This window comes from Camelina sativa, chromosome 8 (assembly GCF_030686135.1).
Source record: "Camelina sativa cultivar CO46 ecotype springtype chromosome 8, ASM3068613v1".
Lineage (NCBI taxonomy): Eukaryota > Viridiplantae > Streptophyta > Magnoliopsida > Brassicales > Brassicaceae > Camelina > Camelina sativa.
This window is the reverse complement of record NC_141887.1, coordinates 7,270,528-7,376,982: the sequence shown is the minus strand read 5'-3', so window position 1 is coordinate 7,376,982 and position 106,455 is coordinate 7,270,528. Positions and strand designations below refer to the sequence as shown.

The 106,455-nt window shown below is 34.2% G+C and overlaps 14 protein-coding genes, 2 long non-coding RNA genes, 1 other non-coding gene and 3 pseudogenes across 25 annotated transcripts; 9 read left to right on the top strand and 11 right to left on the bottom strand.

Annotated features, from left to right (window-relative positions):
- Positions 1-21,263: 21,263 nt before the first annotated feature.
- Positions 21,264-24,690, bottom strand: LOC104706677 (putative amino acid permease 7). 4 transcript variants are annotated; one of them, XR_015564155.1, is made up of 7 exons: positions 24,419-24,601; positions 23,444-23,680; positions 23,103-23,196; positions 22,789-23,009; positions 22,504-22,637; positions 22,095-22,327; positions 21,264-21,816 (listed from the first exon to the last, which is right to left on the bottom strand). XR_015564155.1 is itself a non-coding variant. In XM_087462429.1 (7 exons), exons 1-7 carry the CDS (start codon positions 24,474-24,476, stop codon positions 21,767-21,769), a joined length of 1,014 nt encoding a protein of 337 aa, XP_087318555.1. In that variant the 5' UTR covers positions 24,477-24,690; the 3' UTR covers positions 21,264-21,766. The 4 variants fall into 4 exon arrangements, 2 of the variants coding, with proteins under 2 accessions (XP_087318555.1, XP_010421187.1); XR_015564156.1 differs by having other exon boundaries at positions 21,264-21,808; XM_087462429.1 differs by having other exon boundaries at positions 21,264-21,808; positions 22,095-22,322; positions 24,419-24,690.
- Positions 24,691-25,012: 322 nt separating this feature from the next.
- LOC104706676 (putative amino acid permease 7) lies at positions 25,013-27,534 on the bottom strand (annotated as a pseudogene). The gene is made up of 7 exons (XR_015564154.1): positions 27,335-27,534; positions 26,990-27,226; positions 26,676-26,769; positions 26,330-26,552; positions 26,024-26,157; positions 25,664-25,891; positions 25,013-25,443 (listed from the first exon to the last, which is right to left on the bottom strand). The product of XR_015564154.1 is annotated as a putative amino acid permease 7 (transcript).
- A 1,442-nt stretch (positions 27,535-28,976) lies between these two features.
- LOC104706675 (DUF724 domain-containing protein 10-like) lies at positions 28,977-31,461 on the top strand. The gene is made up of 5 exons (XM_010422884.3): positions 28,977-29,527; positions 29,671-30,120; positions 30,342-30,402; positions 30,504-30,598; positions 30,702-31,461. The coding sequence occupies exons 1-5, from the start codon at positions 29,078-29,080 to the stop codon at positions 31,302-31,304; spliced, it is 1,659 nt and encodes a 552-aa protein (XP_010421186.2). The 5' UTR covers positions 28,977-29,077; the 3' UTR covers positions 31,305-31,461.
- Positions 31,462-32,610: 1,149 nt separating this feature from the next.
- LOC104706674 (DUF724 domain-containing protein 8-like) lies at positions 32,611-35,074 on the top strand (annotated as a pseudogene). Its single transcript, XR_015563738.1, has 4 exons — positions 32,611-33,518; positions 33,736-33,802; positions 33,897-34,048; positions 34,193-35,074. The product of XR_015563738.1 is annotated as a DUF724 domain-containing protein 8-like (transcript).
- An 875-nt stretch (positions 35,075-35,949) lies between these two features.
- On the top strand, positions 35,950-37,211 carry LOC104706673 (heavy metal-associated isoprenylated plant protein 39). Its single transcript, XM_010422883.3, has 3 exons — positions 35,950-36,134; positions 36,230-36,308; positions 36,829-37,211. Exons 1-3 carry the CDS (start codon positions 36,126-36,128, stop codon positions 37,050-37,052), a joined length of 312 nt encoding a protein of 103 aa, XP_010421185.1. The 5' UTR covers positions 35,950-36,125; the 3' UTR covers positions 37,053-37,211.
- A 6,741-nt stretch (positions 37,212-43,952) lies between these two features.
- Positions 43,953-45,880, top strand: LOC104706672 (remorin 1.4). Its single transcript, XM_087462428.1, has 5 exons — positions 43,953-44,419; positions 44,769-44,810; positions 45,100-45,187; positions 45,331-45,412; positions 45,535-45,880. The coding sequence occupies exons 1-5, from the start codon at positions 44,182-44,184 to the stop codon at positions 45,727-45,729; spliced, it is 645 nt and encodes a 214-aa protein (XP_087318554.1). The 5' UTR covers positions 43,953-44,181; the 3' UTR covers positions 45,730-45,880.
- Positions 45,881-46,640: 760 nt separating this feature from the next.
- On the top strand, positions 46,641-48,027 carry LOC104706671 (small ribosomal subunit protein uS17x). The gene is made up of 6 exons (XM_010422881.3): positions 46,641-46,788; positions 46,879-46,919; positions 47,007-47,107; positions 47,391-47,535; positions 47,632-47,721; positions 47,805-48,027. The coding sequence occupies exons 1-6, from the start codon at positions 46,777-46,779 to the stop codon at positions 47,893-47,895; spliced, it is 480 nt and encodes a 159-aa protein (XP_010421183.1). The 5' UTR covers positions 46,641-46,776; the 3' UTR covers positions 47,896-48,027.
- Positions 48,028-50,085: 2,058 nt separating this feature from the next.
- Positions 50,086-51,660, bottom strand: LOC104706670 (WD repeat-containing protein RUP2). The gene has a single exon (XM_010422880.3). It carries the CDS (start codon positions 51,483-51,485, stop codon positions 50,385-50,387), a length of 1,101 nt encoding a protein of 366 aa, XP_010421182.1. The 5' UTR covers positions 51,486-51,660; the 3' UTR covers positions 50,086-50,384.
- A 2,734-nt stretch (positions 51,661-54,394) lies between these two features.
- LOC104709316 (F-box/LRR-repeat protein At3g48880-like) lies at positions 54,395-55,639 on the bottom strand (annotated as a pseudogene). The gene is made up of 2 exons (XR_015564636.1): positions 55,168-55,639; positions 54,395-55,096 (listed from the first exon to the last, which is right to left on the bottom strand). The product of XR_015564636.1 is annotated as an F-box/LRR-repeat protein At3g48880-like (transcript).
- Positions 55,640-57,219: 1,580 nt separating this feature from the next.
- Positions 57,220-62,517, bottom strand: LOC104706669 (dual specificity protein phosphatase PHS1). Of its 2 annotated transcripts, none has more exons than XM_010422878.3 (11): positions 62,366-62,517; positions 62,069-62,146; positions 61,808-61,950; positions 61,466-61,667; positions 61,193-61,369; positions 60,371-60,531; positions 58,762-59,851; positions 58,498-58,644; positions 58,149-58,376; positions 57,861-58,018; positions 57,220-57,746 (listed from the first exon to the last, which is right to left on the bottom strand). In XM_010422878.3, exons 1-11 carry the CDS (start codon positions 62,411-62,413, stop codon positions 57,389-57,391), a joined length of 2,790 nt encoding a protein of 929 aa, XP_010421180.2. In that variant the 5' UTR covers positions 62,414-62,517; the 3' UTR covers positions 57,220-57,388. The 2 variants fall into 2 exon arrangements, with proteins under 2 accessions (XP_010421180.2, XP_010421181.2); XM_010422879.3 differs by having other exon boundaries at positions 61,466-61,662; positions 62,366-62,500.
- Positions 62,518-62,694: 177 nt separating this feature from the next.
- On the top strand, positions 62,695-63,848 carry LOC104706667 (uncharacterized). Its single transcript, XM_010422876.3, has 2 exons — positions 62,695-62,889; positions 63,028-63,848. Exon 2 carries the CDS (start codon positions 63,051-63,053, stop codon positions 63,741-63,743), a length of 693 nt encoding a protein of 230 aa, XP_010421178.1. The 5' UTR covers positions 62,695-62,889; positions 63,028-63,050; the 3' UTR covers positions 63,744-63,848.
- On the bottom strand, positions 63,753-67,498 carry LOC104706668 (coiled-coil domain-containing protein SCD2-like). Its single transcript, XM_010422877.3, has 17 exons — positions 67,144-67,498; positions 66,864-67,048; positions 66,674-66,752; positions 66,523-66,564; positions 66,357-66,419; positions 65,954-66,003; positions 65,821-65,848; positions 65,625-65,699; positions 65,434-65,544; positions 65,295-65,355; positions 65,012-65,128; positions 64,800-64,912; positions 64,613-64,673; positions 64,483-64,524; positions 64,337-64,377; positions 64,093-64,222; positions 63,753-63,995 (listed from the first exon to the last, which is right to left on the bottom strand). The coding sequence occupies exons 1-17, from the start codon at positions 67,453-67,455 to the stop codon at positions 63,859-63,861; spliced, it is 1,647 nt and encodes a 548-aa protein (XP_010421179.1). The 5' UTR covers positions 67,456-67,498; the 3' UTR covers positions 63,753-63,858.
- Positions 67,499-67,796: 298 nt separating this feature from the next.
- LOC104706666 (uncharacterized) lies at positions 67,797-70,904 on the bottom strand. 2 transcript variants are annotated; one of them, XM_010422875.2, is made up of 14 exons: positions 70,653-70,904; positions 70,454-70,556; positions 70,207-70,308; positions 70,008-70,105; positions 69,840-69,923; positions 69,586-69,722; positions 69,380-69,452; positions 69,234-69,279; positions 69,025-69,134; positions 68,823-68,930; positions 68,683-68,742; positions 68,530-68,591; positions 68,141-68,456; positions 67,797-68,048 (listed from the first exon to the last, which is right to left on the bottom strand). In XM_010422875.2, exons 1-14 carry the CDS (start codon positions 70,731-70,733, stop codon positions 67,836-67,838), a joined length of 1,593 nt encoding a protein of 530 aa, XP_010421177.2. In that variant the 5' UTR covers positions 70,734-70,904; the 3' UTR covers positions 67,797-67,835. The 2 variants fall into 2 exon arrangements, with proteins under 2 accessions (XP_010421177.2, XP_087318552.1); XM_087462426.1 differs by lacking the exons at positions 69,586-69,722; positions 69,840-69,923; positions 70,008-70,105; ... (1 more) ...; positions 70,454-70,556; positions 70,653-70,904 and having other exon boundaries at positions 69,234-69,298.
- A 2,491-nt stretch (positions 70,905-73,395) lies between these two features.
- Positions 73,396-75,024, top strand: LOC104706664 (uncharacterized). The gene has a single exon (XM_010422873.3). It carries the CDS (start codon positions 73,746-73,748, stop codon positions 74,649-74,651), a length of 906 nt encoding a protein of 301 aa, XP_010421175.1. The 5' UTR covers positions 73,396-73,745; the 3' UTR covers positions 74,652-75,024.
- On the bottom strand, positions 74,881-78,917 carry LOC104706665 (long chain base biosynthesis protein 2a). The gene is made up of 13 exons (XM_087462425.1): positions 78,371-78,917; positions 78,204-78,285; positions 78,043-78,108; positions 77,823-77,911; positions 77,517-77,662; positions 77,309-77,433; positions 77,105-77,198; positions 76,856-77,019; positions 76,500-76,661; positions 76,068-76,194; positions 75,776-75,942; positions 75,551-75,658; positions 74,881-75,328 (listed from the first exon to the last, which is right to left on the bottom strand). The coding sequence occupies exons 1-13, from the start codon at positions 78,517-78,519 to the stop codon at positions 75,233-75,235; spliced, it is 1,575 nt and encodes a 524-aa protein (XP_087318551.1). The 5' UTR covers positions 78,520-78,917; the 3' UTR covers positions 74,881-75,232.
- A 211-nt stretch (positions 78,918-79,128) lies between these two features.
- Positions 79,129-79,200, bottom strand: TRNAQ-UUG (transfer RNA glutamine (anticodon UUG)). Its single transcript has one exon. It is a non-coding gene; the product is annotated as a tRNA-Gln (tRNA).
- Positions 79,201-83,178: 3,978 nt separating this feature from the next.
- On the bottom strand, positions 83,179-84,133 carry LOC104775239 (uncharacterized). The gene is made up of 5 exons (XR_015563150.1): positions 83,992-84,133; positions 83,854-83,900; positions 83,647-83,703; positions 83,437-83,561; positions 83,179-83,348 (listed from the first exon to the last, which is right to left on the bottom strand). It is a non-coding gene; the product is annotated as an uncharacterized LOC104775239 (long non-coding RNA).
- A 9,725-nt stretch (positions 84,134-93,858) lies between these two features.
- On the top strand, positions 93,859-94,508 carry LOC147939776 (uncharacterized). Its single transcript, XR_015564153.1, has 2 exons — positions 93,859-93,987; positions 94,102-94,508. It is a non-coding gene; the product is annotated as an uncharacterized LOC147939776 (long non-coding RNA).
- A 669-nt stretch (positions 94,509-95,177) lies between these two features.
- Positions 95,178-97,669, top strand: LOC104706662 (bidirectional sugar transporter SWEET12-like). The gene is made up of 6 exons (XM_010422871.3): positions 95,178-95,494; positions 95,653-95,689; positions 95,871-96,081; positions 96,171-96,332; positions 96,436-96,555; positions 97,112-97,669. Exons 1-6 carry the CDS (start codon positions 95,443-95,445, stop codon positions 97,397-97,399), a joined length of 870 nt encoding a protein of 289 aa, XP_010421173.1. The 5' UTR covers positions 95,178-95,442; the 3' UTR covers positions 97,400-97,669.
- A 5,397-nt stretch (positions 97,670-103,066) lies between these two features.
- On the bottom strand, positions 103,067-106,089 carry LOC104709315 (transcription factor SRM1-like). The gene is made up of 2 exons (XM_010425951.3): positions 105,593-106,089; positions 103,067-103,961 (listed from the first exon to the last, which is right to left on the bottom strand). The coding sequence occupies exons 1-2, from the start codon at positions 105,958-105,960 to the stop codon at positions 103,256-103,258; spliced, it is 1,074 nt and encodes a 357-aa protein (XP_010424253.1). The 5' UTR covers positions 105,961-106,089; the 3' UTR covers positions 103,067-103,255.
- Between the last annotated feature and the right edge of the window lie 366 nt (positions 106,090-106,455).

Genomic DNA, 106,455 nt, shown 5'->3' with positions numbered 1-106,455 from the left:
TTCCCATGGATGCTTGTCATCTTTTGTTGGGTCATCCATGGCAGTATGATCGACGCACAATACACGATGGCTTTGCCAACACCTACAGCTTCACATTTGAAGGAAAACGCATCACCTTATTGCCTTCCCAAGAGACTACCAAAACCGGTTCATATGACAAAGTTGCAGACCAAACTACAAGAAAAGTGGGGGAACACAAACATGCTCTGTTTTATACTCATTCACAATGTTCTGCTGCTACTCAAGAGACAGATACGGTGTGCGCTTTGTCGGCGGATTCCTCATCTTCTTTAACTATTGCTCCCTCTTATGCAGACCTTCTCACCGATGGTGTTGTGTTTCATGAAGTGCTTACCGATAGGTTATCTCCTCATTTCCATTCAGCAGATATCTTCAATGTTCAGCATCTCACACCTTATCTTGCTAAGGATGACAATGCCAATTCGAGGTCGAATTTTTTCGCACCCCATGAGACTTGATGCAGCACATCTTCTCATATCAAACACGTAAAGCTCAAAGTGTTTGATATCAACCTATCTCTATTATTTTCGTTTGGGCTTTTTACTTGGGCTTTGGTGCTACTTCTTAATCACGTTTCTTTCTTTACACGTTGTTGCTTCTAAGGGTTTTCAACTCTTATTTAAGGCTAAGTCTATTGCAAGTTGAACGCAACTTTTGATATTATTAATAAAGAAAACAGAGAAATTCTTCTCTTCTTTTTAAGTATTTGATTTCTCTCTTCTTTTGATCCATTGATCCATAAGAACGAGAACTCTCAGCTACGAACTTGCTCTTCAAGAATCCATAGATATCTTAAGACCTTTTCGTATTTATCTCCCTACATTACTTCTTGACATTGAGCAAAGAGTTTTGCTTTTCGGCCACATGGAAATGTAATTGGTTGGATAAAAGTTGCCCATTTGGGATAGATACCGTCAGTGAGGTAGTAAGTCATATTGTATTGCCGTCCATTGACAATGTATGTAACTCTTGGAGCTCGGCCCTCTAGGATATCATCAAAGACCAGTGAACGGTCCAAAACATTGATTTCATTTAACGTACCTGGTGGTCCGAAAAATGCGTGCCAAATCCATAAATCTTGCGATGCCACAGCCTCTAGTACGATTGTCGGTTTTCCAGATCCGCGTGAATATTGTCTTTTCCATGCCGTGGGACAATTCTTCCACCCCCAATGCATACAATCTATGCATCCGACCATTCCAGGGAAACCGCGATGTTCGCCAATATTCAGTAATCGTTAGAGGTCTTCCGTTGTAGGTCTTCTGAGATACTTGTCTCCAAAAAGATTTACAACTCCGTCTACAAATTTTTCAAGGAATTTGTGTGCAGTTGTTTCAGCTAGTCGTAAGTATTCATCCACCGCATCTGCCGAACATATGTATGCCATCATACGAATAGCTGCAGTACATTTTTGAAGTGCAGAATGACCGAGCCTTCCAGTAGCATCTCGTCTTTGTCTGAAGTATGGGACTCCATTCTCAATAGTACTGACAATGCGTTCGAACAATGGTTTGTTCATTCTAAAGCGACGGCGGAACATAACGGGAGTGTAAGTTAGATTTTCACCAAAATAATCATTCCATAGCCGAGTGTGGCCTTCTTCGCGGTCTCTATTAATGTGCACTCTTCAGAATATTGGAGCTGGTGGTTCTTCCTCTTGAGTGTAGTTGTATTGATTCTCCTCTACTATACTATCAACTTTCTCCTCTACCATTTGATCAACTTCTTGATCAGAACTCCAATTAGACATTATTAGTCAAATTGGTTTAGTTGTGAGGCTTATTGGAAGTTGGGTTTTTTTTTTGCAAGGTATATGGAAACCTGTTAGTTTGGTAATGGAAATTTGGTTTGTCTTAATTGAAATGGTTTTGAATATTTAACTAGAAGAAATGAGAAGAAGAAACGATAAGATAAATGATCAGAAGCGGATGATAAGATAAATGTTAGTTTTGTTTTAAGGATGAAGAAATGAAAAGAAGAAATGATCAGAAGCAGATGAAGTCGCAAATGAAATTGAACATGAACCTTCAATATATAGACCTTACAAACACAATCAATACCCATTCACGGGTTACAAACATAAATACAACAACCCAAAACACATTCACGGGTTGCAAACAGTCCTTACAACAAACTCCAGCCGACCACACTTAAACAAGATACAAAACAAAAGAGACACCCGTGAATGGCACTAAAAAACAACACCCATGCACGGGTTACAAACAGAACATATCAATACAAAAAAAGACAGCTTCCATTCGCTTGACTACCAACATGTTTCACTTTAGATGGCAACGAGACAGCTTCATATGTCATCCCAAAACCTGAAACAAAAGAAGAACACAAGTTAAACAATAGTTAAACAAGAGTTAAACACAAAACCTGACAACCAAGAGATAGAATATTGAGAACATGGCAAAGACACACAAGACTTAAACCTATATGTTTGTCAACATTTGATCAACAAGTTTGTCTCTAAGTAGTTCTTCAGCGGGTGTTAGTTCACTCTTGTTAAGCAGGCTGTCTAGCAATCTCATTTTGTCGTGCCTCTCTTTAGCCGCCTATTCTTGATACTTCATTGCTATTATCCAATCCAACTTACACACAGAACCATCCTCCACATCAATACTAATTGCCGGTTTCTTTCCTTTTTTCTTGGCAGCTTTAACCCCGGGAGGCCTCATCTCTCCTCCATTGCTCGAATGAGCTGAGAAATCTCCTTTAGAAGCAAGCTTAGTCCGCTTATTGCTACATTCTTCATGGCGTTCTGTGATCCATTTCTGGTCATTCTTCAGTTCGCTCCAGCAATGTCCTAGCATAAACGGCTTGTTCATGTCATTCTTGTAAAACTCATACGCCATGCTCACAACATCATCTTCTGATTCTCCACTCTTCCTTCTTGTACTCGCTTGTGCGTAACACCCAACAAAATTGTTGACTTGGTGGTTTATCTTATTCCACCTTGCCTTACATTGTGAAGGCCCTCTTGCGTTTGAACCGGTTCCTCCATCGTGAGCTTTGTAATAGTCTGCAACCTTCTTCCAGAAACTATCTATCCGCTGCTCGTTGCTCACCACTGGATCTTTGCTTGTGTTTAACCAAGCGCTTATGAGATGAACATCCTCCTCTGCACTCCACCGCTTCCTACTTCCTCTGCCTCTGTCTTCATCAATCTTATCTGCCGTAACCTGGATACAGTCTTCAGATTCAGATGTTGGGGTTATGTTAAGAGGCTGAGAAGAGAATCCAGGGCTAAAGTTTAAAGGCTGAGAAGAGAATGGATTACTAAACTGAATAGGCTGAGAGGATTGGGTGGAAATAGGAGGAATAGGATTATCAGAACAGTTGGAGTCTTTTTGAGAATTCAAAAGATCAACAAAATTTTGATCCCAAAAACGATAAGGGTTTCTAGGATCCATTGCTTGTGTTAGTGAAAGCTGAGAGTTTAGGTTTGTGAAACCGAAAGGGTTTGGAGAGAAAAACTTTAAGAGTTTAGGTTAGTGTTTAACAATGATCATTTATATTGACCTCCAGGTTTATGTGAGCTTTAATACTAAAGGTTAGACAAAGAGAATAAATGTTTATTGAGCTAAATACTAATGAGTGTTTTAGTACAAAAGAGATTTACTTTTCATTATATCTCTATGAATAGCTCGATTGAAACACTTTTCGGTAAATCTCTATGGGTAAAAGTTTATAAAAAGCTGATCTTTAAAGTCAATACTAAATTCAAATACAATCATATAGGTTTTGAAAAATTTTACACACAAACTCAAACTCAAACAATTGATCAAATAAGACAACAACACATGGGGTAAATTTAAAACCGAAAATCAAACTCAACCACTTGATCAAACAAGACAACAACACTTGAGTAAATTTAAGACACACACGGTTTTTTAAAAAATTTAAACCCTTGGGCAAATTTTTAAACACACACGGTTCATCACTTATCAAATACAACAACACACGGTTTGATGTTCAATTATTTTTACAGAACATCAAACATTCTCATCATCAAATACAAACATAACACTTCAAGACAAAGACAAACATAACACTTCAATCATTCTCACAATCTATAACACATAGACAAACATAACACTTGAAGAATATAAAAAAGCTACACATTCATCACAAACACAAACTCAAACAAAACCAAACTCAAACAAAACCAAACAACAACAAAATGAAAGCTAGAATAGCATACCTTTACAAGTAAGAGAATCCAACCGTGTGTCCACTTCACCTTAACCCCTCTTCACCATTTAACAGCTACATACAGTTGATGAAGCACCTTGCACAAAACATGACAACCGGATCAATATTGATCACACAATTACTTATCCAAGACATAAAACTAAAACATTCTACTCCTAATATTGAGAACAACACACAGATTCACTCAACAATCTATAACAGAACAGACAAACATAAGATACCAAGAACATAAAATATACTAATTCTTGAAAAAACTATCAGACAATAACTCGATTAAAACATAAACCCTATCACCCTCCAAAAAAATCCTCAAAATCAATTGAACATCAAACTAATCTCATAATCTACGCCTAATAAGTCAAATCGACAGAAAACATTAACCAATCTAACAATCATTCGAATAAATCTGAAACCCTAACTATTATACACCACCCGAGATGAATTATAAATACATGCAATAACTGGGAAATGATAAGACGAACCTTCTAACTGCGTCGTTAGCCAGTAGACCTCGCCGTTCGAGGTAGGCCACCAGAAGAAACCTCTGCCGTCGTTGTCCCACCAAAAGGAACCTCCACCGTCTTTTGTCGTGAGAACCGAACCTTCAACTCTTACCGTTGAGCCAATTGGGAAGCCATCGCCTCAGGGTGACCAACAATCCTCCAGTTTAAGCCGGTAAATTCAATGTATTCGACGTGAATCCATTCATTTTTCCGATTTCAGCTGAATCGCATCAACATCGCTTTTTGCATACGAGAGAGAAGAAGAGAGACACTCGGGAAGAAAGAGAGAAGAAAGAGAGAAGAATGGAAAAAAAAAAACCTTTTTATTTTCTATCCCACGTACAAGGAAGCTCCACATATCGTTCTTAAGGCGTTCCCACAGCAACGCTTCTCACCTTCTTGGACCCATAATTGAGTTTATTATTATTGTTTTGGGGCCCAATATAAAGAGTACCCATGAGAGCATCTCCCAGTGGAGATGTTCTGGTGCAGGGTCAGAATCCAAGGGATTATGAGTGAGAAACCAATATCCTGATTTAACAGTATATTCTCCTGAAGGTGTGTAGTGCCATATTAACCTATCTGCTGCTTCAACTTGCGAGATATACAAGTTTTTGATAGCTTTACTATCTTCTGCAGAGATGATAGTCTCGAGTTTTTTTATGTCCTAAGTACGATAGCTTCCAATCTTCTTTATCAGAATATCCATAGTCATATTACCATTTGGATCAGTTGGTGTTATCGATCGAGGCAGGTGTCCCGGTAACACATTATCCTGTCCCAGACGAATACTCTTGCCATCTCCAACTAAATAGCGTGAACCTTTTTTGATCAGATCAATTCCATATAACAAAGAAGACCATCCATAAAATGGTTTTTATGTTCCTTTGCATCTAATAGATTATCATCTCGGTAATAGCGGGCTTTCATGACTTTTGCGAACATAGAGTTTGGATATTTAAGTAACCTCCATGCTTGTTTGGCAAGCAAAGCATCATTGAACTTTTCTAAATCCCTGAATCCTAGACCACTCTCCTTTTTTGAATGTTTAAGTCTGTTCCATGAGATCCACGATATACCACGCTGGTTTGAATTCCAACCCCACCATAAATTCATTAATAATGTCTTGATGTCTGATGTAACGCCCTCTGGCAACTTAAAACACGACATAGCGTAGACAGGCATCGAAACTGCAACTGATTTAAGCATTATTTCCTTCCTGGCTGGTGATAGAGTCCTTGAACTCCAATGATAAGTTCGTTTTTTAACTCGGTCAATAATATATGTGAACATTTTTTAGCATGAAAAGTGTTAAGCAAATTCTTTTATTTTATTTTTAAAAACTCCAAAATATAAAATTTTAAAAGATTTAGTTCTTTTTGTTTTTCAAAAATAAGACTTGTAGTTCAAAAACTTAAAACAAAGAAAAAATAAAAAATAATTAAGTTATATTCTTTAATGGATTAAAACTTAAAATCCACACTGACAAAAAAAAAAAAAAAAATCCAAACAGCTTGTATCCCACATGGACGGGGGCAAAACAAAGTTCTCCTAATTGTTGATCCATCTTTTGTGGGGATAACAACAACCTGTGGGTTCCATCATAAATATAGTATACATAATTTTATCAGATGATTTTTTTTTTAAAAATGATTGAAAGAGATAAATAATTAAATATTATATTTACAGAAAAATATTTTTATATTATTTATTATAATATTAGTTTTAACAACAGTTTTCTAAAATGATATAAATATTTTATATTAGTTTTGATAACTGATACAAATATTTTATATCAATTTAATAAAATAATGTAAGACTTGTAACATTTTTTGTAAGTAATGTAAATGAATATCAATTTCAGTAATTGAAACAAATATATATTTCAAAACAAGTTCAGATTGTTCACAAAATTACTAAATCAAATCTCTTTGCAATAAGTAATTTTGCTCATCAAAGGTTTTATCAGGAAAATCAATTATATTCTCATATCAATCAATAATCTTAAGATCTAAATCGAGATGACTAATCAAAGATCTAGCATTCAGAACAACCAAAGATAAAGATCACAGAAGATAATGAATCATAAATAATAAGAGATCAAATAAATCATAAAAACCCTATGAAAACACTGAACCTAACAAGAGATCTACTCAGACATGATCAATGAAACAAAAACCATGAATAAAATAGATATCATTAAGAAATTAGAAGAAGAAGTAAAGAAGTTCTGAATCTTCTCTGAAGGAGTCTTGATTCTTCACTCCAAAAACTCTCTCAAAATCTCTCAGGGTTCTCTCTCAAAAATTGCAGGGAAAAATATAGTTTAGGACTAAACAATGACCTAGAAAACCTATTTATATTGATAAAACACGTTCAAGGATTAATGATGCAAATATGGAAAACTTTGGGGCGGTTTTGTAAATCTTCAAAACTTGTGGAAAAACTTCTAATTCGTCTTGTGGACATTGCATCGATCGAAATTATCATCTGCATCGACCGATGCATAGCTCTGAACTCGTCTCCCAACTTCACAACTCAGCCTCAATGCTTAAATGTGTCCCAAATCCTCCTATTTAGCTCTATTATACTCATATCCATGCTAAATCCTATAAAACCTGTAAAGACTCTCAAAGACTCTATAGATAAGAATTATATCAAGGCTAAAAACACCTCAAAACCATGATATTCAATTCCCCCAGACTTAGCTTTTGCTTGCCCTCAAACAAATCAAGAACTTAATCTGTGGAAAAAGTTTGAAAACACGGAAACTCCTTTTCTTTTTAAAGTATTGCCATGATCATCCAAACCATAATCCATATGCTTAACAGATAAATCCAAATCGAACCACCATGTACTTCTCCGTTGGCATTTGTATCATCCCAAATTCCACAACATCCTCCATTAAGCCTTCATCGATGGGAATCATCAATTTGATCAATGTCAAGAACCTTCTAGACTCATTCCCGTATAATACCATAACAAGCAAAACAATATATTTAACACATGTGGTACTCTTTCTCTCCTCGAGACTTATTTTATTTTATCTTCCTTTGAGTTTTGCTTTTTTTTTCTTTTTCTGAATATTATTTTTTTTCTCTTTTTATCAAAGGTGTAGACGAATAATGAGGTCATCGGTATTTTACCTACCCCTTGCTTCCAAGTTTTGTGTGATCATTTGACTCAAGAGTAGAATAATGGGGTCACACGTACTTTACCTATCCCTCTAAACTGATCAAAATCATCTCATCTTTTATTCTATTTTTAAAAAAAACAAAGCTCTCATGAATAATCTTTTTAAACTTGAATAAGGGAGAGAAATTCCAATTTTTTTTCTTTTTCGTAATCTAAACTTGTCAGGTATGAACGAGGAGTCAAGCCCTATGAACATCAATCTCTTTGATGAGGTAAAAAGATAAGCGCAGAAATTACCTCATGCTTTTTGGATTCTGTTGGAAATTTGGATGTCTCTGGTTCACTGGTCAGCCTTTGGATTTTTCATTAGTCGGATTTTGGACTAAATCTGCAGCATTAATCAACCAAGACAGTACACTGAAAAGAAAAATCATAGTTCCCAACAAAAGTTTTGACTCAATAAAACAATTTTTTTTTTTGGACTGACGCTCAAAATCAAAAACGTAATTAGTAATTGCCTCCTCCAGACTTAAACAACACTGTCCCCAGTGTTATCAAGCAAGAGACTGACAAATAAAATAAAAATAAAAATAAAAATAAATCAAAAAAAGAAGGAAAAAGAAAAACCTACCAGTGGGTTGCCTCCCACTAAGCGCTTGTTTTTAGTCATTAGCTTGACTGTGTCGGATCTCAGGCATCCGGTGGATCGGAACATGGCAATGAATGCTTCTGAGAAAATGTCCTCTTCATCCAAGGGGGTGTGTAGACAGTAGGTATATGAGATCTGCCAAGGATGTGAGGATAATGACCAGGACAGGACTTAGGGACGGGTTTGCTTCTCTTATGTCCTGCAAAATTATCAACAGAAGAAACAAGCGCTCTACGATAATCTCATGGCTTAGTTAACTGCAAAACAGCTTTTATACCTCTGAAAGTCTTATGGATGATAGGAAGAGGTTTAAGAGAAGGAAATGCGTATCTTTGCTTTACCTGTGGATTCTGGACTGTGGAATGGTGAGGTTTCAGCTTTACAACTGGTTTAGGACTTGCAGCTAAAGAATCAACTCGAGAATCTTCGGTTCTGGAAAAGTCTGGATGTTCTCGTGGAAGTGTGTTGAGCGATGCAACAGCTGCATCGATTGATGTTGAGCCTGCAACTCGTGTTTCTTCAACGATTCTGCAACTAACCTCAGCAAACCGTGTTTCCAATACAAAAACGTTATCTACCAGCGACTTGTCATGGATCAGAACCTCATCATGGTCTCTAGTACTGATTAGAAGTTTTCCACTCCAATCTTCAAGCTTAACAGCTTGCTTACTCACTTCCTCAACAGTCTCCATCTCTTTGACATACCTAGCAGTAATGTCTCCATGAAGCTCTATGATCGGATCGTCATCGGAAGCAATCTCCACAAAAAATGTCTGACCATCAATAGTGGGAGCCCTTCTCAGCTTGTCCATCTCAAAGTTGATAACCAAATCATCTATATTCAGAGCTATGTGTCCCTTCTTAACATCAATGATGGCACCGACTATAGCCAAGAATGAGCTTCCTAAGATAAGAGGATCACTAGGCTCTTTGTCATATTCCAGCACCACAAAGTCAATGAGAATCATGCAACCTCCAATCTTGATTGGAATATCTTCTAAGACACCTTCAGGAATCCTTCTGGATCGATCAGCTAAGATAAGAGATATTTTAATCGGCTTCAAATCTGTCATCCCAAGTCTCACAACAACAGAATGTGGCATTAAATTGATACTAGAACCGAGATCACAAAGTGAGTGAGCAAACCGTTCTGTAGAGATAGAGCAATCAAGAACAAAGCTTCCAGGATCTGATAACTTCTCTGCAATCCTACTCTGAATCACTGCACTTACTTCCTTAGAGACAACCACCTCCTGCTTCTTTTCCTTCTTCCTTTGTGGAGGCTGCTTCAACAAAATTGCACTGACATCCTTTGTAAGCAGTGCTCCTTCCTCAGGACTCAAACCATTGGTGACCATCCTCCTCACATACCGCTTAATCCCAGGAGAAAACTTCACTGCATCAATCAAAGGCATCTCTATAATCACCATGTCCATCATAGCCTTGCATCTAGCTTCCTCAAGCTCCTGTTTGAATCTCCTAGGCTTAGGAAAAGCGAACAACCATAAGTCAAGGACTCCCGTGCAACCGTCTCCACGGCCCGCACTACCTCCGACCGATCTACGAAAGGTCACCTTTAGGCGATAGACTCACGTTTCAAACATTATTTTCTCTCGACTTTTGGACTTTCCTTTACTCATAGGCCTTAACGTTGAGTTTTTATTGGCTCCTCATCAGGCCTAAGTCTGCATGCCATAATGCTGGTTCCTCATCGGGCCTAAGCCCGCATGCCATAATATATAAGGAAGTCCAATATTCGTTTCTCAGGTTGCCACCCTACAGCGCGCCCCCGGATCGTCATCCGAAGTCGATATACCAACCATACTCTCAAGCCACAAAGTCTCAGAATCTGGCAGTACTAGGAGAAATAAAGTCCCCCAAGAGTCGCGAGCAAACAATTCTGAACACGTCTGAGCCCTAGTCCTAACCAGGTTTCCTTCCCGTGGCTCGAGTAAAACATCACAATGTCCTACCAGCGACATATCCTCTCACTCGAATAACTCATGATCACACAAGGATCATATACATGCCACAAGGGCCGCCACAAAGGCCCAACCATATTTCCTAAACAGGACCGCCATCAAGGCGAAAGAAATGTCCTAAATAGGACCGCCACCAAGGCCAAACAAATGTCCTAAACAGGACCGTCACAAAGACCACTTGTCCCGAAGGACCGTCATGAAGACCATATATCCCGAAGGACCGTCACAAAGACCACTCATCCCGAAGGATCGCCTCAACAGGGCACACGTCCCGAAGGACCGTCACGAAGACCACACATCCCGAAGGATCACCTAAACAGGCACATTGGCTAAACAGCCCGCCACAAAGGCCACACAATTGGCTAAACAGTCCGCCACAAAGGCCACACAATGGGTAAACAGCCCGCCATAAATGTTACACAATGGCTAAACAGCCCACCACAAAGGCCACACAATGTCTCAAAACACTGCCACACACGGGCACAATGACTCAAGAGTCCGCCACGAAGGCCACATAAGCCTCTCCAAGGCTAACAACCACTAAAAATGGACAAATTCTAGCTCACATAAAACTTTCCATTTTTAGAACTTTCCACTTTTGAAACTTTCCTCTTTTAAAAACTTCTATTCCAGGAAACTTTCCTTCAAACCACCGCCTCATGGAAATTTTGTACTCCAAGCACCACCTCATCTTGTTACTTAGTCGCACAACCAACCACCCCTAAGAAACCAAGTAAACAAGAGAGATGGGCTTGAATACTGCATTCCCTCTCCAGCCACGGACTACAACTGGGACCAGACTAGACAAGTTCAAGTTGAGACCTGCGTCTCGAACCACTTCTTGAACCTTGCCTTCATCCTCGCCTCTGGCTCCCAAGTCTGCTCCTCAACGCCATCACAGTCCCAATAGACTCTCATCAAAGGAACCTTCTTCCTCCAAAGCTCCATGATCCTCCTCTCGAGAACCCTCACTGGTCTCGCCTCCAAAGTCATGTTAAGCTGAAGATCCTGAAGAATCTAAGCCAACAACTAATCATCCTCATGGAGACACTTCCACAACATAGACACATGGAAAACCTTGTGTAACGCACGCATAACCTCAAGCAACACCAGCCTATATGCTACCGGTCCCACCCGCTCAATTACTCTGAACGTACCCATATACATCGGACTCAACTTAGTCTCAGTCAATGACCTGTTCGAACCTTGCAACATGGCCATCTTGAGGTAAACTCTGTCTCCTACCTGAAACTCAAGATCTCTCCTCCTCCTATCGGCATAACTCCTCTGCCGATCCTTAGCTTCCTTCATGTTCAGCTTGAGAACCCGAATCTTCTCTGAGGTCTCCTGAACAAAACTAGCACCATACATGCTCCTCTCCCCCACCTAAATCCAGCATAACGGTGTACGACAAGGTCTCCCATACAAAGCCTCATAAGGAGTGATCCCAATACTCGCCTGATAATTGTTGTTGTAAGCTAACTCTACCAGGTTTAGGTGATCTGCCCAATGGCCACCCCAATCCAACACACACATCCTCAACAAATTCTTTAACGTCTAGATTGTCCTCTCTGACTGTCCATCTGTTTGGAATGATAAGCTGTACTCATATGCACCTTAGTGCCTATCTCTGCCTGAAATGCCCTCCAGAACACCGAAGTGAACTTAGAATCCCTATCAGACACAATACTCGTTGGCACCCCATGCAACCTGACTCTCTCCCTCACATATTTCTTAGCCAAGACCGCTGCTCCATCTGTCTTCTTAATGGCCAGAAAATGTGCAGACATAGTCAACCGGTCCACAATGACGCAAATAGCATCAAAGGTCCAAGACACTGGCAATCCTACCACAAAATCCATAGTAATCATATCCCACTTCTACTCGGGAATGGTAGACTCTTCAGTAACCCGCCTGGAACCTGATGCTCAACCTTCACTAGCTGGCAAACATCGCAACTCGCGACTCACCTAGCTACATCCTTCTTCATCCCGAGCCAGTGATTGTACCTCTTGAGATCACGGTACATCTTAGTCGCTCCTGGATGAATAGAGAACTTGCTCGCATGAGCCTCCCTCAAGATCTCCTGTCTTAGCTCCTCATCCTTGGGCACATGAATCCGCATATGCACCAAAATAGTACCATTAGCCGAAACCTGATACTCATAATCAACATCCTTTGAGGCATTCACCAGCCCCAAATCCTTCTCCTGTGCCAACCGTACTCTACTCAGAAGATCTGCTCTTTCAGCCGCCTCCAAACCCAATGGTTCCTGCAAAACCGCACACAAACTTAACGCACTGATCTCTCCTATCATAGACTCCATAACCTGCTCCTGATCCGAAGATGGCCTCTTCCAACTCAGAGCACCTGCAACCAAGTTAGCCTTACCAGGGTGATAGGCTATCTCCAAATTATAATCCGCCACAAGCTCCATCCACCGCCTCTGCCTCAACTTCAGCTCGGGCTGAGTGAATATGTACTTCAGACTCTTATGATTTGCAAACACCTGTACCTTTACATTGTAAAGATAAGATCTCCAAATCTTCAGGACAAAAACTATAGCAGCCATCTCCAAATCATGAGTAGGATAGTTGTCCTCCTGCTTCCGCAACTGCCGCGAAGCATAGGCAATCACCTTCCCATTCTGCATCAACACACACCCCAAACCAACTCTGGATGCATCTGTATAAACCACATAGGGTTCTCCCTGCTCAGGCAAAGCCAATACTGGCGTAGTCGTCAACATCTCCTTCAGGCTTGCAAAGCCCTCATCACACTTTTGTGACCAAACAAAAGAAACATCCTTCCCCGTCAACTTAGTCATAGGACGTGCCTTGCTTGCAAATCCCTGCACAAAGCTCATGTAGTAACCTGCCAACCCAAGAAAACTCCTGATCTCAGTGGCATTCTGCGGTCTAGGCCAATCCCTGATAGCCTGAATCTTCTCTGGATCTACAGAAACCCCCTCTGCAGAAACAATATGACCCAAAAATCCCATCTCACGCTGCCAACTACTGCACTTGCTCAACTTAGCAAACAACTTCTGCTCCCGCAACTTCTCCAGAACTGCCCTCAAATGCACTGCATGCTCCTCAAGACTCTTAGAATATACCAGGATATCGTTGATGAAAATGATGACAGACACGTCCAGAAACTCCTGAAACACGCTGTTCATCAATCTCATAAATGCTGCTGGCGCGTTAGTCAAACCAAACGACATCACCACAAACTCATAATGCCCGTACCTCGTCCTAAAAGCAGTCTTCCTCACATCTGCCTCATCTATAGGAATCTGATGATAACCCGACGCCAAATCTATCTTGGAGAACCAAGTAGCACCTCTCAACAGATCCAACAACTCATCTATCCTGGGAAAAGGGTACTTGTTCTTCACAGTGACCCGGTTCAAACCTCTGTAGTCAATGAACAAACGAAAACTCTCATCCTTCTTCTTAACGAATAACACCGGCACTCCCCACGGTGAAACACTATGATGGATAAATTTCTTGCTCAACAGATCCTCCAACTGCTTCTTCAGCTCTGCCATCTTTGCTAGACAATCCTATAAGGAGCCTTGGATAACTGCGTCGTCCCCAATCATACTGAGATGGTGGTAATCCCTGCAATGATCTGCAATGACTGAAACACATCCTCAAACTCCTCAACGACCAGAATACCGCTGATCGTAGACTGCCCTACTGACTTTAGCATCGATATAGTAACCAAATAAGCCTCACGACCCTTCTTGATCATCTTCCCAGCCTGCATGGACGAGATCACGAGACTCCCTGAAGTCGGTTTAATCCCCTGAAAAGCCAACTTCCCTCCTGGATGCTCAAACTCCACTCTACCCCGATGGCAATCTAGATGAACCATATGCCGATGCAACCAATCCATCCCGAGAATAACATCATACAACTCTACTGGACTGATAAGCAAATCCGCTGGCCACAACTCCCCTAGCTTGTCCAATGACCCTCAGAAACTTGCCTCCCGCGACTCTGACAACTTCTATATGCTCCCCGGAATCTCCTCTGATATTTGCTGTCTCTGCACACTATGGAGTAATGAAGCTATGAGTAGCTCCAGAATCAAACATAACATTGGACTTAAACCCGTCCACCAACAAGGTCCCTACACAAACCTCATGTGTTGAGACCCTAACACTTTATCATAGGCAAACATAAAATCTGAACCTACTAAAATTCACAAAGTTTAAGTACCAGAAATTATACATGTGATCGTCCCGGCACTGGTTCCACCAGTCTCGACAGTCGTGTAAACCCGTGGCGCCTGCTCAATCCGTGCTACCTGCTGCACTCCAGGCTGCACTCCAGGCTGCACCATATGCTGCACTGCTCCCACTGCCATCTGTTGTAACTTAGGACACTTCGGCTTGATGTGCCCAGGCTCCCTACAATGATAGCAAACACGAACCGCTGCCATCGGACCACTCCTCTTGGGACAACTAGCTACCTTGTGATCCATGCCCCCAAAACCAAAGCATCCTGCACCACTCGGTCTCTGCGTAGCCTCCCACTTCCTCTTGGTTCCCTGTGCAGGCTTGCCACCCTTGCTAGAATCTCCCTGATGATGAGCCTTCCTAGGCTGCACCGCTGGACTACCCGTCACTGCCTGTGCCCGGATATCCTCCTCAATCTCTGCTGCAGTCTCAACCAACTCTGCACACGTAGTATAACTCCGTCCTCTATAATGGACCCTCAAGTCATCACGAAGAGCCCTCATAAACCTCCTAATCTGGGCCCCCTCAGACTCCAAAGCCCGACCCCCATAAGATAGAAGTCGAGTGAACTCCAAGTCCAGTTCCAGCACTGACCGCGTCCCCTGAGATAACTGAAGGAACTGCACCTCCAACCGGTCCAAATCCTCTCTCGGAAAGTACTTGCGGTTGAACCCCTCCACGAAGTCAGCCCAAGTCATTTCCCTCTGCACTCTCCTCGCAACCACTGATCTCCACCACACCTGAGCATCACCAATCAAATTGTGGATCCTTATGTCCACCCAAAACTCCTCCAGACATCTCAGAGTCTGGAAGTTACGTTCCACACTCATCCTCCACGCATCTGCCGTAGTAGGATCTGTATCACCCAAAAACCGCGCAGTATCAATGCCACGCATCTCCCTCAGCATGGACAAATAACGACCATGCGCTCCCGCATCCGCAGCCACTGGCTACCGCTCCTCCGCCTCCACTGGTGGCACTACCTGAGCCTGAGCCGGTACCACTCTTGGCAACCGCTCCAAAACCTATGCTAACAAGCCTGCAAGATCAACTCCAGGAACTCCTCCTGCTGGGACTCCCACACCCGGAACCCTAGCATCACCCGCCACTCGAGCACCAACACCGCTCCCTCCGGCCATACTCATAGAATCCTCCTGGAAACCCTACGACTCGCCAACACCCTCAGCTGTCATACTCTGGTCCACAATATCACTAACTGTTGGGACTCTGCCCCTACCACGACCACGACCGCATCCACGACCACGACCGCTTCCTCGACCATGACCAGCAACAACATACTCTCTAACCATCTGCATTACCATGAACAGAAGGCTAAGCAAGCAATTAATATAGAACACAGAAACATAAACTCACCATGGAATCACACAGTAGGCTCGAAGAGGATGTTCTAGGACTCCATGCCACACACAATTGTTTAACTCACATAATCAATCAAAGTATGCCATTCCCAAACATCTACAACACAAAGCCTATTGAACCCAAACCTAGAATCATAAGGGCTCTGATACCAAACTGAAACGACCCGACCCATTTTTTTTAATAATATAATAATAATAATAATAATAATAATAATAATAATAATAATAATAATAATAATAATAATAATAATAATAATAATAATAATAATAATAATAATAATAATAATAATAATAATAATAATAAATACTCTACAACTAGTGGTCCTATATCCACTAGCCACCTAACCACAATCACACCAAACAGTGGAAATACGATACCAATAAATAACCAGTATTAATCCCAATCAACACAAACCAGAGAACCAGCAATCCTAAACAACATTCTAGGACTCAACTCTAGAAACCTAACAGAAACCAGACAACCAAGCGAGTCACTAGAACATTCTCCTCTTCATTGCCTTGATTCCACGATCACACTTAGCCGTTACTTGTACCACAAACACAAATTGCAATGCATGAGTATTTTATAAACACTCAGTAAGGCAAGTCTCCCATCTATTGGGCTATACACACAAGCAATAGAGACATCCATAACCATCAACCAACAATCAACAAATATCAATAACAAACCACCAAACATGCATCGACCGACACCAGAAGGGGTTGCATCGACCGACACAAGCTTGCATCGACCGACACGAACACTGCATCGACCGACGCATGCTCGACGTAGCACGAAAACCCTAGGGTTAACGCACCGTCCTCGCATCTGCATCGACCGACACACATAGTGCATCGACCGACACACATAGTGCATCGACCGATGCACATGTCGAGCATCGCTTTACCCCGAAACTTCTCACCGGATCTTCGTTCCTACAACCACAAAACTCGATCCTAAGCCACAAGAAAGCTTCCTAACGTCCCAAATAACATTCTAACAAGCCAAACAACACATAAACAAGCAGATCAGATAAATCTCCAGCTTACATTAGCCATGGTCATGCACTTACCTTTGCCAAGACGATTCTGAACCTCAAACAAGCAAGAAAACACTTCCAGGAAGCTCCTACAACGATCTCAGCTACAGATCTCTACAGGAACAGCTTCCAATCTCCCAAAATCCTCAAGAACACTCAAAAACACTTTTTCTCTCTTTTCTTTTTCTCCAAAGCGGCTAAACACGATTAATGAGACAGAAACTCGAGTTAAGGTTTTTCTTTCACCCAAAACGCAGCGTTTAACTTAAACTCGTCCGCACAAACTGACCTTGCATCGATCGATGCACCCCTTAAACCGGGATTCCGGTTCGCGGATGTTACACTTCTTTCCCATAAGAAGATTATGCATTGTATCCAACTTAGCATTCACAGTAGCAAAGTGATTTGAATTATGGCCTTCAGTGTTCTTTTACGCTCTAGGTCCGTATTCTTAGTGTTGTTGCTTGATGCTAGCCTTTCAATCAACTGTTCAACTTCATCTGGGTACCTTGTCTTGAAGTTCCCATTACTAGCAGCATCCAAAGCCACATAAACACCTAAATACCCATGAGTTCTCGGTATCTTCGACGACAAGCATCTCTTATATGTCTTCCCTTGAGCATACTGCTTACCATTTCCATACAACATGGAAACGCCCAACTGCCTTGCGAAAGCAGGAATGCTTCATCTTCCGGACTCTAGTTTATCCTAATCGGCTAGAAAAAACTCAAGAGATTCGAGAGACAGTTCAGATCGCGAGAGAGAGAGTAATGCATGAATTTAGGATTTTGATTTGAGAATTTTTTTTTAACAATAAGAGAGAAAAGAACGTTAAAAAAATATGTTGTTTCAATTTAAAGGAAAACAACTTGAAATTAGCCGTTTTGCCAAAACATGCAAAAATAATGCTAATTTTATTTTTTAAATTATTTGTTAATTATTTTTTAGCTGTTGACGAATAAGATTGTCTAATATTATTTTTCCATCTATTTCTTCATGTATAAAAAACAGTTTTTCAGTTATCAAACAATATTTTGAAATGTAACTATTTTTTTTTCTTATATTTTTAGTAACTTCAATATATATAGAGTAAAACCTTTAAAAAATTAATAATCATGGGACTACAAAATTTTATTAATTTATTAATTGATTAATTAATAGAGATGTTGATCCATCCTAAAATATCAGTTCGAGACTGAAAAAATATATTAACACACCTATTAACATCGGTTATTAATAAGTGATGTAAATAATTGAAATTAGTTTTTTTAATCGACACTAATACTAATATCACTTAAATAAACTGATGTAAAAATTAACATCATTTTTGCAGTTGACATACTTTCGTATCATTTATTATAATTGATGTAAATATTTTGTATATTAGCATCGGTTATTAATTAACTGATGTAAATGATTTGCATCATCAGATTATCAATCATTTATTTAAATGATACAAAAGTTTTTTACATCATTTATAACTAATACCAATATTAAAAATAAATGATGTAAACTAATCTTTTTTTGTAGTGCATGTTGTATCACTACCGTTGAAACTGGATTATCTCTTGATTTGTTCATATCCATGTGTTATCTTCTGCTGGGCTCTGTGATTAAAAAATTGAGACTGATGGGCATTTCTTGTGTTTGCTGATGCTTTCGAATGGTTTCCGCTACGCAAAATCCTTTTGCATGCAGCTATGTCGTTGTTCACGTCACCTCTAAGGTAAAAACTCCACATTTGTTCCAATACTTTTTTCATTTTGACAGCTTCTTTATTGCACAACATTTATCTTAATGTCACCTGATACCATCAACCACTGATCCACACAGTTTCCACTAGCTATGGACATCCTTCTTGTTGAGTTCCAAAAATGCTAGGTACATTTACACTGTACCAAAACACTCGGAGGTATGCTATTTCTTTTAGAACATGCAATAGAAATAGTAAGGTGAACCAACTATTTCTAGACTTCTATTGTGCAATAGAAACACTCGGAGGTATGCTATTTCTTTTAGAATTATGGTGACATCTACGTATACCTTTGATTGGAATGGTGGCCCATTTTTCTTGGCTTCGAATGCAAAAAAAATGTGTTTATTATCTCTGAAAAATCGGAAATTTCGTACCCTACATATCTAAAATTACTATGTTAAATTCATACCTGAACAAATCCATACATTAACTAACCAGTGAACTTGTGCAAATATATGGCTAAGCCGGTGTTAATAACCGGTCACTTACATGGATGCCACGTGTCAAACGACGTCGTTGGTTAATTAGTCATCAGAATTTTGCTCCGACAAGTCCATGGATAGATCTGAAGATGTATTGGTTTGTCTGAAGTAGTGACTGTGTGATACAAGAAGTGATACAAGATTGCTGTTGTTTTATGTGTCTGAGAGGTTTCTAGAAGGTTTGAGAAGGTAATATTGAAGGACGGTTTGAGGATGAATTGAAAAAAAAAACTATTATTTCTTTGGTTAATTAAATTGAAAGTTTACAAGGAAAAGGAAAATAATAAAAAGGAAAAAATCATTTTCTTATGAAATTTGGAAATCTTCTCCTATGGTGATTAGGAAGTCTTGATGGGTATATAAGTAGGTGTTGGGCACCTCATAGAGAGGCAATAGAGCTGAGGCATAAAGGTTAGAACCCTAGAGAGCTTTCTATTTGTGTGCGGCTTAGTTTCGCAGTTTGGTGCTTGTGTTGTTCAAGCTTTTTTGTTTGTCGGTGTGGCTTGTGTGTGAAGGTTGCTACAGAGAGTTGTTCTTTGTTCGTCGGTGTGGCGTGTGTGTGAAGGTTGCTCCAGAAAGTTGGAGATCTGAAGTCTAGGCTCAGGAGGAGTTTAGCCCAAGGTTAGGTTATCTTGGTTTGAATCTAGGCTCGGTGTGAGTTTAGTTAAGGGTAGAGATTTATCCTTAAGATTTCATGTTATAGAACGGAGCTGTGAATTAAGAGGGTTGTGGTTGATTTACGCTTTTGCGAATAGGTTGTATTTGCTTTCTTATTCTAATGGAATCGAAATCTGGACGTGGTCCCGGGGAGTAGGAAAAATCGAACCTCGTTAACAAAGCTCTTATGGTATTTACTTTCTGCACTTTATTATTTGCACCTCATCCGCAATTACAAGATCCAATAAGAAACAAGAGAGAGACGAGCAAGCAAACAAAGCTGAAAACTCAAAGAAGAAGCCATGGTCGCATCCAGCCAAAGGCCAAACCCAAGTGCCCCCAAGCCCCAACTCTAGAGGGATGAGTTTCAAAAAGTCATACAAAAGACATATATTTTAGATATATAATCTAACAGTATTTTCATTAGGTTTTGAGATATTCTAAGATTTTCAGATAATTTTATAAACAAAAATATAAAATATGTAAGTTTAAGATTTTATTCAATTTGAATATTTCAGATTGAATACTAAAAGCTGCGAGTTCTTTTCTTTTTTATCCATTGTCTTTGACATTCATTTGAAGAATAAAAAATTATAGGACGATAAGTGAATTCGAGTGATTCTTGGATGAATTCTTAAAGCCTTGAGAAAAAAATGTTGATTGAAAATCTTTTGGTCGAAGAGTTTTTGTTACAATGGAAATATTATATTCTCAAGATGTACCACCATCCACGAGTCCATGACTTTCGTAAATGTCACCTTAAACAGTTTTGGTATTCAGAAGAATCAAAGTTTGTCACTTTTTTGTTTGTTCTATTATTATTTACCTCTCTTCCTACTTTTAACAAAAAAAAAAAAAAAAAAAGAATCAAAGTGTGTTCCTGCGCTTAATGTGAAATATTTTTTTGATCAACCTTAGTGTTTTTTTCTATTTTCAATAGAGTCTTTCCTAGATTAAGCGAGAGATTTTTGTATCGTAAAACAGATGTCCATTTCACGACATCATATTGTCATTTGAACTCATTGATCTCTTGTGCCGTTTACTTCGAGCCACTTGCTCTGTTTTGTTTTTTTTTTTTTGTTCTTTTTTCTTACGAGTTAAGCCACTTGCTCCGTTTCTTTGCACGACATCATTTTTTTTCTTCATTCTTAGTCAAACAAGAGCAAAATCAGAGAGTTCTTTAGAGTTGGTGTATTAAAAATTCAACTTTGTATATTAAATGCTAATTAGTTACATGAAGAGTTTGTTTCTTCAGTTATAACAGTTCACATTTATTTACCAATTAGAGAGTAGGAAGATCTCTCATCCCTATATCACAAAGGCAACTTATTGGCTAATCATCCAAATTTTGCTCCCACAAGTCCATAAATGGATCCAACAAGACACAAGAGACAGACAAGCAAGCAAACAAAGCTAACACCTCTAAGAAGAAGCCATGGCCGTGTCCAACTTTGTATCTTCTTCTGCATTATACACATCTCCACAGGAAAATAAACTGCCAAAGGCCAAAATCCAATTGCCCCCAACACTCCTAATACTTCATTGAAGTAGGGAAACATCACTGCCACTCCCGTTGTGATCACCACATACATCGTTCTCAGACATATCCTCATTGGATTCAGTCTCGCTGTTCCTCCTCGTAATATTGGAAGTTTGAAGTCGTAGAAATTGGCGATGAACTTGTTTTGTGGGTATTTATCGGTTAGGCATCTCTCCATCGCCGCGAAAATCGGTTGACTGTAGACCTAAACATGGCATTCTATATGTTATAAACTTGAAAATGATTTGATTCTCGTAACCTCGTTATTGTTTATTTACATTTCATAATGTTTATTTACATTTCATATCAAAACAAATCTAATGTTTTGGTATTTAAACATTTTTGTTTTGTTAACTGTAAACTCAAAATGTCAAAACATATATGTATACATCTCCACATTCTGAAACGTGGTTTTGTACACATGTAAAGCAAAACATGCATGGAGGTTTTTGTTAGATGGGCACAAGGGTTCTTGTACGATACCTGGTATCCACCAACTAAATGAAGAACAATGCAAGCGTTGGCAAAATCGACGAGCCAGAATGGCTCATAGAATCCGAAACCGGTCAAGAGATTTCCCGGGGTGGAATCTCCAAAGGCCGCATAGCCAAAACATCCGCAACAGAAGAAGAAGAATGTTTGGATAAATACCGCAACCGCCGAGGCTTTCTTCATCGTATGCTTCTCTGCCGGTGGTGATCTCAATGTGTCCTGTCCTTAATTTTCATTCAACCCACATAAAAAAAGAAGGTTATTTGATCAGCAAACTATATCAACTTTTGCTCTTTTGATTTAACGTACAATTTTTAGAATCTCTTTTGGAGTTAAATTTTTATTTGTCTGTCGTATCATAATGGTAATATCATTATGTGTATAATGGTAAATTATTTACCTGAATCTCAAGAAGTATGATTGAGAAAGGATATGAAAAGGCAATGTTCCCAAGAGCTTGGAACACTAACCATACTTTTGCACCTCTGTTTTCTGCTGGACTTCCCCTTACACTTCCCTCAATTTTTCGTTTTTCTCCATTTGAATGAAAAATTAAAATATTCAATTGTCTTACACCTCAAAATCTATAATCTATTGATAATAAGTGAAGTGGACTGAGTATCAAAAGCAACAAAGACAAAATTAATATACATATATATATCAGAGATGAATATATTGTCTATACCTATGATTTTGCCAAGGGCAAGGCAGATGCCAATCAAGGAGTAAGCAAAAGACATAATCGCAGCGACAATAGAGAGCCATAGCATGTCGTGGAAATTAGGGATTTGTGACATAAGGATCTGAACGAAACCAAACAACAGCATAAAGTAGTCGTTGTTGTCTCCATATGAACATGTTGCATTGTGTCCTTCTCTATGATAACAATTCGATTTCATAATTGCTCTGTGAAGAAATAAAAGAAACTCTACATATCAATTAAAAATTCCAAAGAACAAAAGAAACAACAGTTCAAATATGTTTACATGTATTATTTACCTAATGGATGTAGCTGTAACAATGGTATACGCAATGCAAAATCCCATAAGGTTAATGTATACAACAGCCCCACATACTATCTCATTCTTCTTCCCTGCAATTAAACTAACCATTAACAAATTAAATTATTACTTATAATATTTTATTAAATCCATACAATCTCCTTGGGTGGGGGGGGGGGGGGGGGGGGGGCGGGGTTAAAGAGCACAGTACTTAGTCTTTTCCCATTGCATGTATTCAAATTATTGATTTCCAAAACTTTTTTTATTTCATTAGATGGACAGCTAGTACGCTAGTTGAACATATCAGAATGAAATCAGATTATGAGTTTTGAAGTTAACCTAAATAAACCTTAACGGCTTGAGCGTAAGAATTAAGTCGGGGGAGGCCGTTGTCAGGATCGGGGTAACGGTAGCAATCGGAAAGAAGAAAAGCAGAGAGAAGTGTGACTCCCGCGAACGCTATAAGCGCGGCCGGACCAGCGATCCAGCCAAGCTCTGCCGTTGCCCAAGCCAGCGACAACACTCCTGCTCCTATCACTCCTGTTATTATATGTGTCACAGCCGTCCATAACGTTCCTATTTTTTTTTTTATTCAAGAAAACACAACGTGACTATTATCAATTAGCAACTAAATATATATAATATACTGTTTAATTAAATGATCCCTTACATAATAAAATGGAAGTACACGACCCTTTTTGTAGACTATATAATTTTTATTAGTTGGTTACAAAATATGTTATATATTAAATATAGGTTGGTTAAAAAAAACATTATAGATTAAAGTCAATATGTAAGCTATCTGAATACACTTAAGAATATCCCAAAGAATATTTTTAAAGAGAATATTCCAATGATTTATACAATTTTCATGTATTGTTACAAAATATATACTGTTAGGCATAAAAATATATTTTTAGGCGTAGAAAGGAATAAAATCTTGGAAACTTATCACACTTAAGCGTGATTTCCGAGATCTTATTGTGCAACTGAAAATAAAATCTTACCTAAGCACGGGTCATATTAAAAAACTTTCACCAAACATGTTCAAAAATTAAAATAAAAACAAACAACAAACATAACCATTTCTCATACATAAAATTACAAAATTAACAATATAATACTTAGAGAATAAGTATTTTTTTCAAGTCATCATATTTAGCATATTGTTTTTATTGCATAATGTTTTATCCAAAACAACGTTTAAAAATAATCATATAAATTATATTTTATTATAAAATTATAATACAAATAAAAAAAATTCAATCCGTGCTCTGGTCCTAATCTAATCTAGTTAATTACTAAAGGGTTTACCTGTTCTTGTAGAAACTGAATCACGAAGTTGAGACTTGGCATCTTCTTTGATGTCCATTATTATTTTGGATGACGAAGATGAAGATGTTTAGTAGGTTTATGTATATATATTTATGGGGAAGACGAAATGAATACGTTTAATCTTCTTGGGGAAAGAAACTTTGCTTGAATGAGTTGAAAGACAGATGGTTGTAATTTACGTGTACTTATTTATAGTACTCGTGTTTCATGCGAATAACATAAGATATTTTTTTCGATGGTCGCATCTACCCATTAGTCATTGATTGGAATGGATGAAACTAATTTAACAGTTGAGTGGTCTATTTCTTTTTTTTTTTGCTTAGAATGCAAAAAGGAATATGTGTTTGCCATACTACTTTAAATTCTGTTCATCCACAATAACTTTATTATCAACTTTTTTATTTCAAGGATGGATTTCTCTAATATTCTGTTTGTTTGGTATATTATTCTATCGGTCTGTTCGTAATTGGCATTCTCATCTCAGCATATGTTATTATTACGTCAACCAGAGAAATAATACAAATACGTTAACCATCACTTATTTTTTGAATAGGTTATTATTTCTTTATGATGAGTATATCAAAATAAGTTGGTTAGTCATCTAGATTTCGCTCCGACAAGTCCATGGATCGATCCAACAAGAGACAAGAAAGAGACGAGCAAGCAAACGAAGCTGAAAAGTCGAAGAACAAGCCAAGGTCGCGTCCAAACACGGATCTTCCTCTGCAGTATACACATCTCCACAGGGAAATATACAGCCAAAGGCCAAAAGCCAAGTGCCCCCAACACTCCAAGTACTTCATTGAAGTATGGAAACAACATCGCTATCCCCGGTAGATCACCACATACGTCGTTCTCAGACACATCCTCATTGGATTCACTCTCACCATTCCTCCTCGTAACATTGGCCATTTTAAGCCGTAGAATCTGGCGACGAACTTGTTTTGTGGGTATTTTTCGGTTAGCCATCTCTCCATAGCCGCGTAAATTGGTTGACTGTACACCTACAATGATATTTTTTATATGTTAAAAATATCAAAATGTTTTTTTTAAAAAAATTAAAAAAATTGGTTGACAATTATCTTCTTTTTTCTTTCTAGTATATTAAAAATTGTGCATGGTTTGCTTTCTAAGCTGTGATTACGCATGTAAACAAAAAAATAGAAATTGACGTTTGAAACACTAGATGTGTTGGTTAGATTGGACCAGGGGTTTGTACGATACCTGATATCCACCTACTAAATGAAGAACAATGCAAGCGTTGGCGAAATCAACAAGCCAGAATGGCTCATAGAAGCCCAAACCGGTCAAGAGATTTCCCGGGGTGGAATCTCCAAAGGCCGCGTACCCAAAACATCCACAACAAAGGTAGAAGAATGTTGTGATGATTACCGCAGCCATAGAGGCTTTCTTCATCGTTTGCTTCTCCGCCGGTGGGGATTTCAATGTGTCCTGTCCTTGATTAGCAATTTAGCAGACTATTATGCTCTTGTGATTTAACGTACAATTTTTAGAATCTCTTGGAGTAGTTAATGTTTTTATTGTCTTACTTAGCATCAGTTTGTATGAAGGTAAATCATTTACCTGAATCTCAAGAAGTACTGTTGAGAAAGGATATGAAAAGGCAATGTTCCCAAGAGCTTGGAACACTAACCATACTTTTGCACCTCTGTTTTCTGCTGGACTTCCCTTTATGCTTCCCTCAATTTGTCGTTTTTCTTCATTTTAGAACAAAACAAAATATTCAATCATTTTCTATCTAAAAATCAATTAATGACAATAAAAGGAGTTAATTACCTCATCAACACTTAAAACTCTTATTAATTGGTTAGTGTCACAAGTAACAAAGCAATATTAATCTATATACAAGATCATCTGGCTTATCTTTACCTATGATTTTGTCAAAGGCGAGGCCGAGGCCAATGGAGGAGTAAGCAAAAGACATAATCGCAGCGACAATAGAGAGCCACAACATGTTGTGGAAATTAGGTATTTGTGACATAAAGATCTGCAGTAAATCAAACAAAAGCATGAAGTAGTTGTTGTTGTCTCCATATGAAGATGTTGCACTGTGTGTCCTTCTCTATGATAACAATTTGATCTCATAATCGCTCTGTAACGAAATGGAAGACCCTCAACATATCAATATTATTTCACCCAAAAGAAAAAGATAAATATTGTAAATCACAACATTTCTAAGAGACTAAAAAAAGGTGTAGGTTTAACATTATGTTACCTAACGCAAGTAGCTGTCACAATGGTATAAGCAATGCCACAACCAAACAGGGTAATGTATACAAAGAACCCACATACCATCTGATTCTTCTTTCCTGCAAATCAAATTTACTAACTGAATAAAATAAATCAATTTTAAATATATATATATATTTGTAGTAACCAAAATTGTAATCATAAATGGTCAGTGCTCATTCTAGACTACTACTATACCACTCGACCAACACCATCAGACCAATCAAACAATCTATATATGTTTAAAACTAGTTTACTTTGTGTGTGACTGTGAATGATAGCAGAATATGAGATCTGAACCTAAATACAAATTAACGGCTTGAGAGTAAGAGTTTAGCCGGAGGGGACCGGTTTCAGGATCGGGGTAAGTGTAGCAATTGGAAAGAAGAACAGCAGAGAGAAGTGTGACTCCGGCGAAAGCTATAAGCGCGGCCGGACCAGCGATCCAGCCGAGCTCCGACATGGCCCAAGCCAACGACAACACTCCTGCTCCTATCACTCCTGTTATTATATGTGCCACCGCCGTCCATAACGTTCCTTTTAAAAAAAATAAAAATAATAAACACAAGGTAACTATTAGCGACTAAATACACATTTAATTGCTCTAATTAATGCTCATGATTATGATGCTTTACGGATATCTACCTGTTCTTGTAGAAACTGAATCATGAAGTTGAAGTTCGGTTCGTCTCATAACTCGAGACTCGTCAACTTCTTTAGTGTCCATATTTTTTCTCAGACTTTTGTTTGTTATGGAAGATGAAGATGAAGATAAGTATAGTACTTATGTAGTTATGTTATGTGTGAAGATACATAGTACTTTATGTTATGTGCAGCTGGTTATGTGTGTATCTATGCGAGAAAAGGACATGGAAATATGTTATCTTCTCGAGAGTAGAATTATTGTGAACAAGACGACATATATGATTTGTCATTTACCATTATTATTGGTTAATAAAATGGATGGTCACGAGTCATTATTGATTGGAATGGTTTGACTTTTTCTTTCGTCAATCAACATCCCAACTTTTCATTAACCAAATAACAATTACACATTGTCTATATTCGGTAGGTTTAATCTCTAATTTTGTATTATATAATACCAAACTTAATGTGTGAAAGATCAAACATAACTCTTTGGTAGTCTATTGGTCACACCATTACTTTCTCGATTTTGATGTGTGAACAACAATTTAGCTTCGCTTTATATTTCTCTTTGAAACAGTAACTAGTAATTTAAAATGACATCTTTTTTAGAAAAGAGATAATGTGCACTACTGTCCTGTTTGTATAACAATTGCGGATGAATAATTTATTTGATGATACGTATAAACTTATTGCGCAAAAGAGTGAGTTTTTATCAGGAGAAATTGTCTTTTAGAAAAAAAATGATTGATTCAGTAAACTATATATCTCATGCAAAATTTAGAGGTTACGGGTTCAAGTATGGAACTACATAGTTATCCATGCTGTACAGTACAAAAAAATATTTGCATAAATTTTACTGTTATTTGTTAGTTATAAAATAATAATAAAAATTTTATTTTATTTATTCTATACATTTTATAATCTTTTACATTCTATACATTTATTCTATAAATTAAGTTTATAATATGCCTCCTTAAAAAAAAATACATCCCGAGGTAAAAAAAAATAAACTAAAAAATAATAATATACATATCAAGATGAGGAATCGAAATTGTATACAGTTGACAAAGATGATTTGAAATCGTTTTGTGTGAGGGAGAGAAACTGAATAGTTATTCTTTTATAGTTGTAAGTTGAGATTTTTGCTACATCAAAGAATTTTGTTCTTCTAAAATTTTAATTTTGTAGATTTTGACAATCACTTAGCGGTGCAACTGACGTAGATTGTTTCATCCTAATTTTGCGTTGTCAACATAAAGTTCAATGTATTTTTAATTCTTTAAAGTTCTATATTTTATCTTGGTCAGTTTATTTATAGTTAGGATTATTATTTGCAAAATATGAAAAGTTCTACCTTTTGTTTTTTTTCTGTGTGGTCATTATCTTGATTCTTTACATACTTTTTACCAATATCAAATTCTAAATGCATCAATTGTTTAATCTACATTTAAAAAGTGCAGTTTAAAGAATATACTAACATATATTCTTTCAATTTTCAGCAAAAAATGGTTTGTCATAAATATTTTTAAATTTTTTTTGATATTTATTTTTTATTTTTTTTAAAACAATCTTTGGTTATTTTTCGAAAACCCACAAAACTATATTTAAAAAAAATATATTAAAAAATACATTTTTCCTTGCAGTTAACGCACGACTGCACGAGTGCCATCTTCTTCAGTTTTAAGGGTTTCTGTCTAACAAAGGTTCGATTTTTTCCTTTTTACAGTGAGTAAATCAATCATGGAGAAACAGTTTCTGAGTGAAAGGCTATCACTGAGAGACGGTTGTGAAGTCGAAATCTCTTACAAAAACAATGGCACTGAAGGCGTTTGGTACAAAGCCATTATCGAAGCAAAACCGCTCAGAGAACTCTGTGTTCGGTTCCTGAAGGAAGACTTCTCCACTCCTCTTAACGAACTCAGAGACAAAGTCTTGATTCGACCCATCCCGCCAAAAAATGTGCAAGCTTGCATCGATATCGAGATAGGCACCATCGTCGACGCTGATTACAAAGATGCGTGGTGGACTGGTTTTGTAGTCAAAGAGATTGGTGATGACCAGTGTTTGGTGTTCTTTGATTCGCTATCTGAGATCATTCAGTTTGGTAAAAAGCATTTGAGGCCTCATCTTGAGTGGGTCGATGAGAAGATATACTCATGGTGGATCATTAGATCAACACAAAATTCAGAGGTAATTGTGTTTTTTGAGGGTTGCTTGCTTCTCAAGTTTAAATCTTTCTTGCTATTGTTATCGAAAGTTTTGTTTTTCACTAATGTTTTGGGTAACTCTGATTGTGAAATCTTAATGAAAGACTTTAACTTTACTGTTAGTAGTTCTTGATGCGGTTAGCTGAGGAGCCTATGTTTAGTCCTGGAACAATGGTGGAACTAAGGTCTAAGATAAATGAAACTGATGAGTTCGTATGGGTACCTGCAATGGTTATTAAAGAGTTTAAAGAGGGTGATGATGGTGAGTTTAGGTATATTGTCAAGGATATGCCTTTGATCCGCAAGAGTTATGAGGGAAGACCAAACAAAACGGTCGATTTGCCTAGTCTTAGGCCTATACCACCTTTTTTTCGGGTTGAAGAGTATCAAGTGGATGAATTCATAGAGGTGTATCATGATGGTTATGGATGGCGTCAAGGACGGGTTACGGAAAGTCAAATACCAATGATGGGAAGGCTCTGGTGTGGATTGCTTATGGAGGCTACAAAGAAGAAAGTGTTGTTCAAAAAATCGGATCTTAGGCCTTTGAAGGTGTGGGAAGATGGTGTTTGGAAGGTATTTAACGTTTTTGATTCACTGGTTTTAGTCAACAACACTAGATTATTGTCAATAGTGACTAATTCGTGTGGATAATGGAAATAAGAAAACTGTCATTGTAGCTTTAGAACTTCAGCTCCTTTGACAACATTTCTTAGATGTGTAACAATGGTTTGCATTGGAAGTATTTGTTTTGTTATCTTCTTGTTGTGGTTTATGATATGTGTTATATGTTGCAGACAAGGGAATTGTCTTTAACTCAGGGATCAGGAGATAAGATGGGTGATTCTGTGATGAATGGTAAGTTGGTAACACTCTCCAAAATCAAAGCGAATTCTACAAACACATTTTCAGTTTCTATATCATGAAAAATTGATCTTATAATTTCCACTGTTTTCCAGCAAATGAATCTGATCCACATGTAACTCCACCTCCAGGCATGACCATAACACCGTTGAAACAAGTAAAGGCTGAAAACGATTCAACACGAGAGAATGTAAAGTGGAACTTTTCGCTTTTACATTATCATTTCTCAATTTCTCGCTAGTTTGTTAGCTGGTGGCTTTATCATCTTAATCTTCTTGACAACTTCCGTGCAGGGAAATAACGAAGATATTAATCGAAAGAGGAAAAGAGAAGATAACCTTTGTTCTGTAGCAAAGGATACAACAATGGTTTTGCCCTTTGAGAAGAAGTCACCATTTTGGAAGATACTTGAATCAATGGAGGTGTTTAAAACAGTCCCACAAAGTCCTCATTTCAACCCATTGGTAGAGACTAGAGAAGAATCCCGAGAAATGTTAGCGGTTGGTATGATGTTTACCTTTTCTGGTTTACTTGATGAAGTCAAACTTCTGCCACACAAGGAGACCATAAGCTCATTCATAAGGATCAGTATTTCCTTGGACGAGTTAGAGAAACACGGGTTCAATGTAAAAGGAGCTAAGTCGAGAATCTGTAAGTTGTTGACACTTAGAGGTATGCAATCAAAGAAAGAGGATGAACTCAAAGGTGCCAAGAAAGTGACTGGAGATAAAGAGAGTGCAAAGGTTGAGAACAAGCGCAAGATTCTCGAGCTGCAAAGGCTGAATGAGGAGATGGACAAAGAGATAGCTGAGAGTATGTCATGTGAAGCAAAGATTGTCCAAGAGCTTGATGATGTGAAGCTTGAGTTTCAAGCAACTGCATCTGCTCCGTGGTGATAAAAAAATTATATGAGCTTTTTAAGCTAATCTCTCTATTCTGCACTTAAGAGATTGTTTAGGAAATTTTTTAAAATCTTGATGATTTGTTTTTTCTAATCTTGTAAAATCTTTCTATTTGATGAAAGAGTTTTCATAACTTTTGTTATGAAGGAAAGGATATAAAATCCTAAACCAATAACATAAAATTTGAATTCATTAACAATTCAAGATTCTTTTGTTTTACTTGAATAACATAAAACTTTTAATGACTTTATAAAACTCTTAATCCAATAACACTGATTTATCAAGATTTTAGATAACTTTTTACAAATTCACAACTAATAACACCAAATTTTTAAAGAGTTTTTAAAAGTCTTGATTGAATAACAACATATTTTACCTAACTTTTAAAGTCATTAAAATTCATTCTAAATCCTAAACCAATACTTCCCCCTTAGACGATATGTAATTGAAAAGACTTCGTTGGCCCTTTCGGATGATTATTAATGCTTAGTTTTAAGTTTTAACAAGTTAAAATTAAATCAACCACTTTTTGTGTTGTTCAGCGGTTATGCTTAGGGATTTATCTCTGATATACCCATCTCTCTTGTAGAGTTGATGCAAAATTTTCTTCTTTTTGTTTTCTTTTCTTTATTCATCTCTAATGAGATGAATGATAAATTTTACACTTTCCACTCAAATGTGGTAAAATTTGAGATGAATCTATTTTTCATTTACAATAAAACCTTTATAAATTTATACTTGATTAGTTAATAGTCACTATAGATTAATAATTTTTTCCGGTTCCAAATTGATTGACAATATATATATATATATATTTTTCAAAATCTTATGTAAATATATTGTCCTTTCAATATTATAAATTAATAATCATATAAAATATCAATATATATATATATACATGTAAAGATTTATTAAAATATGGCTCTTGTGTTGTTATTTAATCTTAAATTTTCATTAATATTTGTCAGTGTTCATTTCCCATAGTTTTATTGAAATTGATTCTAATGAAATATTTATTTTAAAGATTAAGTCTTATTCTTTAAAAAATTATCAAGCAACTGATAAAATTAAATACTTTTATAAATCACCATAAAAAAAATACTTTTATAAATTAATAGAATTTTACTCAGTGGATATGCTCTTATTAGTTTATAAAAAATGTACTGTAAATTTGGTTATATTTCTCAGAAGAAACAAAAAAAAAAAAAAAAAAAAAAAAAAAAAAAAAACGTACAGTTGTGCTTTCCCACAGTTAAAAAGAATCGCACCGTCTTCTTCCGTCGGTAATACTAAAGCGGTGACTACCGATCGATTTGGATGAAATCAAGAGTCGCTTCTTCTTCTTCTTATTTTATCTCTTTAGGGTTTTCGGGTTCTTCACTTTTAGGGTTTTTTTCAAGGATGGGGAGGTTCGCTATGGACGAGAGTCCTTAATGGAGGTAGGTTGTAAATTCGTAGTCTGTTATAGAAAGGTTCCCGAATCCAAGTATAGAATTCGAAATATCTTACAAGACGTTTGGTATAAAGCCATTGTAGTGGCAGAAGCGCCAAAGAAGTGTGTTCAGTTGCTTAAGGACGACTTCTCCACTCCTGTTTCGAGATTTTTGACAATTCCTCAGTCATATACCGACCGGTTCCTCCCAGAGTAGAGCATTTGGTCTGCTTTCGCATAGGCACCATCGTCGAGGCTGATTTTAAAGATTCGTGGGTTACTGGTTTTTTAGTCAAAGAGATTGATGATGCCAATTTCTTGGTCTGCTTTGTTTCACCACCTGGTATCATTCAGTTTAAGAGAAAGCATTTGAGGCTTCATCAGAGTAGGAGAGACCAAGGTTGGAACATACAAACAAAAGTGATGATGATGATGATGATGATAGTGACGATGCTGATAAGGATGATGATGAGTACAAGTATATTGTCAGGGTCTGTGATAAGTCCTCGAGCTACAATAGTAACAAGGCAAGGCCCAACAAAACTGTTGATTTCCATAGTCTTAGGCCTACATCGCCTTCTATTTCGGTTGATGAGTATCAGTCAGAGGAGTACGTAGAGGTGTTTCTTTATGGTTTGGGATGGCGTCAAGGACGAGTGATTGAAACTCTCCCTTATAAATGGTATACAGTGCTTTTAGAGCCGACAAATAAGGAGTTTCCATTCAAACACTCGGATCTTAGGCCTTTACAGTTTTGGGAAAATGGCGTTTGGAAGGTATTATAGAACATTTTCTTTGTCAATAATGACTAATCTGCGTGAATTGTATGCAAGAATCTTGAAAATATGAAACTACCATTTTCAGCTTTAGCACAAACTTAGCTCTTTTGAAACTGTCATTTCTTTTGATGTGTAATGATGGTTTACATTTAAAAGTCTTTGTATTATTATTATCATCCTCTTGTTGCTTCTGAATCTGTGTTAAATGTTGCAGACAAGGGAATCGTCGTCAACTCAGGGTCAAGGATCAGGAGATGAGACTGAAAGTTCTGTGACGAATGGTAAGTTGGTAACACTCTCCAAAATCTAATGGGTTCTCCAAATACATTTTTCAGTTACTGTATCATGAAAATTTGATCTGTCACTGTTTTCCAGCAAATGAATCTGATCAACCTTTAACTCCACCTCCGGGCATAACTACACCACAGTTGATACAAGTAGAAGCTGAAACTCAAAGAAAGGTACTCCCCGAGAAGACACTTCCAAGGAATCAGAATGGCTCGGGAGACGAGTCATCTCAAGAGAATGTAAAGTTAACCCTTCACTTAAAGATTATAATTCTCACTTTATCTGTAGTTTGTTAGCTTGTGGCACTTATTATCCTAATCCTCTTTACTGTTATTTTTCTATTGACTGATATTTCACATTTGGGATGATCAACTTCCGTGCAGGGAAATAGCGACCATATTAATCGAAAGAGGAAAAGAGAAGAAAACCTTTGTTCTGTTGCTAGTGTTGAGGAAGACAAAGCAATGGATACAACAATGGTTTTTCCCTTTGAGAAGAAGTTACCGATTTGGAAGACACTTGAATCAATGGAGATATTTAAAACAGTCCCACAAAGTCCTCATTTCATCCCATTAGTGGAGACTAGAGAAGATTCCCGTGAAATGTCAGCGGTTGGTATGATGCTTACCTTTTCTGGTTTACTCGAGGAACTCAAAGCTCTGCAACACGACGATCCCATGTGCTCATTACTAAGCCTCAGTGATTCCTTTTCCAAGTTAGAGAAACACGGTTTCAATGTAAAAGCACTTCAGTTACGGATCAGTAAGCTGTTGTCGCTCAGAGATAGGCAATCAGAGAACACAGATGAACTCAAAAATGCCGAGAAAGTAGCTGCAGAGAAAGAGTGCGTAAAGGCTGAGAACGAGCGCAAGATTCTGGAGCTGCAGAGGCTGAATGAAGAAACGGAGAAAGAGATAGCTCAAAGTAAGTCATTTGCAGCAAAGATTGTCCAAGAGCTTGATGATGGGAAGCTTGAGTTTCAGACAACTGCATTGGCTCCATGGTAAAAAAAAAGTGATATGACCTCTAAGCTAATTATTTTCTAGTATGTAAATGAAAACTTAGATTTCTGTAATTGAAAAGACTAGGTTGGCCCTTTTGCACGGATGGTGAATGATGTTTAGTTTTAAGTTTTAACTAGTTAACTAGGACCCCTGTTGCGCGGGGGAATATTTAGGGATAGATTTTTCTTTTACTTTTTCTGTTTGTTTCAAATAGAACAAAAGAGAGTGAAGTATATATAGTAAGACGGGATATGAATAAAATTAAATAATAATTAATAATATATTGTATTTGAATCGTCGGTTATGACTTCTCTTAGACTTAGTAACCACAAAAGAATGAGTAAATGTGATATTCATCTTCATTCTTCTAATTTTTTACCATTTAGATTTTTTTTCTACATTTTTCAAAAAAGCAATAAACACAATAGAACAAAACTGTTCTTAAATTGATGAGGAACAAATGGAAAAAGAAATAAACAAATATCAAAATTCGTTTTTATTTTAAAATAAATAAAAAATTATATTTCTTAATATTTCAATTTTTATATTTTCACAATATATTGACAGAAAAAAATACTTTTGATATGAATTTCATGTTAAACTAATTTTAAAACTTTATTTGAAAACTGTATGAATAGTAAAATAAATTTTAATAGATGTTTATATCGTAAATAAAGAGTAAAAATATTTTAAATTACTCTTAAAATTTTATTGTAGGTTATTAATTATTAATATTTAATATGACATATCTAAAATTTAATTAACAATTTTTATTTTAAAATCAAATGTAAAATTTATTATATGTATACTAAAAATTGTATTAGTATTATCATTGAAATTTAATTTCTTTAATATTTAATATATTTTTAAAAACATTTTTATTGTTTAATTATTATTTTGTTCTTTCTATGCAAATTTTTATTTCATTCCTTAAAAACTGTTTATTTCCTTTTAGATTGTTTTTTTTTTGTTTTTTTTTTGTGTTTTTTCTAAGTCGCAGTGGTACACTAATGGAATGATTTGAGTGATGGGCTTACGAGAAAAATACAAAACAACTTTAGAAAAAGTAGGCAAAGTAAGAATATTGTAGAGCTGTCCATTACATATTACATAGAAAAACATGCGTCACATGTTGGTTCTCATCATCCTCTTTTTACCAAAAGCCACCAAAAACTTTTGTCAATTGTCAATCAATACCCCATTTTCATTTTCTCTCTTTTCTATACTAAAGAAAGAAGAAAAAAAAACTATTTCTTTGCCTTTCTCGATCTCTTCTCTTCTTTACTTTACTTCTCCAAGATCCCAAGACCAAATGGCTCAGGTTCTTCTTTTCTCATATCTGTTTTAAAAATTGAATATGATGATATATCTCTTTCTCCTAAATTGTAAATTTACTTTTTTGTTGGATTTGTATAGAAAGTGGTGTTGAAGGTTTTAACCATGACAGATGATAGGACCAAGCAGAAAGCCATAGAAGCTGCAGCTGATATCTTCGGTGATTACTTATTAACTATATTTTCACTTTTGATTTGAAACTCAGTTCTTGATTCTGGGTTTTAGAGCCGTAGTTATGTTCAATCTATTTTAGAAACTTTTTTTTAAGGATTTGGAGAGTAAACGTTTGCTGCTGGTTTTGTCACTCAACTAAATTACCATTATTTAGCTAAGTTATAGTATGAAACAATCGTTATGAAATCTGGTTTGATGCTATAATTGCGTCAAGATTCTTAAGAGCTTGGATTATTTGACCTTTCTTGACCCATAGTCAACGAAGTGTTATTTTATGGGCCGAACAAATCAGGATTAGTTTGGGCCTAGTTAAGGCTGGCTGATATGGAAACTACGTTGTCTGCCTTATGGGTTATTTGTAGATAATGGGATTTGTAGTAAGGTACGGTAACAAAACTGATTTTAAGTGTTATTTTTTTCCATTAGTTTCAAAACGATAACTGTATGATCAAAGATGATACAATGTACTGTAGTAGTCTTATGCTAAGAGGATTGTGTTTAAGCAGGAGTTGATTCGATAGCAGCTGATATGAAGGATCAAAAACTGACGGTGATAGGTTCGATGGATGCGGTTGCTGTGGTAAAGAAGTTGAAGAAGGTTGGTAAAGTCGATTTGATATCGGTTGGACCGGCCAAAGAGGAGAAGAAAGAAGAGAAGAAGGAAGAGAAGAAAGAGGAAAAGAAAGAGGAGAAGAAGGAAGAGAAGAAGGAAGAAGAACCTAAGAAATGATTTATAAGTAATGACTCGATCCTATATATTATTGTAAAACGCCTAAATTTTTGTCATCTTGATTCCATAAGTCTAAATCATTGAATAATTTTGTGGTATAAATTAATTGTTCAATAGTTTGTAATAAAACTAAAAATTTATGACATTTTATTTTTTTAAGGGAGCGACCAAAATCAAATGCAAAACGTACAAAAAAACATAAGACTATTATTGCCATCTGACATAAGTAAAAGAGATGTTCCATACCATATTAATGTGAAACCTTTTAACAAATTAATTGCAACCGCAAAACTAGTGTATATCAGCAGTGTATATGTAGCTCCGTAATAAAAAAAACTCGAAGATTTGTTCAACATTAAGTCATACGGAGATGTGTACTTAAACTATAAATGGATCGAAAACTCAAAGTTATCATGTATAGTATTATTACAATATTACTCATGGAAGGAAAAAAAAATCAAGTTTTAATTAGTAACTAAATCGCATAACAGATTCTTTTCAAAAAATTGGTAAGAACAAGGACTCATTAACGAGTACTTGTAAGTTACCTTGGTTTTACTGTAAATAGCAACTATTAGCTACCTTTTCTGTTATAGCATTATGAATATTAATTATAAACCGGATTTGGCATATACTAATATAGTATGATTAATAGGATTCATTAACTTTGCCGATTTTACATAAACAATAAAATTTTACGGTTTTGATAAGAAACAAGATTCGCGCAAAAGAAAATAAGAAATCTATACTAAATAAATCTAGCTTGTAAGGTTGTCCACCTAGGATTTAAAACATCCAAATATCACTACTTAACATTTTTTAAATTTTCAGAATTTTCTATATTAAAATATTTTTTAAACGACCAATCGCGATAAGACAATTCAATATTTAACATTTTTGAAATTATGTTAAATTTCTATATTAAAATACTTATAAAGGGTATTTACAACGTCCCACATCGGCTAGAAAAATTTAGACAATGACTGAGAATCATTATAAATAAGACTAATATGTTTCCAACTACGAATGAGCATGAAGCTTGATTTATCAGGCGTCCAAATTTAAAAATTTGACAAGTTTAAAATATTATAATTATTGAAACTTTTTTAAAAATATTATAAATACCTCCATAGAAAGTTTAAAATATTATAAATATTTAAACTCTTAAGTATTATTAATATGTAACTCTAAATTTTTTTTAAAAGTTCAAATATTATAAAGATTTAAACTTTATGGGATGTTTAAAAAGATTATAAATATTTAAAAAATTCAGTCGGGATTTGACATGTCATTCATTAACATTTTTTAAATTTCTAGAATTTTCTATATTAAACGACCAATTGAGATCAGACAACTCAATATTTAACATTTTTGAAATTATGTTAAATTTCTATATTAAAAATACTTATAAATAAGTGTCTTTAAAACGTCACACATTGACTAAAAAGTTTTAGACAATGGCTGAAAACCATTATAAATATGACTAATATGCTTCCAACTATGAATGAGCAGGAAGCTTGATTTATCAGGCGTCCAAATTTAAAAAATTTAAAAGTTTAAAATATTATAATTACTAAAACTTTTAAAACTTTAAATATTAGAAATATTTAAACTTAATAGGATGTTTAAAAATATTACAAACACCTCCATTGAAAGTTTAAAATATTATAAATATTTAAACTCTATAAGAAGTTTAAGTATTATTAATATTTAACTCTTAAAAATTTAAAACATGTTTTTATGGATGACTTTATAGATGATTTGATATTGTTTCTGTAAAATTATCGTTTGAGTAAAAGGAAGAAGGATTGACATCACAAGATCTTGATTTGATGTTGTTTGAGTTAATTTTTCAGGTTTAAAGAAGAATGATCGATGACAATCACACATGTTTTATTAGCTATACATGTGTTCATATTACTTTCTCTACAAGTAATTTGCAATTTTGTAGTATTAAGGATTTTGTTTTGAAATGTTTCAATACATGTGGATCTAAAACTGAGTAAGTATACAGGTGAAAGTATCAATAATTGGGTGCATGTAGTGACTAAGCTGGTCTATAAAATTGCGCAAGTTTTACGAGACAAGAGGCAATGATTTTGTATTAGAATTTGATGGGTTAACAGGTTGTGTGGTAGTCTAAAAAAAAGGTTTTAAATGATTATTCAGTGGAAAATGTGAGGAAGCTGATGAGAAAGAGGAAGAAGAAGAATATAATGAAGAACCGGACGGTAAAAGTAACGATGACATTTATCATGAAAATTTGACAATGAAATTGATGAGAAAGAATATGAAGAATAAGAAAACAGTGAAAAATAAATCACGAAGACATAAATGGTGGTGTTCAACTAAATATGAGAAACAAGATTAATTCATGATTATAAAAATGTTTTGTTTGTCTGATGGTCAAAGAAACGGTTTAGGATATGCTAGGTCACCAGTTAGATCCATCTCGCCTCGACGTCCAATTAATTACATGATTCTTTTGATCAGATTTAAATCTTTAACACAAGTGACTTTTATATTTTTAAAAAGTAAAATTTTCACCAATCAATTGTAATTTAAAATTTTATATAAGCTAATATTTCAAAATTGTCATCAATCATATATAATTTTTACTAAAATATATCAAATAAACCTACGCGTAGCGTGGATTCAAAACCTAGTGTTGTTAAAAGTTAAAGAGTTTCTATGATAATCCTCTAAGGATTTGTATATCTTCTTTGTTTGCAATTTTAGTTTCTATTTTCAGTTTGGTTGCAATTTGTATGAGATATTTGTTTTGTTGCCTCTGTGAATAAACCGATGTTTGAAAAACTTTTTGCTGCTATATATTGATTGGACTTTCACTACGTTTCCTCTATTTTGTGTTTGTTTTGTTTCAGTGTGGTTAAATCATTTCTCTTTCTCTCATATTCTAGGCTTTAGAAGAAGCTGATCCTGCACTTGCCCTTGCTGTCAAGAAAGCGAGAGAGCTGATTTTGGCTACGAAGATTATGTCTCGTATACTCAATAAGAAGGTCTACATCACAGTGGACACTTACGAAGGCTTTCGTCTCTTTGTTTCTTTAGAGAATCTGCTGTTGTTGCTCCTAACCTAAAATTAATGATCGATCGTGCATCAACGATGCTAAAAAAAGAGAAAATTAAAATTATGTTATGAATATATTTGGTGTAATTTCTTATAAAAGAGAAATAGGTGTACGGATAAAAATTTATGAAAGTTATTTAATATAATATAAAAAAGAGAATTTGTTATAAATATCTTCTTTAGGATACCTTTTTCAAAAAATTTACCTTTTTTGGTGTACTTTTTCAAAAATATCTTTTTCATCTATCCATTTTCAAAAATAAACTTTTTTAAATATCTTATTATATAAAGTTGGGTTTTGAAAGTTAGCAATTAACAAGATTTTAACATGTGTCAAGTTTATATCAATCTGAGATTTTGACATGTGTAAAAGTTAATATTTAATAGGAGAGATTTGAGATTATAACAAAAAACAAAATATTTTGTTTTAAACAATATTAATAATATAAAAAGGTAATTATAAAAAAATTACAATTTTTTTTAATAATTATAAAGAGATTTTATATATATACATATATATATATTTCATAAAATTCGAAACTATAACATTATTTACTTATTTTTAATTTTAAGTTATTAATTCTACAAATAATAAAAATGGAATTAGTAAAATATACATTTAATTGTTAATTCTAAATTTTGTAAATACTCACTTCTAGAAACATAATTCGTGCTAAAATCCTAGATAACTTTAAAAGACTCAAAAGCATCATACAAAACAAATCAAAAGATTCAAAAAGACACAATTATATCATGGTTAAAAACTGCAAAAATATGATAGATCAATATAAGCAGAATTATTATAGCGGAGGGATAATCAAAGCAAATTTGGATTTGAAGAAGAAGATCTAATGACGTTACCTCTTTCTTCATGCGAGATAGAGCTGAGTGAAACCTTTCGAAGAAAGCGGATATGAATTTCTCCGTGAAGTCTTTCAAGAATCAGCTATCTCTCCTCTGTCAACTTCAGGTCGTGAATAGCCGGTCAAAAACTCGTGGACTTCGTGGCGAGAGCATGGCGAGGTAGATTCGATGATGAATCGCAGACGATTGACTTCTTCATGGTGGTTTTCTGATCAAAGAGAGCGAGATGAAGAAGACAAGAGTGATTTGAAATTGTAACAAACAAGAGAGTGCGTGAGACGTAGAGAATGATAGAATCCGATGCATTCCAGTCACAAAATGTGCCATTAGATCTTGTGACCGAGAAATGGTTGGAGAGAGAGAAAAATCTCACGGTACTCTAAAGAAAATTGTTTGGAAATAAAAATTGAATGGCTACTTATATATGTCATCAAAAACCATACTTAGCTAGCCTTATGGACACTACGAACCCTTTTTGGGCATATGGCCCCTAACAAATATCCAATTCCCTCTTTTCATTGTCAGTTATTTATTTAGTCAGCCACATAAAAAAAAAAAGTCAAGGAATATGATATTTTCAAATATGAATCGCATTCACTTTATTTTTGACCTGTTTTAACTTTTATAATATATTTTTTTACTGCAAAAGGTACAAAAAATAAGTTTTACAATTGCAAAAAAACGTAAGACTATTATTGCCATCTGACATAAGTAAAGAGATGTTCCATACCAGATTAATGTGAAACTTTTTAACAAATTAATTGCAATCGCAAAACTAGTGTATAGTATGGGCCTGACTGGTTCAAACGCTGCGGTTGCGGTTGCGGTTGCGGGAGATTGCGGAAGCGGGCGATTGCGGTTTCAAGCGTTATTAAGCGTTTTGAACGACTGGTTTAGCGGTTTAAAATTGGTGCATTTGCGGGAGGTTTATGACTGGTTGACCAGCGGGTGCAATAGCGGTTGGAACATAATAAATGTGATATATAATTATATAAATGTTTTAAAATATCAAAAACTTTATTAAACTTGATTTATAATTAAAATTCATTAAAAATACTAAAATAATTATAAAAAAAAATAAATAAATTTCATAATGAAATACTTATTACTTTATGCATTTGGATTTTTACCAAAACTTTAATTAAGTAATTTGATAAATGACTAAAACATATGTTTTAGATCGTAGATCTTCTTTCTTAAATCTCACACACTCAATAAGTTTTGTGGGGCAGTATTTGCATCGGTAGTAATGATCAAATGAGAGTTGAGAAGAGTCACTCGTGATTTGTTTTTATTTTTCACAAATAATCTTATTTTCTTAAATTTCTGATGAAACGTTATATTTATTTAGATTTTTTTGAACTTATGTGCGATGTGCCATTAAATTTACATCAAGTTTTCTGGGTTATTGTTAATTGAAATATTATTTTCTTCCAATTATTTATTTTTTTAATATTTTTAATCTTATCCGTACTTCATTTTCTCTCATCCTTAATGAATAAAATAGTTAGGTAAAAAATATATATAAAATATATTTCATTATCATTGATTTGTTTCAAATTTTTTCTAAAAAAAAAAAAAAAAATTTGAAACGCAAACGCCCGCAACCGCAAACGCTTGCGGGAACCAGCTTTTGGAATTCAACGGTTGGGAGCGATTGGGAGCGACTGGGAGCGATTGGGAGCGATTTGTGTGATTGGCCCCAAACGCTAGCAACCGCCCGCAAACGCAAACACAGCGTTTGCGGGAGCTAGCGGGAGAACCAGTCAAGCTCTATATGTAGCTGCGTAATCACAAAACTCAAAGATTATTTCAATATTTAATCATATGGAGATGTGTACTTAAAACTATATATGGATCGAAAACTCAAAGTTATCAAAAATTAATTTTTAATTAGTAACGAAATCGCATAACAGACTCTTTTCAGAAAATTATTCTAAGGAATTGGTAACAACAAGGACTCATTAACGAGTACTTGTAAATTACCTTTGTTTTACTGTAAATAGCAACTATTAGCTACCTTTTCTGTTATAGAATTCTCGATATTAATTATATACCGGATTTAGCATATACTAAATATATTATGATTAATTGGATTCATTCACTTAACTTTGCCGATTTTACATAATTAAAAACTTTACGGTTTCGATAAGAAACAAGATTCGCGCAAAAGAAATGTTGTTACAAGTTATATATTTAAAGAGTTCCTTTTAGGTTAGGGCTATCTATATAATTAAGTAACGTAACGTAAAGTATCCTATATTTCTTTTATTTTCTCAGTATTTCTCTAACTTTTTTGTTAACCATATGACGTCATGGGAGTTGGTGAACATTGGTTGGTTTATACAACAAACCAAAACAAATTAAAAAAGAACATAATTAATAAATAAAATATCATAATTTGAGTTTGTCCATATTTATCCGGTTGATTGGATACTATTTTTTGAAACTCTATATGTATATAACAAACCCCCCGGTTTGGTAACATTTTAGCTGAGTAGCAAACCGGTTATACTGCCTAATCACGGTTCCGTGTTTCTAATGTCCTCTACTCCTCTTTAAACAACATTCGAAAGGTCCCACTCCTATAATTCTAAGACTTATCGATTTGTCGTTGAATCCTTATACTTCGAAAACATTTCTATTTGAGTACCAAAGCTATGTAGAGAGAGGCCCAATGCCCATAATGTTATATCGTAACGATATCTATAAAATGCGAATCAAACGATCAATGGCCACTGCAACACTATCGCTCGTTGAAGTAATTTGAATGTTTTAAACATCATGAATTATTGATTGGAGTACGTAAATTTGATGAAGAAACATATGGGGTGAAATTTGTAAATATAAATAACATATGGATGGATTTTATAAATGATCTTATGATTAATGATCGATCGTGCATCAATGATGCTAAAAAAAGAAGAAAATCAAAATCAAAATATATATAAAGAAAGGAGGCGAGTCATTTTATGACAACGAGGAACAGAACATATCACTTACCAAACACTTATCCCAGCTCAGTTTCTTGAAAATACGACGACAGTTAATCTCTCTAAATATATTTTTGTTTTTCTCTCTCTCTCTCTCTCTCTCTCAAATAACCCAAAAAGACTTCTGAATCATTCCGATTCTCTTTGTAATCTTTAGTTGTTGTACCTACGTGAAGACGTCATGGCTGCAGATGAACCTAAGAAGGTGACAGAGACCGTTACGGAACCAGCTCCATCACCGGCTGAGAAACCTGTTGCTGCCACGGATGTTGCTCCACAGGAGAAACCTGTTGTTGCGGCGGATATTGTTGCTCCACAACCGCAAGAGAAGCCGGTGGCTCCACCACCCGTTCTTCCATCTCCTGCGCCGGTGGAGGAGAAGCTAGAGGGTTCCAAGGCTCTTGTCCCCGTCGTCGCTAGTAATTTATCTTTAAAAAAAATATATATATATATCAAGATTACTACTCAAGTTGGCTGAACGATCATGAAAAACTTCTGAAAATATTTTTTCTTATATTAATTAACTGATCAGAGTCAAATATACCTGATTTTTCTTGAAGATTTTTTACTGATAACGTTTCAATCTTTTTTTTTTTTTTTTTTTGAAGATTAAAAACAGTATTTTTAGACCTTAAAATATCTTTTTAAAATCTGTATTTATTTCAATTTTAAGGTTGGACAAGAAGAACTCAAAAAGATTTTTGTTCCACTAATGTTTTGTTATAGTTCTTTATTAGTACTTATAATATTATTACTTTTTAATTGCAGAGGAAGTAGAGGAAGAGAAGAAACAAGGATCAGTTAATCGAGGTAATTAACGAAATAAATTCATGACTAATACTAATATAATCTGAAAATTAAAGGATACATATAGGTGTAATTAATTAATTAGTGTTTTTGTCATATTTGGGGAGTAAAATAATTGGGTGGTTTGGTTACCGTATTATCATGGATGTGTATAAAAAATTGAAAGCTGATCGTTTTATTGATTAATACTGAGTGATATAAAGGTAATGTATGGATGTATGTGTTTGTCAGTGTCTCTTATTTTCCTACATACAAACTCTGATTAATTAATGATTGTATTTTGGGAGTGAAGATGCTGTTCTGGCTAGAGTTGAGACAGAGAAGAGGATGTCACTTATCAAAGCTTGGGAAGAGGCTGAGAAATGCAAAATAGAGAACAAGTAACGTTTTTTTATCTTATTTAAATTCATTTAACATTTACCCATATAACCGGGATTCCTAACAATCGAATCACTAGTAAAAAAGTTTTGATATTAAACCAAGAAATTATCATTAAGTTTCTTGAAGAAAATGTTTGATACAGAGCTGAGAAGAAGCTTTCTTCAATTGGATCATGGGAGAACAACAAGAAAGCAGCTGTCGAAGCTGAGCTCAAGAAAATGGAGGTATGTTTTTTTTTTTTTTACAATGGGAATTACTAATTTTGTTTCAAACTAATATTTAACATACTTTGGTTAGAGAATTAACTCTGGTTTCTCTAATTTGTGAAATTGGAATGGACAAACAGGAGCAATTGGAGAAAAAGAAGGCAGAGTATGTGGAGCTGATGAAGAACAAAATAGCTCAAATTCACAAAGAGGCAGAAGAGAAAAGAGCGATGATCGAAGCTAAGCGTGGAGAAGAGATACTCAAAGCCGAGGAACTAGCTGCCAAGTACCGAGCTACCGGTACCGCTCCCAAAAAGCTTTTCGGGTGCATATGATCTAAAATCATCTCGATGGTAAAACACATGAAATGTGGTGTTGATGTAATGATGTTTTCAGTTTGCGTAATGTTGGTTTAATTTGGTATATTAGAAAGTTATAATTAAGGTAAAATGGAAACATCTTATTAATTTAATTTGTATTTGTTTATACAGCTTTTCATTGAAAGGCATTTCCCTAGTTAGCTTTATGAATTGGGACGTGCAATGATATGATTTTCTTTCTTTATGGCGTAATCGTTGGTCTCATCTTCCGGCCCCTATCATAAATGCGGTTAGTAAGTGGTTTGATATGTGAAACATGAACAATTAGCCACCACATAACCCCACAAAACATCACAAAAAAAGCAACCACAAATCTAGTTCTGGCCAAAAAAAAACTAAAATCGAAAATACCAAAATTATTTCTAAACTCTAGAACCGAAAGAACCGTAACCGAATCGAAATATTTCGAGCATCCGGAATAAAAATTGGAATACAATTATATATCCAAAAATATCATTTATAAAGAACTATCTGAAAAATAAATAAAAAATACCGAAATAAGCAAACCATAACCGAATAGACCTTATCCAAAATTAACCAGAATACTCAAAATATCCAAAAACATCCAAAAAGTACCAAAATTTATGAAATGCCCAAATATTTCAGGTTATTAAGGTATTTTAGAATCAAAACCGAAAAGTACCAAACTTTGGTTCCTAACAGAATAGTACCAAACCGTAACCAAACTGATTTTCTTTCGGTTTTTGATCTTAAAGCTGAAAACCAATCCAAGCCAGAACCAAACCGAGTACCCCTGACTGCCACTAGGCCCACTACTAACCACAATCATGAATATGAAGATATCAAAAAATGAAAAAACACGGCCCATGATAAAGAAGGCCCAAACCCAACTAAAGAGAGAGAGAGAACTGTGGACAGGAAACTAGGGCTTCTTCCGGGGAGCTTCATTACTTCAATCTCTTCTTCCTTGTTGCCTCTCTCGCATTTTCTACAGCCTTTTTGCTTCCAGAGCTCCGCGGAGAGCAGCGATCAGTAGTAGCCATGGCTGAGCAAGTTCGTTTTCATCCTTCTCTATGTGCTCTTCCCTCGTTTTCATTTCAACACTCTTTTACGATTCTAATCATCTTCTTGTTTCTCTTGCAGACTGAGAAAGCTTTTCTCAAGCAACCCAAGGTCTTCCTAAGGTTAAAATTCAAGATTCTTATATACATTTTGTTTCTTGAATTGGTTCATATGATTTTTTGAGGGTTTAATGGTTTTGTGTGTTTCAGCTCGAAGAAATCTGGCAAAGGAAAGAGACCTGGAAAGGGTGGGAACCGTTTCTGGAAGAACATTGGTTTGGGTTTCAAGACTCCTCGTGAAGCCATTGAAGGTTTGTTTTTTCTTCTTCTTCTTCTTCTTCTTCTAATTTCTACAGTATCAAATGATTCGATCTGAATAGATAATGTAGTGTAAGCTAAGGCTTTGCTATATAGAAATCTGCATTTCTCTCTTCACAATTTGATCTTTGATAATATGATATGTCCTTTAGTTAGAGCTTTTATTTGTTGGTGTGGCACTTAATTTCGTTTTAGTGCTTGCTTTGATGATATCACAATCAAAACATTTCGGACTTGTTTGGTAATCTTGTTCTGTTTTATTATTATGTGGAACAGGAGCTTACATTGACAGGAAATGTCCATTCACTGGAACTGTTTCCGTAAGAGGACGTATCTTAGCTGGTACTTGCCACAGCGCCAAGATGCAGAGGACCATCATTGTCCGTAGGAATTACCTCCACTTTGTGAAGAAGTATCAACGGTAAGTTTGTTCATCTAAACTCAGATTGTGTTCTCTGTTCATCTCTGTATAGCATAAATGGTTTTAGGCTTTAACATTTTATTTCTCCTTCATCAGATATGAGAAGAGACATTCCAATATCCCTGCCCATGTCTCACCGTGCTTCCGTGTCAAGGAAGGTGATCATGTCATCATTGGCCAATGCAGGTATGAATATTGGGTTTCTCTTTTATGCTTTATAGGCCAATGCTGGGGAAACAATATTCTGATTGTTTGTGATTTATTTGCAGGCCGTTGTCTAAGACTGTCAGGTTCAATGTGCTGAAGGTGATCCCAGCGGGTGCATCCGCCTTTGGAAAGAAGGCTTTCACTGGAGTCTAGGAAATTTGAAAGTCTGGAGATTTTGGTTTGATTTTGATTTTGGAATGTTTTTATGTTTTGTTTGATGATCACCTTTTGTTGGAGACTTTGATTATCGCAGACGAGAATACAAGTCTACGCACTTTCATCCAACTAAATCTTCTACATTCAACTCGTGAAATTTGTTAACTCCCCTAATCAACTTAGTTGTTTACTTTCTTGGTTAAGATAGTAAATATGATTCATATATATAGAAGTTTCAAGATAAAAGGAAAAGATGTGAACTTTTCAATTGTGTGTAATGAAATTTTCTATTTATCAGGAGAAAAGGTAGTGATTTATCGGTAACCTTACTGTCAAAAGGATTTGGAGTCATTATATTGTTTTGGGAAAACTTACGATAATAATACAATGCGTTCAAAGACCTTAGTATAGTAAAGTAGAGACAGAAATGAACAACGTTTACTTAAGTTCCAACAAAATGGTGTTATTTAATTTTGAATCAATCGGTTGGACTCTCCATCATGCTATTCAATCTTCAAATGTGAAGCGCGACACCAACTTTCTTGATACCGAGTAAAAAAATTCAGGGGAAGACAAAAGAAAGACTAAACTCGAAGATCGTTGATTTATGAAAGAGTGATTTTGATCAACATCAGACCACCTTGAGCTATCAGTTTTCCTAAGCCACCGAAATGGTGTATTTTGAATATGAGTTAACTTTATACTAAAGGAATCTAACGACGATTGATGAAGGATGAAGACAAACAATACATTGAAATGGGTGAATACGTCCTTCAAGTTATAATTGTATGAGTTTGGACATGAAAAAATTAGATGACTAAAGTCGTGAAGTTAAAGCAAAAGACAGTAATAGACACTAGACATAGTCACATAGTAGAAGACAACAATATTTTGGTAAACAACCTCATAAAGTGATAATTTGATATAGGTTGCTACGAATTCTTTCCTAGTGTTAGAAAAAAAAGAAAAACCAATTCTTATCGTTCTGTAAAACACCAAAGGTTAGAAATTAGAAAAAAATAATTAGTATGGTCTAGTACGTCTCTATTCGGAAATTGCTTTGTTGTATTTGTTATATATATTCTGTCTATTTTTATACAAAACATAGTTGTTTGTTTGTCTGTCAAGAATTGCTCTCGCTAGCAGTTTTGTGTTGTTTGTTCCGTTGTTACAATCGAAATCTATATTGTCGTTTATTCTTTTCTCGACAATCTTTATTTTTATAAACACGATTATACGAAGTTAGGCGTTACACGTCTGCATACCACTAGCAAGTAGTTTTTGTGTTGGTGTTGAGTTCATAGATATTTTAGTTGATGGTGATAGCAAGTGTGTAGATAGATTAGCATATGGCTGTCTGTAACTGTTGATGAGAAACAACAACTAGATTGATTCAAAAGTGAAATAAGATTTGGACAGATTTTCGGTTTAAATCGACAGGAACAATGAAAAATGACGAACTAGATTTTGTATTGATTTTTCTCTGTTTTGTTGCGTAAAATTACATGTCCTTTTCTTAACCTCAACCTCAGTATTTAAACAGAAAATAAAATCTTAACTATCTCCTCCGAAGATCTGGGCTCATGATCCCGCGACCTCCTCTCGCAGTTGACTCGACGTTCTTCCTGGTCGGACCTTCTTCTCGGACCCATAACGGACCCGCTAATGATTGTGACAACCGCTCCTTATTAGGCTTCTCCTATGGGTTTGTCTATCGTCGAAACCCAACACCAACAATAACCTATTAGTATATGCATAGAAATAAGTAAGTGTGGATTAGTATATATTCTCCCGTGCGCTCAATTATGTTTGGAATCAACAAATGCATGTACTATGCAATTAGCACATACAAAAAGTGCACTGCTTAATGGATTAAAGTCTTTTATAACAAGGGAGATAAGACCATCATTTTGGCAAGATGTGATTAAAATACGTTTATTTAAGATATGTAGTGCACATTTTGTGTTCGTGTAAACCTTGTAATTAGAAGGTTCGAAAACGATTCATCAATCGTTTTTTTACTTGTTCTGTTTTTTTTTTTCTTCTTTTGTGAAGCAGAAAATAATTAATCTCATGATGTATACTAGATAAGGTAGACCGTAGACGAAGGCAATATAAATTTATGATATACCTGCCAACAAACTAGTAGTTAGATTTGTAATCATAATCTAACTTAAAAGAACATTATGAGAAATAGGCAATGATGATTTATGTTTTACAAATACAAAATTTCTGCTAACAATAATAATAATAAAAAAACATAGAACAAGTAAAAAAAAATCCTTTATAAGAAAAACAAAAAACGATACATCAAATTCTCTCACAACTGAATAAAAAATCAACCTCATCAGGTAGTAAATTAAATTTGGAAAAACAAAGAAGAAGAAACTAGGAAGCATTTCATTATCATCATCATCATCATCATCATCATCATCATCATCATAATTCATAAAATATAGTAATGATAAAAATTAAGGAGAATAGTATTATGGCTTTCTTTTGCCCACGTAAACCTGTAATACTCCATCAGATCCCCCAGCCACTAGCGTGCACTGGTCCACACCTGATTGCCTCCAGCAGACGCTACTCACGAACCGCTTATCCGAACCAGAATTCATACCAACCGGTTCGAACCCGTCTACCCAAACCGGCTTCCCCCACCTCTTATCATACACGAACACCTTGTTGTTCTCCGATCCGCAACCAAACAGCGCGCCGTTTCTCCACACTGATAACCCCACGAAGTTTCTACCGTTCACGTGCCCTTCGTATGTCCGAATCACGCTCCCGTCCTCCACGCTCCACAGCTTCAGACACCCGTCCGTGCCTGCCGTCACCACCGTGCCGCCGTCGAGGAACCTCACATACGACACCGTTTTGTTGTGTCCTTGCAGAGTCAACGCCGGGTCAACGAGTTTTCTCATATCGTAAATGTACCCTTTCCGATCAGCGCAGCCGACAGCCACAGCTGGTCCGCCGGAAGGATCGAACTCGACGCAACAAACGGCGCTCCGGCATATCCCCGCCGGCCGTACGACGCCTAAAGATTCCTCCGGCGGACACCTCGGATCCCACACCTGCATGGTCCCGTCGTCCGATCCAGACGCGCCTATGGCGGACGAGCCGCCGTGACGCGTGTAATCAACGCTCCACACGCGTCGGCCACCGTGCTCGTCCCTTTCGAACACGGGCGTTCTTTTCTCGAGATCGTACTCGGTCACTACACCGTCGTAATCTCCCGACCCGATGACCCGACCGCCCGACCCGGGTCTCCACCGTAGACTACTGAGCTTCGCCGGCGTACAGATGTAATACTCGCAGGCGGTGGCTTGATCGACGAAAGAAACTCCTCCTGAGACGGCGGCGCTGGTACGTAAGAGGGAAGGGAGGCCGTAAAAACGAATCTTTCTAGAAATCCCGGCGGTAGCGACGATATTATCAGTGGGATCGAACTCAATAGCACCGATAACGTCGGAGGCGGAGGAGGAGGAGGAAGAGACGACGGTGGAGAGAGAAAGATCCCATTCGTGTCTAGCTTCTTCTTCTTGTTCTTGTCGTTGCTGCTTGTAAGGATGAAGAGTGTTCATATGAAAACAGAGTTAAAGACTGTTGTTGTTGTAAGCTCTTCTGGGGATTCGGACCAATCAAAGAACCAATCCCATTCAAAAGCAATTTTTTTTATTAATATAAAAATATTCATTTCCTCTCCCTCAGTAAAAATAATCGGCCTTTATTTACCAATCCACGTATGATTCTGATTTTATCCATTTGTATACTACTAGGAGTCTAAGGACAGGGGAAGGTCCCATTTAATCCTATTTCAGGTAAGAAAATGTGAAGTTTGTTGTCGTGGCTACTTATATAGCCAAACATGGAAACTTGTATTTAATTCATGCGTTCGTAGTCGGCGAAAGGACGATGATTAAAATGTTCAGATTTCGATTTTTTTCAAACTGATCATATATATAGTGGACCTAATTTAACATTTAAACTATGAGTGATATATGTAGTGGTGAACTGGTGATGTGATTGGCGAAGAACCGAAGATATTAAAGTTACCGGTTGGTTTTTACAATCGTGTGTAAAGTGTTGTTGATGTAAATTTTTAAATTTAATTGTTGGTTGAAAATGTATAACTTTAGACGATGTGATTGAAAAAGACGGAGCAATCTTTTTTCCCCCCTTAAGCATTAATGCATTTATACAATCTTCTATTTTAATTTACAGCATTGAATACAATTTTGTTTTTGTCAAATCAAGTTTTAAAGCTAGAAGTAGACACATATTCCGTTAAAACTGAGTGACACATAACATATACACGACTCGCATAGCAAACATTGTTTAGATCCGACTCTACAAAATCCGAAAAACTCGATGTATAAGATAATAAACATTTTGGAGTCTGTGTATGTGTGACCATTATCCAATCCAAAGTAAGGAACATTCACCTATATCATTTGGTAGTGTGACCATTATACTCATATGAGTGGTAAGAATGTTTTAAAAGTTTCAGTTTCAATTGTGTGGAATTGTGAGAAAATTCGGTGGTAGGTTTTAAATTTTTTATGGCAAAGAGAAAATTAAAATAGAGAATTTTGTGGACAGCAAAGTGAGGACGAGTCATACGTGTGTTATGTTACCACCTTTGGTCATTGTCCTCTTTTCTATGTCTCTTCGTTACTTCTCAGCCTCACGTCTTTAAAAGAACACATGAGCTGCAACTGCAATTTTGGACCCACTCTGCTTCAAGGAATGGATTCGATCTCTATTTGATCCCCATTTATTAATATTTCTCCAAAACCAAATAGCTACCTAAAATATAAATTTCACCAACTAAAGAGGAAACACTTTCTTTTGATGATTTAGAATAAAATCTAGTGGAATAGAATTACCTAGAAAAATATATTTGTTACTTTTATATTCATTGATATATTCTCTAATTTGATTTTCATAACATTTTAGTGCTTTTAACTTAAAAGTATTTCCCTTGAATTATCTTTTTTTTTTGTTGTTGGCATCATCACCAAACATATATATTCTGATACCCATCTTAATTCTATACACAAACACACACACACACACACAATAACTGTAATTCATAAGTTGTATAATAATCTAAATCTTCAACCGTAATCAGGTTTGTCAACGTCCAAAAACACATACACTAATTTTTTTTTATAGAGTTTACTCTATATAAATTATTATTATTATTATTGTGACTTACATTGAGGAGTTTTCGACCCATCGATCATATTCTCTGAGAAACATCATAGATTTGTTATTTGACGGGCCAAAATTACTATTTGCTTGGAAGAAAGGAACAAGAGCAAGTGCACAAGTCAAAGACTTAAAACGGAAAAACAGAAAGAAAGGAAAAAAGACTTTTAAATATTAGGTTTTAATATTCTGTCATGTTATGCTAAACCAAAAAATGAAACAAGAAAACTAATTTATATTTTAAAAAAATTTCGAGTAACGGAATATATGGGTCCGAATGGTGACAGCGTATTTAGTTGTGCGGAACAAACGATTTTATAGTGCGATACGATTCAACTGCGGTTCATGCGGGAAAAATATATTTGCGAGACAAGTGCGGTTATTACAAAATAAGCAGATCAAAGTAATGTTTGATTGGTGAAAAAATAATAGCGGTTTTAGAATAAGCGGTACAAATATTATAATTAGAATAAGCGGTACAAATATTATAATTAATATAATTGTTTGATTGGTGAAAAAACAGTATATAGTGTGAAAATATATTTTAATATATTAATTGTAATTATAAATTAAAGTTTTTAGTTTAATGTTAACAAACATACATTTTTAATATATCATTTATGAATTTTAAATATCAAAATTTATATAAAATTAATTTTCAATCATACATGTTACATATTGAATCTGAATCTGTAATGATTTACATATTGTTATAATAATTTCTATACTTGTTAACATAGAAATTGAATCTATAATGATTTAAAAATGTATTTTGTATTAAATCATTAACAATACATTATAAATCAAATGTTATCTAATAGTTTTTTTTAAAGGTATACATATAAATATTACAAAAAGTTATTTAAGTGAGATATGAGAGCTACATAAAAGATAGGAAAGTTTTTTTCTTTGTAGAATAAATTACTGCTTTTAGTAATTAAAAAGTAAAAATGAAAAAAGAAAAGAAAAAGTAAATTATATTACCCTATGCGTTTTTCAAAATACCGCTGGATAAAGACTTCTGGTTGTTAAAAAAGCGGTTCACCCTATTATCTATCAGATAAATCCGCAATCCCAGTTTTATTTTTATATTTTGAAAAAACGCAAATTTAGCAAATAAAGTTGTGATTGGGTGTTGAAGTGCGGTTTTGACAAAAAAATGAATGAAAACCGCTTTTTATAAGCTTCCAATCACTACCTATAAATGATATATTGAAATAACGAAGTTTGCAAAAGTCTAATCACATGTTCCTAGATCTGGTAAGGCTTGTGATTGAGAGAAACAAATTTGGGACACTTGATACACAAGTTATAAGTTACAACAAAGCCCACCAAACACTGGAAAACACATAAACCCTAAAATAAAGGTACCTTCCATAGCAGAAAAACATGTAAACAAATAATTGTCAAAAGATAGAGTACACTTCAAAGATGAAGAGAGCTTACTTCGTCAGCTTTCCATAGCCCTTCCTCGTACCTATTCCACCTCACGTTTCCTCCATCTTTCTCCGTCCTCTTGCACATCACACACGTCATGTACTCCATACAAGTCACAAACCTCTTCAGCTTCGAGGCCTTCTCCATTATCGTCTGGTCAAGCTCCCTCACGATGAGCTTCTTCTTCTCAGGATGCTCCTGCTTCACCACTAGGTAAGAATGAGAGATGTTGAGAACCTCAAGGCTCTCTAGTCCATCCAAGATGATTAAAAGGGCGTCTCGGTATATGGCATTGCATCTGAGGCTGAGGACTTTGAGATTTGGGAGATGCTCAACCAGTTTCTCGGCGAATATAGCATGGATGCGACCTTGAGCTCTCTGAACGTCAGTTTCTTGACGATCGATGAAAAGAGAAATTGCGAGTCATGGACTCTTGGTATTGTTAGTGATTCTAGATTTTTCACAGAAGCCCAAGGCATTTTGCATACCCGTTTTCGATATTCTAGTCATAGCTGGTAGCACTAAGCGTCTCAAGTTTGGACATCTACAACAAATTGAGCCAAAGTAAATATTTGAAGAGAAGAAAATAATACTAATTAAAAAGTGGATATATACCTTTCTGCGGTGTAAGTAAGCATATCACAAGTGAGAAACAGGTAGTAATTAACAATCAAGGTCCTTGTGTTTCCTTTGCTAAGGCTCATGAAGAGTTTCAAGATCCGAGTCACTTTCTCATCACATCGGCGCAGCACATACAGATATGGGCTCTTTACGGATTTGATGTAAACAGAGTTCAAGTGCGATAGGTCGAGCGTATCCCACAAAAGGGGATCACAACAAACCGCACGCCACCCTCTACAGACATGAGCTAGCTCTAATCCAGATGTCAACTCATTGATGCTAAAATGTTCCTTAAGTATCCGCATCAAGATGTCGGTGTCCAGTTTTTCCCATCCCTTGACTACATTTTCTGTTCTTGGTTTCTTGATATCGGATGTCTCGATAACATTTTCGCTGCAGGCTTCTTGATCCATTAATGAAGACACTTCCAAGAAAAAGATACACTTGTTTGGATTTTTTATGACATTTTCAGAACCCCTAAACAAGCTGAAGAAAGTTAAACGAGTAAGAAAGGCATCTTTATAGGGACAAAGAAAAAAAAATTAATTAGATAAAATTAAATATAATCAAAATAAAATTACTACATAAAACTACTAAAACTAAACTAATTCTAACTGAATAAAATAAATAAAATGAAAAATTCATTTTTAATATAATTAAACAAAATTCTAAATAAATTAATTATAATCAAATTAAAGTGAATAAATTTAAAATAAAAGAAAATATTTGAAATATGTTTTTAATATATCTTCATAGTGTATATGTAATTTACATTTTATTAAAAATGTAAATTATCAAAAACTATTTTTTGTTATTTTTAAAATTATATACAGCAATTAGCAAATGAACAAAACAACGATAGTTTCCAGCGATAGTTGCTAGCAACAGACAAAATAACAGCATATGCTTGTCGCTGGAATCTGTCGTTGGTCGCTAGTCAATCCAGTGACAGGCGAAGGAACAAGGCCAACACCAATAGAATAATGAATCTTCATTTAATCCTTACTGCTGTTGATTTGAATGGCACATAAAAGAGTTCTTACAATGAAACAAACCCCAATCTTAAACCGTTTATGAAACATAAAATCTATAAATGGTGATGAACCTCCCGTTTATGACACAAAAAATCTATAAATGGTGACGAACCTAATCTGACTAGATTAGATTCAATGGGAAACAAAGGCCAATAAATAACCCTCGAGATTGTTGGGATAGATTTCTTGTCATTTCCCACACTATTGCAAACATAAACCTTAGAGGATCCGCACATTGATATAAAAAAACTGTAGCTAAAACTTGCAATCCACAAGTAAGGTTCAGAGTAAAACCATACCTTGAAAAGACGAGGAGTAGTGAAGGAGTGAAGAAATTACTGGCAACTCTTGAAGTGCCCCTTGACTCTTATCAATTGTCAGTCTACGGCGCTTAGGGCGAACAAATCCATTTGTGGATTGAACTACGTTTAAATACAAGTGGTGTGACAAGAAATAAGTGGATTGGGCCAGCTACATACCGTTTTAGATACAATGACGGATTGTTGTCGGACCCAAAAATAAAGTAGACTAAACCACTAATGGACTAGTCCACTTTACTAGCAACATTCATTCAGGGCCATAATATTATATAGACAACATTAAATGGCGCATTTGTCAGATTATATACTCTTTTGTTTGATTATGCGATCAATTTCACGTAGAGTGTCATTTTGACATAATGCACACAAATTTAAAAAAAAAAAACTAGATAAATTTCTATTTTATCTTTTATAAATACACTAAAAATATTTCTTTTTCTAATTAATAAGTTCAAATAATAAGGATACAAATAAATTTAATTTTAAAACTGCAAAACATAAAATGATTTTTTTTTGTAACAAGAAGTGTTAAAATGACACTGTTGTTAAACTGGGGGAGTATAGGTATTAATGAAATCCTAGAATAACATTTAAATCATTGAAATGCATTTGTTGAGGATTATATCCATTATTGATTCGTCTTAACTCTTAAGCATTGCATCGTCGCGATCATGCATGGACATAAGTCTACCTTTGAGGTAAAGTTAGAACTTTTTATCTAGTTGTTTACCAAATACAAAGATCCGTTTCAGGAAGAAACAAAACAGATCAGTTTTTGTATTTCTCAGAGAGTAAAAGTAAAAGATTTTCGATTAGAGACTTTGACCAGAACAAACCACTGACATAACTAAACCGGACTCTCTAACCAGAATGAGACTGAAAAGAATTGGGGCTAGCACTTGAGCCACGGCCAGTGCTGAGTTGAAGAGCCTCCAAAGCCTTTTGAATCTCCATGTTCATTGCACTGTCAACACTTCCCGAAGACAGTTTCTTGTGAGATTTCTGGAGATGAAGCTTTAGAGAACTGCTGCTTAGACCTGCGTTCTTACCACAAACCGGACACACTTTCATTGTCGGTTTCCTCTGTCTCCACTCCATGGACACTTTTCCGTGACATTTCTTGTCGAGGTTAACTAACATTCGAGCAAATCCGTCGTTCGGTTGAGCTCGTCTATGTACTTTTCTCAGTTTGCTCCATGCTTCTAAAAGTGTGAGGTTCCTGTTTATTAATCCCACCAGTAAACAAATGAGTTGACGAATTGGACAATTTTTGTTGATCTTCCTTACTTTAATCAGTGTTTTCAACATATTCTAATTGTCCACAGAAACTTACTTCCGGAGCATTAGGTAAGCAAGCACTACAGTTGCGCTTCTACTCCGACCTTCGAAACAATGAACCAAAATCTTGCCACCTGTTTCCTCGCCATAGTTGATGAAATCGAGAGCTTCTTGAAAGATGCTCTCGATCTTTGAGTCTTCATCATCAGTTATCTGGTCAAAGGGAAGACACAAGAAGAGAACTCTCATCTTTATAGATGCATTTTTTTATACCAATTCCTTTAAAAAAATGCATTGGTAACGAAAAATATAATCAAGAAACAGAGAAGAAAGGTTCACTTACTGAGAAATTTTTGTACTTGAACAGATCAGGGTACTGAGTATCCGATTGCCCGATTTCATTTGCGCACAAACATAGAATATGAGTTATACCTACATGTTGAAGAGTGTAAACTGACCTAGCAGCCAGTCCTCCCCCGATAAAAAGATTATCTTGTATCATTGATGGTTTCTCTGTATTAGCGGCTTTGCAAATCAATGATATCCTCTCAAGAATATGCTCAAGTCTAACCTGTTATGAATGAGAATGCAAACAAGAGAGACAATGTTTGAGTTCCGTTGCCAAATAAACATATTATGAAATGAAGATCACGTTCAGGATAAAAGGAAATAACAAAAACTCATAATAATACCTTTAGCTCGTAAGCATCAGTGCAACTGTTATTATCACTGCCCTCAAAAAACCCAGTGTTGAAACCGTTCTCTTGGCAGAGTTTCATAACTTCGTTCCGCAGTGTTTCATTCCACTGGTCTAGTTCTTTATTTGACTCCGCATCAATCTAGACCCACCATGAAAAGTATCAGATTGAAGGACGACAAAATGGCTGACAATTTCCATCCAAGAAGACTGAACTTAATCTATTGACTCAAACATAGTAATCAAGAAAGCGACAAACCTTAGCAAATTTATGAAAGTCTCGAAGCTTTGCTGCCAAACGCTGACTGCTAAGAGATTCTCCCCCTCTACAGGATCTTCCATGCCAACTTTCTCGTGACTTAGGAGAACAAGCATCTTCTTTGTTTTCTGAATTTGGTGTCCTAGGAACTGATTTTTGCATATCCGCCTCACTGTGATCACTATCACTAGCCACCCGATCTTTCGAGGGAGATGGATAATGAGTCACTTCATGCCCATGAATATGTGAAGGCGATTCAGGAATAGCAAAATCTTCTCTATCAAAATCTGCATACATTGTTTTGTCCATCATACTAAAGAATGCGCGAAGCAACACATCTAGTTTCTGATGAAGGGTAACAAGGAAGATGTGAAACTCTTGCAAATCCCTGAGACCAGCACGAAAACCATTTCGGAACTCACGTACAACTGGTGTTACTACAGATCGAACTTTAGATGTTTCTTCACCATTTTCTGTCAGTGGATTTCCTAAGTTTCCTTCTGTTATTTCATGTAACAAATTTGAAGAATATTGGCTACTATTGAGGAGTAGCTCAACTAATCTTGGATAAATTTCTTGGTCGCTTGTCCGTTTTCCAGCAGGAGGCCGCCGTGGAACACCCGAGTCTATGGCAACGAGGTGAAAATCGGCAGCTACTGATCTATCAGACATTGGACTCATTAAACCAGTGTCATATGATTTAGGTGATTCCGTTATATCAGAAAAATCAGACGACTGTGAGACCAACATTTGATCACTGATGCTCAACCTGGATCTGCTATCTACGGAAGAAGCTCTTCTTTCCCTTTGAATGGATCTGTAGTCCTTTGGATGGTACCGTTTGATGGCGGAATCAAAAGCTTCTTCAAATGAGCGTTCAAGATTTTTTGTTGAAGACACAGTTCTATCTGTTAATAACAGATTTGCCGGGTTGCCACGCCATCTCAGCTGACGACAAGGTAATCTGTCTTCGTTCCTAATTACTAGATCTAGCACCAAGATTCTCCCTAGTGCTGCAGCAGCTCTCTCTGCTTTTTCTTCAGTTTCAAAACTACTCATGCTCTCTAGCATTGGACATCCATGAACATAACTGCCATCAAAAATTGAGAATCCAGTGCTTAGAAGAGAGATTATATACAAACATCACATATTATTATTGTAAATTTGAAAGTGTGGAATAAGGTCAATGCCTAAATTATCCTATTAGGTAGGACTAGATTTCACATTATCATATTAGGTAAGACTAGATTTCTGTTCAACTAATTCTGTCATCTTTATTATCAATTAAGGCAAAACTACATTTCTGTTAAACTATTGTTATCAACTTATAGCCAATTAAATGACTGCACCTCATATTATTATTTAGATGTTTCTTATATTTTATGATACAATATCTCTATCTAATAACAACATAACACCTTTTTTGTTCTTAACAAATATAAAATTAAATTGTCTATTCAAAACTTTTAAATTTCCTAATTATAAACCACCGGACATGGTCGGGAAACTATCTCGTTAAACACTAAAGCATAGGAACAAAAAAACTGTCAATATAAGCCGAAAAATGGAGAAAAGTTAAAAAGAATAAAGATGAATCCTGTGCTTTTACCTCATTAAGAGAAGACAACGGCTGAGCTCAAGGGCTTCCAGAAGTTCTGAACATGTCATTTCACCAACTTCATCTCCCTCCGAAGTTGCTTTCGCTTGTGCCTTTTCAGTTGCTTCTCTGATTAGTGTCCACTCAGGATTACAGCTATGAATTACTCTAGCCTGTCTCATGATGATAACTCCTCATTAGAAGAAAAAAAACGACAAGTAGTAAAGAAAGTGAAAGGGAGGGTATTAGAATAGGAAATTATATATCACTGTATGTTATTTAGGAAACATCTTAATAGCCTTCAACGGCTATATTCCTCTCCACTCTGTATATAATCTTTGTTCAATAATACTCTCAGATCATCGATTGAGATTATACCTAATCTAATATGGTATCAGAGCCTTTTGCTCTAATTACCTAAAAAAAAAAAAAAAAATTCTCTCCGCCACCTCTCTTCTACCTTTCGTAAACCTTCTTTTCTTCTACCTCTCCTTCTTCCTCTGTTTCCTTTCTCCTTTTCATCTCTGTTTCTTCGTTCTTCTGTTCTCTTACATTAATGACTTCTGCTACACCAGCCACTACAGCCCCACCGGCTGCAAGTCTCACTCAGATCCGTGCCCACATCCTCATTATTCTCGACATGAACAAGATGAACTACGATTTGTGGCGCATCCTTTTTCAAACTCACTTATATACAGAGTGGAGAGGAATATAGCCGTTGAAGGCTATTAAGATGTTTCCTAAATAACATACAGTGATATATAATTTCCTATTCTAATAGAGGGAACCAATACAACAAGTTTTGAATGAAGTACAGCAAAGAAAAAGAAGCACCTGCGGAATCTGCACCCCTAGCCACTTGGAAAACTCATAACCAAGACGTTCTGATTGCGTAGCCATCCTTGATGATGCAAATTTTATAACGGCTGCTTCTTCCTTTCGAGAAGCATCTTCACCGCTGGAACTATTGAACAGGGCAAAGAAAACAACTCCCCCAGAATTCACAGTAACCTGTATAATATCGAAAAGCATCCTCTTATGATTTGGTTGATGGAAGATTGTTTTCAATCCAAGATAATAAGGATAATTATATATATATATATATACCTCAAGAGGTTTACTCTGGTCCTCTTCAGAAAGATCGGTACTACTACTATGTTCAGTATGGTGAAGCGAAGACAACATGTTCCATGAAAAAAAGCTCGATTCGATATCCACAATAGAAGCTTTACCAAGCCTTTCCCACAAACTAATCTCTGAAGTCTGCTTACTTGGTGGACTCTTCGGATCAGCATTCCTCTCACCTGCACTATATAATTCTTCTATCAACTGTCATTTCCTATTGAAAAAAAACCCAAACTAATGTCCTAATATAGAAACCTTGGTTCTGATACTCAAAACATTCCAAAAAAAAACATAGCAGAAATGAGAAAAAAAAAAGTGTAAAACCTAGTGACCAAATCATCGAAGCGGTGAAGACGGTGAGGGAAGCCAGAGGAACCGTAAGTAGCACTTCGTTTACGAACCAAATCCAACCATTGAGTAAAACGATAAGCTGGACCAGATGCTATATCTCCTAACATGTACAAAACCTGCAACAAGACAAAGGAGTTTTCTAATTATAAAAATCAAACGAAGAAGGCTTTCAATAAATAACCCTACAAAAGGCTACAAAACGAATCAACCAAAGAGGATCGAAAGCAAATATACACGAGAAGTGACGGTGAGAGGAAGAGGAGACTCGTGCTCGTCGTGACCAAGGTAGATATCTTTCTCTTGGTCTTTCTCCTGCGATATCACCATTATTATCAGATAGATCTCTCCGAAATCAGAGAAAACAAAAAAAAATTCAAAATCTGGCTCTACGAAACAGAGAGGGAGAGAGAGAGAGAGAGAGGTGATGATAAAAAAAAAATGTGGGGAGGTAAATGATGAACGCAAATAGTGAGGGGTGAATAATGATAGATTATATTAAATTTAAGGGGGTAGCAAAATTAAAAAGATTACTTGAGAAAATAATGTATGATCTCGCTTCTTCTCAGCTTCTTCCGCCATTGGAAAAAAAAAAAAAACTTCCGTTTGATTTTAATTTTAGAAAATGTCAGCTTTTGTATCTGAGAAGATCAAGTCGCAAGATATCTTAAATTCTTAAATTTGCCGAAAAAAAAGTTCTTAAATTATTGTATTTATAAATAATGATTTATAAGAAAGACCCCTTTGATTTCTTTAATTATTCTTTAAACTCCTCTTTCTTTTATAATTTGCATAATTAATAACTTCACGGCCCAATAACTGTGTTCAGTGCCAATAAAAATAGTCAGTGCTAATATTGAATTGAGAAAATGGAAATTTAATATTTTGTCAACTTATATCCGAAATTAATAACTGGCAAAAATTTGTTTTTTCTTTTTCGACTATTAACATAAAAAAAAAACAGAGCTAGGGTTTACATCTGTTCTCCCGTCTCTTCCTTATACCTCGGAATTCGCCGGCTAGTGTTCATCCTCCAAGAATCTGTCATCTCCACAGAGGTAAAATTGAATAATCTGATCTTCACCAAATCCTTTATCACCTTTTCTTCTTCTTCTTCTTCTTCTTCTTCTTCTTGTAAATCAAATCAATTCAATCCTATTTTCTTAAAATCAAGTTTTGTTTGATTGTTTTTGTAGTGTGAATTTTTTTTGGGGGAGCAATGAGTAAACGAAAACGACCAGAGCCGAAACTAACGGGACGTGATCCGAACGAAGCGCACGAGAAGAAGCTTCTCGATTTTATCAGAAGCAAGCAAGGAACTGGAGCAACCATGTACGAGCTGAAAGCAGATAAAACCATCCCACCGACTATGTTTACACGACTGGTCAATTCCCTCAAGAAGAAGGGTCTCATCAAAGACGTACCAACCATGAACAACAAAGGTCATAAACATTTCTTAGCTATGGAGTTTGAGCCTGATAAAGAACTCACTGGTGGGGAATGGTACACTGATGGTACCCTTGACGTTTCCAAGATCGAAGATTTGAAAGCCAAGTGTGTTATGATTTTGGAGAGGCATAGGCATAGGGTTGTTACTTTGGATGTTATGTGTGCTTATTTTGTTAAAGAGGAGAAGTTGAGTGAGGACCAGACTAAGGAGATTCTCAAGAATTTAGTTTTGGATAATCTGATCATTGAGGTGAAGAGCACTGGAATGAACGAGTTTGCTTCTACCAGGATTGGAGAAGTTTGCTACAGGTTGACTGGGAAAAAATCTGGTAATGGTGAGGCTAGAGCTGGAGCTTTCGCTTCGATTCCTTGTGGTGCTTGTCCTCATATTGGGCTTTGTTCACCTGGTGGTGCTATCTCCCCTACTACATGTGTTTATTTTCAGAAATGGCTAGACTTTTAGCTTTCTCTCTTTTTCTTGGGGATTAATAATAATACTTAATTAAGATGTTACAATTGATGATGTTTTGTTTTTACATAATGGAATGCAATTTGATATCTCTATAAATTTTTAAGAGTTAGAGGTTGTGATTTGAGAGAGTAGAGGTAGGAGAAGAAGAAGAAGATGGAAGTAGCTGATCGGTTTCTTTGCGACAAGCTTCCCATAATTGTTGCTCTACTCCTAGTTTCCTTAGCTCTAACAAACCTCGTTCCACTGGAAAAAGAGAACCAAGTTTTTTTAGTTTTAGTGGTTATGTTAGTTAGACTCACAAGTAGGATAAAGGGAACTTTCAATTGGATAATTTTATTACCGTCGACGACATCCTGAGAAGTTGGAAATTTTCCTTCACTACGGCTGATCCAAAACTGCAGGCGTTCATCAGCAATGTCTTCTTCCACACCGTGCAGTTTTGCTCTACCCCAGAAGTACATCAGCCACGCCTGCATATACATAACCAAACCACATCCGTATAAATTTACTTACTAACCACAATATATACCAAAAATTACCATCTCTAGTACTAAATATGACACTATATAGGCTAAACAAACAACCTGCTTAAAGGCAACATCTTCTTGTTCCCCTTCTTTTATCTCTGCATTTGAGAAATATGTGATAGCATAGTAAGAAATTCATCAAGTTTGATTATGCATATATGGTACTATGTGCATATCTGAATGCTCATGGAGACTTCTCTTACCGTATGTCTCTACAAATCTGAGTTCTCCATGCCCTTTGGAATCTGTAAGATGGAATAAAACAGACTTAAAATCTCTATGACTAGTAAAAACAGACTATACATGTAGTAATTGATGATATAGCATACATACCTTGACGAACCAAACTCGGTGTTCTCTTCTGTGCAAATGCAAGCATAACGGCATCCTCAACCTAAATTTCATTGTGATATAATAAGAACCTTAAAAATTCACTTGGAGATCTCAAGGAGAACCTCATCATTGTAAATGGAGTAAGGTAGATGACATCAGTTATCTCAGAAACAATGGTAGATAATACCTTTAAGGACGCTAGCTCTCTCAAACCCATCTCAACTGAAAGCATGCTTTCGATATTTCCTTCTCCAGTTAGATCACTTGAAAATCTAGTAGTTTTACTCTGATCACTCCCACCTGTTCAATTCCAAAAGGCTGGTAAATAAAGATGATGCAGAAAAACAATATCAGGGCAACCTTGTTCATTTTATAAATATAGCAAGTATTTAGACTAACCTTCATCCTGAGATAACTCCTTGGCCTTTTGTGCTGCAGAAATGACCAGCTCAAGTGGAAGAGGGGCCAAAGCAGACCACTTTTCATGCCTTGATAGTGCTATGTCCGAACAAATGCCTATATACGGAAGCCACATGAAAATCAAATATAAAGCTTAGACCAATATTAGAGAATGCTGAGTATGTGTATGAGTGGTATCATGGGAACACATTCTCAAGTTCAGAAACTTAACACCGAAATGAAAAGCAAACGTATGCTGTTACAAAATGGATGCATCACTTACCATTCTGCACTGCCAACCCCCAATACCGGGCAAGCCAGCATCTCTTCAAGGCTACTTCCTCCTAGATGATCATTTTTTCCATACAATCAGAAATGTTTTAACATGAACGATAATGAGATATGGGGCTTTTTCAACATACCATTTCGTCCTGTGTTAAAACCATCCTTTGAGTCATTGTACGAATAGCTTTTGCTTCTAACTCTGCTTCTTGAAGCCGTTCCGCTGCTTTTGCGGCCTCATCCTTGAGGCTCTGAACATAAAGACATGATTTTATCATGCAGATTAGAGTACTACACATATTATGAAACCAATATAAACGGTATACTTTACCTGAAGTTCCGAGCGTAGGGAAACAACTTCATCCTGTTTCCCATCTTTTTTCTCATTAGCAGCCTTAAGAGCAACCTGTTAACAGGTACCATTATGCCAGCAAATCAGTCTAAATATCCATAAATTATTCTTTGACCAAAAGTTAGAGATCGACCGAAGAAACGATAAAAGATATTTTATTCCTCTACACACTAACCTCTCTTTGGCGCAATGCCGCTTCCTTCCTGAAGGAAATCACAATTTATCATGAGCTGTATAACTACTAAGCCATTATGGCAGTGCCATATATCCTAAATAAAAGAAAGATAAAAGAGGTCACAGGATCTCACCTACTTAACAATTTGGCCTCCAGAGACACTCCTTCTCCAAGAGAAGCAACCTTTTGGGACAAGGAAAAAAAAACAAATGAACCTGTCACTAGTTGCCAGTATCAACATGTCATTTGCGTATAGGGTGCGTCAATCAAAACACACTACATATTTCCTCCGGGTCACTGTTACATAATGGGATGTAACTAAACTTTGCCTTTCACTAGATACACTTAAAGATGCAGAATAAAGATAAAAGACAAGAAAGCTTTTTTCAACAAGATAGTGAAAGTCAAGATAAGATGGACTGTCACTACATACTATAGTCAAGAAAGAGATATAAGCAACTTGATAATGGTTTTTCCCAAAAAGCGAAAGAACAAATTCAGGGAAGATGCACTAGTAATGAAAAGTGGATCGAAACCTGTTTCTCCAGCTCTCTAGCCCTGGCTTCTGCTGCCTCGCGTTTTTCTTCTGCATGGTAAAGCTGTAATCCAGAACAACTGTTATATAACAAAAAAAAAAAAAAAAAACAGAGGAGGACGACAGATTATATATGTAAAAAAAATTCTAGTGACAAGACCTCGAACCTTCTCCAATACAATCTCATTCTCCTCTTGTAGCATATCTACCTTCAAATGAACATAAAGTCAACCTTTAAAATCAAAATCTTCTTTTTAAAATATAACATCAATCTGCAAAATCAATCCATAAGGTTTAAAAAAGAAATGTCCAACATACTTCATCACGAAGAGCTGAAGCTTCTCGCTGATACCCTTTATCTCTCGAATTTACCAAGCGCGGTACATCACTAAAGTATCTGAAAACGTCAAATATGTGAAATTATAATAGTAATCACTCAGACAAAACCAAAAACTCCAGAAGCGGAAGCAACATGTTCCCTAGACAAACAATAAGAAGGAATCTTCACCTTTGATCTCTACCCTTAAATGAATGATCGATTGGAGGAATAATCACCGGAGGTTTCAACGACGCCTTATTCGGCATCCAAACCGGAGACGCGTTTGGAGGTAACGATCTACCAAACGTTGATGGCCTTCCAGCAGATGAAGAACGCACTGAAGTCACTTGCTCTGTAATGTTGTTTCTACCTATCTAACCAAATCATAAATAACCAAACAAAAAGTACCAATAAGCACCAAAAACGAACTCATATGAATCCGAATCTGTTACTTAAAAATCATAATTACCGCAGGTGACTGCGATCGATTACGGCGAGCGAAGGTAGCTCCTCCAGAAGAAGGTTGTGCGAATTTGAAATCATGATCGTCGTCATCATCATCATCAACTTCCTCGTTGTCCTTGTTCTGTAAGGCCATAACCTTGGCTAAACGTTGAGCCGCGGCCTTAGTGGCTACGTTCTGAGTCCGTTTGACGGTTGATAAGCCACCCGGATGAGCGGGAGACATCGATGGCGATCTCGATTCCGTAACGTTAGATGATCTGTTCCATTGATTACGACGAGCGTACACTGGACTCCTCGCCCTCGTCGTTAGATCCATCTCTCAGTTTAGCTCTTATCTCTCTGAAAAAAATGTGGGAGGGATTTTGGTAAGCAGTTTTTTAAAAAATAAAAAATGGGAAAGAGTAAAGAAACGACGCCGTTTACTACGGGGAAACGACGCCGTTTACTACGGAGAAGAACACATGCCATTTTAGATTAGATTTGCCGGAGGAAAATATGGAACCTTCTTTAATTGTTTTAGTCAACTGCAGATTTGATTTTAATTATTTTATTGTTACTTACTTTATATGACTTATGAAGTACTTTTACTACTAGATTATGTTGATTCAAAGGCAAGTCAAATAAGCAAATCGTTGACAAATAAAAGGACTAAAAAGCTTTACCTCAAAAGATGAAGTGTTATTTATTTTTTTTGTTTTACAATTCTTGAGATGGAATTAAAGGGAAAACAGTATCGAACACAACCCTCGCAAAGACATGTCTAATTTCAGGAAAATCCCCTGAGAGTAACGAACCATACTCGATTTTGCTTCCTTGTTTCGCCTCTAATCCCATTTGTTGTCTCTCTTCTCTCCTCACACACTCGAAGATTCTGCCTGCTCTCAGGTACAATTGCAACGGTATAAACACCTACCAACAAGTAACCAAACATATTAGGACATCGGTTTCACACTTTGTATTGTAAACATTTGAAGACGGTACATTTGAAGAGATTTTATTACCATATCTGAATACGGTGCTTGAGGGTAAGCTGCCATAGCTTTCGAAATAAAATATCCATCAGTCATCTGGTTTAAGGCATCTCTGATAGATGCATCAAGATCCATGACTTCGTCCAACATGGCTTCGAAGTTAAGATTCTCCTCGCGCTCTACTAGCTCGATGAAGCTTTTATTGTGTGGCCTAGTGATCTTCTTTGTGATTTCCACTGCTTCTAGAATATCTCCACAGTTGTGAACAGCAAGGCTAAACGCAGCTACAACTAAAGGACTTCGAGGTTGATCAGCAAGTGCTTTATGAAACGCCAATATTGCTATCCTGAAAAACGTCAAGAAGGAGGGAGTTCAACTCATAAGATAAGACATGAATTCAGATGAGGTATCTGTCTTACCATAAGCTGCTGTGACAAGGTCTATCAGGCGCTAACAGTTTATCCAAATTAGCAAAGAGAGACTGCATCAGAGAATTTAGTTTCAGTTTCTTGACTCCATGTTGTAAACGACAAACACATCTACAACTATATAAAAGACGCTTTCTTTCTGACCAGAAGCATGTTAGTCCTTTTGTCACGTCTCCTGAAACCACTACGTACAAGATATGCTGCCTGTGAAATAAAATTTAGATAGACAAACATTAGTAATACGGGAAAACAAAGAGACAGAAATAAACCCTGATTCGGTTTACCTGAAATGGTAGAAGAATCTCTAGGATCCCAAATTTCCACAGTAATCTCAAAGAAGCTTCTGCTGCTCCATAAGCTAACATGTAATTCATTTCCATCAAGATCCTTCCCTGACAGAATCATTCATGAACACGATATAGGCTAGTACAGTATGCAAAGATTACATTTCTAATTTAGAGGATAGATGCTGTAATGTGAGCCTACCTTGTCAAGTCTTTGTACTAGTAAAGAGAGGTTCTTAATATAATGAGCTGTTTCCTTGGACATTCTGAACCTTAAACGCGCAGCAATTCTAATAGCACGAAGGATCCGAGCTGGAAATGCCATAAATGATGAGCTTGATAAGTTTTCACTATATAGAGACTAAGTAAATAGGTTACAGGGAAAATTATATCTTCTTTTAACTAACTTACCACAGTCCTGTTGAAAAGATGTGCCAGCGTGAATCACTGTTCGAACCTGTGATTGTAGAAACACACTGATAATAAATGTAAAATCACTAAACAATGGTCTGAAATTATTATCTGAAAGCAAATTAAAGTAGAATACATTCACACACTTTAGCTTTTTTAATATCTTCTATTCCTCCAAGATAGTCATATACCACTTTGGCATATGGATCAAACATCAACCTGAGGTATGAAAAAAAAAAATGTAAACACACAAAGAGACATGAGGAAGGAGAAAATTTAAAAATCTTGAAAATACTAATGAATTTAGGATGCCATGGAAAAAAACAAAGCACTGAAGTATTAACGCAATTACCCATTAATTGTGAAATCACGTTGCAAACAATTATTCAAACGGATACAGTCCTCGTCACCATCTGAGCCGCTTGATTCTTTGAGTTCAGTTCTCATGTTTCTCGAGGAATTCTGTGCAGAGGTACTAAAACTCGAAACCTACTCACATAAAAGAAAGTCAAATGAAAAAATTAACAAAAACAATGTGAATTCAAACACATAAGCTTCTTCCAACGTGTGTTTGAAAGAAACAAAAAGACTAGTTTGAAAAAGAACCTCTACTAAATCATCTCCAACGTGTACGTGACATATAGGAAACCTTCGTCCCACAATTTCACATCTTGGGAAAGTCCTAACCACCTAAGCATCATAGAAGCACAAACAAAACTCAAAATCAGATTGGGATAATGTAAACAGTGAGAAAAAAAAATAAAGAGGACCAACCTCTTTAAGTTCTGCAGAGGTGAGTATATCAAAGTCTTTCGGTGTCCTCTTCAGAATAAGATCCCGGACACATCCTCCCACAAGGTAAACATCATGTCCTAGAGATTTACATAAGCAATAATAATATGAGACATAGTTGAATAAAGTTTTTGAATACTTAGGAGAAATCTAAGCGAATTTGAAACTATCAATCATCAACCTTTGCTCTTAAGGCCATTAAGCACTTTTCTAGTGGGTATTGCAATCATAGAACTGCTTATCCCAAGGTCTTTCGAATTCAGTTGCTTCCACTCACAATCCCCTTCATTTGCCAAATCAATCAAATCAAACAAAAAGATAAGAACTAATTAGTATCTACCCAAAATGTTTGACATATCAACAAGATTGTAGAATACATTATGAATAACAACAATGAATTCATGACTAAATCATAAACTTAAGCTTACTTGTTCGAGCAGCAACCTTGTCTTGACGATCACTGTCTTCGATGAAACCATCCGAGTCATCATCAATTGTCTCAACTGCAGCAGCAACAGTGTTGAACCGAATCTAAAAACCGAAACAGCCAAATTAAGATTGAAAACATGTAAGCAGAATTATAATTGTGTTATTTGGTTCAAATAAAATTGGAAAAAGAGTTCACACCTTCCATAACCGGTGGTGGTACTGAAGAGTACGAACATGAAAATATGATCTGCAAGTGAATCCCACACTGGAAATCACCATGGGAATTGACAAAGAGTCAACATTTCATTGTTATGGATTTTCAAGTAAGTTACCAAAGGAGAAAGATAGATAGAGAGAAAGAGAGATAGATAGAGAGAGAGAGAGAGAGAGAGAGAGAGAGAGAGAGAGAGACTTAGGTGTTCTTCTACTTTCTGAGGTTGTGGCCGGTCCGGGAAGGAAAAGGTTTTTTTGGCCGATACGCGTCACGCGCCGTTCTGTTTGAAACTCTTGTCGTTTTAATGTTACCCCATCGGACATCTTGCCGTTTCTATTAAATACAATATTTATAAATTATTTGTGTTGTGTCTTTATTTGTATATTTAATGAAAGATATATAATCAGTTGTAGTTATATATATATATATATATAATATAAGAACATCTTTTCAATATTTCTATATTAGTCTACCATAAAATAATTTGGTTTTTAGTTTTACTTTTACTTTTAAAATATGAAAATACTTTTTATATTGTTAAGTTTTCTTGATATTAAGTTACTTATAATGATGATAAAACTAAGAAAAAATAAATACAACTTATATTATTATTGAATAATATCTGTTTTTCATGTATTATAACATATTATATATTTTAAAATTACTCTAACCTAAAATAAATTTCTTTTAATTTTGACTCCATGACATGGATATCTTTAATTAGCCTCGGTATCAAATTCATAAATATAATATTTACACACTTTTAACCAATTAATCATCAAAACACCACTAACAAAAAATGGGCTAGAAGGCCCATTAATGTTGTCATTGCGCCGACATCGTTTTGTACCGATGCATATAATAAATGTCAAATTTGGAAACCCTATTGACTCCGATGATTTTGTTGTTTGTTAGCTAATTAGTTTCCATTTTGTTTGTTGCGATTACGAGATGGGATAATGTTGAGTCGTATCATTAACCGAGTTTCACGTAGAGGCGTGGTTAGTTTTTGCGGTTTTAGTATCTGAATATAATATCTTGTCTGAAATTGTTCGGGTAATAGCTAATTTGTTTTACAAATATAGTAAATTCCTCATTTGAAGCAAATTTGAGGATTTTGTTTTCTAGCCATTGGAAAATTGTGAACTATTGCTTCTCATTTGTCAAAGTCATTTTGGCAGCTATGACTAATGTAAAAAGTATTAAATAGAAGAATGCATATTATGACTAAAACTGGTGACATATGATTTAACATATTAGAAATTCCATTATACCCTCAATTCAGAAATATTTTGTGCAAAATTAAATATATTTTTCAAATTTGAATAGATTTGAGATTGTTTTGTCTTTTTGTAATTAATCTTTCTATTAATAGAAAGAAATAATCGTTTATTTATGCTGTTAAAAAAATAATAATAATAGAAAGAAATAATATAAAATCAGAGAACAAACGATATAACGAATGAGATATTGTATATTATGCAATCTAAATATTGTATATTCCACTATCAATATTTTTTCTCAATATACATATTATATGATTATTCTTTAGGATACAAACTTTGTACAAGTAGATTATAGATGATTGTCAATGCGACATGTGTATTGTGTATTATTATCAAAAGATTAATTTATGTGTATTATTTTGTATGATTTATAATTTATAAGAAAAAAAATTTCCTTAGCATAAACATCAGTTGACCAAAAAAAAACTATAGACATCAATTTTCTTTTGAAAAAAAATCAACAATGTAAAGTTCTTAAGTTTAAAATGAAATAAAATAGTTCTAATAAGAATATCGATAGTCTTGTCATTTACATTTTTAATTTTTGAATAATTCAGTGAAATGTGGATTTTAAATTCTAAAGTACTTCCAAATATGTACATTTTCTAAATATCCCTTTATTATTAAGTTGAAAGTAATTTGTCAAAGTAACCTTTTTTAAAAGATTTACATAATTAAATCCTTGCCATTTGAATAAATATTAAAACTTGAAGTTACTATTTGTAATATAATCATACTTTAAATTAGTACCAAAAAAACAAACTTTAAATAATTCTAAAAGAAATTAATATACATATTTAACTATTCTAGATACTTATAACTTGTTAAAAAAAATTAAATTCTTGCTGATCATTATATGGAGCAGGTTAAAGTTTACAAAAATATGATTATATAGTTTTTTATGAGTTAGTCTACTAATATATACAAAATATTTTTATATGATATATGAGTTAACAAGAAGTGTTACACCAATCATAACCGGTACCAAACACACAAAAAAAATCCATCTAAAATTATAAAATCAAAATATATTAAAACAAATAATATAACATACGTTTTTCTTAATAATTATTTAAAAAATTTATTCTACGGTATACCTCGAGTTAAAATATAATCAAGTACATCAATTTTGTAAAGAATAAATTTTTTAGTAAAGAAGTACATCAAATTCAAGAAAGTACTCAATTTGTTTTAAATTAGTTTCTAAAGAAGACAGAAATTATATGTAAGACTATAAAAGAAGAAGAATGATGGAGCTAGTCAAAAGGGATTTTTTTTTTTTAACAACATTACCTAATTTATTAGAAAATTGAAATATGTATAGAAAGTTAGAAACAAATCTTTAAAAATGGATAATTAAATAACCCAAGCCAACTAAATGGATTCATTGCAAATCTATAAAAGTCAAGATATATATACAGAAACAAAGATAAACTTTATGCAATTAAAGGATATTGTTGTGTTATTATTAGGTAAAAAAAATATAGAAGGGGTTGAAGAAATATGTTTATGACAAAAGAGTAAAAAACAGAAATTACAAGAGCTCGACAAACACGTGTCAACTATTTGAACGCCTCTCTCTCTCTCTTTTGCTTTTCTCCTTCTGAGGACAATCCTCTCTCTCTCGAATCCAATTTCTCCAGATAAAAAACCTAATACTGTACTGCGCATTTTAGCAAGATATGGTTCTTCCAGAGTGAAGTAGAAGAAGAATAAGAAACTGAGTAAGACCAAACAAAGCTCTTAACTCTCTCTCTCTCTCTTTCGATTCGTCTCCGTTTCTCACTGACCATGGCCGAGCTACAGTCAGTAGAAGGTCACCAGATTAACGGCGGATTTATTCCGCCGGCGATAATAACCTCCGCCGAAGCACCGGAAACATCCGCCGCCGCCACAGTTTCAGTCGGATCGAAACGATTGAGAAGACCTAGCGTTAGGTTAGGAGACATCGGCGGCGACCAGTACCACCACCAACACGTTGTCGCAGCTTACGATTCGCCGCACGTGCGTCGGCCGAAATGGAGGCCGAGTGGTGGTGGTGGTGGGAACAGGAAGGAGCCGAGTAATCAGAGTGGGAGGACGACGTCTTCGTCTAGGACGAGAGCTATGACGAATTTGAGCTCCGGGTACGAGAACGCCGGAACCCTAGAGGAAGATCCGATTGCGATTGGGAGTTGGCGGGTTAAGAAGTGGGTCAAATCATCCGGTGGTGGAGAGACCGCGACCACGATGACGACGACGACGAATCCCACAGCTTCAGCGAAGCGAGTTCGGTCTAATTGGGCGGGCAGAAACGATGGTGTAGAGCAAGGGGATGAGAAACTGAGTGGAGAAGAAGATGAAGATGATGAAGAAGAAGAAGAGGAAGATGAATTGGGAGAAGAAGGGTTTAGGGATTTTAGCAGAGAAGATTCGGAGAGTCCGATGAAAGAACGAACGCAGGAGAATAGGAGAAGGTACGATGTTGAGTTGTCAGGAGATTGGCAAAGCGGTGGGAGAGGAAGAGAAGGTGTTAAGATATGGTTACAAGAGTTAGGGTTAGGGAGATACTGGCCGATGTTTGAGATGCATGAAGTTGATGAACAAGTCTTACCATTGTTGACTTTGGAGGATCTTAAAGATATGGGGATCAATGCTGTTGGGTCAAGGAGGAAGATGTATTGTGCTATTCAGAAGCTTGGGAGAGAGTTCTCGTGAACTGAAGAAGAGATAAGCCAAGAGTTTTGGGGGTTTTTTTTGTGTGTGACAGCCATTGGCAATGTAAGCTGCAATGTCTGAAGCTCTTTTCTTCTTTTTTTTTTTGTTGATCTTTTGATGTTTTTGTTTGAATGTAACAATTAGTTAGTTGTTGTAATAGTAGAGGAAGATGATGATGATGAAGAAGGATGATTAACTTGATTGTGATTGTACCTTCTGGTTTTTATGGTTAGGGGAACTTATTGATCATTTCTCCAAAAAACTTTTAATCAAACATAAGAGGACGCAGCAGTTGTTCCGAGTAATGAAAGAACTCTGACATCATTCAACAAGATTACTACTATACAATTAAACTCTCGGAAACAAAAAAAAAGAATCACATGAATGCAGAGTAGCATCATAGTAGTAAGTCAAGACTTGAGGAAAGGTGGACTGACTCTGGGTTGGGTTTTTTGATACGAGAGGAAATGGCTTGAGCCCTGAGATAATCAGATTTTGTGAGTTAAAGCCGAAGTTGAACTCTTAACACTGCATTTGCTTGCGTCGTCCTGGATGCATCTCTTATTTCATTGCTTTACTCTTCAATCCAGCTTGATGTCATTTTTAGTCTGTTCTATCTTCTTCGGCTCTGCCGGGAAATATTTAATACCACTTAGGTCCCCTACTTTGCTTATAACCTGTGTCCAACACAAATGCACACATTAATATAAATTTTGACTAACACTGAAACCGAGCTTCTACCAAAGCATATAGGCCCTTTCGTAGCTGTTTTGTGCTATGGGACTTCTGTGGAATTACGGGTATATTGTGTGGAAGAGGGTTAACGCCTAAACTTGGTATGGCTTTTCAGTGGAGTTGACAAGTATACTAAGGCAAGTGAGTATAATGCAATATTTTACCTTGAGGGCTCTTATAAGATCTTCTCTTGAATGAGATGCAGATATGCAAATACGTGCCCTAGCCAGCAGTAGAGGTGTAGCTGGGAAACCCACGACCACCACTGCCACCTGTTCAGAGTTTCAAGTTTACATTCCACCCACAAGTTAATCATTTACTTTTTGTTGTCGACTTTGCAGTAGTCCACTTCTCAGATAATACTATTAGATTTGATAAATAGAACTTACTTTTTGTCGCAGACATTCTCTTGAGAAAGCTGGAATTTTCGCTGGGTTGTAAAGCATTATTGGCATGACTGGGGAGTCATTGTCTCCAAGTACCTCAAATCCCATCTTCTGTAGTTCAGCCCGGAAAAAGTTGCTGTTCTCACGTATTCTTGCTAGCTTTTGTGCCCCTGTTCAGTATTTGGTAAGTATGTTAGTTTTAAGGTTATATATATCATGACCTCACTAAATTAGATTGTACTCAGTCACCAAAAGAAGAGCAATTAATGACACGATGAGGAATAAAACAGAGTACCTCGGTTTGAACCATCCTCTCCCAGAATAACTTTAATAGCAGATATGATTTGTTGCGCGGAAGGAGTTGGGATTGATGTTGCGTAAAGGTGAGCTGGACATTGATGCTTTAAATATTGGACGAGCTCCTATAGAAGTTGAACATAAAAATAATCATAAATTGATTAGCCTTTTGTTGAATTTGAGAAGTGTACAACTTACTTAAGCATCACATGGTATGTATGTGTGTGTCAGCTATATACTTATCATTGTCATTTCGAAAGGTTCAAAGAAGGTTTTGACATCTGAGTTGAGTGAAAGTGACGGCTATCTAATTTTTTTTTGAGCTTAACTAAAATGTCAGAATTATAATTTACCAAACAAGGTTAGACCTTCGAACGAAATTTGCAAATAGAAGATCCGTAGATGAAAACAAATGCAAGCAGTTGCTAACCTTTGATCCAGCAATATAGCCACCACAAGAACCAAAAGATTTCGTGAAGGTTCCCATCATTACGTCCACATCAGCTGTGTCAACTCCCAGGAGTTCACAAATACCCTTTCCTGTTTTACCAATTGCTCCAATGCTGTGAGCTTCATCCAAGTAAACATACGCCTGAAACGAGGATAGAAGATAAGTCACGAGTATCACAACAGAAATTCCCAAATGATTTAGAAAGTATGGCGTTGCAAAGTGTAATTTAGTCAACAGAGTTCTATAATCTCTCGCCAGTGTTGCATAGTGAACCAAGTCACTTTTTCAGTTGTCAACGGATTCTCACAATCAGAAATTCAGGAATATTGCCTCACCTTATACTTCTTGCATATGGCAACAACTTCGGGCAGATGACAAATCTCCCCTTCCATGCTGTAAATGCCTTCAACAACAACAATAATTTTCTTCCATGGTCGATGTGTCCTAGGTTGACCCTCTGCAATTTGTTCTCTCAAAACTCGTTCCAAATGGGAAGGCGCTAAGAAACAAACGCAAGAGAATAAACATGTAAGCCATCCTGATAGGGAAAGAACCTCTAGTGCTGAAGCAACAGAAATGCTTACTGTTATGCTGGAAAACGCGGATAGTGGCTCCTGAACCTCGAGCACCATTGACAATCGAACTATGGTTCAAAGAATCACTTATTATCAACCCTCCCTGTGTAGATAAGGCGGCAAAAGAAACATATATTTAAAAACTTAAAGCATGGATTTCAGAAAACAGACAAACATAGGCTTCCATAATAAAAAAGGTAAGCCCTTGCATACCTTTCCAATCAAGACTGGAATGATAGCAGAGTTTGTTGCATAGCCCATGCCAAAAACAACAGCAGCAGGCTTTCCAACAAATCTAGTAACACATTCCTCAAGTTCTGCGTGCACGGATGTAGTTCCTAATGGCAGAAAACAAGTTTATCAGGAAGCAGAACCAAAAAAAAAAGTGCTTCTAGACCCTCTAAAGTCAAAGACACTGTACCTGCATCAACACGAGAGCTACATGTACTTGCTGAAAATTTCTTCAAGGACTCAATAACACGAGGCGTGCAATATTCATCAAAAGAACCAAACCCAAGATAATTGTAGGATCCCAAATTGAGGCACCTGCTAGTCTTTGTTGTTCGCCTGCACACCAAAAAAGGTTTACTAAGCAACTCTCTTTCACAAACTTAATGCTGAATTCAAAGCTTCCCCGAATTAAAATTCAAAGAAACAATACTATAAGAATGTATCATAATCTCCCAAGAGAACAAAAGAAGCCACAAGAGCTGGTAGAAAGACTCACTTGAAAGTCTTGTTGTTATCGTTAGAGTACCGCTCGACCACATCAAACCAAGCATCAGGTGCACTCGATATAGGTCGTTCAAAACAATCCTTGAAGCAGAGATAGAGATTAACATTAGACATCATCATCTAAGAACTAGCATAATTGCAATGCCAATAATCAAACCAAATTCTAAACCAGAAATACACGAAAACCGAAATGGATTTGGTGATGCAATTACCTGAATCCGATGATACAGTCGCCTGATATAAAAGTCCTCATGCCCCAAACAGATCGGCGCGTATCCCTGTAAGACAATAAAATAGAGTTGAAACAATCTTGTACATTTGATCCAAATCTAATCTCTAGCAACATTGAAAGAGGGAGAAGAAGAAGAGAGACATGGAGATTGCTGGTGAGCCACCAATCAATGAAGCGGCGGAAGAAATCACGGAGCTGGCCGAAAGCAAAGAGCAATCCGTAGCTGAAGTAGGTTGATACAGCGGTTAGATAAGGGATCGTAATCATTGTAATGGTTTCTTCTTCTCCGGTCAAATCAATCAACTTACCTCTCTCGTCTATGGTAACGAGGAGATCTGGAGATTTTTCGACTCTTTGGAATTGAAAAGTTGAGAGAAAGAGACAGACAGAGAGAGATTTGAATTGGAATCTTTTTCCCCTCCGTCAGATAGAGAAACTGAGAAAGGGATCGGATCATTAAAAGCCATTTGTTCCTTTTTATTTATATTTTTTTAACGTAGGACTTTTACTTAAATTATTAATACAGATAATTCATGAATATAATTTTTTTTTTTTTTTTTTTTTTAAAAACCTTAAAACAAAATACTGAAATAGAAACTATCTGTCTGTATAGTAATATAGAGCTTCCATTAAATATTCATTCATGTGCAGTTTTGCACAAGAATGGGTGATGATAACATGAACAAAATATAATTGTTACGGTCTAAATTTTTAGTTGCTAAAATATTCGAACAAAATGAGTTTTTCTTTGACATAAAATCAGAAGATGTTTCAGTAAACCTACTAAAAATTTTAGCAAAGAAAAACTAAAATTTCAGAAAACCAAATAAAATCAGAAGATGTTTTTTTTGTCTCGTGAAGACAAGACAAGATGAAGTTTGTTTTATAAAAAAAAAAAAAAAACAAAAAACAACCAAGCATGTAAAAATGTTAAGAGATTTTGCGTACCTTGGGCCTCTTTAGAGTCCACTAATTTACAATATTATTGGACCAGAAATAATAAAACCAAGGCCTTTTTATGTAATAGCTATTGCTAGGAAAAAATTAGTCAAAATGAAAAAAAAAGAGGTCCTACCGGGAGTCGAACCCAGGTCGCTGGATTCAAAGTCCAGAGTGCTAACCACTACACCATAGAACCGGATGCTTCATTTGGCAAAAGAATCATATGTATTGAAGTGGTATGGTATTTTCTTGAGTCTTCTTTTAGAAGAAAGCTAGTATTTTCTTAAGACTTTGATTTTTATGCATCAAGTTTTAGAAATTCTTCTTTACATCCCTTTTACTAACTGTTTTTCCATGTGATTATTGCGCATCAAGGAGAAGATGGGAGAATGACTGTTGAAAAAAGAAACATATAAATTTCCTTATAGAAACCAAATAAGGATTTCTAAGAATTAGGATATGTCATTGTTGACACCTAAAGAGTCTTCTTTATCAAAAGATGGGTTACATATAACTTATGTTACATCACTCCGATAAATACAATGTCAAGTTCGTTTTTGGTAACCAAAAATGTTTTCATCATGCATGAACCAACTAATTAGAGAACAGAAAAGAAAAATCAATACTTCCTTCTCAAATTTCGATTTCGTTACAATATATGACTTTTAGTTTTGATATTTCATATAACCAATTTGTATATTAATTCGATTTGTATTTTTCATCTTTGCATGAACCAGTCAAATTTGCAAACCTGCGAGAGACTAAAACAAGTAGAAAAAAACGGTTTGGTTTTCAGTTTTGATCCGGTTTAGAAAAGTATTGATTCGAATCGAATACAGTTAACTAATTAATTTTCATAATACAATAAAATTAAGTTATAGATAAACCTTCTTTAAAATACGTCCATACACCTCGAAAGGCATAAATCATAAAAAAATGCTTTTCGTGAAAAAAGATTTAGATCTTTGATGAATCTATTAAAACGTTTTTAATATATACATGCCATATCACATTTCATTATCATATAGTTATGTGAGTATAGATATCTAATAATATAGTGTGAGCAGATGAACATTATTAATTAGCAACATAATAATATAACTTTTTGTAAAGAAGAGGGGAAAAATTGTGGTGCATCAAAGCTGCCGGCCAACTCTATACTAAAAGCCAAAGGATGGAACCATGGATGATGGATGAAGATATCTTCATACTTAATTCATATATATTTTCAAACTCAGTCGGATTTGTACAAGGCACGATGATAATGGAGAGTATGATATATATATATATATATATATATATATATATATATATCATATATGTGTGTCTATACACACAAACCAAGCACATATTCTTTGGTTTTACTAACCGAGTACGGCTTCCTATTTAATAAATCATTACACGATCATATATACCAAAAAAAAAAAAAAAATTGATGAAGAGGAAAAATCACAAGAAGCCGAATCGAAGCGAACCATGATCCAGTCAACTGCTAGTGGAAATGGTATAATGAGAATATGTAAATAATAGCCTGCTAATAGTAAAGGATAGTGCCTCATAACGAACATATATAGTTATTCAAGTTACTAATGATAAAAGTTAAAAATTAATTTTCTTACATATCATGTGTATGTACAATACATTTCATGTATCTATTCATATATTCGTATTTTGCTGGAAAATATTTTCATAATTATTTTATTAAATACTTTTCTAATTACAGAAATAATGAGAAATAATTTTATTTTTATATAATAGAATAAACAAACATATAATTATTAAAGCCTTAAAGAGTAGAAAGCAAATATATATATATATATATATATATATATATATAGATTCATAAGATATATAAGATATAAACTTTTAAAAAACAATTAGCTAGGAAAATATAGTTGAGAGTGTATTGGCATTATTGCACAATTTGAAATTTGAAAATTCCTAAGTATAAGAAAAAAATAAAAAGAAATGCAACTATACAACTACACAAGTTGCCAAGTGTTCTATCAGATTTTGGGGAAGACCAACATCATTGTTCATAGTGTTAGAAAAAAAAAAAGAAAAAAGAGAAGCAACTTAATTATAGAATAAAGAAAAGTGAAAAGAGAAAGAGAAAAAAAAAACACAAAAAAAAAGGAAAAACAAAAACAAAATACTGATATTATCTCGTTCTCCTTTACATGGGAGTGGAATCATCACTCACAGATTGTCCAATAAGGCCTTCAATAATTAGAGATATATATCACTCCACACATAAATTAAAAAAAAAATCGCCACGTTACATGTGTATCACTAAATCTTATCTCCTGATTTTCTTAAAATATTTTTGATTATCAACAAAAAAAAATTAGGGTACAGAATCGAAAATAGTTTGATTTGAAACCATTTTTTTTTGGCTAAAATTCTCTTTTGGCCAGGAACCTTAACGCATACAAACACAATCCAAAGGTGTTCACCAAGTTGGCGAAAATTAAATTGGGAGACAATTCTGTTCAATGCAAGGAATATACCAACAACGTTGGAGTTGAAAATTACTAACAGATGTACAAGTTATTAAGGATCACTGTCTAAGCAGATCAATTTATCGCTACTGAACTGATTATATTCATGTATTTTACATATTATTTTAACTTTAAAAAAAAAATATGAAATTTTGAATAAGGTTTTTTGAAATAATGGTTATAGTTTATTTCGAACCAAATTCTGCTAGGACGGACACCAAATTTATTCGAGCAATACTACTTGAAATAAGAAAGTACATTTTAATTTAAATCAATTGATAAATGAGCATATAATTCTTATATGTTACCCTATATTCTTTGTAGTGTGATACTCTAATAGACGTCATAATTGGTTTTTCTTTGCATAATCGATTGTGGGAAAAAGTTTCTCGTCAAGTTTCCAACGATCTATGTAATATGTGCCAACAAGGCAATAAGAGATGGTTTTTTCACAACATTAAAAATTAACGTTATAGCATGGGTATAAAACGGTACACACCAATTTTGGGTCTATTTTCTATCAGATAAACTTACTAAAATTAATTATAATAGTATGGTTATAGAAACTCCTGCATGGCTTGAATTACAGTAGCATAAAGAAATTATTTATGTATACTGACGATGAATGATTCGACGTGATCAGTTAGCTTTTAAAATGTCTTTGTTTTTATTTCTGGTGCATGCAGGAACATGATGTGTATAGTATTAAAACCTTTTTATCTGTCCCCCAATAGTTTGGCTTTTTGCTTACGACGTACATATATTAACAGACGTAAATGTTAGTTAGGTTCGGTTGCATTCGTATTATTTAGTTGCTTGCTTATATAGTTTAGAGGACAACTAATTAAGCAACACAAATTCAATCTTTACTATATACCAGTGTTCAAGAAAAGCGGTCTAGATGGCCGCCGTCTAGGCGCTATGCATTCAGCAGACGCCTAAATAACCGTCTGAACCGCTTAAAATTACGTAAATTTTATATTTTAATTTTTAACTACATGTAATAAAAATTATTAAGTTTTATATATGTATTCGTAATTATAAACATTTATATGTTGTTAATATAACTTAAATAAATGTATATTTCTTACTTTTGTTTATAATTTATAATTTTTTAATTTTTCTAACATATATTTATATATATATATATATATAATGTTTTATGTCGTAAACGTCTAAACCGCCTAACCGTCTATGCCCCAACTAAGCGTTTTAGGCGCTAGGCGCTGGATCAATGCCTAGATACCGCCTAGCGTTTTCTTGAACACTGCTATATATCAAAGCGATAACAATTACTTTTTTGGCTAGCTACATATATAGATCAGATCAATTCACTTGAACTGGCGATTTGACTTATGATTTCAATTAACTGCACCGATCAATAAAAAACGTACGAAACAAATTATGTAGGTTTTGTTGACGTTACTTATTGATCCCGAGATGTGTATCTTTATTAGAGACTTAGAGCAAGATTATCGGTAGATTCATATTAGAAGGATCTTAAACACTGTTTGATTTTTTTATGAATTAATTGTGTATTGTTTTGAATATAAGAACCCATGATTTCTTAATTAAAATTTTCTCCTCCAATGGTAAGTTATAATTTTGGGTCTTTTATTTTTAAAAATATTGTTTTTTGAAATTTAAAAATTTTAAATAGAATAGAAGTAGTATAAATGTTTAAACATTTAAGATTTAATAAAAAAAGAAAAATATTACATTTTGTTGTGTTACCAAATGAAGGAGAATCATATCACATTTAGATGCAAACCATGAGATGACACCAGTGAAGTCATAGCTCCTTTGCATCCTTTGTGTCTACAAGAGTAATTTGGTCCAAGACCTACAACACAAACAGGAAGACAAGGCTCACATAAACCAACAGAGAGAATAATCAAAAAGAGACAATGGATCATTGCTTAATTACTCACGGGATGCGGCATTTGTGAACACTTAAACTTTGAGAGGAAAGCACCTCTAAAACTTGTTAGTCCGTTAAATGGCATGTCAGCTTGAACAGCCATGGTATTTCCAGGTATGGTTCATCTGGACCACTCTATAAGAAAATCAAATCATAAGAGTTAACTTAAATGAATACATCAAGTAACTAACTAGTAATCATTCAAGACACACTGTCATACCATTGCAACCACAAACCGATCTGTTGTTGGCTCTGGACCAACAAAATCGCTATTAGTCTACAAATCAACAAAAAAAAAAGGTATTAAGAGAACAAACTGAGAATCAAACTACATGGTGACATTGGATATAATTTTTATAACGGAACAAATAAAACCCCACAACACAACTGCTTCTGAAATGGTAAGGATAACATAACGTTCACTCACCAGTACAGGGGATGCAAAATCGTTGAAACGATATGTGACTTCCAAAGCTGCAGAACAATAAGTGAAAGCAAATATTAGATCAAAATTCATATCTAACATCTAGCAAAGCTGCAGAACAATAAGTGAAACAACACTGACCTATCATCTCAATTCCACACATAGATCATGCAATTGCATAAGCCAAGAGATTGATGAGCAAGAATACATTCCCTAGCTCCTCTAGCTTTTTTGGTTCATGCTTCCCTTCATATTCTGCAGAATGCTCATAAAGCTCTTGCACCTATACACAACACAACACATAAAGTTCAAACTGGTAAAACAGATAAAGTTCACATCAACACAACACAACACCTATACACAACACAACACATAAAGTTCAAACTGGTACAACACATAAAGTTCACATCAACACAACACAACACCTATACACAACACAACACACACTTTTTTTTCATTTCAATAAGTAATTGTAGATCCTTCTCTAAACTGGTAAAAAAGTTTAAATTCTTTTTAAAACTCATGATCATAACCAAACTAAAGTTAAAACAGTGCAAATCCTGGAGGATATCGAGAAATTTACCTTCTGTATCTGCTAAAAAGACGTTCAAGATCCATTGTCAAGATGCAAAATTTTCCACCATAATTATATCAGAGGCATATATACATATTAACACAAATCATAAAAACAATGAATCCCGAAAGATTAACATATTCATAAGCGATACAAAAAGAACAATTCGAGAGGAAATAATAGTAAATCCCTAATCAGATTACGCCGAAGAAACCTATTGAAGAAATCTAAAGAGGAGAAGAAACACGAAACCAATTCAAATCCCAAAGTACAGATCGAATCAAAATACATCAGAACCCAGTTTTTTCATACCTGGAGATGGAGACGAAGAAGAAGAATCTGAATCGAAGTAACCCTTATAATTTCGAAACAAAGGAAGTGAACCTTCTCCTTCGATTCCAAACACCTTCAAATTCCATCTTTTCTCGGTTCGGGATGATCAAAATCGAGCTTCCCAAAAAAAAAATTTCTCCTTATTTTTTGGCCAACACAAAAACGACACGTAGCGTCTCTTAGAGCAAAAATGAGTATACTATATAACAACCTCCCTTAGCTTTTTTCTTTTGTTCTGAATTATATTTTTCCTCCAAAACAATATGAACCCTCTAAGAGACTACCGAGTCACATACTCACATAAATCGTTGTATCCATGACACCCCTCCTTGCTTCACAAATATTCTTGTCACACTTCTTGATTGGTGATTAATGCAATATTAGCCCTAGCAAGTCAGGATCCTAATTAAATTCTGTCAATGCCATTTTTAAAAGAAAATAAATTGGACCATTTATCCTTAGCTGCGTCGAACTATATATAATTTATAATCATACATTCTTTCCTATTTAGTAGTCACATTCAAATTCATAAATTAAAAGAAGAAACATGAACTTTTTAATCATCCAAAACTTTTTCATAGACTAGAAAATTTTAAAGATTATTTCCAAAAAAAAAAAATCGTGATATTTATCTAGTGGAAATAATAAATTCGACCAATCATCTCCTATCCTCGTCAATCTATCTTTTACATCTTTCTCTTTTTATATAACCATATAGGGCCTCTTGATAAAGCCGACGTACTCGTTATCTTCATGCATGTTTTTAAAAAAAGAAAAGAAAAAATATTATCTTATAAATATATGATATCTGCATGGAACATAATCCCACGTCACGATTCACGATGGACATGGTTAAGCCATGATTTGCCAAAAAGTTTGGAATATAAAGCATGCAATTACCCTATCTCGTCATCATATCACTCGATATAGATGAAAATTTCTCCTACACCTCCTTTCTCTTTTTGAATCATTGGTCGGATAAAAAATATACTATTTAAAGATGAAAAAAAATATATGGTTATAATAATAAAAATCTGTTGTCGATGTGAATGTAAATAACTGTTATATGAAAAACTGAAAATAATGTTTAAAGGTGTTGGACTGTGTGAAATAAAATGAATCTTTCTTACCCCTTGGCCAATGAGTTTTAAGGTTCTTCCTTGGGCTGATTCTTCACGTCAAAAAGCAGATCTAGAGGAACGCGGGATGCACACTGCCTTATTTAGATATAAAATTTTGATGACTAACAAAAGTCAGAGTGATGAGAGGTAAAAAGTTACAAACACATGACTATAAGAAAATATATATATTTGGCGATTAAACATTTAGGCTACAGTAAGACATGGACATTGTTTAAAACCAAAGACACGTTGTAGCATAGCTTATGAATATTTTATAATATTGACATTATATATAATACTATAGAGGACAGTTGACATTAATTAGAACTGTAAAATTTGGACACATTAGATTAATCATACTGAAAATTGTTTTCGTAATGGCATTGAATTAAAATTAGTACAAATTATTTGGTTCTAAAATATATATATATATATATATATATTAAATCACCATCATAACAATAACAACACGTATATGATAACTTTTTATACATGTACTAGTTTTTATCACTCGACAACGACACAAATGATAATTTTCTCTTTTAACCTTCCTTTTGAATAGAAGTTATAGTATATAGTATTAACATTTACTATAGATATTTTAAAGATTTGGAAATAGATATTTGCATTATGCAAGACCTAGCTAGGCCCACCATAGCATAGAATGGTGATCAGCATGTTATGTAAAAATTGGCAAATGTAGAAAACAAACGTCAATGACTTTGTTTTTGTCTTTGCATAAATACGTATGTTTATTTTGATGAACAATGCATTTATACACATGTTTCAAATAAAATAGTATTAAGTTAATTTAAAATTTTAAAAAAATATATCAAACAGAACATTTAAGTTATATATATGCATTTTATGTTTACAGTTTATAAATATAAACATAATATTTTAGTATATGAAATACAAATGAACGCAAATGCAATATAATGTATTTACGTTCCAAACAATTAATTAATTTTAATATTGGTTATCAATCTTCCAGATCGCAAGTTGATGTATATAATGTAATGTTTATATCATTTATATATAACAGGAAAATGAAAAGGTAAACGAAGAAAAATACATATATAGAGAAGAAGATGATTGGATATATAAAAAAGAGTGAGAGCAACTTGGTATATTAGAAGAACCACATTTCAGTTCCTCTTTCTGCTTTGTTTTGTTGTTTGCTCACCTCTTATTTAGTTTTTCCTATTCTTTCATCTCTTTATCAAATTTTCGTCTACCATTCGAATTCTACAGCCTTACGTAGCAAGTTGAATACACCACGTGTATATTTAATTAATCATATCATTTTCACTAGTTGATGTGATATATATTTGTAACGTTAACGTACCTTTCATTTTCGTTTGGGTGTATCCAAATATTACATATTTCGGCGTCTTTTCTATAACCAGTGATAAATGGAATCGGAATGATTCATTGAGTCATAATTTTTTATATCAAATGTTTATTACTACATAAAATTTGTTTGTCAACTTGTAATATTTTTTTGAAATTAAGAACAAGACCGAAGCTCGAGACCAGCCTTTGCGCATCCATCGATCTCAAGGGGGAGTTCGAACTAATTTAGGGAAACAAGGCTCAGGTAGCTAGCTTCCTTTACAAAAATATATATAACAGTACTAAAACCCATGGTGTTTTGTGGTGAACCAGTCAATCAAATAACTCAAGGTCTCAAGCTTTGGTGGTGATTATCTTTACTTCCATGGAACCAGTAATACATATATAGGCTCTACTTGTAAATTCTAAACTTTTTCATTTCAGTGAATATTCACATTTCTCTACGTCCCTCGACGAGCATAGAGAAATAAGATTTTTTTTTTTTTTTTTTGTCGTCAAGAGAAATATATAAAGTTTATTAACGTACTAACTTTATATATATATATATATATATATATATGCTATGGAGACGTCGAAAACAAATGGTTTATATGTTAATGATATCGAACAAAATTTGACTCTTTGAATCAGGTGATGAGTCATTCATAAAAGATTAAAGACGAATTATTAGGTCCTTTTTTTTTGCTTTGTTTTCTTGATGCACTAAACGGAAACATTACTTAGGCGCATATATGATAAATTAATTATTGTCAATTATTGTTAGGAAAAGCTTGTAGTGGCCAGGAAAATTATACAGTATAATCAATTTATTAACTATAAATTCTAATTAATTAGTGAAAATAATTGTTTTCTGTTGCCACGACAATAGTTTATAATCATACATTTGATATTTGTGTACAGTGTTTAAGGAAATGGAGTTTAACTATTGAATAGAAATACAATTCTGAAGCTTACTAATAATAAACGTAATTAACTTTGGGTTATTTAATGAGTTTGTTTTATTATTGTTATTTTTCTGGTAGATATTTATATGGTCAAAAGTTATTTCCATTATAATTATTTTGTGTTTTCCATTAATATGAATTAGATAGATTTATAATCGGAGATTCCTCCTAATTAAAGAAGGGAGAGAACAATACTGTCTGATTCAGATACTTGTAGATATTGATTTAGGCACAATATGGTGATTAATAACAAAAAAAAAAAAAAAAAATGAAGTATACGAATTACGAACGAGTGGTCGTGACAAAAAACCATTATGTAAACGTTTTCAACGACAAGAATTATATACATAAACAAAATCTCAGAATCAAACTAACAAAAAAGGCCATAAATATAGTATGCAACTATCTACATATTCACAAATTCAACCAGACTATATATAATATTTAAAATCGAATTTAGCATTTATAACTGATCAATGCATGTTATGTTAGTTTTTTCATCCCGTCATTAGTATCAACTCCTGATTCTAACAAGAGTGATTTTATATATAGTTACAATGTTAATTAGATTATAGAAACGGAAAAACAAAAATATCTTTTCCATTTAGATATTTATTGGTATACCATATAGTCCCACCGACCACTTTATTTATAAATATTTTTTACCTTAAAGCAAAGACCACAACAAAATTCTAATTATTCTGAACTTTTCTGAGGTAGTGAGGTATTATAAAATTATCAAAGATCTGCGATACACACGTAACTAGAATAAGCAGAGAATAAACAGAAAAACAAAACACTATACTTAATGTGGTTGTTCTTATTTATAGTTGAAACTTGAAACAATAAATTGAGGTCTTTCGAAGTACAATACGTGAGTGTACGTACGTACCGTTTACCGTTTACTGTTTGGATCTATACTGGTCTATGATAACGATACCATAATATTCATGATTTTTCGACTAAGAACCTATTTATAACTTATAGATGTAATGTAACCCCAAAAAAAAACTTTATATATGTATTATATACATGTGCTAACTGCTAAGCTTTTCTTTTTCTTTTTAAAGCTTTTTTCTTGTTCTATCTTGTTTGCGTCTTGGCTATCTTTTTCTGGCAGTTACTTGTCCACGGCTCTGGCCGCTAATCACAAGCTCTCTGAGATTTAGACTTACAAAGTTTTGTCTCTTCTCTCCTTTTATAAAAAATCAGCTCTAGCTCCCAAACCATCGTTGCATAAGAAAAGAAAAACTCTAATTAACAACACCAAGATCCAATGATTTATTGTTTTTTTTTTGGGCTTGTATATCTCCAATTAAAGCCACAATCCAGCATGTTAAGATAGATATAAATAGAGGATAAAGACATATAACGCTTAATCCCGAAACAAGATCAAATGAAGCTTACTTTGTTTCAGAGACTATTGGTGATTTCGGTTCTACGTGTTTGTGACGACATGTTTGCGAGTGCAACCTAGTTTAATCCGAATTCCATGAATAGCTTTTTGGAGCAGCAAAACATATATACAGTTCCGAGTTTGAGTTTCCATTGCTCACATCCTTTACAGCAACATGCTAACGATAAATTTAACACAAAGGATCATAGCTAGTTTAACAAAACATATAAGGAATTGTATCATTAATATTTTAACCACATATTAAAATAAGTTAGTTAATTATTTTAGACATATCATCCGTCTGAGTATCAAAAAAAAAAAAAAACAGTTAGTCCATTGTTCAAACAAATATGGAGTTTTCTAGACGATGAACAATATTCTCGTTATTATATATGTACTTGAAATTATATATCTGAATCGATCGATGTCCTTTTCATTTATAACTTTTACTATAAAAAAGAAATCACCCAAAAGAATGAACTCTTTGAAAAATGAAAACCATGTGAAACAGCATTATAAAGTTACTAATTAACCTAAATGGGTACGTTCAATAACCATAAAAGGTCCGAGATAGACTAAAGTTTTCAAATGCAGTTCATGCTATTGTTATTTTGTCCTATTAGTTATGAATTATTGGAGTTTGGTTATCCCCATATGAAGCCACCATTATTTTTGTTTAAACAAAATGAAGCTCTTTATTTATTTACACCTACTACATTAATTATTATGTATATTATACATAAAAAATGATCTACTCTTGACAACTGAGTAGTTTTTACTACTTTTGTATAATACGTAACGCTTGAAACTACGAAAGACGGTTCAACCTACTGTCAAAATCGCCCTTGAAAGTGTAATAGCCCCAAATACAATACATTTACCCATTGATAGTAGTAAATTTTCAGGAAGAACAAAATTATGGAAGAGTTTGAAAACCACTGATCTTCTTCAATTTTATAGCACGCTTGTCAACTGAACAAATATAGATATTTGTGTCCCCTAATAACAACAACCATATTTGAGGTCCTAACCGTCACTTACTATAGTTACTAGTGTGCACGACCAATTTTGTCTATTTCATGTTGGAGCCTATGTTAAAAAAAACTTGCATCTCTAATCTAGCCAAAATATTATAACTTCATTTCGATATACAAGAAAGATATAATTTCTTGATCAAATGTTAAATATAACTGTGGTTTAGTTTCTTTTGATAGTTCTTAAGAACTGAAATTTGCACTATATATCAATCTTATCCGAGTCTTATGAAGAAAACAGAAAAAAAAAAAAAACTAAAGATCTTATCCAAGTCTCAAATTTTGGTTAAGCTGTCTATTTCTCATTTGCTCGGTTTATTTTCCTCTTTAAAATGTAAGACAAAACGTGAATATTTTTTTGTGACAAAAAAAAAAAAAAACGTGAATATTTTTAGTTATCTACATTGTTGTTTGATAGATGATATATATAAATGTGAACACAAGTAAAACTTGAACTTGAAACCGGTAATTATTAAACTTGGGGGTATAGACAAATGTTAATGATTAAGAAACGGCAAATATAAAGTAAGCAAAAAACAAATATTTTCTTAAAATTGAGAAACGTAAATTAGGATGAAAAGTCACTACAAGAAAACATGCATTTTGAGACTATAGTTTGTGACTTCTTTTTTGGTCACAAATAATTGTAACGTTTTTAGGACGAATTTATGACTAATATACGACTACACAAACAACAGTGGCAAAACAGTCACAGAATTACGACGAACAGTTGTAGTCTGCAAATGGTCTCATATTTGTGACTACTATAAGACTATTAACTGACTATATCATTGTAGTCCTAAAATAGTCGCAATTTGTGACAAATTAGAGACGCTTGTTTTAGTCTGGAGTTTTAGTCACAAAAGTAGTCCCACATTTGCTACTTGTTTGTGACATCAAGTGTCTTCACTATATCAATTTTTACTCGTTAAATTAAGAGGTCTTTTTTATAATTCTAGCGAGTGATTGCAGAAATCATATGTTTTTTGAAGGCTTTAAATTTTTGCGGTTTGTCTCATAAAATAGCGTTACAAAATAGTCACATTTTGAGACTATTTTGTTAATCATTTGGGACAATTATGTGATTAACTTGCTACTAACACCTAAGATTGTGACAAATTTGTTTCTTTTTACCAACGCTTGATAATTATTTATGTATATTCAACAGTAATGACGTATAAAATTTGTTAAAGTATGAAATTCTACATTAGTATGACTATTTTAGACACTGAATCATTATTATATCAAAAAGAAATCTAATTTCTAATGTTTAAGAAAATATATTTGCAACTTACATAACATATTAACATGTATAAGTATTACATGTGATTTCTATGTATTGTTTGTGATTGTTTTGTAATTTCTAACTTTACTTACCATATCAAGTTTTTTACTTATTAAACTTGTAGATAGTGGTTAGAAATCTAATATATATGTGTGATTGTCAAGTAATTTGTAAAATTTGGTGGCTCTTAAACTTAAAATTTGATATGTATAAGTTTGTGATTCATAATAGGGTCACAAAAGAGTTACACTTTGCGACTATTATACTAATACGGTAACATATTTGCGACTAGTTTGCCACCACTTTGCTACTAACACCTGAGATTGTGACGATTTTGCTACGTTTTACCAACGCCTAACGACTTTATTTATATATTCAACAATTGAGAATTGTAAAATATGTTAAGTTATTTGTTTCTACATAGATATGAACTACTTTAGACACTGAGTCATTATAATACCAACTAATTTCCTATGTTTTAAAAAATATTTGCAACTTATATAACATGTATAAGTATTACATGTGCTTTCCATGTATTGTTTGTGATTGTTTTGTAATTTCTAACTTTACTTACCATATCAAGTTTTTACTTATTAAACTCATAGATGGTTTGTTAGAAATCTAATATGTGTGATTGTCAAGCAATTTGTAAAATCCGGTGGCCCTTAAACTTAAAATTTGATATGTATAAGTTTGTGATTCATAATAGGGTCACAAAAGAGTTACTCTTTGCGACTATTATACTAATACGGTAACATATTTGCGACTAGTTTGCCACCACTTTGCTACTAACACCTGAGATTGTGACGATTTTGCTACGTTTTACCAACGCCTAACGACTTTATTTATATATTCAACAATTGAGAATTGTAAAATATGTTAAGTTATTTGTTTCTACATAGATATGAACTACTTTAGACACTGAGTCATTATAATACCAACTAATTTCCTATGTTTTAAAAAATATTTGCAACTTATATAACATGTATAAGTATTACATGTGCTTTCCATGTATTGTTTGTGATTGTTTTGTAATTTCTAACTTTACTTACCATATCAAGTTTTTACTTATCAAACTCATAGATGGTTGTTAGAAATCTAATATGTGTGATTGTCAAGCAATTTGTAAAATCCGGTGGCACTTAAACCTTAAATTTGATATGTATAAGTTTGTGATTAATACAATAGGGTCATAAAACAGTCACACTTTGTAACTATTTTACTAATACGGTCACATATTTGCGACTAGTTTGCCATCACTGTGCTACTAAGACCTGACATTGTGATGAATTTGCTACTTTTTACCAACACCTAATGATTTTATTTATATATTTAACAATAGAGAAATGTAAAATATGTTAATTTATTTGTTTCTACATATATATGAACTACTTTAGAAACTGAGTGATTATAATACCAAAACACTTTTTGTTTCCAATGTTTAGAAAAAAATATTTTCAACTTACATAACATGTATAAGTGTTACTTGTTTGCCCAAAAAAAAAAGTATAAGTGTTACTTATGATTTTATGTAATATTTGTATGCATAGGTTTGGACTGTCAGTGCTTTTAAATGCTTATTGCCAATTTTTCTTAGATTTTTTTTAATTCTAATCATAATTATAAAACTCTAAACGAATAATATAATGTAACTTTGTGTATATATATATATACTCAAAACTGAAATCCATCACTTTTAAAAATAAAAGTGTTTTCTTTATAAATCTAATACTTTTTAAAATCATATCTAATACTTTTCAAAATCTAAACCCCCAATATCTAAATTATAATATTAAATGATAGCAAATTACCAAAATTTTATCAAAAAAAAGAAAAGAAAAATTTCTCATTGGCTAATCCTAAATGGCAAGGATTGTCATTTGGTTTATCATCCACCATTGATTGAGTTAATCTAACGGACCAAAATCATCTCTTGTTTTCCTTCCTTTCTTGTGCTCATCGTGTCTTCTTTCCTTTTCTCTAGAGAAAATATTTTTTTCTTTTTTCTCATCTTCTCTCTTTCCTTTGTTTTTACGGAGCTTAGAAACAGAGTATGTCTAAGGAGCTGTTGTTTTCACCGGACATGACACAAAGGTACAAGCTTTTCACCTTCTCTCTCTCTCTTTCTCAATCTGTTTATTTGCTTGAGATTGATTGAATCTGGAGAAATCATGTATGTTTTAATTATTTCTTTGATTTATATTTTAGGTTTCATCGACAGATCTGAAGAATTAGTGTCAACGACAACGTCGGAAGTGGTGGATCTGAAGACCCTTGTGTCAACGACGACGTTGGCGGTGGTAGATCTGAAGACCCTTGTGTCAACGATGACGTCGGAGATGGTGGTGGAAGTGGAGAACCACCGCAGATGCACACACTTTTTACGGTCGCCGCTACATTTTGAAGCTTTCGCCTGTTCACCACCAATACATCTCGATTTCTCTACCGTCACATCTCTAACCCTCCGGCCGCCGCCACTGTTTTGTTCTCCGTCGCCGCAGTAATACATCTCCGTCGCTATATATATTGATTATATAAAATGAATTTACGAAACAAATAAAAGCTATATTTAATTTATTTTTCTTGTATAATAAATTAATTTTTTTTTCTTTTTTCTTTTTCTGTGGTTCGTCGCAAAAAGGTCTGTAATATATGACTTTAGTTAGTCACAAAACGTCGCTACAAATATATGTCCCTAATTAGTCTCTAAGATATGACTACGTATTACAGTCCTAATGTAGTAGCAAATTTAAGACCATAAAATGAGGTCACAGAGTGGTCGGTGTTTTGTGACTATGTTGGGACCAAAATATTTTGCGACCAATTTTTAACGACCATTTAAAACGGTTGCAAAATAGTCGTATATAGTGTATTTGCGACCAATTTGGGACTATTTTTGGAGTCTCAAACAGCTTGTTTTCTTGTAGTGAGTGGCAAAAAGTGAAAACGGCAATTTATATTTACGTACAATGTCACGTGAACTAATTGTCTAAATTTCTTGGAAACGTAATTTACGCAAGGACTTCATCATTTAATCCAATTTTTATGATAAATGAGGATATAAAATGTAAACCATAGAAATTAATAAATGATAAATGTACTCACGTCAATAGGTATATGTGAAATAGGTAGAATCTAGACATAAGAGCCCTTAAAGAAAGAGTTGGCCTAAATCGAAATCGACATGCATTATTTATGAAAAAGTTATTTTGGTGTTGGATTGGTTCTATGAATACTTTTCTAATAGCATTTTATTTTTATAGTACACCAACAAAGACAATAATACTTTTACAAATTGTATTGTCACTTTAAAAGAAAAAAAAATGAAAATAATTATGACTCACACAAAACATGTATCTTTATTTTCTTTCCCACACACATCCCTATCTTTCTTAAGACCTCTCCCCCTCTATATATACTTGAAGTCCTCAGAATGCTAAGGTCGTGCCATTAGCTTTTGATTTAAGAGAAACACTTACAAATACCTAAGATCTTTCTTATTTCGAAGAAACTTAATTTCTTCTCCCTTTCAAAGATCTAGCTACATTCATGGCTCTCTTCGACACTCATAACACATGGGCCTTTGTTTTCGGCTTGCTCGGTACGAGTTCTCATCAAATTCATCTCTCTCTAAAGTTATACTCAAATTTGATATATTATATATATCACCATAACCTATATCAAGATTGTGATATCAAAACCGGTATATACATATATATTATTAACACTACCTTCATTTTTTTATTGTGTAATTTTCAGGAAACGTCATTTCCTTTGCGGTTTTCCTCTCTCCCGTGTAAGTATTTTTACATCGTTAATTACCTCACCTCTGTTCTTGTTTCTTCATAAATGTGTCCAACACATATGTTTATGTTACCATATCTAACTCGCTAGTACTAAAATGAACATATGATACAAACCTATTGCGAAATTTTAATATAACGAAGAGTTAGATATTGATTTGGATATGGATGCAGGCCAACGTTCTACAGGATTTGTAAGAAGAAAACCACAGAAGGATTTCAATCTCTTCCTTACGTGGTGGCGCTCTTCAGCGCAACGCTTTGGCTCTACTATGCTACTCAGAAGAAAGATGTCTTCCTTCTCGTCACCATCAACTGTTTTGGTTGCTTCATCGAAACCATCTACATCTCCATCTTCGTTGCCTTCGCAACCAAAAAAGCCAGAGTATGTGTTCATTAACAATATATATGCATATTATATGGTATAATTGATGATATACGTGTTCCGATATCTAATGATTATTTTTGGTGCAGATGCTCACAGTGAAGCTTTTGTTGCTAATGAACGTTGGAGGATTCTGTGCGATTCTTCTTCTCTGCCAATTCTTGACGAAAGGAGCCACACGTGCGAAGATCATTGGAGGAATCTGTGTCGGATTCTCTGTATGCGTTTTCGCTGCGCCGCTTAGCATTATCGTAAGTAGTAGTAGTAGTAGTCTCTAGCTAGCTATTGTTACATATAATTAACTAAACATGGAAAATATGATTTTGACTAATTAAAATTTATATGAAATAACAGAGAACGGTGATAAAGACGAAAAGTGTGGAGTACATGCCGTTTAGCTTATCCTTGACTCTTACCATCAGTGCGGTCATATGGCTCCTTTATGGTCTTGCTCTTAAAGATATCTACGTTGCGGTAAGTCATACTAATAATCATTATGATCACGATCATCATTATTTGCATGAAGTGGGTTGCTTTTGTTTCTATCTACCTGAGCCTGTGAAAGCTAATCATAAAATAAAGATGGGATATGGTTTCACAAAAAAGCAAAACCCTTTTGTTTGGTATTATTGTCGTTTTACATTTAATAATCCCACTAAACACTAAAGATACTCCCTTCTTTTATATTTTTTAAAAGACAAAACCTTAAAAAGATTACATATATCTTTTACAAAAGAGTTCTATCTACATCTATATCACATAAACTTCTATATTACACGTAATACAATTTTTATATATTGTTTCTAACAATAATTAATTAGGAAAAAAACTTTTGTTTGAAACGATTTTTAATCGGGATGATGGTTCAATAGAAGTAAAAAACCTCAAAATTTAAATATAAATTAATAACAAAAATATATAAAGTGTAAAGTTCATATAAAAAAAATAAAAGTAGGTATATTGCTTTGAGCACTGATAAATTTTATCTTTAATTTTCCCCTTTATATAAAATTTTCTGTCAACTTCGCAGTTCCCTAACGTGATTGGGTTTGTGCTCGGTGCACTACAAATGATACTTTACGTGGTTTACAAATACTGCAAAACGCCGTCAGAATTGGTTGAGAAAGAACTTGAAACCGCGAAGTTGCATGATGAAGTGAGCATCGATATGCTGAAGCTAGGCACACTAATTGCTTCACCTGAACCAGCGGCAATCACAGTTGTCCGACCGGTAAACATGTGTAACTGTAACGATCGAAAGGCTGAGATTGAAAATGGTCAGGGGCTAGTTAGAAACACTGCAGCAGCAGCTACATGAAGTGAAGTTACAATATTTTAAGAAACCTATTTGTTGACTATTTGACTTTGTACCCTTCTTGATATACCCACCAGTCACCGTCGTTCACGTGTACTTGTTTCAGCTGTCGTAGTTTTCTGAGTTTATAAAAAAAGTGTGCGAAGTTGAGGATTAAATTACTTGGGAATTAACATTTTTCCTGAGTTAATTTTTCTCTTCTTCTTTTAATTATGGGATAATGTAATTATATTATCTGTTCGATATAAATATTTCTTATTTTCCAAGTGAAAATATTTATGAGTTTTTTTTAATTTATGTTTAATTAATAAATGGATTAGAAATAGATATATATATATATATATATATATATATATATTACACTAGATAAGGTTCCGCACGATGTGCAGGTTTTAAAATTATTAAAAAAAATAAATCTTAAACCCTAAACAATTTTTTAAAAATATATAAAAAATATTTCCTGAAGTAAATATATTAATAATTTTAGTTAGAGAAAAAGTCATATTTGTATATATCTTCATACACTTATTTATATTTTTATATTTTAAATATATTACAATAATCTAAATCTAAATTATACTCCACCAAAACTTTTACCAAATACTCATCATTACAAATATTATTATTGTAAATTTTCAAGAACATTTCACAACTTATTACAAAATATTTTATATGCAAAGAATTCATCAAAACAACATTATAATTAATAACCACATACAATTTTATTGTATGTCTTACCATTAAAATATGCTCTTACACTCAAAATTATTTTATTATTAAAGTATGCTCTTTATCATCACCTAAAATGTTTTTTAAACAAATTAAACAAATTTTATGTTACTTTACTTCATTTTGGCATAATTATTGTTCTTATAATTACTAAAATTGTTTTGTAACATAATTTTTTATAACCATGATTTTTTTTACTCTGAAGATATTTTGGATGAACAACTGGCGAAAATTATTAACTCGAGTACAATGATTTTATGACCAACCCAATAAAAGTTTTTATTGAGAAATTGAAAGAAAGGTAATATAACATAATAAAAATAAAAATTTGAAAATTATAATCATAATGGTATATATAAGTCTTAAATAATTCAGACATACAAAATAAAAACTTCATAAACAATCCAAAACAAGACATATGTCAGATCAGATTGGTGCTATGGAGTTGGCGAAGATCACATTTTATTGTTGGGTGCTAGATGTCTTCGTCGAAGCCCTTCACCGCTTCATGCAGAATTGGAGGCTCTACTTTGGGCAATGGAGTGTCCCCTCGATAATGGAGTTGTTTGTCAGCACTTTGAGATGGACAGCGCCAAATTAGTTACGATGATTCAATCTCCTGAAAATTTTCCGGCTTTCTCTAATATCTTTGACGATTTCCACCTGCTTCGGGCCGCCTTTCCTCTCTTCTCCCTGTCCAAGATTCCTCATTCATCGAATTTGAGAGCGGATTGTCTTGCTCGGTCGTCTAGATCTTTAAGTTCATCTATTTCGTTTGTAAACTCTTTCCCTCCGAGTTGGGTCACCAATTCTGGAGTACTTTTCTAATTAATGTTTGGTTGACAAAAAAAAAGCATGACATATGTCATAATTACGTTAAAGGATCCATGACCTGCTTACTCCTCAGAAGTATCGCATTGTACCAAAATTATTTAGAACTATGACCTCGTCTCAAATATTCTCGAATCGTAAGTTCTCAACTTATTTCTACCCGATTCAAAAGTTCTCATATATTTCTCTATATACCTTAAACGGTTTACGAACCAAATCCGATAAAAATCTACATAAATCCGGTTTGAAATCAATTTTAAATCGGTTTACCATTCTAACTTCCTAAATTTCAAAATCGCTTCTCAATTACTATATCAAGTAGATTTTGTTTCAGTACCGGAATCATTGACATTATCCATAAGAGAACATCTTGATTTTGACCAGAAACATCAACCATCGACTAATCTTCGAAACTTATAACGCTACTAACTGTAGAATCACTTTTAAGAACCTCCATCAGTGTCTCCATCCTCGATTAATTTAGCAAGCTTTATATACTTTGATTCCATATCATTGCATATGATAGCTTCCATTGAAGAACCTGCACGAATCAAAGACCCACAATAGATAAGCAAAGGTATATCAGAAAAAAAAAATCAAAGATCAAAGCTTTTGATATAAACATGTAAATTTATGTAGATATAATGTTATTTTCTTAATTAGCTGTCCTATTACGTTTCAAAAATAATAATTCCTTTGACATAACTTATGTTATTCTTTTTAGATTTATTATTCCCTATTTATTGATATACATGTTTAATGATTTTTTTTTGTTTATACATATCAAAATCTAATTAAGAAAACACGTATAAGATAATTAGTATACAATGAAAATATATTAGTTCGTTAATTTTCTTTATTGAATTAGAAATTCTTTTAGATATAATAAACATGTAAATTTTATGTAGATTTAATGATGTTATCTTAATTAGCTGTTTTGAAAACTAATAATTTTGACACATGTCAACATCTTATCAGTATACTTGACAAGTGTCATGATCCTGTTAATGACTAATTTTGAAAACCCAACTTTTTTTTTGTCAACCATTGGGCCACAACTGGTCGGCCCATTAGCCAAATTCTTACATTCGTAGGAAGCGGAACTCGATCTATGGTGTAATGGTGTTTTGTACAAATAGACTTACCTCCAGCCACTGCACTAAGATCACTTCACACCCAACTTTATATAATAAGATTTTATGATTTGTAATTTTTTTTGTATTTCTTGATTTTTTAAAAAGATTTTTCTTTTACCATTGGAAATTTGTGTAAAATTGACACTTGTCACACTCGGGTGAGTTAGTAACTTATGAAATTGACATGTGTCAAAGATCTGGTGAGTTAGTAAGATTTTTTTCTTTTAAAATTAAAAATTTGTGTAAAATTTACACTTGTCACGATTTGGTGAGTTAGTAACTTTAAAAATTGACATGTGTCACGATCTGGTGAGTTAGTAACTTTTGAAACCATACTCTAAATCCTAAACAATTTTTAAAAAATATAAAAAGAAATTTTATTTCTTGAAGTAAATATATAAATAATTTTAGTTATAGAAAAAATCATATTTGTATTTACCTTCATACTTTTATTTATATTTTTATATATTATAACAATTATTACAATAACATAAAGCTAAATTATACCCCACCAAAATCATATTTGTATTTACCTTCGTACACTTATTTATTTTTTATATTTTAAATATATTATAACAATTATTACAATAATCTAAAGCTAAATTATACCCCTACCAAAACTTTTGCCAAATACTCATCATTAAAAATATTATTACTGCCAAATTTCTAAAACGTTTCACAACTTATTACAAAATATTTTACAATCAAAGAATTTATCAAAGCAACATATAATGTAGTAACCACATACAATTTTACTGTATGTTTCACCATTAAAAATATGCTCTTAAACCCTAAATTATTGTATTGTTAAGTTATGCTCTTTATCACCACCTATAAAATGTATTTTAAACAAATTAAACAAATTTTATGTTGCTTGGTATAAATATAGTTCTTATAATTACTAAAATTGTATTGTGACATAATTTCTTTAACCATTAATCTTTTTTTACTCCAAAGATATTTTGGATGAACAACTGGTGAAAATTATCTACTCTGTTACATTGATTTTATGACCAACCCAATTAAAGTTGAGTAATTGAAAGAAAGTTAATATCACATAATAAAAATAAAAATTCGGATATTATTATCATGATGGTATATATAAAGCCTTATATAATTCAAATATACAAAATAAAAACTTTATAAACAACCCAAAACATGATATATGTCATAATCACGTTAAGGATCGATGCCTTATTTACTCCTCAGAAGTATTGCATTGTACCAAAACTACTTAGAAGTTAGAACTATGACCTCATCTCAAATATTCTCGAATCGTAAGTTCTCAACTTATTTCTATTCAAATCAAAAGTTCTTATATATTTCTCTATATACCTGGATTTAAACAGTTTACGAATCAAATTTGACAGAAAACCACATAAATCAGGTTTGAAACCAATTTTAAAACGGTTTATCGTTCCAACTTCCCAAATTACAAAATCGCTACCAAATACATCAACCACCGACTAATCTTTGAAACTTATAACGCTACTAACCGTAGAATTACTTGTGGAACCTCTATCAGTGTCTCATCCTGGATTAATTTAGCGGGCTTTATATACTTAGATTCCATTTCATTGCATCTGATAGCTTCCAATGAAGAGCCCGCACGAATAAATGACCCAAAATATATCGGCAAAATTATATCAGAAAAAAAAAACTCAAAGATTAAAGCTTTGATATAAACATGTAAATTTTATGTAGATATAATGTTATTTTCTTAATTAGTTGTTCCTATTATGTTTCAAAAATTATGATTCTTTTGACATAACTTATGTTATTTTTTAAGATTTTTTATCCACTATTTATTGATTAATAATATATACATGCTTAATAAATTGTTTTTTTGTTTATACATGTCAAAATCTAATTGAAAAAATATATATAATATAATAAGCGTAAGATATCTGTTAGATTCGTTTGCAAGATATATTAAAAGTTGTTACCATTTTCTTAGCTGCATAGTTGTAAGCTGGAGTCCCTATATTTTGTTAAATAATATTTGTCAATTATGAAAAATATGTATGTGAAGCTGAATATGAGTTTTATACTTACGCATTGATTTAGTTTGTCGACCCATGCCTGAAGTGTACCTAGTTTCAGTCGCATATGAGGTTCATCGGTAAACGTCTTCTCCATCATAACAATCTGATCATTATTCATAATGGTTCTATTCCTTTTCTTGGCTGACTTTTCGTTATTTTCACAGTTTTGGTTTCCATCTGTAGTACTCATGTTTGAAAATTCTAGTTGAGTTTGATACATCAGAATGACGTATTCCTCTCTCTATATATAACAAAGATCTAAGAGAATACATATCTTTATATTTAAATTCTATTTCTTTTAAGATTAGGCCAAAGAATTCAATATAACGTAGGATTGTTTTGTATAAGTTTAATTATTGTAATTTTTTAAGATAAATTATTTTTTGTTTTAAGATTAGGCCAAGAAATTCAATATAACGTAGACGATTCCTTTAAAATTACAAAATTATATAATTTAATATAAATTTTAATTATTATTTTAATAATCTACAACATAATAAGATTTTGACACATGTCGCGATCTTATGAATTAGTAACTTTTGAAACCATACTTTATGTAATAAGATATAGAGGAGTGTATTTAAAATTATTTTATTTTTAGGATTAACAAAAAAAATTCAATATAATGAGATTACAATGATCTTATTCTTCGTTTTACCAAGCTTGAAAACTGTGATTTCTGATCGTTAAAATTGACACATGTCACGATCTGATGAGTTATTAACTTTGATATGTAATCTTTAAAATTGATACGTGTCACGATCCGGTAAGTTTTAAACTTTGATATCTAATCGTTAAAACTAACACGTGTCACGATCTGGTTTGATATTTAATCGTTAAAATTGACACGTGTCACGATCTGGTGAATTTTGAACTTTAATCTCTGATCGTTAAAAGTGACACGTGTCACGATCTGGTGAGTTACTAACTTTGAAAACTAAGGTTTATATAATAAGATTCCTAATAATATGATCCAAGAAATTACATCAGATAATACATACCAAACAGCAAGATGGATGGGGAAAGAAGGAAAAACAAACAAGATGGATTAAGTACCCCTCAGCTCTTACCCCTTAATAAAAATAACAAGCATAAATCAGGCAAGGCTAAATAAAAACCTATCTTTGGGATTTAGTTGCATAAGTCTTGTCACCATATGGGATTGATGAACCCATGTTGATCGGTGCACTATGACCCGGATAGGAAGGTAGAGGATAATGCTGAACACCAGGAGTCATGTGAGGTTGAGCGAAATGGTTCATGTTTGTTCCAAAATGTGAGGGCATTTGTCCAACCATTGGTTGGTTCATGCTGGACAACGTCGTTCCATACACAGGAATACTGGCTGGTGGTGGTGGTGGCAAAGCCGCTTGTGCGTTCCATATGGTGCACGGTGGTGGGGGTGGTGGTGGCAAAGCGGCTTGTGCGTTCCATATGGTGGGTGCACCATATGTTGGAAGGTTTACCGATGGCTGTGAGAGGGCTTGAGTATTCCATATGTTGGGTCTTCTATGCACCGGAAGGTCTAGTGATGGTTTAGAAGTGGTTTGAATGGCTTGGTTGTTGGAGGTAGAAGCAAGATTGACGTTTCCGTTTTGCCATGTGCCGATTGCCCCTTGTTCTGGTGAGATGTTTCTGTTTTCTTCATCAACGGTGATGTCATGAATGCTTGGCCTGTTTCTGTGTTTGTTCTTTGAGTTCAGACGTTGAAAGTATTTTTGAGCATGACTTGCAACCTGAGTTGGTGTTCTTGTCCTCACAGAGTTACGAGAAATGCTACGCCAATCACCTTTCCCATACTTCGCCAAACCAAGAAGAAATTGTCTATTTCCATTATTAAAAAAAAAATGTGAGAATCAACGAAATTCAACAATGTAAGTTTGGTTCATATCAAACTTAAAAGGTACAAATCAAAGATAATGGAATGATAATACATCTTATTATATAAACCTTAGTTTTCAAAGTTAGTAAGTCATATAATCGCGACAAGTGTCAAGTATATCGATAATATTTTGATATGTGTGAAAAAAAAATTATTTAATAATTATAAGAAAATTAAAAAATCCAAAAAGTAAAAGGATTACAACGAATATTTTTGAAAGTATATAAAACCAAAAATAATATATTATATAACTAATTCTAACAGGAAAGTTATCTATTAAATTACTAATTTCAATCGGAAAATATGTGCAATTAATAAGAAAAATATGTGCAATTAATAAGAAAAATATTTACAATTTAATAAGAAAAATATTTGCAATTTAATTGAAATTATTATTTGTTATAATAATATAGTAAAAAGAAATTTATACAGAAAAATGATTACAGTATAAAAAGGTTTAATGTGTTAAAATTAGTGATTAACATAATATAAGAAAAATAAGAAATTAATGTAACTTTCTTAAGTTTTTTAATCGGTGAATGATTTGATAGCTTATTTAATATTATGTTGTTATATAAATTTTAAGTTAGTAACTAATGTGACCGCGACACGTGTCAATTTTAACAATTAAAGATTTTGTCATATGTTATACAAAAGCTTTGTTTTAACATATTTGTAAATTATAAGAAATTAAAAATTTAAACAATTTAATAAATATAAAAAGATAGTTCATATATGTATATAAAAATAATACTTATTCTAATTTTAAATTACTAATTCTATAAGAAAAAGATTTAAAAAAATTATACAATTAATTACTATAATACAATAATTAAATAAATTATACTGTCAATTATTAATCCTAAAAGAAAATGGATTGTAGATATTCACCTTTACATAAATAAATATTTTTCTCATGATAACGTCTTTGAAGTTTTGATTAATTTATGATAGTGTTAGTATAGTTTTATTTAAAATTAGTTGGACAAATAGTAAAACTATTACGTATGAGATTACAAAATATGAAATAAATATATTTAAGATATTGTTACTTTTTCAAATATAAGATAAAATTAGTTTTCAGTTTTTTTTTCAGAATTATGTTTTATTAATTTTTAGTTTTTTTAAAAATATTAAGTAATATATAAATTTGATATAATGCACATTTTTTGATATGAAAATTATAAATGTTACTTATCGGGATTGAGTGCATAGAATTAAAATCTAATTTTATTATCATATAAAATACAAAAAAATTGTATTGCAAAATGGAGTGTGTGAACTCTAAATCCGGTTAAAAAAACCAAATGAAATAAAATTAATATTTTGAATACAATTTAAAAATTTATATATTTTCTTATATTCACGTTAATACACGAGCCTAATCTAGTATTAAATAAAGTGAAATCTAATGTTAGTGAAAAGAGAAAAAATCAAAGCATTTTGAGTTTTATATTCAGTTACCTAATTATTGGCCAAATAAACGATTATGCCACAATATTGCAACCAGAACCAAATAAACATAAAATCTATATACAAAGTTACATTGAAAAAATAAGTGAATAGAAGGAACCTGTGTTCATTTGATGTCCAAGCAACTCCCTTTTGTCGTTTGTGCTTGTGTTTTTCTTTGCCTTTTTGCTTACTTTTGCGACTGTTGTCACCAATGCTTATTCCTTTACCTCTAGCATAGGGATTTGGTTCGTCTGGAACACCATAATCTGGAAGAGGTACACGTCCAGATTCAATATCCATAACATCACGAATTAAAATATTGTAATGCTCAATAATTAGTTCTGTAGTTTTCCCAGGAACAACTGCAGCAATGTTTTCCCAACAAATCTGTGTTTCATCCTCATAAATTGCAAGGGCTCTCTCGAAAGCAGTATCATCATCCCTGCTCCAAGATGAACCAACACTAAGGTTCCATCCCAAAGTCATTTTCCATGAAAAAACTCAAATATTTTAGACCAAATACTCTCCGGCTAAAGAAAAAAAAAAACACAACAAATGCTCTAGAATGATATGATGACTTGAAATTGTAAAGCTTGGTTTTATAAGCCCACAAACTAGCTTTGAAAGACTTGTAAAGACTATACACTATATCAAGAAAACTACAGATATATGGAAAGAGATCAAAACACATGTTCTACATATACTATTTATAGTTTAAAAACATTATTATATTCATAAAAGAAATTAAAACACATTTTTGTTATTATTTTTCTTTCCTTTTTTCCCTTATTTTATTTTCCCTAACCATGTATGGTGCTTATAATAAATTATATCATATGACAGATGGCAAACAACATCAATTGCTACTTATTATTTGCAAAATAATATATAATGATATAAATATTATTTTTTGGGAAGCATATAGAAATAAATCTATATTTCTACATTTCCATTTTTATAGTATTAAATAAAATTGTGCTT

Bases quoted from the DNA above. Each gene is read 5' to 3' on its own strand.
- LOC104706677 (XM_010422885.3), bottom strand. From the start codon at position 24,476: ATGGACATCAAAGAAGATGCCAAGTCTCAACTTCGTGATTCAGTTTCT. The intron at 23,681-24,418 runs GTAAACCCTTTA...AAAAAAAAATAG, and splicing joins TTCAGTTTCTACAAGAACAG to GAACGTTATGGACGGCTGTG. The intron at 23,010-23,102 runs GTAAATAATACA...ATTTCTTCACAG, and splicing joins GTTACAGCTACATCCATTAG to AGCAATTATGAAATCGAATT.
- LOC104706675 (XM_010422884.3), top strand. From the start codon at position 29,078: ATGGAGAAACAGTTTCTGAGTGAAAGGCTATCACTGAGAGACGGTTGT. The intron at 29,528-29,670 runs GTAATTGTGTTT...TACTGTTAGTAG, and splicing joins GATCAACACAAAATTCAGAG to TTCTTGATGCGGTTAGCTGA. The intron at 30,599-30,701 runs GTAAAGTGGAAC...ACTTCCGTGCAG, and splicing joins ACGATTCAACACGAGAGAAT to GGAAATAACGAAGATATTAA.
- LOC104706673 (XM_010422883.3), top strand. The intron at 36,309-36,828 runs GTGATTACTTAT...GTGTTTAAGCAG, and splicing joins AGCTGCAGCTGATATCTTCG to GAGTTGATTCGATAGCAGCT.
- LOC104706672 (XM_087462428.1), top strand. From the start codon at position 44,182: ATGGCTGCAGATGAACCTAAGAAGGTGACAGAGACCGTTACGGAACCA. The intron at 45,188-45,330 runs GTAACGTTTTTT...TGTTTGATACAG, and splicing joins AAATGCAAAATAGAGAACAA to AGCTGAGAAGAAGCTTTCTT. The intron at 45,413-45,534 runs GTATGTTTTTTT...ATGGACAAACAG, and splicing joins CTGAGCTCAAGAAAATGGAG to GAGCAATTGGAGAAAAAGAA.
- LOC104706671 (XM_010422881.3), top strand. The intron at 47,108-47,390 runs GTTTGTTTTTTC...TATGTGGAACAG, and splicing joins TCCTCGTGAAGCCATTGAAG to GAGCTTACATTGACAGGAAA. The intron at 47,722-47,804 runs GTATGAATATTG...ATTTATTTGCAG, and splicing joins GTCATCATTGGCCAATGCAG to GCCGTTGTCTAAGACTGTCA.
- LOC104706670 (XM_010422880.3), bottom strand. From the start codon at position 51,485: ATGAACACTCTTCATCCTTACAAGCAGCAACGACAAGAACAAGAAGAA.
- LOC104706669 (XM_010422878.3), bottom strand. From the start codon at position 62,413: ATGGCGGAAGAAGCTGAGAAGAAGCGAGATCATACATTATTTTCTCAA. The intron at 62,147-62,365 runs GTAATCTTTTTA...GTGATATCGCAG, and splicing joins ATCATACATTATTTTCTCAA to GAGAAAGACCAAGAGAAAGA. The intron at 61,668-61,807 runs GTTTTACACTTT...AGAATTATATAG, and splicing joins TTCGATGATTTGGTCACTAG to TGCAGGTGAGAGGAATGCTG.
- LOC104706667 (XM_010422876.3), top strand. From the start codon at position 63,051: ATGAGTAAACGAAAACGACCAGAGCCGAAACTAACGGGACGTGATCCG.
- LOC104706668 (XM_010422877.3), bottom strand. From the start codon at position 67,455: ATGGATCTAACGACGAGGGCGAGGAGTCCAGTGTACGCTCGTCGTAAT. The intron at 64,674-64,799 runs GTATTATCTACC...AATGAAATTTAG, and splicing joins GAGAGCTAGCGTCCTTAAAG to GTTGAGGATGCCGTTATGCT. The intron at 64,525-64,612 runs GTATGTATGCTA...TCCATCTTACAG, and splicing joins ACCGAGTTTGGTTCGTCAAG to ATTCCAAAGGGCATGGAGAA.
- LOC104706666 (XM_010422875.2), bottom strand. From the start codon at position 70,733: ATGGTGATTTCCAGTGTGGGATTCACTTGCAGATCATATTTTCATGTT. The intron at 69,280-69,379 runs GTGTGTGAATGT...CTACAATCACAG, and splicing joins AAGATATTAAAAAAGCTAAA to GTTCGAACAGTGATTCACGC. The intron at 68,743-68,822 runs GTAAACCGAATC...TTTATTTCACAG, and splicing joins AGATTCTTCTACCATTTCAG to GCAGCATATCTTGTACGTAG.
- LOC104706664 (XM_010422873.3), top strand. From the start codon at position 73,746: ATGGCCGAGCTACAGTCAGTAGAAGGTCACCAGATTAACGGCGGATTT.
- LOC104706665 (XM_087462425.1), bottom strand. From the start codon at position 78,519: ATGATCCGATCCCTTTCTCAGTTTCTCTATCTGACGGAGGGGAAAAAG. The intron at 77,912-78,042 runs GTAATTGCATCA...CTCTGCTTCAAG, and splicing joins GACTGTATCATCGGATTCAG to GATTGTTTTGAACGACCTAT. The intron at 77,434-77,516 runs GTACAGTGTCTT...TTCTGCCATTAG, and splicing joins TAGCTCTCGTGTTGATGCAG to GAACTACATCCGTGCACGCA.
- LOC104706662 (XM_010422871.3), top strand. From the start codon at position 95,443: ATGGCTCTCTTCGACACTCATAACACATGGGCCTTTGTTTTCGGCTTG. The intron at 96,082-96,170 runs GTATGTGTTCAT...TTTTTGGTGCAG, and splicing joins TCGCAACCAAAAAAGCCAGA to ATGCTCACAGTGAAGCTTTT. The intron at 96,333-96,435 runs GTAAGTAGTAGT...ATGAAATAACAG, and splicing joins CTGCGCCGCTTAGCATTATC to AGAACGGTGATAAAGACGAA.
- LOC104709315 (XM_010425951.3), bottom strand. From the start codon at position 105,960: ATGACTTTGGGATGGAACCTTAGTGTTGGTTCATCTTGGAGCAGGGAT. The intron at 103,962-105,592 runs GTTCCTTCTATT...TAATGGAAATAG, and splicing joins TGGACATCAAATGAACACAG to ACAATTTCTTCTTGGTTTGG.